The sequence below is a fragment of the Salvelinus alpinus genome, chromosome 10 (genome assembly GCF_045679555.1).
Source record: "Salvelinus alpinus chromosome 10, SLU_Salpinus.1, whole genome shotgun sequence".
Lineage (NCBI taxonomy): Eukaryota > Metazoa > Chordata > Actinopteri > Salmoniformes > Salmonidae > Salvelinus > Salvelinus alpinus.
Genome location: NC_092095.1, coordinates 61,662,668 through 61,791,800, shown reverse-complemented (window position 1 = coordinate 61,791,800; position 129,133 = coordinate 61,662,668). Strand labels below are relative to the sequence as shown.

At 43.5% G+C, this 129,133-nt stretch overlaps 3 protein-coding genes across 7 annotated transcripts; 2 read left to right on the top strand and 1 right to left on the bottom strand.

Annotated features, from left to right (window-relative positions):
• Window positions 1-17,943: 17,943 nt before the first annotated feature.
• On the bottom strand, window positions 17,944-73,487 carry LOC139532510 (uncharacterized protein alr4393). The gene is made up of 8 exons (XM_071330207.1): window positions 73,364-73,487; window positions 24,798-24,918; window positions 20,799-20,929; window positions 20,287-20,385; window positions 19,283-19,479; window positions 18,951-19,014; window positions 18,760-18,822; window positions 17,944-18,622 (listed from the first exon to the last, which is right to left on the bottom strand). Exons 2-8 carry the CDS (start codon window positions 24,871-24,873, stop codon window positions 18,290-18,292), a joined length of 963 nt encoding a protein of 320 aa, XP_071186308.1. The 5' UTR covers window positions 24,874-24,918; window positions 73,364-73,487; the 3' UTR covers window positions 17,944-18,289.
• Window positions 34,576-100,675, top strand: LOC139532509 (filamin A-interacting protein 1-like). 3 transcript variants are annotated; one of them, XM_071330203.1, is made up of 6 exons: window positions 34,576-34,939; window positions 66,406-66,737; window positions 67,336-67,509; window positions 67,949-68,127; window positions 92,397-95,211; window positions 99,740-100,675. In XM_071330203.1, exons 2-6 carry the CDS (start codon window positions 66,417-66,419, stop codon window positions 99,944-99,946), a joined length of 3,696 nt encoding a protein of 1,231 aa, XP_071186304.1. In that variant the 5' UTR covers window positions 34,576-34,939; window positions 66,406-66,416; the 3' UTR covers window positions 99,947-100,675. The 3 variants fall into 3 exon arrangements, with proteins under 3 accessions (XP_071186304.1, XP_071186305.1, XP_071186306.1); XM_071330204.1 differs by lacking the exon at window positions 34,576-34,939 and adding an exon at window positions 53,291-53,416; XM_071330205.1 differs by lacking the exons at window positions 34,576-34,939; window positions 66,406-66,737; window positions 67,336-67,509; window positions 67,949-68,127 and adding an exon at window positions 87,959-88,117.
• A 7,812-nt stretch (window positions 100,676-108,487) lies between these two features.
• Window positions 108,488-115,027, top strand: LOC139532507 (uncharacterized). Of its 3 annotated transcripts, none has more exons than XM_071330200.1 (5): window positions 108,488-108,879; window positions 109,444-109,551; window positions 109,642-109,940; window positions 110,202-110,428; window positions 114,198-115,027. In XM_071330200.1, exons 1-5 carry the CDS (start codon window positions 108,813-108,815, stop codon window positions 114,298-114,300), a joined length of 804 nt encoding a protein of 267 aa, XP_071186301.1. In that variant the 5' UTR covers window positions 108,488-108,812; the 3' UTR covers window positions 114,301-115,027. The 3 variants fall into 3 exon arrangements, with proteins under 3 accessions (XP_071186301.1, XP_071186302.1, XP_071186303.1); XM_071330201.1 differs by having other exon boundaries at window positions 108,523-108,879; window positions 109,444-109,539; XM_071330202.1 differs by lacking the exon at window positions 109,444-109,551 and having other exon boundaries at window positions 108,669-108,879.
• Window positions 115,028-129,133: the final 14,106 nt, after the last annotated feature.

Genomic DNA, 129,133 nt, shown 5'->3' with positions numbered 1-129,133 from the left:
AAGCAAATGTTTGAGATTTGCTTTAAACCAGGGAGCTCAAAGCATACGAAGGTGAAAAGACATTATCCCCTTCTCCTCCTCTTTTTCTTTCCTTCCTTCTTCACATTTGTCCGGTTTCCATGGCAACCGGTTGAAAGACGTGTCGGGGCTGGGTTTGGTTTGAGAGTTTTGTTTTGGGATGCCCACAATATCATCTGGTGTGCTTTGTGAAACTCCTTGAAAATGTCTAACGGTGACCAACAGGTTAGGATATGCTGTTCGAGGTGATAGGTGAATACATGGAGAGGCCTAATTGTATCAATAATATATTTACAATTCTACCACCAGTCCCTACTTTACAGGAATAAACAACACAATGTGAAAACTGTACAAGGGAGTGAATACAGCTTCATACTGTACATCCAAAGTACTACAACAAAAACAGAATATTGGAATATAAATATCCTACAGTTTACTACAGGAAAATGCTGACTGGGCGTTGCCTCATCTCATCCAGCATGTCTAGTCTGACCTTTAACCTACTGGGCCATACAGTACAGTGTAGTTACAACCCAGTGTCTCTCTCTCCCCACTGGGCCATACAGTACAGTGTAGTTACAACCCAGTGTCTCTCTCTCCCCACTGGGCCATACAGTACAGTGTAGTTACAACCCAGTGTCTCTCTCCCCACTGGGCCATACAGTACAGCGTAGTTACAACCCAGTGTCTCTCTCTCCACTGGGCCATACAGTACAGTGTAGTTATAACCCAGTGTCTCTCTCTCCACTGGGCCATACAGTACAGTGTAGTTAAAACCCAGTGTCTCTCTCCCCACTGGGCCATACAGTACAGTGTAGTTACAACCCAGTGTCTCTCTCCCCACTGGGCCATACAGTACAGTGTAGTTACAACCCAGTGTCTCTCTCTCCACTGGGCCATACAGTACAGTGTAGTTATAACCCAGTGTCTCTCTCCCCACTGGGCCATACAGTACAGTGTAGTTACAACCCAGTGTCTCTCTCTCCACTGGGCCATACAGTACAGTGTAGTTACAACCCAGTGTCTCTCTCCCCACTGGGCCATACAGTACAGTGTAGTTACAACCCAGTGTCTCTCTCCCCACTGGGCCATACAGTACAGTGTAGTTACAACCCAGTGTCTCTCTCTCCCTACTGGGCCATACAGTACGGTGTAGTTACAACCCAGTGTCTCTCTCTCCCTACTGGGCCATACAGTACGGTGTAGTTACAACCCAGTGTCTCTCTCTCCCCACTGGGCCATACAGTACGGTGTAGTTAAAACCCAGTGTCTCTCTCTCCCCACTGGGCCATACAGTACGGTGTAGTTAAAACCCAGTGTCTCTCTCTCCCCACTGGGCCATACAGTACGGTGTAGTTAAAACCCAGTGTCTCTCTCTCCCCACTGGGCCATACAGTACGGTGTAGTTAAAACCCAGTGTCTCTCTCTCCCCACTGGGCCATACTGGACGGTATGCAGTGAACGGTCTACTCTTCCAGCGGGAGGTTTTTGGATGAGGATGAAGAGGGCCCAGGGTGAGTTCCTCATGGGGTTGCTGTTTTGAACAAGGCCAGACGGGTGTCTCCTGCACTTCACTGCACCCCCTCCACCCCCCTGCGCACGCACGCACGCACGCACGCACGTACACACACACACACACACACACACACACACACACACACACACACACACACACACACACCGTCCTGAAATGGACACCTTGTGTCTGACGTGCTTGAGGGGGCCGGCTGACCCAGCCACTACCCAGTCTGAGAGTTAAAACATGTCATTACTAATCATTACAATCTGTAGGCTACTCAGCAGTGACATCCAGACACAGTCAGCGACGTCATTATTACAAATACCAGCCGAGCTGGGGACCTCATGAGTCATGAAAATCCTGTTTAACATAAGTTTAAGATTGGTGTTAGTTCATGTAACGCATTCTCAGCAGAATTTCAGGCGTTCCATGGAACCTACCGCAGGAACAGCAAAAACTAAATACCAAGCATGTTTAATAGTTCATCAGGACGTTCACAGCCCTCACACGGTTTCCACTAGATAACCCAGCCACACAGTCAGATTCAACAGCTACAGAATTGGCTACATAATTTATTTTTGGTATTCATTTAAGGTTAGAGTTAGGCATAAGGTTAGCAGTGTGGTTAAGGTTAGGGTTAAGGTTGGTTTTATGTTTAAAATCTGATTTTAGAATGGCTGGGTTCTGACTTTGTGTCTTGTGTTCACTAGTGAAAACCCTCACACATCCACTGAAATGAAGTAAGCTTTCGCTAGAGTATTGATTATAAAATAATGTCTCTAGGGTGGGATTTTAAATAAACAGCATGTTGGAGAAGAATCCTGAAAGCAGCCTCCGTGGTATGGTTGGTTCTGGGACTGTCCCATGGACAGTACAGTACATGAGGTATGGTTGGTTCTGGGACTGTCCCATGGACAGTACAGTACATGAGGTATGGTTGGTTCTGGGACTGTCCCATGGACAGTACAGTACATGAGGTATGGTTGGTTCTGGGACTGTCCCATGGACAGTACAGTACATGAGGTATGGTTGGTTCTGGGACTGTCCCATGGACAGTACAGTACATGCGGTATGGTTGGTTCTGGGACTGTCCCATGGACAGTACAGTACATGAAGTATGGTTGGTTCTGGGACTGCCCCATGGACAGTACAGTACATGAGGTATGGTTGGTTCTGGGACTGTCCCATGGACAGTACAGTACATGAGGTATGGTTGGTTCTGGGACTGTCCCATGGACAGTACAGTACATGAGGTATGGTTGGTTCTGGGACTGTCCCATGGACAATACAGTACATGAGGTATGGTTGGTTCTGGGACTGTCCCATGGACAGTACAGTACATGAGGTATGGTTGGTTCTGGGACTGTCCCATGGACAGTACAGTACATGAGGTATGGTTGGTTCTGGGACTGTCCTCGCATGGACAGTACAGTGTACATGAGGTATGGTTGGTTCTGGGACTGTCCCATGGACAGTACAGTACATGAGGTATGGTTGGTTCTGGGACTGTCCCATGGACAGTACAGTACATGAGGTATGGTTGGTTCTGGGACTGTCCCATGGACAGTACAGTACATGAGGTATGGTTGGTTCTGGGACTGTCCCATGGACAGTACAGTACATGAGGTATGGTTGGTTCTGGGACTGTCCCATGGACAGTACAGTACAGTACATGAGGTATGGTTGGTTCTGGGGCTGTCCCATGGACAGTACAGTACATGAGGTATGGTTGGTTCTGGGACTGTCCCATGGACAGTACAGTACATGAGGTATGGTTGGTTCTGGGACTGTCCCATGGACAGTACAGTACATGAAGTATGGTTGGTTCTGGGACTGTCCCATGGACAGTACAGTACATGAGGTATGGTTGGTTCTGGGTCTGCCTCCATGGACAGTACAGTACAGTACATGAGGTATGGTTGGTTCTGGGGCTGTCCCATGGACAGTACAGTACATGAGGTATGGTTGGTTCTGGGACTGTCCCATGGACAGTACAGTACATGAGGTATGGTTGGTTCTGGGACTGTCCCATGGACAGTACAGTACATGAAGTATGGTTGGTTCTGGGACTGTCCCATGGACAGTACAGTACATGAGGTATGGTTGGTTCTGGGTCTGCCTCCATGGACAGTACAGTACAGTACATGAGGTATGGTTGGTTCTGGGGCTGTCCCATGGACAGTACAGTACATGATGTATGGTTGGTTCTGGGACTGTCCCATGGACAGTACAGTACATGAGGTATGGTTGGTTCTGGGACTGTCCCATGGACAGTACAGTACATGAAGTATGGTTGGTTCTGGGACTGTCCCATGGACAGTACAGTACATGAGGTATGGTTGGTTCTGGGTCTGCCTCCATGGACAGTACAGTACAGTACATGAGGTATGGTTGTTTCTGGGGCTGCTCCCATGGACAGTACAGTACATGAGGTATGGTTGGTTCTGGGGCTGCCTCCATGGACAGTACAGTACAGAGGTATGGTTGTTTCTGGGGCTGCTCCCATGGACAGTACAGTACATGAGGTATGGTTGGTTCTGGGACTACCTCCATGGACAGTACAGTACAAAAGGTATGGTTGGTTCTGGGACTGCCTCCATGGACAGTACAGTACACGAAGTATGGTTGGTTCTGGGGATGCTCCCATGGACAGTACAGTACATGAGGTATGGTTGGTTCTGGGACTGTCCCCATGGACAGTACAGTACATGAGGTATGGTTGGTTCTGGGACTGTCCCATGGACAGTACAGTACATGAGGTATGGTTGGTTCTGGGACTGTCCCATGGACAGTACAGTACATGAGGTATGGTTGGTTCTGGGACTGTCCCATGGACAGTACAGTACATGAGGTATGGTTGGTTCTGGGACTGTCCCATGGACAGTACAGTACATGAGGTATGGTTGGTTCTGGGACTGTCCCATGGACAGTACAGTACATGAAGTATGGTTGGTTCTGGGACTGTCCCATGGACAGTACAGTACATGAGGTATGGTTGGTTCTGGGTCTGCCTCCATGGACAGTACAGTACAGTACATGAGGTATGGTTGTTTCTGGGGCTGTCCCATGGACAGTACAGTACATGATGTATGGTTGGTTCTGGGACTGTCCCATGGACAGTACAGTACATGAGGTATGGTTGGTTCTGGGACTGTCCCATGGACAGTACAGTACATTAAGTATGGTTGGTTCTGGGACTGTCCCATGGACAGTACAGTACATGAGGTATGGTTGGTTCTGGGTCTGCCTCCATGGACAGTACAGTACAGTACATGAGGTATGGTTGGTTCTGGGACTGTCCCATGGACAGTACAGTACATGAGGTATGGTTGGTTCTGGGACTGTCCCATGGACAGTACAGTACATGAGGTATGGTTGGTTCTGGGACTGTCCCATGGACAGTACAGTACATGAAGTATGGTTGGTTCTGGGACTGTCCCATGGACAGTACAGTACATGAGGTATGGTTGGTTCTGGGTCTGCCTCCATGGACAGTACAGTACAGTACATGAGGTATGGTTGTTTCTGGGGCTGTCCCATGGACAGTACAGTACATGATGTATGGTTGGTTCTGGGACTGTCCCATGGACAGTACAGTACATGAGGTATGGTTGGTTCTGGGACTGTCCCATGGACAGTACAGTACATGAAGTATGGTTGGTTCTGGGACTGTCCCATGGACAGTACAGTACATGAGGTATGGTTGGTTCTGGGTCTGCCTCCATGGACAGTACAGTACAGTACATGAGGTATGGTTGTTTCTGGGGCTGCTCCCATGGACAGTACAGTACATGAGGTATGGTTGGTTCTGGGGCTGCCTCCATGGACAGTACAGTACAGAGGTATGGTTGTTTCTGGGGCTGCTCCCATGGACAGTACAGTACATGAGGTATGGTTGGTTCTGGGACTACCTCCATGGACAGTACAGTACATAAGGTATGGTTGGTTCTGGGACTGCCTCCATGGACAGTACAGTACACGAAGTATGGTTGGTTCTGGGGATGCTCCCATGGACAGTACAGTACATGAGGTATGGTTGGTTCTGGGACTGCCCCCATGGACAGTACAGTACATGAGGTATGGTTGGTTCTGGGGATGCTCCCATGGACAGTACAGTACATGAGGTATGGTTGGTTCTGGGGCTATAGATCACAACATAACAACAAAGCTTCAGATTGTACCCTAGGCAGGGCTTGTAAACAATGATATTACAGTGTAACGGAGTGGTTGAGTAATATTGGTAGCATGTAGTTTCAGACGGTTCCATAGTCTCTATCTATCAAGAGAAAGTTTGATTTTCACAGACTTGCATCAATGTGAAGAGAGTATTTTCACTCAACTGTTTTACGGAGATTGATAGGGATCAGACTGGGATAGGACTGCTACCAGACATCTGCCAGGGGAAATATATTGTACTTTCTCCTTCATAAACCAATCAAAGACAGCACATTCAAATGATTAATCACTCTTTTGCACGCTCTCTTAATAGGCAGTTTGGGAAAGGATTTACCATCAGTGTTCATGGGTAATTTGCACTAAAATCACACTGTTCACGTCTCCCTTGACAACATAAACCAAAACTGTTCAGATCTATTTCAATGAAAGGTCAGGAAATATTTTGACATTTAACACAATGTGTTTTCAAGTATATAAAAATGAATGTGAGCAGAAACATTCTTTACCGCAGAGGAAGCAAGATAATAGAATTCCATGGTTGATGTGTCAGATGAAGTAATAAGATCCTGTATTATTTCTATCCTTGGTGAAACATTTGTATTAATCTCTTCACAACAATAGTGGTTTACGGATTCCACTTTCCTATTTAGCCGGAACGCTGTCATTTTCCAACATCGCCAACTGCTTTCCCAGTTCCTGTCTTTGAGAACTTAATGCATTTCGACCCTCATACCATCCCTCCTCGGCACAACCAACCCATACCAACACCACACAAGACAAATACATGCTATTACAGCCTGCGGTTTGTAGACCGCAACCCCAAGCCCTTTAGACAGACGAGATAAAACAAAAATTCATACATTTCGTGCCAGGTGATGTGGAAGCACAAGGCTAGCCTCTGCCAGAAGCAGCACTGAAGCAGACAGAGCAAACAATTCCAAGCATTCCTTGGAGAACCAGAGTAAAGTGACACAGACTTCCTCTACCACACAGCAGAGGTCACAGAGGCCTGGCCAGATGCAGCAGGCTGCAGAGATAGAGACGCCACTCAGAGAAGAGGACGCTTTGGTCCTTGGAAATAACCAGTCAGCCCTTCCAGATAGTGTACTACTGCTTTTCAAGCATCTAAACTCATCACAATTATTTTTTATTTAGCCTTTATTCAACTAGGCAAGTCAGTTAAGAACAAATTCATATTTTACAATGACGACCTACCCCGGCCAAACCCTCCCCTAACCCGGACGACGCTGGGCTAATTGTGCGCCGCCCTATGGGACTCCCGATCGCGACCGGTTGTGATACAGCCCAGGATCGAACCAGGGTCTGTAGTGACACCTCTAGTACTGAGATACAGTGCCTTAGACAGCTGTGCCACTCGGGAGACCCTTTATGTCTAGCTCTCCTTTTCATCTCATCACACATGCAATGTGGCTCATTTGTTTTTGGCCCGACATGAAGGAAACCAATTGTTGTTGGTCAGAGATGAACTCCTTGAGCAGGAGACTAAGACTCAGCATACTACAGTACGCATCAATCCTAATGAAACACTTGAACATCAAACATCTCAGTTAAGAAGGAGCAAGATGAGAACGAGAGAGAGCAAGAGAGAGACATACATGAGAAAAGAGAGAAAGAAAGAGGGAAAGAAAGAAAGGACAGACTTTGGAGCACATTGGTCACTCTGTTGTTCTTCCCAGTGTGTCTCCAGGAGGGCATAGTTTCCCCAGCAGAGAGAAGAGCCCCAGTCCCTGTTAGCTGAGCATTGATGGATTGAGCCCTCTCAAAGCCAATTTTGACTTTGTGTCTGTGTTAACTAGAGACAACCATGGAGTTCAGTCTATTCCACTCACCTTTTATTCAGAAGTGAGACTCACATTACCATTGTGTTGATCCCCTTTCTATGATCTGACGCCATTTACAAAGCCACAAATATGCAGACCAAGTGTATCATCGACATTTTCGTTTGGAGTCGACCGGATGAAAAGTGGGACTTCAACAACTGCCTGGCCTTTATTTCAGATGCGAGGCCAAGTGCAATAAACATGAATATGTATGAATATGCCTTTTGTATATGCAGATGATGAATGACTCTAAATATTAAAGAATGTACATGGTCAATTGGACTTATTTTTGGAAAATAGCACACTGGACAGTGCTATCCTCGATGCCGATGGTGTTATATTTTTATAAACTGGGTGGTTCGAGCCCTGAATGCTGATTGGCTGACAGCCGTGGTATATCAGACTGTAGACCACGGGTATGACAAAACATTTATTTTTACTGCTCTAATTACATTGGGTAACCAGTTTATAATAGCAATAAGGCACCTCAGGGGTTTTTAATTTATGGCCAATATACCACGGCGAAGGGCTGTATCCAGGCACTCGGCGTTGTGTCATGCAGGGGTATATTGGCCATATAGCACACCTCTTCGGGCCTTATTGCTTAAATATATTATGGTGAGGTCAGAGCAGTGAGCTAGCTGGTAAGTGTGCTCCCAGAGGTCAAAAGAGTATGAACTTCCAGTGAATGAACTTCCAACGAACCGAAGAAAGACAGATTTACAAGCTTGTAGGAATGGCCGTCAGGATATGGCCTGGCAGGACAAGGGTCACAGTGACAAAACAAGACAAAACCTTTATGGATTTCATGGCGTTTTCAGATATATTGATTCAGTGTCTGACTTTGACAGGGGCTGTGTTCTGTGTGTGTAGAGGCATATCTCTATAAAGGGAGACATGCTAAGGCCCCATAGGCCAGAGGAGACCTTTCTATATCTGTAAATCAGTCACACAACCTTTAACATGGCAAAAAGGGATGGGAGAATCCATGACCTGCCTTGTCCATAAATAAACCCCAGCGCTTTGTTGAGACGAAGATGCTCAGCAGCAACAGACAGCCTTCTCAAACTGCTGGTGGTCAACATCCATCAATCCATCCATCAGTCCATCCAGGAGAGAGCCAACAGTCCATCCAGGAGAGAGCCAACAGTCCATCCAGGAGAGAGCCATCAGTCCATCCAGGAGAGAGCCATCAGTCCATCCAGGAGAGAGCCATCAGTCCATCCAGGAGAGAGCCATCAGTCCATCCAGGAGAGAGCCATCAGTCCATCCAGGACTTCACTGGAACCCAAGTTCTTAAGACGTTGGCCATGGGATCAAATGATTGTCAGATTGAAAAATCTAGCTGATTGATGCAGTGGCAATCAGTAGCAGTAGCACAAAGAGCATGCTGGGCAGTCAGTCTCCAGTAGGTGTGCCCAGTCAGTCTCCAGTAGGTGTGCCCAGTCAGTCTACACCAGGTGTGCCCAGTCAGTCTACACCAGGTGTGCCCAGTCAGTCTACACCAGGTGTGCCCAGTCAGTCTACACCAGGTGTGCCCAGTCAGTCTCCAGTAGGTGTGCCCAGTCAGTCTACACCAGGTGTGCCCAGTCAGTCTACACCAGGTGTGCCCAGTCAGTCTACACCAGGTGTGCCCAGTCAGTCTCCACCAGGTGTGCCCAGTAGGTCTCCACCAGGTGTGCCCAATCAGTCTACACCAGGTGTGCCCAGTAAGTCTACACCAGGTGTGCCCAATCAGTCTACACCAGGTGTGCCCAATCAGTCTACACCAGGTGTGCCCAATCAGTCTACACCAGGTGTGCCCAACCTTCTTTGATGTCAGATCTACTTTTTCATTTGCCAGCCTGATGAGATCTACCAGTCTCTAAATCTAAACCAACCAACAAAATGTATGGAACGCAACACACCAGTGAGTATTGACCTGTTGCTATGATACCTATTTGTGTGGACCAAATGTGGACCAATAACATGTTTTCCACAAATAAGTGAAACTAATTTCTTTTCCGACCTTAGTGTGACTTTTGGCATTCGTTGGAGGCAAGTAGTTTGTCATAGTCAGGGCTGTAGCAGCTTGTTGCAGGTCTCATGCAGGCCACAAGGTGCTCATCAGTCATAGTAGATCTGTACTTGGACTGTATTATCTTCATGTGAGAAAATACAGACTCACAGAGGCAGGTTGATCCAAAAAGTGCTGATAAGTTGATAGAACATCTTCTTATGTTGGGATACTTCTCCTCCAGCAGCAGCTCCCAGAACTCCTGCTTCATCTCAGTGGCTGCCCTGGATTTCAGCTGAATGTCATTTTGATCGGTGAGAATTTCGGTTTCTGCTATAGTTGTGTCCAACTGAACAAGTGATCCCATTTTGGAGGCAATGACTTCCACATTTATGTCTGTGCCAAACGGAAAGCACATATAAGTGGCAATAGGCTCAAGTGGTACAAAGTCAGTGAAACGACAGCAAAACTCAGATAAGATGTTCTGGACTCTAAAGCTGTGCTGTATCCTTGCCCTGACGTTCAAGTTCTGAATGCATGTGTTGAAAGAAGTGCAGGTCCTTCCGTTGCAGCTTTCTTGTGAGCAGTTGTGGTTTGCAATAATGTGTATACAGAGCAGATCATGTCGATTACATGTTTGCCTTTTCCTTGCAGCTCTACATTCAATTCAATAAGCATGTACGTTAGGTCAGTGAGAAAAGATAAATCCAGGAGTCATATATATTCTGCATGTTTGGAGACCTTGAGAAACTCCTTGATTTCAGGCAACAACTCACTGAATCAACCTAAACATGTCCCTCGGCTCAGCCACCACACATCCGTGTGCAGCAGCAGGTCTGTGTGCCCCGCTGCAGTCTCTTCTAAGTGAGCGTGAAAAAGCCTCCGCTGTAGGCTTCTTGCTCGAATAGAACACACAATCTTCATCGCAACATCTATCACCTCTTTCATGTTTAACATCTTCCTGCACAAAGCTTCCTGATGAGTTACGCAGTGATAACTAAGAAAGACGGTGAAAGAATCATCTTGTTTGCACAATGCAACAAACCCACTAATGCGGCCTACCATAGCGGGTGCCCCATCGGTAGTAATGTAGATAAGCTTACAAAAGGGCAGTTGGAATTTGTTAGCAAACTCCCTAAAAGCTTGAAAAATATCTTCGCCCCTTGGATGTCCTTTCATGTTGTCAAATACCATTCTGATGAAAAGGTATAACTGTGCCACATCTACCATATCTGTGGACTGGTCAAACTGGAGTGAATAACACTCGCAGCTGTAAATATCCTTCTTCAGTTGATGCTCAAGGTTCTCTGCTATTCCCTCACATCTTCTTGTCACCATATTTCTGGACAACTGAATGTCATTGATGGCAGCCATAATTTCAGTATTTTCTTAAAATCCTCAAACAGCAGCCTCAATACATGCTTCCTTGATCATCTTTCCATCTTTTAACAACTTTTTATGCTTAGCAAGAACGCGACTCACACGATAAGATGCTATGTTTGCCGCTTCCCTTTGGTCACAGGTCTTGTGACTGCTGCGCTGCCAGTTGATTTGTTTAGTTCTTGTACTTTTCTTCTTTGTAATTCAGTCTTTGCTGGAAAATCTCTTTCCTGGGTTTTGTGTGTGGTTTTAAAATGTCATTCTGTGTTACCTTTCTTTGGGATAGCGATGCTATTATGGCAGATGAGGCACACACATTTTGAGTTTGACATGACGAAAAAATAATCCTCCTTGTGGAAATGATATGTTTTCAGTTTTTTTGTATCCTTCCCTCCACTCATTATTGCTGCTGTCAACCACACAACTTTAGAACTAATCTGTCTACAAAGTTAGCTAGCTAGCTACCTGCCTGGCATCCCCGTGACCTCGACTTGGAGTTGGCGGACGACATCTGACCGTGCTAACTAGGCATACGTCAATAAGTGGGCAGGGACTGGTCATATTTTATGTAAATCACCTGACTTCTCAGACATTGCTGTGAATGGAGGACTGTTGAACGTTAAAACAGAAAGAGATTATAGGCGTTGATTTGGGCACCCCTGGTCTACACGTTAGCTAACGCGAGGTAGCATAGCATCCAGCAGAAATGCAGTAATCACTATTGCATTTGATAAGCTGTTGGGACCACACAGTCAGTGTGGCCTTGCCCTTGTCTCTCCTTTCCATTGCCTCTAGCTAACGGGTCAGCCAAAAGGACACTTTGATAACCGTAAATCACCTGCCTCCAGAGTAACGCTTCAGCATGAGTTGATAGATGGGAGGAACTCTGGGGTGTGTACACTGGCACTGCACTTGGAGGGAATATTTGTCTAATATGCTTCTGACATATTTGTGGAGTTGAGCGGCGTATGCACTGTCTGAGGTGCTCACGGCTTTGGTATTCTAAAACAAACCTCTACAACGCCAGAGCCCAAATCTGATGCTGTGGGCTGGAGGCCGCAGGGGGGTGAGGGGGTCGCTGTGTGTGTGTGTGTGTGTGTGTGAGAGAGAAAGAGGGGGGGTAACTGTTGAAAGGGGACTCAGGACTATTCATACCTCAAACCCAATGCTTGTCTGAACATACCCTTCACTCTACTTTCATTTCTAATGATGAAAGTAAAATGGCCTTATGTGAGTTTATTTTCACTCTAATAGAATGTACAATGTATACATAACGGGGGGTGGGGGTATTATTGGCAGTGAATGTCATCCCTTAAACCCCCCAGCCTCCATCCATCCCATGTCGGAAACCAAGCTGGCATGCAGACAGTGTGTAAATGTTTAGTCTGGTATGTTTTATTTCCACGCTCCTCTTCAGCATCACAGCCAACACTTAGCGGAGCCGCTGCCATGCTTGTTTTGCTACCCCCCCCCCCCCTCCCTAAACCACCCCTCTCTTCCAGAGGCCATTCCACACAGAGTAGCAAAACAAATGACTTCAGAGCTTTGCTGGGAGCTCTCTGCTGCACACAGATGTAGGACAAGCCACAGTGTTCTCTCCTCAAACACTGATCAAAAGAGGAGAAAGGGCATGTTGAGAACGTACATTAAGAACAGGAACGGTGTCCATCTCCATTGGCTGTAATGGTGCCACAGAAACCAATGACACACTGCTGCTCTTTCATCCAGCTAGTTATACAAACAACTGCTAGCTGGAAGAATAACTGTTCATCCTAATACCGCTGCAATCGCTCAATCAGTGAGTTGAAGCGTTTATCAAACTCTCTCAACATGCGGAGGTCTGTGTTATCCAAAAGAGCTGTGGAGAGGAGGGTGTATTTGGAGGATATTTGGAGCAGGGAGGGGAGTAGATATTCTGGGCATATTTTTTATAACTTGATTGATCATGTGAATGATTCATGTAATCTGATTGAACAGTCCTTTATTCTTAATGATAATGTGAATTAGATTAATGCATATATCACATTCAGCTGTAAATTGAAACAATATTGAGGATTTCCTGCAAATCATTCAACATTCTATAATCAAAACACAAATGACCTTATAATTGAAAAAGATACCAAATTGATGCCATGTAAAAAAGAAAAACTTCAGATGTTTACTTCTTGGTCGGTCCATAGGCCTACTTGCACCAGTACAAAGACAAGTAAAGAGGTCTTAATATCTCGGCCTATTGTGAGTGAACATTTAATATAGCAATATATAGATGTCCAATTTGGCCACCATCCTTGATAAATCAATCTACTATATAAACTATAGTCATTATTACTGTTTAATGCTGTGGAACATCAAAAGGGAGAATTGTCTAGAGCAAAACACTGATGGTTTGGGATTTTATCGGTGTTGGCGGGCACTTGAGTGGCTGGTTTCACACTCTGGTCCCACAGAGCGGTTGGATGTGTTCACAGTGCACCCGCTCCTGTTGCCTAGTTAGACTTGGCACGACTACTGTTACATGTGCCACTGATTCACACACCGTTAGCCGGGCTCATTCTGTCTGTAATATACTATTACAGGGTTTTACTTGGCAGCAAGGGACTGTCCAAACTAAACAGAACAACATTACTGGAGACGACAGATGACTTTGGCAGAGTGCTAAGCGATGGAAATTAGATGACTGTGTCTGTGTGTGTCTTCCATTCCGTCGCATTCTGGTTTGTCCTGACTAACCTCCATGATAGGCCCAAGGTTTACACAGATGTCAGACATGTCCCACACCGCCTCCTTGTGGTAGAACCAGAGATTAAAGTCCACATGAAGTCTAGAGGACAACGGGCAGAGAAAATTGATTTTATAAAAACAGATATCAATATGAATGCGGTTTGTTTCTAGACTTATGTTTATATTTCTCTTTTAGTATCGATATAATTTCACTGAAAATACATCCAAAAAGAGATGTAAAATAAAGTACTGCGCGGTTGGAGACAGAGGTGTTATGTTTTCCTGTGGCAGAAACAACAGGTAAAGTGGTAATTTAAAAGTGTTTAAACCCAGAGAAAGTTTCCACCGACCGCAGAGAGAAAGACATGAGCAATTTGGGGATAATTCTCTGCCCACAGCTTCTTGACCTGGGATCTCCCCTGTCTGCTTGGACTCGGTCTATAAACACGATCTGGTTCTTTAACTTGACGTATTTGAGGTGAAGCACTCATACCCAGAAAGCTTCTGAACAATGGCTGGCCCTGCATTAGCAAATATTGGTTAAAATATTTCAAAGTACTTAAATAAAAAAAATTAAAAAGCCATATGAAACATTTCAGGGAAGTATTAAACTGTTTTGAACAGCAGCATCCATTTCACAGAATCTGCATTTCACTCCAGATTAGCGTCTCCATGTACCAAAGTGTTTGAATATGTGGAATCAGGCACGGACTACCTCAGGTTAATGAAATGTGCCGCAGCGGAAACTAGCTGAACAGCCCAAAACAAGCTAGTGAGTGTCTGGAGATAGAGTTTCTGATCCAAAGAGACTACAGTACATATACCCCTGCATATTCAGACCATGGACTCATGCGCTTGCTGTCCTGCAGTTTCACAATCATCTTTTATAACCTTCACTCTTTACAGAGCAACCATCTGGTCAGAGAGGCCTGGTCCCATGGTCCTTCATCTAGGCATGGACAGAGAACAGGGGAGTGGGTTCATGGAGGTAGATCCACCACTCCCTTCCAAAAGGCCAGAGAGTTGAGTTAGCTCAGCTCAGGGCTCACAGACCGAGGGTAATAGATCACTTACCCTGGCCTCTACAAAGGCTCGTTGAGACAGACGACTCCAGGACAAGCCGACTGGGCAGCGCAGTTGTCTAGTAAAGATGTCATATGAAACACTGGGGGTCTGGAGCCAGAGGAGGAAAGTTAAACTAACAGGCAGAGAGACGCTGATTGAACCCTGCAGAGTCAGATCGCACGTTGCACCGTCACCCCCCCCCTGAACAATGCCACATCAGCAGACGCTGTGCAACAGTATGTCAAATTACTATGCTAATTAGCATTACAGTGTAAGGGGGAGGAATGGCTGGGACAGTAACGGGCAAAAGTTTGCCTGACTGCCTGCATCAGCCTACTATGTTAATACACAGCAGTCCTTATGAGTCTTTCAACAGATAAAATCTGGCCTGATTGACAGATGTAACCTCCGGTTGCAAACAACTATCCATCATTACCATGATGTCATCTGCGACGGATTCAATTTTGAAATAAACAAAAAGGTACTGTAGCAGAAATAAAAATGCCTTGAGGTATGCTAGCAGCAGGGACTCGTTTACGTCACTCGCCAGGACGACGACCAAACAGTAAAGATATAAGCCTGGTTCCTGTCAAAGCTGCATCCTGTCCCTCTCGAATTTGATCTGCTGGCACAGAGCACAAAGACAGAGGGTGGCATGTTGGTTCTTGTCTAGACTAGGGACCGCAGAGGACAGGCCTGCTGGATGATGAATAGGGCATCTGTGTTCACCCCGTCAAGTACTTCTGAAGAGGGAACTACAAGTCAATCCACCCAGAGCAAACTGTACAGCCAGCACTACTTTGAATACAAGGCCACGTACCGACAAGTCAATCCACCCAGAGCAAACTGTACAGCCAGCACTACTTTGAATAGAAGGCCACATACCAGTAATCGGTCTCCTTTCACACTGCTAGCAGTAGAGCCAAACAGAAAGGACTAGGTGATCTACAGTACTAGAAATACACTACATCAGTCCGTGGAGGCGCCTGACCCACTTCAACAGATACTGTATGTACTGAGGGAACCTAGGGCTGCATTCAATCAAATCTGCACTACAGAAAAATTCTGAAAGGGAAAAATTCATGCTTACGCAAAAATATAATTTGAATTCTATTTAATCTCACTGAGTAAATGACTCACTGTGCAGTTTATTGAAAATGCATGTCAATGTGGCACAGCACAGATAGCATTACATCCCAGACCTTGAGATCAAGACAGGAGAGCAGGTGTGAGAAAGACAGTGAACTTTCACGCCGGATAAAGAATAAGAAAATTGTTCTTTCAGATGACTGACTGGAATACTGCAGTGTGGCATGAAACTGTCAGGGCAAGTCTGGGAAACATCAACAGCATTTCAACAATTTCTAAATCTACATGTCTAAAGAAAATGTGCCAATTCTCTCTGCTCCAACTGAAATAAAGTGGACAGAAATTTGGGACGGGTTCCTCCACTCTCTTCTAAAAGACACAGAAGGGTTGATTGTGATATGTTAACAATATGGCAGCCATCTCGTTCCTAGTCTCAGCTCCCTTGTCTGGTAGCCAAGAATAACTGGGAGTTCTGGGTAATTCTGCTGTTCACCACCCATTTCCTACTGTTCCCTCTCCACTGGGCCGAGCTGCTGTACACCAGATGACTGAGAGTGAGTGAGAGCATCTGTGTGTTCTCAAGCTTCTTAAGAGGAGTGACGTCAAAATTAGAAAATGAGTATAAGATGCCCATTAGCTACAGGGTCACTGAGGATAATCTGAACACTGGTCTCGCCAATAGGCCAAGGTTATGACTCAGGGTTGCGATCATATGTAGCAGGACATCAGTTTCCTTCATATTAAAACTCATCCAGGGCTTGACTAGACTGTCGCCAACTTGGCACACAGAAAGACATGCATCAGCAGAAATATCCCTGGGCTGCACTGCAGAAATTCTAGAGTTCACAACTATACACACCAATTACACTAACAGATCCTGCATTGTCAGATTCCAAAGTGTCCACAAGAGGGCTCTATTATTCTATATCTGAAAACACTGTTCTAGAAGATCCTATTCCTAGAAGATCCTATTCCAGTAACAGTATTTGTCTATTCAGCAATATATCTGATCAAAGGTACAAGTAGATCAATCTGTACAGAAACAAACAAATTTAGAATAGATGAAAAGGAGAATACAATTTCACTCAACATCTTGATTTTTTTGTTGCTGGAATCCTTAGTTGCTCCATTCATTTTTGGACTTTTAAATTAATGCTATACTGGAATACCCATTACACCTTGAAGAATATAACTTACTAATGATCTTAGTTCTGTCATACCCCATCAGAACCCCAAATATGAGCTTGTTTTACTCAAAGAATTGGTTAAAAAAAAAGAAAAAACACTACAGCTTCAAAACATGGTTCAAACTATGTTGATATCATGGATGGTCACTGCTTGCATCCATAGCTCAGTCTATGAATTTGAGTGGTGACATTTCTCCAGCCTCTTCCCTCAGTTTTTCACCAAAACGCAGGCGGGGTGGCTACTTTGTTGATGTTGTTTCAATAACTTGTGGTTAAATACAAGCCACAGTGATAAGCTTCATGCAAATTTTCATGCAAAAATATTGTGGTTAGGCCATCATTTGAATGATGCGGGTGACATGAACAGTGATTGGCTGCCTTTATCCATATCTCATCGTACACTGAGTATACCAAACATTAAGAAAAAAATTGTAATATTGAGTTGCACCCCCTTTTGCCCTCAGAACAGCCTCAATTCATCAGGACATGGACTCTACAAGGTGTTGAAAGCATTCCACAGGGATGCTGGCCTATGTTGACACCAATGCTTCCCACAGTTGTGTCAAGTTGGCTGGTGGACCATTCTTGATACACATGGGAAACTGTTGAGCATGAAAAACAAAGCAGCGTTGCAGTTCTTGACACAAACCGGTGCGCCTGGCACCTACTACCATACCCTGTTCATTTGTCTTGTCCATTCCCCTCTTTAATGTCCCATATACACAATTTATGTCTCAAGGCTTAAAAATCCTCCTTTAACCGGTCTCCTCCCCTTCATCTACACTGATTGAAGTGGATTTAACAAGTGACATCAATAAGGGATCATAAGTTTTACCTGGTCAGTCTGTGTCATGGGAAGAGCTTCTTAATGTTTTGTACACTCAGTGTATAACCTACCCTGTCCACTTTATCAGCACAATGTAGTCTATAGAGAATGGGCCAAAAACCAGGTTGGGCAAGTATGCTATTTATTGCAGTTTGTGTGACAAAACCATCCATAGAATTGAAAATGCTATGGAAACATTAAAACTTCTGTTTAATTTTATTCTGTACATGAAAACTTAAGTGCAAAAGTGTTATGTGCATGGTCACGTACAACATTTTATCCGCTACAAAGTCAGTTTGATGAAAGCACGTCTGGTGGGAAAAATGCATATAATGTTTCTGTGCGGACTTTTGAATATCTGCATTAAAATCTGTTGTCAACTGGATGCAAACCTAACCACAGTAGCAAACAAGCAGTGGAAAACAACTCCTTAAAACTCAAAAGTTTCAGGAAAAGTGGAGAAAAAAATTCTCAAAGGGAAATGCTTGCTTTGACAGGGCGAGTTTTTCTTAAAACAGGCTTATTCTCAACGCAGCTCTTCTTGGTAGCTATTCTCGTAGATCGTCTGAGACCAATGACCATATGTGACTCTCCAACTATGGTAGGTGTATTTTCAGCTTTAATTCGGACATGAGAAGGCTGTTGGGTAATTGTTCCTCCACCATTCCTTTTTGTCTTGGGTGCCTTCTTGGGAGCTTTTGCTTGGCTTGGGGCGACTTGCAATGCCTCCTGGGGACCTGTGTCTTCCTCTTTTTCTGTGTCTTTCAAAGTGTCCATCTCGCCTTGAATGGCTAGCAAAGACTCCTGTGAAGTTACAAGGAACTGGCTCATGGAATCTCTTTTGAGGAAGTACAAATATTTTTCAATGCGACTGAAAATTCCCAACACCCCAGACACCACAAGGTCAGACACAGAGCTCATTACATTACATACAGACTTACCTCTGCCACAGCCAGTTGGGATTTGAGCTCTGATAGTTCCTTCATCAGATGCTTGATGTTTGCCTTAAAGATGAAGCAGTGCTCATCAGTTATACATGTCCAGAAAGAACTGGCCCATGACCGTACAGTACTGTTGGTGATTCATCGTTTAACTAAACACTACATGGTGACAAGTGTTGAACAAATAGCACCTTTTTCGTGAGGATGGCTCTGTTCCGATTCTCAATCTCCTGCTGTCTTTGCTCCGCTCGCTCTCTGAAATTAGAAACAATAATATTAATATAAAGCCAGAACTCCTGTTTCTGTAAACATCAACAAACTGCACACTGGCCATGTCTTCCATGGGTCATATTCATTAAGGCACACTGTAGCAAAACGTTTTGCATCAGAACAAAAACGAATGCTTCTTATTGTATGTCCCTGCCTGTTTTCCTACCCCTTTTCCAGTAAATGTTCATCCATTTGGTGCCTAATAAATATGATCCTGGCCACTGCAGTAACATGAAGTGAGATAGCTAGCTACCTGAGCTCCAGGGCTCTGGCCACTCTGTCCTCTAGCGCAGTGATCTCAGCTTGTTCCTCCTCTACAGCTTGCTGGACATCAGCAGTCTTTATCTGGGCCAGGAGGGACTTGGAATCCAGGGCCTCTACCGCTGTTGAGCTCAGCTTCCTCGAGAGGAACACTTGCCCCATTTGAACAGTCTGCTCACAGGACAGGATCTGAAACGTGATGTCCAACAGAACAATTTTCAGAGAATGCATCGACATATCCACAAACATTACGAATATGTGTATGTGAAAATTATGAATATATAAACATTTGTATAGATTAATGATAAGATACAGCAGTGTTAACTCAAGGTCATAACTTCAGAGGTTGGCAACATGACATTCAGCATAGGACAGTATCTAGTAGTGGTGTGAACATTTAAAGGAGAAAATCCCTAACTGAATAACCTTCAGTGTAGTTATCACAAAACTACCACTAACAGATCCCCATCATCATCATCATAAAGGGAAAAATACAAATGTAACATACCTAACGCAACAATGCTGTAATGTTATTAGGAGGAGATATGCATGTTTCAAATGATTAGTCACGGATATAAAAGAGCTCCGCACGTCATCATATTTAACAGTTGGAGAAATGTCAGAGTGAGACAGGGAAGCAACAGTAGCAAAGTCCTGAAAACATGGAGGGACACACCTAAAACAGCATTAACTATCATTGTTGCTGAGTGGGTGAGAGACAGCAGTAAGATGAGCGGCGTCTGTTAGCTAGGCAGGACTAATGTTTTTTTAATTATTATTATTATTAATATATATAAATAAATAAATAAACATTGGTATGACCACTAGGGAGCAATGCAGTTCAGTCTACCTCACACACACACACAGGGTCATACGAAGGACCATATCTGAGTTTTCTTAGCGTATAAACATAACGACAGTTTAAAAGTTAAGAACAATTGTACATTTGTCACATCTCTAGTAGCTACAGTACTGTACAGTAACATGTGGCCTCACCTCATCAAGGTCAGTTTGGATCTTCTCTCTGGAGGCCAAGGACAGATCCCTGGCCAGCATCTGGTTCCTCCGCTGCCTCAGTAACTCATCCAGCTCTCTCTGCATAGGAAACACAATGACAGCCTTGAACATAACATCATTCAACTGTATCAAGTAGGCCTTAATGGGGTGTAGTCAAGGAACCAAATGGAACCAAACCTACTTGAATTTGTCCAATAGAAACACTCGTTTTCATTGCAAAACATTTTTAGTTGCAAACTGAACCAAACTGGAGAAAACGCAAACAGAACGAAACCTACCTGAATTTTTCGTGGCAAAACATTCTGCTGCAAAAAAGTTTTGCTATGTGTGCGAATAAAGAACACCCCAGGTGAGGGAATATTGACAATAGCTTTAAATGTGTGATCAAAGCAGCACAAAATGGCTGCGTCATTTCAATTTGAGGTACCATGAGCATCAGTCATTAAAATAATCAAGTGGGTGTTTTCACCATCAGATATATGGATTTTCACCTGTAAGGCGTTGATCTGCCTCTCCTGCCTGGCTCTCTTCAGGAATACAAGGTCTGCCGGGGTAACCTCATAGCCCTGCATGCCTCTTATCAATGAGTAGGGGTCCTCTTCCAGCACACTGCCTGAACAGACTGAACATGTACATTGATAACATTTGGTGGATTGTGCTAATAATATATTTTTCTTTACAAGCTTCTGCACCATCATAAACCAAAGCATTAAACATTCAGATGTATAGACCTACAGTAGGATCATGTGACATAGAACAATATTAAAATGGATAAGAATTGGAACTTTAATGAAATGTGTTAAGAGGACACAGGGGCACGTGCCCACTCAGATCTGTCCTGTTAATTAATATATATAGTTGAAGTCGGAAGTTTACATACACCTTAGCCAAATATATTTAAACTCAGTTTCACAATTCCTGACATTTAATCCTAGTAAAAATTCCCTGTCTTAGGTCAATTAGGATCACCACTTTATTTTAAGAATGTGAAATGTCAGAATAATAGTAGAGAGAATTATTTATTTCAGCTTTTATTTCTTTCATCACATTCCCATTGGGTCAGAAGTTTACATACACTCAATTAGTATTTGGTAGCATTGCCTTTAAATTGTTTCACTTGGGTCAAACGTTTTGGGTAGCCTTCCACAATAAGTTGGGTGAATTTTGGCACATTCCTCCTGACAGAGCTGGTGTAACTGAGTCAGGTTTGAAGGCCTCCTTGCTCGCACACACTTTTTCAGTTCTGCCGACAAATTTCTATAGGAATGAGGTCAGGGCTTTGCGATGGCCACTCCAATACCTTGACTTTGTTGTCCTTTAGCCATTTTGCACAACTTTGGAAGTATGCTTGGGATCATTGTCCATTTGGAAGACCCAATTGCGACCAAGCTTTAACTTCCTGACTGATGTCTTCAGTTGTTGCTTCAATATATTTCACATAATTTTCATTCCTCATGATATTTTGTGAAGTGCACCAGTCCCTCCTGCAGCAAAGCACCCCCACAACATGATGCTGCCACCCCCGTGCTTCATGGTTGGGATGGTGTTCTTCGGCTTGCAAGCATCTCCCTTTTTCCTCCAAACATAGCAATGGTGGATATGGCCAAAGAGTACTATTTTTGTTTCATCAGACCAGAGGACATTTCTCCAAAAAGTACAATCTTTGTCCCCATATGCAGTTGCAAACCATAGTGTGGCTTTTTTTTAAATGGCGGTTTTGGAGCAGTGGCATCTTCCTTGCTGAGCGGCCTTTCAGGTTGTCGATATAGGACGTGTTTCACTGTGGACATAGATACTTTTGTACCTGTTTCCTCCAGCATCTTCACAAGGTCCTTTGCTGTTGTTCTGGGATTGATTTGCACTTTTCGCACCAAATGACGTTCATCTCTAGGAGACATAACACGTCCCCTTCCTGAGTGGTATGACGGCTGTGTGGTCCCATGGTGTTTATACTTGGGTACTATTGTTTGTACAGATGAACTTGGTACCTTCAGGCATTTGGTAATTGCTCCCAAGGATGAACCAGAGTTTGGGAGGTCTACACTTTTCTCAAGTCTTGGCTGATTTCTTTTGATTTTCCCATGATGTCAAGCAAAGAGGCACTGATTTTGAAGGTAGGCCTTGAAATACACTGCTCAAAAAAATAAAGGGAACACTTAAACAACACAATGTAACTCCAAGTCAATCACACTTCTGTGAAATCAAACTGTCCACTTAGGAAGCAACACTGATTGACAATAAATTTCACATGCTGTTGTGCAAATGGAATAGACAAAAGGTGGAAATTATAGGCAATTAGCAAGGCACCCCCAATAAAGGAGTGATTCTGCAGGTGGTGACCACAGACCACTTCTCAGTTCCTATGCTTCCCGGCTGATGTTTTGGTCACTTTTGAATGCTGGCGGTGCTCTCACTCTAGTGGTAACCCAGCAGCAGGACCGCTACCTCCGCCTTTGAGCAGGAGGAGCACTGCCAGAGCCCTGCAAAATGACCTCCAGCAGGCCACAAATGTGCATGTGTGCAGAAACAGACTCCATGAGGGTGGTATGAGGGCCCGACGTCCACAGGTGGGGGTTGTGCTTACAGCCCAACACCGTGCAGGACGTTTGGCATTTGCCAGAGAACACCAAGATTGGCAAATTCACCACTGGCGCCCTGTGCTCTTCACAGATGAAAGCAGGTTCACACGCACATGTGACAGACGTGACAGAGTCTGGAGATGCCGTGGAGAACGTTCTGCTGCCTGCAACATCCTCCAGCATGACCGGTTTGGCGGTGGGTCAGTCATGGTGTGGGGTGGCATTTTTTTGTGGGGCCGCACAGCCCTCCATGTGCTCGCCAGAGGTAGCCTGACTGCCATTAGGTACCGAGATGAGGTCCTCAGAGCCCTTGTGAGACCATATGCGGACACATGCACATTTGTGGCCTGCTGGAGGTCATTTTGCAGGGCTCTGGCAGTGCTCCTCCTGCTCAAAGGCGGAGGTAGCGGTCCTGCTGCTGGGTTGGTGCCCTCCTACGGCCTCCTCCACGTCTCCTGATGTAGTGTCCTCCGTAGTGTCCTCCATGCTCTGGACACTACGCTGACAGACACAGCAAACCTTCTTGCCACAGCTCGCATTGATGTGCCATCCTGGATGAGCTGCACTACCTGAGCCACTTGTGTTGGTTGTAGACTCCGTCTCATGCTACCACTAGAGTGAGAGCACCGCCAGCATTCAAAAGTGACCAAAACATCAGCCAGGAAGCATAGGAACTGAGAAGTGGTCTGTGGTCACCACCTGCAGAATCACTCCTTTATTGGGGGTGCCTTGCTAATTGCCTATAATTTCCACCTTTTGTCTATTCCATTTGCACAACAGCATGTGAAATTTATTGTCAATCAGTGTTGCTTCCTAAGTGGACAGTTTGATTTCACAGAAGTGTGATTGACTTGGAGTTACATTGTGTTGTTTAAGTGTTCCCTTTATTTTTTTGAGCAGTGTACATCCACAGGTACACCTCCATTTAACTCAAATTATGTCAATTAACCTACCAGATGCTTCTAAAGCCATGACATTTTCTGGAATTTTCCAAGCTCTTTAAAGGCACAGTCAACTTAGTGTATGTAAACTTCTGACCCACTGGAATTGTGATACAGTGAATTATAAGTGAAATAATCTGTCTGTAAACAATTGTTGGAGAAATTATTTGTATCATGCACAAAGTAGATGTCCTAATCGACTTGCCAAAACTATAGTTTGTTAACAAGAAATCTGTGGAGTGGTTGAAAAATGAGTTTTAATAACTCCAACATAGGTGTATGTAAACTTCAGACTTCAACTGTATATATAGTTGTCGTTTCTCTGAAATACTACGAGCCACCTAGCAATTTTATGAAGTTGATTTTGGCTAGCCCAGATAGGTTCTCAATCTCCCAACCTTATAACTAGCTACCAAGAAGCCATTCCAGGCTACTAATCAAGTTAGAGTAGCTAGCTTGTCTAACCATCTTAGCATTTCACGGTAGTCTAAACACGTTGTATTCGGCACATATGACAACTACAGAAATATTTGGCATGCCTGCTGGCAAGGTTGGTAGACCTTAGGAAAGAGAGCAATTACTAAATGAACTGAATAAGACTCACATTCCTTTCAATCTTTTACCCAGATATTAGCAAAAAAATGACCACCAGTCAGGAGGATACAGACAGCTCAAGAGGTATGGTTACATATGCAGAAAAATATACATTTTTGTACATAGAATTAAGCATAATGATTATGGCTCTAAATTGCAGGAAAAGGCCATTTCAGGCTAAATTATGCCACTTGCAGATGGGGCCAAGCCCCCCTCCAGACCACCCTCCAATCCTCACATAATTTCTGGCCCCTCAGATTTTGGGGGTGCACGACACCCCTGTGTGTGTTTATGTTTGTCACCTCAGACCATATCAAATCACATATTGGTGCAAATATACAGCTATAGGACTGTGAACAATATGGAAAACACCCACGTGTGCTTGAAGTGATGCGAGACCGTCGACACGTTTCTGTTTCTGCAGGCTCGATTGTGTAAAGGTCCATAGTCATATTTAGCGCGGGAGACAAGGGTTCTTGCCCAGCGGTGGTTTCAATCTGGATGGAAAGACAAAATTGTAAGGGATAGAAATTAATCAGTTGGCTAGGCCAACCCTCCACAATAATTGGCTCAAGTTGGCCTACAAACTACAGTGCCTTCATAAAGTATTCACACCCCTTGATTTTACAGTTTGTTGTGATCAAATTTGGATAAAAAAAATTATAATTACGTTTTGTCAACCAGACACAAAATACTCATGTCAAAGTGGAAGAAATTCAAACATTTGTAGAAAATGTACAACAAATAAAACAATAATATATATCTTGATTAGATAAGTATTAAAACCCAGAGAAGATACGTTAGAATCACCTTTGGCATCAATTACACCTGTGAGTCTTTCTGGATGAGCTTTCCACTCCTGGATTGTTCTACATTTGCCCATTACTCTTTTCAAAATTCTTTAAGCTCTGTGAAATGGGTTGTTGATCATTGCTAGACAACCATTGTCAGGTCTTGCAATAGTTTTGACTTAAATCTGCTTGAAAATCTAACTCGATCACTGAGGAACATTCACTCTTCTTGGTAAGCAAAATCGTGTAGATTTGGCATTGTGTTTTAGGTTACAGTCCTGCTGAAAGATGAATTCATCTCCCAATGTCTGGTGGAAAGCAGACAACCAGGTTTTCCAATAGGATTTTGCCTGTACTTAAGCGTTCCATTTTTTTTAATCCAGAAAAACTCCTCAGTCCTTAACGATTACACTTAACGGCACTTCCGGCGCCGAAAAGAGATGGCCGCCTCGCTTCGCGTTCCTTGGAAAATATGCAGTTTTTTGTTTTTTTATGTGTTATTTCTTACATCGGTACCCCAGGTAATCTTAGGTTTCATTACATACAGTCGGGAGGAACTACTGAATATACGATTAACGTCAACTCATCATCGTTCCTACCAGGAATATGACTTTCCCGAAACGGATCCAGTGTTTTGCCTTCCACCCAATACAATGGATCTGATCCCAGCCGGCGACCCTGTGCGACGCCGAAAAAGGGGCAAACGAGGCGGTCTCGTGGTCAGGCTTCGGAGACGGGCACATCGCGCTCCACTCCCTAGCATACTACTCGCCAATGTCCAGTCTCTTGACAATAAGGTTGATGAAATCCGAGCACGGGTAGCATTCCAGAGAGACATCCGGGATTGCAACGTGCTCTGCTTCACGGAAACATGGCTAACTCAAGGGACGCTAACGGAGTCGGTGCAGCCAGCTGGTTTCTTCATGCATCGCGCCGACAGCATACCCATAACCTGATGTAGTCACCACTATGCTTGAAAATATGGAGAGTGGTACTCAGTAATGTGTTGTATTGGATTTGCCCCACCCTGAAGAAGGCACAGTGATGCCGAAACGTTTGTGGTTTTTTACCTAAAATTACTGGGAGGTTATACAAACGGAGTGTGCGACTCTTTGTTTTTATAGCTTACAGTTTATTCTCCCTTAGTCAGCACATTTACACTAAATCATTTTTTCTGGGTGTGCGCCAGCTCATATTTTTTATAGGAATTGCCCCAAACATAACACTTTGTATTCAGGACAGAGTTAAATTGCTTTGCCACATTTTTTGGCAGTATTACCGTAGTCACTTGTTGCAAACAGGATGCATGTTTTGGAATATTTGTATTCTGTGCAGGCTTCCTTCTTTTCACTTTGGTTACTATTGTGGAGTAATTACAATGTTGTTGATCCAGCCTCAGTTCTCCTATCACAGCCATTCAACTCAAACTGTTTAAATGTAGCCTTTGATATCATGGTGAAATCCTTGAGCAGTTTCCTTCCTCTCCGGCAAGTGAGTTAGGAAGGACGCCTGTACCCTTGTAGTGACTGGGTGTATTGACGCACCATCCAAAGTGTAATTAATAACTTCACCATGCTCAAAGGGATATTCAATGTCTACTTTTTACATGTTTAACCCATTTACCAATAGGTATCTTTTGTGAGGCATTGGAAAACCTTTCTGGCCTTTGTGGTAGAATCTGTGTTTGAAATTCACTTCTCGGCTGAGGGACATTACAGATACAGTAATTGTATGTGTGGGTTAGAAATTAGGTAGTCATTGAAAAATCATGTTAAACACTTATTGCACAGAGTCCATGCAACTTTATGTGACTTAAGCACATGTTTACTTATCTAGGCTTGCCATAACAAAGCAGTTGAATACTTAGACTCAAGGCATCAGCTTTTAATGAATTTGTGAAAATTCCTAAAAACATCATGATTCCACTTCGACATTATGGGGTATTGTGTGTACGCCAGGGACACAATTGCGACTGTAACAACAAAATGTAGGCAAAGTAAAACCCCAGTACGCCTAGGCAGAAGGCAGAAGTGTGGTGAATGAGATTCGGCCTACCGTTTGTGTTTCAAAGCTCAAAGGCCAAGTTATTTTCAACTCTGACGTTGGCGGTGTCCTATGAAGTTGTCGTCCCAATGGAATATGATTTGAAGTGTCTTGAATGAGTCTACTGATCGCCGGTGAAACATTTGACTTGTGAGTAACTTTTTTCCCTTTGGTTGCATTTCTGTTTCTCCTCTTTGCAACGGAAATCATTGAGAGATCCATTTTTCTTGTTGTGTTGAAACCTAAACTAGCCAAATTGCAACATTATGTTGACTAAACCATTCATAAAAATAAAAAGAGAAGAGGCGTTCTGTGACAATCGAATCAAAATCACCTGTTGGCGCGCACCTGTAACGCTCGCGAGGCGGTGGCTAAGAGCCAATTTATGCTTGATCCGAAAATCTGGTCTAGCGGGGCAGAGGCTAAATTGAGCTCTGTACCGCATCGCTGTGCGCCTCTTAAATGTTGTAACAATGTGGGGGGCTCCGTATAGCTCTGCATTGATATGATTGGTTAACGGTAGGTGAGGGCGGAGGTCTGATCTGACAATACTGAGATATTAAATTATGTTGCAGGATTTAAAAATATATATATATTTATAGCCTACTGTACATAAAAAAAGCATTCCTACAGTAGATGATATCTCAGACAGAGATACAGTAGGTGTGTGATAGTCCGTTTTCACCCTCAAAGCTCAGAGGGAGGCCATAGGGGAGGCCAGAAAGCGGTGAGAGGAGACTAACAGGCCATTGGATGCTTCACTTGACATACATTTCACCATAATTTCACCATCAGAATCAGAAGGTACTTATTCACCAAGTACATTTACTCATACCCAGCAATAGACAAATATACAGACAGAGGAATTTACACAGTCAACATACATCATGTATAATATAAATACAGTAAACATAAAATATAATGGATGGTAAATTGCGTTGCTTGAAATTCTACCTTCCAGCAAGGCTAAATCATCCCTAAACAGCTGACTGTAAATGCCAAGGCTCTTGGCACCTCTAAAAATGGTCGGGAGCAGGGAGACATCCAGGGGGGAAAACAGCAAAGATCAAATGGGCCAGCTGCAGATGAGAACATGTACTAGTAGTGTATGACCAGTAGAGGGAGACAAGAGGTTGCACCTGCATTGAGGAATCATCAGTACTGTCGTTATAGAGGTGCGGGGGCTGCCTTATTCCACGTCCACGTCATCAACTAGTACTCAGGGAGTGAAAGAAATCAAATAAATAATGTTTTATTGTCACATACACCGGATAGGTGCAGACAGTGATATGTGTTGTTTTACAGGGTCAGCCATAGTAGTATGATAGGTGCAGACAGTGATATGTGTTGTTTTACAGGGTCAGCCATAGTAGTATGGCGCCCCTGGAGCAAATTAGAGGTAAGTGCCTTACTCAACAACATCAACATATTTTTCACCTTGTCTGCTCGGGTATCAAAATAGCATAATGCAGTGTCAACAGTTTCTACAGGAGTTGTCCTTTGAAGCCAGATCTGGCCTCTCCTCCTTGTCCACATCAGAGCCCTGTGCCACAACAATGGGACAGTGATGTGTACCTGGCCTTAGCGCTCAGACACCATCAGTAGCAGACAGCCACAATCTGCTTATGACCTGAAGCAGCAATATCAAACACTATGAGGAGACCTTTTTATACAAATCTAAATAAAAGTGCATTTCATACTATGTTTATGAGCTAAAAAATACATGTTTTTGAACTGAGAACACACACACACCGCGTGCTTCCACCGAAACACAAGCCGTAAGGGAACATATAGTGCTTTTGGAAAGTATTCAGACCGCTTTTTCCACATTTTGTTACATTACAGTGTTATTCTAAAATGGATTAAATCGTTTTTTTCCCTCATCCATCTACACACAATATCCCATAATGACAAAGCATGCTCTGACATGTACGGTCAAGGATGATCCATAGAAACAGGATGCATCTGAGATCAATTTCAAGTCTCATAGCAAAGGGTCTTAATACCTATGTAAATAAGTAATACATTTGCTAAAATTTCTAAAAACCTCTTTTCACTTTGTCATTATGGGGTATTTGGTGTAGATTGATGACACATTTATTTTATTTTATCCATTTTAGAATAAGGCTGTAACGTAACAAAATGTGGACAAAGTCAAGGGGTCTGAATACTTTCCGAAAGCTCTGTATAGCCAAGCAGAACTGACAGTTAAGTTTAAACCTGCTCTTCATGCCGTCCGTCCGGCCAGGCTGAGGCTGAGGCACATGCTCAAGAGAGCTCCAGGAATGGAAGATGAGAGTGAATGCTGAGTCATAAATACTTCTGTTTTTAAACTGTCCAACCGGGTCCATCACACTGAGGAAGAGAACGGGGGGTGTAAATCTGAGCTTTACAACACTTGCTTCACAGGAGGTTAGGGCCAAGGGAGGAGAAGAAGAGTCACATGGCTTTACACCCATCTACTCTTCCCCTGGGAGCAAGCCCCTTAGTTATTCCCCTGGGAACAAGCCCCTTAGTTCTTCCCCTGGGAACAAGCCCCTTAGTTCTTCCCCTGGGAACAAGCCCCTTAGTTCTCCCCCTGGGAACAAGCCCCTTAGTTATTCCCCTGGGAACAAGCCCCTTAGTTCTTCCCCTGGGAACAAGCCCCTTAGTTCTTCCCTGGGAACAAGCCCCTCAGTTCTTCCCCTGGGAACAAGCCCCTTAGTTCTTCCCTGGGAACAAGCCCCTTATTTCTCCCCCTGGGAACAAGCCCCTTAGTTCTTCCCTGGGAACAAGCCCCTTATTTCTCCCCCTGGGAACAAGCCCCTTAGTTATTCCCCTGGGAACAAGCCCCTTAGTTATTCCCCTGGGAACAAGCCCCTTAGTTCTCCCCCCGGTAATCAAGCCCCTTAGTACTTCTCCTGGGAACAAGTCCCTTAGTTCTTCCCCTGGGAACAAGCCCCTTAGTTCTCCCCCTGGAACAAGTCCCTTTGTCCCCCCCCCCCCCCCCCCCGGTAAACAAGCCCCTTAGTTCTTCCCCTGGGAAAAGCCCCTTAGTTCTCCCTCTGGGAACAAGCCCCTTAGTTCTCTCCCTGGGAACAAGCCCCTTAGTTCTCCCCCTGGAACAAGTCCCTTTGTCCCCCCCCCCCCCCCGGTAAACAAGCCCCCTAGTCCTTCCCGTGGGAACAAGACCCTTAGTTCTTCCCTGGGGAAAAGCCCCTTAGTTCTTCCCTGGGAACAAGCCCGTTAGTTCTTCCCCTGGAAACAAGCCCCTTAGTTCTCCCCCTGGAACAAGTCCCTTTGTCCCCCCCCGGTAAACAAGTCCCTTAGTTCTTCCCGTGGGAACAAGACCCTTAGTTCTTCCCTGGGAACAAGCCCCTTAGTTCTTCCCCTGGAAACAAGCCCCTTAGTTCTCCCCCTGGAACAAGTCCCCCCCCCCCCCCCCCCCCCGGTAAACAAGCCCTTTAGTTCTTCCTCTAGACACCGAGAAGTTTGTTTTTCAAAAATTATGTGAAGCAGAAATGTTGTTTAATACAGGCAAAGAAACAAAATATACATTTTAGCACTAGTTGGGAAGTTGGAAATTCCATATGGTATTGCACGTTTGCAGGATGAGCAATAGCTTTACAAATAAACTGTCAATGGGTTTTTTATTTTTTCCTCACCAAGCATCTGTAGCTCATTCTGTCAATAGCACACAGGGGCTGATTCCACTATCAGCAATGCTTCTTGCCCAGGCAGAACCAGGCAGTCAAAGTGATGTCCTAAAAAGTGCATTAAACAGTCATCACATTGGGAATAGACAGTAGGGTAAAAAGGTAGTCTCCATAGGGTTATTTTACCCCTGCACCACCTGTTTCCGTCAACTGTATCGCATTAAGCTAACGCTGGCTGGAGAGAGCAGCTGTGAAGGGTCTTTCTGGGAAACATCTTTGCACCAGAGAGACTTTTATTAGCGATAATGGCCCATTTGTTATTGTGTGTGCATGTGTGTGTGTATGTGTGTGTATGTATGTGTGCGTGCGTGTGTGTGTGTACTGTTAGAGTCATTTTGGGATGGGGCACTAGGCAACGTCATGTCTGGCAGGTACAATGAAAAGCACTTCACTCTGGCGGAGGTCAAAGGCATAGCATTGTGCAGCTCAGCAGCCATTAAGTGATGGACAACAACATGGGAGAGATGGAGAGAGGATGAGGTCATAGAGTCCTTAAAGATCTAGCCTATAGGGGATAGGAGCTAGATGTTGTGGCTCATTACCCAGAGTACCCTAGTCTATAGGTCAGTGGTCTAGACCTGTGTGGGGTTGAATGACCCATACATCCTTCAGCTTTCATCATAAGTATGCTCTATCCGGAATGACCCATGGTACGCTTGAGGAGCATGCCTCTCTCTGGTTACCAGTCTTTGGTATTGGAGTCTATTTCTGGAATCCTCTCCCTCTCTCTCTCCCCCTCGCTCCCTCCTCCCTCTCTCTCTCCCCCTCGCTCCCTCCTCCCTCCCTCTCTCTCCCTCGATCCCTCCTCCCTCCCTCTCTCTCCTCGCTCCCTCCTCCCTCCCTCTCTCTCTCTCTCTCTCCCTCCCTCTCCAGGTGGAGGTGTTATATATACATATACTCAGTGGGATGGATCACGGCTCAGATCAGGGATGCGACGGGAATAGCCTTCCCCCTCCTGCAAGGTGTGATGGGAATAGCCTTCCCCCTCCTGCAAGGCTCCCGGCGGTCCGGGTGACGATGAAAGATGATGGGCAGGTGGAAACTTCTAGCCCTGCACATTCAGCTGGACCACGCTGGGAGCTGTCAGTGAGGTTCATTTTGTGATGCTTGTGATTTGTGGGCAGGGTTAAGTTAAGCCTCAACAATCACTCATATTAGCAAACTTATTTCATTTCAAACTACACATTTCTCTAGTACGGCACTATGGGTTCTTTATCATAATGAACGATATCAGCAAAATGTCCACGATAAGTGGGCAGTTTGGTCGGTGTCGATAATTTTCGGTTTATCGTCCCAGGTCTGAGATGCTACAATGCCAATATTCTATCCGGCTCCCTTTTATAGAAGTCGAGATATTTTATAGTCATTTTTCTCCAGTTGACTACTTCTTAGTGATGACTGAAAGTAACTGATGGCTATATGAACTTTCTTACTTCACCTTGTCAATTAGAGAGGATGTTAAATTGCTAGGATACGTATCGTGGTCCCGTGTGGCTCAGTTGGTAGAGCATGGCGCTTGCAACGCCAGGGTTGTGGGTTCATTCCCCACGGGGGGACCAGGATGAATATGTATGAACTTTCCAATTTGTAAGTCGCTCTGGATAAGAGCGTCTGCTGTTCCTAGGCCGTCATTGAAAATAAGAATTTGTTCTTAACTGACTTGCCTAGTTAAATAAAGGTAAAATAAAAATAAAAAAAAATGACGTAAATTAACCTAGCTGGGATATAATGATAGTACATCACTCTCAAAATGGCTGACATAGCTGTCAATGAAATACATCAGTGCAGGCATTCAGCACAGCCTCCCGAAGAGGCAGATCACATCCATCACAGTGACTGGCCGCAAGGCCAACGATGAACTAGTTATATCTGAGGGCACAGGAACTAGCCTGAGTCCCTCATATGTTTGTGCTGTCTTGCCAACCGCAATGTCAACGTCACGCCAAAGTTGCACAAGACAGCACAAACAGAGTTGGGAGTCAGGCTAGACAGGAACGTCCCTCAGAGTTCATAGTGAGTTGATGAATTATGTGTGTAGTTGGCAACTCAATGTGTTTTTGAACTGCACACACTATAAAGAGACTCCTCTCAACTCTCTGGAAAAAGTTAGCCTGGCTATATAATCTATTTTCCTGTATTCCAACAGTTTATTTTACAGTGGGGACTGAGTGTGTATTGTCATGCTGTCCTGCGTTATTGTTCTCCTGAGTAGGACAACAGGTGGCTCTGATAGTACAGGCCCGCCGCGTCGCCATGACAACCCACAGCACATTGTAAATAAGGTCAGAGTTGATGGGAGCCCATTGAGATCTAAATCTATAAGCGGATATTTTCTACCTCCCCTAGCAGGCACTGTGAGGCCCACCTTTTAGTCTGTTTCTGACAAGATGTATGTGTCAAGGAGAGGTTCCGATGACAGCCTCGAATGTGCCTTTACCTCACCACACACGTAGTTTGTGTCAGTCCAGACACACTTACAGACACTGAAACATTGACACCACTGCTACTCAGGAGAAGGCCAGAGGAAAAGCCTTCCCACCCACACACCCACCGCAGCACTGCTCACTGATTGAAAACACAGACCTGCACGGAGCCAAGGACACATTGAAAGGAGTCTGAGATGTAGTCCCGTGGTTGCCGTGGTCGGACAGAAAACAGTCCCACAGGAGAGCATGCCTCAGTGAAGGTCCAAGCGTAGAACAGTATACTTCTGGAATATAATGCTGGGCTTTAAAGGGGAAAAAACATGCTGTGAAATTCAGTGATTCTTTGAAAAATACAGTTTTCAATTATTTTCAGAGTTGACTGGCAAATGATCATAGAATCTTGACATTGTTTTGAATACTGCTATGCTCCTATCAGACCACCATTTTGTTTCCCCACATGCAAATCAAATGCCTTGTCCTAAGGTACCAGAGCAGGTGACATGGTCACCCGGACTCTATTGTCATCCAGAATAGACCACCTGAGTCAAATAAAAACTACAATGCATTTTACTCTGTCACCTTGTCACCTATTGTTTAAGCTGTGAGTGACGTGGGTACCAGTGTCTTCAGTAAAACTAAGTTCCTGACTACATGTAGGGATCAGCTTTTTCAAAGCTATCCTAATCAACGCAGATCCCATAGACTGACATATAGACCTACCCGCTGGGCACTGGTAGATACTATTAGGGTCTAACTGGCCAGTCTCTTTCAACTTGGGAACTGCCTATACTTCATGTTCTCTCGTCAAGGTCTTCACTCTCTCACGGAGCGACAGTCAACCAGACTCCTTAGCGGACTCAGCTATCCCTGGACACTTGGACCAAGTCTGGCCAAGTCAGCCTGTGTGTCGTTAGTGACTGTGTGTCTCCGTGGGGATAGTCACAGACTCCGTAGTGATCAGTGCCCTGATAGTGACTGTGTGTGTGTGTGTGTGTGTGTGTGTGTGTGTGTGTGTGTGTGTGTGTGTGTGTGTGTGTGTGTGTGTGTGTGTGTGTGTGTGTGTGTGTGTGTGTGTGTGTGTGTGTGTGTGTGTGTGTCATTAGGGGTAGGTTAAATTTAGCAGCGAGGCTGATATCTGCATGCCAGGTCCTATCTGTCCCTTTACCCCCTCCCTCCCTCTCTCTCTCCTTCCCTCCTCCCCAGTCTTTTCTCTCCACTGCACCACACTGTCCTTTTATCCAGTCCTCTATCACAGCAGCGTCTCATTCCCCCTCTTTCTGTCTCTCTCTCTCCCAGGCACGCTCCCTCTCTCTGTCAGCATCGGCGGGAGAGTGATTCACCCCCCTCCTCCCCATCGCTCTAACTGGATTGTACAGACAGAGGCAAGCTGAGGACACAGGAGAGGAGAAAAGGGGCTCGATCAGGGAAGGAAGACGTGGAAACACCACACACTGGATAACATTTCCTCTCTGCTGGCAGGAGGCTACAGAGAAACACAGTGACACTGCAGCAGTAGCAGCAAGCAGCAGTCTGGACTACAGCTTTGACTCACCGCTCTCTGAGGTAAGACTGGTTGTCAGCTACACGCTGCAGCTAAACCCAGAGAGGGAGGTCAAACTACAGGGACTTCTCTCTCTGTACCCATGACAACCCTCTTTGTCTACAGTATTTCCTTCAGTTTATCATGTGCATTCTACAGTGTATGGAGACAGGCTGGTGTTGAGTGGGTGTTGCTGTGACGGTGTTGTGGCTAATCAGACAGGGCAGGTAGACTGCATGAAGGGAACATGTAGTGACCACATAGACCCCTCTGCTCACTGTTGTATTCTCAGTGAGGTCAGCTGAGGGAGTTGGTTTACAGATCCACTATCAATCCTATTGACTCCTGTTGATTTGACATCTTTGCATCATTACTGATGTTTTGGGTGCATATCTGCATGAGTATTGATGTTATGTTTGTGTATCTGGATAGAATATTGTACTAAAAAAAGGTGTTGTCTAGAACCGAAAGGGTTCTTTGGCTGTCCCCATAGCATATCCCTTTGAAGAACCCTTTTGGTTCCAGGTGTAACCCTTTTGGGTTCCATCTAGATCCCTTTCCACAGACGGTTCTACCTGGAAACCAAAAGGGTTCTACCTGGAACCAAAAATGATTATCCAATGGGGACAGCCGGAAAACCCTTTTGGAACTCTTTTTTCTAAGAGTGTCGATCAGTTTCCAGTTAAACATAATCCCATGTGATTGACTGCAGCTAATATGAACATATCTATCGATTGTCAACTGAGAAGTGCAGGAAGTAGTTACCACCTAGTCCACTGGGCAATAGTGACGTTAAGTTCTGATTATCTTCTAGTCAATTTCCTTACCACACATCAAAGACAAAGATCAACAAAGATGGCCTATGGATGTTCTACATTGAAGTGGTACAGTGATAGCAGCAGGGTCTTTCCAAAGGGCAGCGGGTCCAGGCTCAGGGCCCTGTGCGTCTCAGATCACCAGGGGGCTGGTGGGGAATATGGAGGGGCCGAGCCAGATCGGGTTATCAGGCCTTCACCCAGCAGCTCCGTTTTGACAGAGTCGTCCCAGAGCAGGGAGAGGGAGGCGGATGCCTGGCCGTCATCAATACATTTTAGCAGCGACCAGATTCTTCTGGTTGTGGATCAGACTGGCGCAAACATGGCGCCCAAAACAAGCCCCTCTGTGTTTGGTCGTCATTTCTCAAGCTAGAGCAGATGATTCCCACGTTTAGAGTAGCTCATTTAGTGGGCACAGTATGGTCAATATGTGACCCAAGAGGAGTCGGTCGTTCAGGGTTCCTAACCTAAAGACCATTAGAACTCCTTCAACATTGTTTACATTTATGTTATCAATTCCCGGGAGGCTCCAGGGTTTGGCATGGCAACCCTACAGTGGTAAAGCACATTGGATGTTTGTGTAACATGAAAAGGACCACATCATCTTCGGTGACTGACCTTTTAAGTTGATCCCTCTTGCCTTAAGTGGGAACATTAACGGTCACCAAGTCATTCAGCGTCAACGCCTACCTTTCTCCTTGTGGACATACTTTCTATAGTTCAGAACTTTATGTCAATCCCTCTAGCGTTAAAGTCTGAACATTTAGTGTCACCAAGGCATTCAGGAAACAAACAGCTATAGCGTTAGTCAGTGACTGCCTCTCCCCTCGTCTAACCTGCTAACTGTAGTTGAGAACTTTATGTCAATCCCTCCAGAGTTGAGTCTGAACATTAGAGGTCATAAAACAGGAATGGTCTGTGTCTGTCTTCCCTCATCTATAACCTGCCGAAGCTCCATGCTCTTCTCTAGACATGCCCTGATAAGCCTAACACTAAACCTAAACCCAACACTAATCTGTGCTGTAAGCAAATATTTGTCCTGACAGAAGGACACCCAGCAATGCTCCATATGAACTTTTAAAAGGCCAGGAGACCCGACAGAGTGGTTTGTGAGTCCAAGCGACGGGCTAACACATACAACCAGGCCTGACCTGAAATACTTTAAGAAATGAGGAGATGGGAAACGTGGATTCATATTAACGACCATTGTGTATGTTGCCCGTATGTTGTCAATGGACCGTGCGGTGCATTCTGGGTACAATCCCACAAGGAGTGCCCTCCTTCAAGGAGTCAATGGGAGTCAATTGGGCGCCAGCTCCAAAATCCAACATTAGCATGAATTACGTGAACAAGAAGCACAACATTACAAATCTTTTCTGAGATGTGAGATAATTAACTTGTTCTCTGTAATATCATATAGCTTTGAAATCGGGACATTTCGTACTTTTGAGGACAATAGGCAGGTTTCTCGACTCATACCTTCATAACATTTTATTATTACGTCTTTTACTTTTCTATTATTTCTCTATTTTCTTTCTCTTTGCGTTGTTGGGAAGGGCCCGTAAACATTTCACTGTTTGTCCACACCTGTTGTTTACGAAGCATGTGCAATTTGATTTTATTACATTTTGATTTGACTTTTAGAAGGGATTGCTTGACGATTAGGTTAGCAACCGCATGACAACATGAACGTGATTGGTTGACAGTCTGCTGGGTGGGGCAGCATAGTACTTTCCTCTATTCATTGGCCAATGAGTATCCCATCTCCTCATTTCTTAAAGTATTTCTGGCATGGCGTGGCCTATCCGTGGTGCCTGCCTCCTCAGGCTTTGTAATCTGACTGTAAGCCTGGGATGTGGTGTGGCAGCTAGGGCCTAGGGAGGGTCTGAGGGTGTGTGGATGTGGTGTGGCAGCTAAGGCCTAGGGAGGGTCTGACAGTGTGTGGATGTGGTGCGACAGCTAAGGCCTAGGGAGTGTCTGACAGTGTGTGGATGTGGTGTGGCAGCTAGGGCCTAGGGAGGGTCTGACAGTGTGTGGATGTGGTGCGACAGCTAAGGCCTAGGGAGGGTCTGACAGTGTGTGGATGTGGTGTGGCAGCTAGGGCCTAGAGAGGGTCTGACAGTGTGTGGATGTGGTGAGACCGCTAAGGCCTAGAGAGGGTCTGACAGTGTGTGGATGTGGTGAGACAGCTAGGGCCTAGAGAGGGTCTGACAGTGTGTGGATGTGGTGAGACCGCTAAGGCCTAGGGAGGGTCTGACAGTGTGTGGATGTGGTGAGACAGCTAGGGTCTAGAGAGGGTCTGACAGTGTGTGGATGTGGTGAGACCGCTAAGGCCTAGGGAGGGTCTGACAGTGTGTGGATGACAGTGGCTGGTAAAACTGTAAATCAAAGGTCGGGCTCATAGTAATGGAACAGTATCAAACTGTCATTACTATGAGCTGCCCTCCCCTCACCAGCCTCCACTGGTGTATGCCCAGGTTACATGTGAAGTCCCAGTAGGAGTGTACAGGATGTGTGGGGTGAACAAGGGAGACAGGGGGGTGAGGAGAGAGGGATCAAGGAACAGCTGAATCAGCAGAGCCCAGGGATTTGGGCTTATAAATTCCATTGGGCCATTTGTGCAGAGTGATGGATTGGATGGGATACTGATGCAGTGTTGAGCCCATGGTTACCGTAGAGATTGTTACCTTGGTTTGGCACCGGCATGCTCTGCCGTCTGGTTCCTTCAGTGTGATTGACAGTTTGGGGGAAGTGGGGCAGTAATCAGTACATCAGACTGACAAGCATTAGTCACACCTGCTGCTGTCTAGAGCTAGAGGGGAGTTGGGTTAGTGATCTGTTTACCTTCAGAGTTGTGTGTTGTGTGTGTGAGAGTTTGTGTGTCCGTGCAGGTATCAAATGAATACTTGAACAGGTACAGCTGATGCCGCTGTAAGGCCAGATATGAGGCCATGTCTGCAGGCAGTGAGATCTTCACAAGTTACTTGCCACCATCATTCTGTCTCATTAACATGTGCTGTGAGGCCGTGGCCCCTAATACCAACCATGGCTGTAGACTCCTCCCTTCTTCCCCTCAGCCAAATCCCTTCACTAAGGGTTTAAGGGGGGCTGGCCGGGGTGTTTGCCAGGCTTCATCAACACTTCATCTGTCTCCTCATGACAGTAGTTGGATTCTGCAGTAACACTTCTTTGGCCCCAATTGCAGATGCACTGAAACCACACAGGGAGTTTCTTCAGAAAGTTGACACAGGTGTTGACTGCATTAAAACCGACATACCCCACAAGCTGCCCCTCCTACTGCTGTGGACATTGATACTGTGCATGCAGGCTTTTGTTCCAGCTCAGCACAACCACAACCACACCTACAGTACCAGTCAAAAGTTTGGATACACCTACTCATTCAAGGGTTTTGCTTTATTTTTACTATTTTCTACATGATTCCATATGTTATTTCATTATTTTGATGTCTTCACTATTATTCTACAATAGAAAATAGTAAAAATAAAGAAAATTCTTTGAATGAGTAGGTGTGTCCAAACTTTTGACTGGTACTGTAATTCAACAAATCCAATAGCACCAAGCCCTGGACTCACTGAACCCAGTGTGTTAGTGCTGGACCAGGTCTTGTGGTTTGTCCATCATGTGGTCTGAGGGAGGCCATGGAGGGGGCTGGTCAGAGAGACAGGGGCCAGAGAGGGGCCGGGTTTGAGATGGGGACTGGTCAGAGAGACAGGGGCTAGAGAGGGGCCGGGTTTGAGATGAGGGCTGGTCAGAAAGACAGGGGCTAGAGAGGGGGTTGAGATGGGGGATGGTCAGAGAGACAGTGGCTAGAGAGGGGGTTGAGATGGGGGATGGTCAGAGAGACAGTGGCTAGAGAGGGGGTTGAGATGGGGGATGGTCAGAGAGACAGTGGCTAGAGAGGGGCCGGGGTTGAGATGGGGGCTGGTCAGAGAGACAGAGGCTGGAGAGGGGGTTGAGATGGGGGATGGTCAGAGAGACAGTGGCTAGAGAGGGGGTTGAGATGGGGGATGGTCAGAGAGACAGTAGCTAGAGAGGGGGTTGAGATGAGGGATGGTCAGAAAGACAGTGGCTAGAGAGGTGGTTGAGATGGGGGGTGGTCAGAGAGATCGTGGCTAGAGATGGGGGATGGTCAGAGAGACAGCGGCTAGAGATGGAGTTGAGATGGGGGATGGTCAGAGAGACAGTGGCTAGAGAGGGGGTTGAGATGGGGGATGGTCAGAGAGACAGCGGCTAGAGAGGGGGTTGAGATGGGGGATGGTTAGAGAGACAGTGGCTAGAGAGGGGGTTGAGATGGGGGATGGTCAGAGAGACAGTGGCTAGAGAGGGGGTTGAGATGGGGGATGGTCAGAGAGACAGTGGCTAGAGAGGGGGTTGAGATGGGGGATGGTCAGAGAGACAGTGGCTAGAGAGGGGGTTGAGATGGGGGCTGTAGCGGGGTTGACCAGTGCCAGTGGGACCCGAGCCAAGCACATGTAGCTCCCCAAAGAGCAGCGAGGTTGCTTCCTTTTTAGACCAGGTATCCTGTTTCCTCACAGAATGCCACTGGTGTAGTCTCTGGGAAAAGAGCTCTCTATATATATATATATCTCAAGAGAAATTCTAATGTTGTTCACCCCCACATCTCCTCCTCCTTCTGCCTGCCAGCCACAATGCTGTGCCTTGCTGCACATTGAAGTTAAATATCAGCATGTTTATTTTTAATCCTCTATTTGTCATTTAGAATCACAGCATAGCTTCAAGCTGCACTGCAGTCATTGTATCTGTGGGTTGAAGGAGAATTCAGAGCTGTAGGGACTTCTATCTCCCCAGTTAGAGAATATGGAGGGAGGCAGAGAAGTGAGTTGTTTACTAGTCCCACTTACATTTACATTTTACATTTAAGTCATTTAGCAGACGCTCTTATCCAGAGCGACTTACAAATTGGTGCATTCACCTTATGATATCCAGTGGAACAACCACTTTACAATAGTGCATCTAACTCTTTTAAGGGGGGGGGGGGGGGGGTTAGAAGGATTACTTTATCCACTTGAGACCTTCTGGCCTAGTTACCAGAGTGACCATGAGCTCTGTCAAAACAAGCCTGCACTGCAGTATTTACACAGTTCAACATACCTTTTTTCCTACAATCAAGTCAAACCACACAATGGTCTTTGGGTACTGCGTTGTACAAACAGCTGATAGACTCCTCTCACAGATAGATAGAAATAGGTACACTCTTAGAAAAAAAGGGTGCTATCTAGAACCTAAAAGGGTACTTCGGCTGTCCCCATAGGGGAACCCTTTGAAGAACAATTTTTGGTTCCAGGTAAAACCCTATGAGGTTCCAGGTAAAACCTTCTGTGGAAAGGGTTCTACATGGAACCGCATAGGGTTTTACCTGGAACCAAAAAGGGTTCTTCTAAGGGGACAGCCAAAGAACCCTTTTGGAACCCTTTTTTCTAAGAGTGACAGATTTCAGGATGAGACAGGTGTATGTAGGGGTAGTGGTAGGGCTTAAGTAAACAAATATACACATTAAATGGTTGGTCTGATTGTATCCTGCTCAGACTCCTAAAGCCACAGAGCAGACGGGGAGCATTGGCCACTCGCTGCGTCTATACACAGTACATTAGGCCTGGAGTGATGGATGAGCGTCCGTGCTGCATTAGACACTCAGCAGCAGATGAAAAGGCCTCATTTTAATGGCTAAAGTGCCGTGCCTGTGTAATCCTATAGCTGGGGTGTTACAGGGTGAATCCGCAGCTTCTAAACTTGTCAGAGGAGGCTGGACCTGCTCAGCCTGAGGTCCAGACTAAGCCTGGTGTGAGACAAATTGCTGGTGAGCTAGTGAATAAAGAAGGGATTGGGTTTTAGGCTGATTGGATGAACCATTTCTGGATTGAACATATACAGTGCATTCGCAAAGTATTCAGACCCCTTCACTTTTTCCACATTTTGTTACATTACAGCCTTATTCTAAAATTGATGAAATAGTTTTTTTCCCCTTCATCAATCTACACACAATACCCCATAATGACAAAGCAAAAATAGATTTTTAGACATTTTTGCTAATTTATAAAAAAAATAAAAACACAGAAATATGTTATTTACATAAGTATTCAGACCCTTTGCTATGAGACTCTAAACTGAGCTCAGGTGCATCCTGTTTCCATTGATCATCCTTGAGATGTTTCTACAACTTGATTGGAGTCCACCTGGGGTAAATTCAATTGATTGGACATGGTTTGGAAAGGCACACACCTGTCTATATAAGGTCCCACAGTTGACAGTGTATGTCAGAGCAAAAGCCAAGCCATGAGGTCGAAGGATTGGATAAGACGGCACAAGTACTGGGTTCCCTGCTAAATGCGAGCTAGTGAAAGAATAAAAGGTAATTGAGTTCCAATTGGTTAAAAACGGCCCCACTGGTTGCAGTGACCCTTGTTGTTGTCCTGTCTATGACATCACGTCGCTAGGGACGGTCATACTAAAAATGACAGAGAGCTTATCTTGTCACAGCCACACCTTGTGCCACTCTGGAATTCATCAAACGTCAGGAGCAATTATCAGGCTATTTTCTCCCCCTAGAACATGTTCTCCTCAACCGTTCCCTTCTTATTTAAGGCTACTGATTGACTGAGGCATGTTACACACACACAGGATTGGATATGAGCTCTGGCCTCCAGGACACAGCATGGTGCAGTGTCAGGCTGGCATGGGGCCCAGAACTGAGCTACCCATAAGGTGTGAGGAGGGTACAGTACACCGTCTGTCTGCCATATAGTCCAGTTAGACCTTATAACAGGCCTGGCTTAAGCTATGGCCCAATCTCTCTTAGACTGCAGCCTTTCTCCACATCGTCTTTCCCTCAGGATACCAGTAAAGGAAGTAGGGCACAGTGGTGTGGAACATTCAGATAGAAATATATTTAGTAGAACAGACATGGCTCTATTACATGTAGAGTAAGGAATCTTGTCAGCTCTTTTAATGACATGTCTATCTGAATGTGACCCAAATGACCTGCTAGGGGGTTTTGGTAGTTAGGGGCTCGCTGTTGATAGCTGTTTTGTTTATTTGGATCCTCATTGGCCTTTGCAGAAGCAGCATCTACTCTTCCTGGGGTCCACAGCTATATCAATACCACAACAGATCACTTAGATCTACAGCCATGCTTCGCTAGCTAATCATTGCCAGGAATAATCAACCTGGGCCCGGTTTTACAAAAGTGTTGGCATTTAGGCTTACGAGCGTTTTAACGATGCATCTTTCCTACAACGGCCGAAGATGTAAAATAGGTTTCCCAAAACACCACGCAGAGAGAACGTTCGCTAAGTGCGTCATTGAGGCATGGGTCGATACTGATAGGATCGAAAGGCAACGCTGCTCTCGGATCAGCTTTCTCTATTCAAATCTTACCTTAACATTCTAATTATTCCACAGTACTGACGACAGATCATCTCCTAGAAAGATATTATCACCTATGGCTGCAAATATTAGGCAGCTTATTATAATGCTTACTCTATAATAATGCACTAAATCAAGATTTGGCACATCATTGCGCACATGTTGTTACACATCATGAAATATATTGAGACAAATTACAGACAGTAGCCTACAAGTATCAAAATAGAACTAAATTGATTGAACGTTAAATGTATTGCAATATGATTTACATAGGCCTATAGCCTACCGTAGGCAACTTTGTATTTGTAGTCAACTTTGTTGTGAAGTTATCAGCTGTCACAGAGAGACAGATAAAACATGGGATTCTATGTTTAGCGCAGATCTTCTGTGTTTAAAGTGACTTGGGAGGGCAAAAAAGCATCTAACGACGCACTGTTCACCCGACGTGCTACCTGTCCCAGACCTGCTGTTTTCAACTCTCTAGAGACAGCAGGAGCGGTAGAGATACTCTGAATGATCGGCTATGAAAAGCCAACTGACATTTACTCCTGAGGTGCTGACTTGCTGCACCCTCGACATCCACTGTGATTATTATTATTTAACCCTGCTGGTCACCTATGAACATTTGAACATCTTGGCCATGTACTGTTATAATCTCCACCCAGCACAGCCAGAAGAAGACTGGCCACCCCTCATAGCCTGGTTCCTCTCTAGGTTTCTTCCTAGCTTCTGGCCTTTCTAGGGAGTTTTTCCTATCCACCGTGCTTCTACACCTGCATTGCTTGCTGTTTGGGGTTTTAGGCCGGGTTTCTGTACAGGACTTTGAGATATCAGCTGATGTAAGAAGGGCTTTATAAATAAAATTTGATTTGATTTGACTTAGCTGTTCTACGAGTGGTCTGAGGCGGTCGTTAGATTAAGAGCGTTTTCAAGTGCAACGTTATTAACGATGTTTTTGGGAAACAGCTCAGAGATTTAACGATGCTCCTACGATACTTCTGGGAAACCGGGCCCTGGTGTTTTCTATCTTAGATTTGTTAGCGTAAAGGTTCAAATATCCAAACAGGAGACACCAGCCAGTGTTAGTCAATACATTACGAGCAATACAAGTGAGTGGTTTTAAATAGCCGATCAATTCCCTCTTTCCCAGCGAGTCAATCAATGAGGAGATGCTTAATGCTTAACTAATCACCATCAAGGGGGAAGAGTGACATCAATTGTGACCTCGACAGCTGGTCAATGGCCTAATTGGTTACCTCAGCCTGCTGCGCTAGAAAATAACAATATGTGTTATTCTTAGTAAAGAGTTCAAAGCTTATTGAACTGATATTGTAGCTGTCCAAATTCTTAGATACATGAGATTTCAGTCTGACAGACAGACAGACAACTACCCTTGAGGGTCTGCAACAGTGAGCTAAACTGGTTATAAATCAACTATGGATGTTTTCACTGTGTGGCTAACCATTTAGTTTGATTAAAAACACCACATGGATTAAACAGAAATGTACATGTATTTACGTATATGTAAATTACAGATATCGAAATATATGTTTAAACCTGATATGTACATATTTAAAAATATTAACAAAAATATATGGACATATTACAAAATTGGCCATTTTCATATACTTCTACATAGAGGTTTATACACTGAGTATACAAAACATTAATAACACCTGCTTTTTCCATGACCAGGTGAATCCAAGTGAAAGCTATGATCGGTTATTGATGTCACTTGTTATTAAATCCACTTCAATCAGTGCAAAACGCAACTTTGGAAACCTAATGCTAAGGTACCAGAGGTCAATGAGACTCGACATTATCATCGGGGTAGAAAATATTGTGAGGTGTGAGTGTGCATTTTACACATACATTTTACAAATAATGTACATATATTTTATTTATTTATATATTTGATAAATACATTTTCCCAATATATTTAACTATATTAGGTATATATATTTAACCTCCCACCCCATCCCCCGTAGTGGGGCGGATCGAGTGACCCTAATTATAGCAGGCAGCGGGCCGTTGGGCAGGCGTGGATTACAGAGAGATCATCCCGCCTCAAGTCTGGGCACATAAACACACCTTTATTTAACTAGGCAAGTCAGTTAAGAACAAATTCTTATTTACAATGACGGCCTACCAAAAGGCAAAAGGCCTCCTGCGGGGATGGGGGCTGGGATTTAAAAAATATATATATATATAGGACAAGAGAGACAAACACAACACTACATAAAGAGAGACCTAAAACAAAAACATAACAAGGCAGCAACACAACATGACAACAACACGGTAGCAACACAACATGGTAGCAGCACAAAATATGGTACAAACATTATTGGCACAGACAACAGCACAACATGGTAGCAGCACAAAATATGGTACAAACATTATTGGCACAGACAACAGCACAAAGGGCAAGAAGGTAGAGACAACAATACATCACGCAAAGCTGCAAGGACAGAGGCTTAATAACGGCAACACGAGCACTGCAACAGCTAGCCCCACTCCAACAGCTAGCACTGCAGCATTTAGCACAGGCTAGGCTAGCTCCACTGCAGCAGCCATCACAGGCTAGGCTTGACCCACTCAAACAGCCATAGAGCATATATGCGTGAAGGCTAGGCTAGCCCCACTCCAACAGCTAGCAGGGCCTAATTAGCAGCATGGCTAATAGCCATAGCCGCGTCTTGCTCAACAGACTATAAACTGTGGGACATGTTAAGGACGAAGCATAGAGATGGTTCACATTTCTTGGAGCCATTTCTCTTTTTTGGGGCTTTCATGACTCCTACTCAGCAGAATGAATCCAGTGATATTTTATAATCCCGTGTGGGTATTTTGTATAGGCCTGGTGTTTACTGAGAAGGAAGTGACCTTTGCAATATAGCCTAGTTGGCCTCTTCACATATGAGCCTTTCAACTGTGAGAATTGCCTGATAACATAACTGGTCTACATTCCTAGCATCAATGTGTTCTGTATTTTTTTTAACCTTTATTTTACCAGGTATGTTGACTGAGAACACATTCTCATTTACAGCAATGACCTGGGGAATAGTTACTAGGGAAAGGAGGCAGGATGAATGAGCCAATTGGAAGTTGGGGATGATTAGATAGTCATGATGGTATGAGGGTCAGATTGGGAATTTAGCCAGGACACCAGGGTTACCACCCCTACTCTTACAATAAGTGCCATGGGATCTTCAGTAACCACAGAGAGACAGGACACCCGTTTAACATCCCATCCGAAAGACAGCACCCTACACAGGGCAATGTCTCCAATCACTGCTCTGGGGGACAAGGATATTTTTTTAGACCAGAGGAAAGTGTGCCTCCTACTGGCCCTCCCATCCAGGGACCGACTAGGACCAACCCTGCTTAGCTTCAGAGGCATGCCAGCAGTGGGATGGATGCAAGGTGTATGGTATGGAGGTCTAGCTGAATATCCACCATTACTTCTCTCCTCTTCCATACTGGAGCTCCACTTCTTGTTTTACATGTTTCCTTCCCCTTTCCCCAGTAGGGGGCATAAAGCTCCAAGCTAAAGTCTGAAAAATGGAACTTGAAGTTTTTGACATCAAGTGGACTAATTGGATCATAGTATGCTTAACTTATTCTAGTATTCTTAGATTCTTAGAAAGGGCCTGGTATTCTTAGTACAGTGGTTGGCACACAGTGCCATTACATTCATTGTCCCATATCGTACGATGCCGGAAGCAGCAAAATACTGAGGATATATATAGATAGGCTATCATTGTAAGATTGAACGTGGGCGTAGAGAGGCATACCATGCTTTTATGGGAGAAATAGACCAGAGAAACGGACATGGGACTCTTTCAAGGGGAGACAACAGACAAGACTGTGAAGGGTTACAAGGTGGTGTCACTCCTCTCCAATAGATGAACGGTCAGAAAGAGTCAACCAGAAACACTGAGAGATTAGAAAACCCTACAAAGAGGGATTTTCAACCTCCGCAAACGGATTGTTGTGTATACTTCAGTTGGCGTGACGATGAGAAGGAATCAACTGACTTGTTGTGAGGTCACTCGGGGTCATAAGGTCGTAGTGGTAGGTATCTTTTAATTTCGTATTTTAGTATTGTTTATTATTTTTTAAACTGCACTGTCGGTTAGGGGCTCATAAGTAAGCATTTCACTGTAAGGTCTACACCTGTTGTATTCGGCGCATGTGACTAATACAATTTGATTTGATTTGATCTCTCAGACAGGTCAGGGTGAGTCAGGCCTAGACATGAACAGTTACAGGACGTGGTGAAAGGAGGAATCACCATTCAGAGGGATCTAGGCTGTATCAGACACACTGACAACCTGATGACCAGCCTAATGGACCCTATTACCCATTTCTGCGTTCTTGTCAGTCCTTTGTCAGAGACACTGATCTAAGGTCAGCTTTGCATTTCTTTCCCTTATGGTGAAGGTAAGAATTTGGGAAAAGTCACTAATCCTAAATCAGTGTTTACAGGTGCCTTCTGCCCAGAACTTCCAGAGAGGATAGGCTCATTGGGAGGAGGGTCATGATATCTGCATAGTGCCTTTAAGAATGATGTTATCTTACTCAGTGCTGCTGTGGCGCTTGTGTGCAGGATACAAAAGTTACAAATTGCTGCCCTCTGCAGGTTATCCTGTAAAAAGCATCACCAGAATGTAGAGCTTTAGGCCAATGCATTTTTTTGAAACGTTTCAATAATTTAGCAGACGCTCTTATCCAGAGCGACTTACTGTAGTGGGGCATTTTTGTACTGGTCTCCCGTGGGAGTCGAACCCACAACCCTAAAGTTGCAAACGCCATCCTCTACCCACTGTTCCACAGAGGACCCTATGGAGTGAGCACTCTTCTTCCTACATGGGAAAACAGTATAGAGGACGCTACAACTCAAGTTTATGCTGTAGGCTGCACTACAGTATGTCAGACATTTGAGAGTAACATTTACCATGGCGATTTATGATACGCGATCATTACCATTGCTGGCTCAACATAGCCTAGTGACATCTCTATAGCTATATGAGATGGCGCCAACAGACATGGCAGCTCTGCTTCTAGCTCCTAAGAAACGTTGCAGTATTGTAAAACAAATGTTGTGTTATCTCTTACATTATTAGCCCAGAAAGTTTTTTTGTGTTAGATTTCTAATTCCATTATTTTACAGTGCATTCGCAAAGTATTCAGACCACTTGACTTTTTTCAACATTTTGTTACTTTACAGCCGTATTCTAAAATTGATTAAATTATTTATTTTTCCCTTATCAATCTACACACAATACCCCATAATCACAAAGCGAAAACAGGTTTTTAGATTTTTTTGCAAATTTATAACAAAAAACATAACTACCTTATTTACATAAGTATTCAGACCCTTTGCTATGAGACTCTAAACTGAGCTCAGGTGCATCCTGTTTCCATTGAGCATCCTTGAGATGTTTCTACAAATTGATTGGAGTCCACCTGTGGTAAAGTCAATTAATTGGACATGATTTGGAAAGGCACACACCTGTCTATATAAAGGTCCCACAGTTGACAGTGCATATCAGAGCAAAAACCAAGCCATGAGGTCGAAGGAATTGTCCGTAGAGCTCCAAGACAGGATTGTGTTGAGGCACAGATCTGGGGAAGGCTACCAAAACATTTCTGCAGCATTGAAGGTCCCCAAGAACACAGTGGCCTTAAATGGAAGAAGTTTGGAACCACCAAGACTCTTCCTAGAGCTGGCAGCCCGACCAAACTGAGAAATCGGGGGAGAAGGGCCTTGATCAGGGTGACCGAGAACCCGATGGTTACTCTGATTCTCTGGTCTGATGAAACCAAGATTGGTATTTTTGTATTTTATTAGGATCCCCATTAGCTGTTTCAAAAGCAGCAGCTACTCTTCCTGGGGTCCACACAAAACATGAAACATGACATAATACAGAACATTAATAGACAACAGCTCAAGGACTGAACTACACACAAACTATCTAGGTCAAGTAGGGGAGAGGATGGTGCCGTGAGGTGTTGCTTTATCTGTTTTTTGTAACCAGGTTTGCTGTTTATTTGAGCAATATGAGATGGAACGGAGTTCCATGCAATAAGGGCTCTATATAATAGTGTACACTTTCTTTCATTTGTTCTGGATTTGGGGACTGTGAAAATACCCCTGGTGCCATGTCTGGTGGGGTAAGTGCGTGTCTCAGAGCTGTGTGTAAGTTGACTTTGCAAACAATTTGGGATTTTCAACACATTCATGTTTCTTATTAAAAGAAGAAGTGATGCAGTGTCTCCACTCAACTCTTAGCCAAGAGTGACTAGCATACATAGTATTTATTTCAGCCCTCTGATTACAATGAAGAGCAAGACGTGATGCTTTGTTCTGGGCCAGCTGCAGCTTAATTTGGTCTTTCCTTGCAGCACTCGACCACACAACTGGACAATAATCAAGATAAGACAAAACTAGAGCCTGCAGAACTTACTTTTTGTAGTGTGGTGTCAAAAAAGCAGATCATCTCCTTATTATAGACCTCTCCCCATTTTTACAACCATTGAATCCATATGTTTTGATCATGACAGTTTACAATCTAAGGTAACGCCAAGTAATTTAGTCTCCTCAATTTGTTCAACAGCCACACCATTCATTACCAGGTTCAGTTGAGGGAATGATTAGTACCAAATACAATGCTTTTAGTTTTAGAGATGCTCAGGACCAGTTTATTACTGGCCACCCATTCCAAAACAGACTGCAACTCTTTGTTAACGGTTTCAGTGACTTCATTAGCTGTGGTTGCTGATGCGTATATGGTTGAATCATCAGCATACATGGATACACATGCTTTGTTTAATGCCAGTGGCAGGTCATTGGTAAAAATAGAAAAGAGTACAGGGTCTAGGGAGCTGCCCTGCAGTACACCACACTTTACATGTTTGACATTAGAGAAGCTTCCATTAAATAAAACACTTTGAGTTCTGTTAGATAGATAGCTCAGAATCCACGATATGGCAGAGGTTGAAAAGCCATGACACATACGTTTTTTCAACAACAGGTTATGGTCAATAATATCAAAGGCTGCACTGAAATCTAACAGTATAGCTCCCACAATCTTCAAATTATCAATTTCCTTCAACTAATCATCATTTGTGTCAGTGCAGTACATGTTGAGTGCCCTTCTCAGTTGTCAATGCCAGGAGGTTTGTCATTATTGACCGTTAACAATAATTTTTCTACTGTTGAGTGCCCTTCTCTATAAGCATGCTGAAAGTCTGTTGTTAATTTGTTTACAGAGAAATAGCATTGTATTTGGTCAAACACAATTTTTTCCAACAGTTTGCTAAGAGCTGGCAGCAAGCGTATAGGTCTGCTGTTAGAATCAGTGTAGGCCGCTTTACCACTCTTGGGTAGCGGAATTACTTTGGCTTCCCTCCAGACCCGAGGAAAGACTTTACTCTAGGCTCAGATTAAAGATATGACAGATAGGAGTGGCTATAGAGTCAGCTACCATCCTCAGTAGCTTTCCATCTAAGTTTTCAATGCCAAGAGGTTTGTCATTATTGATCGATAACAATAATTTTTCCACCTCTCCCACACTAACTTTACAAAATTCTAACTTGCAATGCTTTTCTTTCATTATTCGTTTTTTTATGCATGAGTACAATGGCTCACTGTTCGTTGTTGGCATTTCCTGCCTACGTTTGCCCACTTTGCCAATGAAGTAATCATTCAAATAATTGGCAACATCAAATGGTTTTGTGATGAATAATCCATCTGATTCAATGAAAGATGGAGTTGAATTTGTCTTTCTGCCCATAATGTCATTTAAAGTACTCAAGTTTTTTTCCATCATTCTTTATATCATTGATCTTGGCTTCTTTTTGTTGAGTTTAGTCACATCATTTCTCAATTTGAAACAGTCAGTTTCTTAACAGGTGCATGTTTATCAATAATTGGAAGAAGCAATTTCATAAATTCATCAAATGCAGCGCCTGGATGCTCCTTATTAATCACATCAGACCAACAAATATTTTTAACATCATCCACATAAGAGTCACAGCAAAATATTTTGTATAATCTGTTATACACTATTTTAGGCCCAGCTTTTGGAACTTTGGCATTCCTGGATATAGCCACTATATTGTGATTACTGTATCCAATGGGTACAGTAATCAAAATATTAATAAACATGTGATTGATACATGTGGAAGATCTTGTTCTTGTAGTGTTTGTAAACACTCTGGTAGGTTGATTAATAACCTGAACCAGATTACAGGCACTGGTTACAGTGAGAAGCTTCCTCTTGAGCAGACAGCTTGATGAAAACTAGTCAAAATTCAGGTCCCCAAGAAAGTAGACCTCTCTGTTTACATCCCATACACTATCAAGCATTTCACACATATTATTTAGATACTGACTGTTAGCACTTGGTGGCCTATAGCAACACCCCAAAAGAAAAGGCTTTAGATGTGCCAGGTGAACCTGCAACCACAACATTTCAATAACACTCTACACAAGATCTTCTCTAAGCAATACAGGGATATGACTCTGAAAATATACAGCAACACCTCCCCCATAAGCATTTCTGTCTCTTCTATAGATGTTATATCCTTGTATTGCTACTGCTGTATCATCAAATGAATGATCTAAGTGAGTATTAGAAATGGCTAATATAGGGAATGTTATCTGATGTTAGCAAGTTATTGATTTCATTAAGCTTATTTCTAACGCTACATATATTCATATGGGCTATTTTCAGCTCTTTCCTGGGTAGCTTATCAGAGATAGACATGATATGGAAAAGAGCAAACAAAGCAAGAGAAAAAAAGATACTTTCAGCAGTCCATTAATCAATTGGTGTGTGTGCTGCAGGGTTGAAGCTACAAACCCATAGGCTTGAACTCTTTGGCCTGAATGCCAAGGTTAACCTTCCAACAGGACATCGACCCTAAGCACACAGCCAAGACAACGCAGGAGTGGCTTTGGGACAATGTCCTTGAGTGGCCAGAACCCGGACTTGAACCCGATCGAACATCTCTGGAGAGACCTGAAAATAGCTGTGCAGCGACGCTCCCCATCCAACCTTACAGAGCTTGAGAGAATCTGCAGAGAAGAATGGGAGAAACTCCCCAAATACAGGTGTGCCACGCTTGTAGCGTCATATTCAAGAAGACTCGAGGCTGTAATCTCTGCCAAAGGTGCATCAACAAAGAACTGAGTAAAAGGTCTGAATACTTATGTAATAGTTTTTATTTTTAATAAATTAGCAAAAAAATCTAAAAACTGTTTTTACTTTATCATTATGGGGTATTGTGTGTAGATTGATTAGGGGAAAAAATATATTTAAATCTTTAAAATAAGGCTGTAACGTAACAAAATGTGGTAAAAGCAGAGGAGTCTGAATACTTTCCGAATGCATTATTCTTTTAGATCAGTGTGTATTGTTGTTCATTGTTAGATATTACTGCACTGCTGGAGCTAGGAACACAAGCATTTCGCTACACCTGTAATAACATCTTCTAAAAATGTGTATGTGACCAATAAAATTAGATTTGATGGCATAGAACATGTCCCAGGTGAGGTTTCATGTACAGGGCAGCAACAAGTGCAGTGTAAGTGTGGGGTCTTGACCATACGGAGGAAGGAATGGAGAGTACCAGGCTGGCTGCACCAGTAAAGTTCATCATGATGTGTCTTCTGCCCCGGGATGGGGGGCCCATGTGGTGATAGAACATCCCAGAAATTCACACCCAACCCGGTGAGTCTTGTCTGCGACCGCCAACCGCTGTGTTGATATGCCAGTGCTCCGGGCCGGTGGAAGTGGATATTTCCCTGAGAATGCATCACGCTTTCATAGCCTGCTGGTCCCAGATAATACTGTATGTGCTTCAGCCAAATATTGTAATATAGCCTGGTCCCAGATCTGTCCCAGATATATACAGTGTGCTTCAGCCAAGTCCTCTGCTCTGACTACTGTTGTCATGTTTGGCATCACCATGAACGAACATAACAGAGAGGATCTATACAGATCTGGGACCAGGCTCTTTGTACCGTATTCCGTAAGAAGAGACCCAACATTAATGGCCATGACCTGAAAACATACTGTGTCTGTCTCCCCATCTCTCTACAAAAACACATCCATGGAAAATCCAGGAACATCTGTCTGTGTCAGTACTCCTGAGGGTTTGGCAGCTTCCTCCCTGGGCTCTGGTGACAGCTGCCTGCAGGGTGTGAAACCAGGGGGTGGTGGGTGTCACTCACTGACACCTCTCATCATAATCACCTGCATAAATTAAAAGGTACAGTGTGTTGCTAAAGATGATATCGCGGTTTGCCCCCATTGCCAACTAATGAAACAAGAGAGTCAGTATCAAATATACTGTATGGAAGAGCACACTCACAGAGATATACAGACACAGATTCATGAATATCAAAGCTCAAAAGTACAGTACAAGGCAATAAGTTTATACTTTATAGACTGAAAATTACAGAGCAGAGCAGTACATAAACAGACAAACATACAGACAGACAGACACACACACACCAACCCATACACCAACCCTAGGTCCTTCTGCATTCCTGGTTGGTCATAAAAAGTGGGATTGGAGTTTGGCATCTGGCCCAGACCATGAGATCATGTGATATAATCCCCATGGCAACCACTACACCTCAACATAAGCAGACAGACTGACACACGCACGCATGGACGTCTTCCCAGACAGACCCCTCAAGCCAAACCTGGCAGGACCTCTGTGTAGAGACAGGATCTGTCTTTCCTCTCCTCCCAGGGGGACGTAGCCCTTTGTCCCTCTGTCAACAGCTTGTGTCATGCTACTTGAGCGAGGCCTGAGACTCTAAACAGATTCCTCTATTTGTTTTGGCCGCTGCGTGGGAGTTCGACGAGGAGGAGGAGGTTTGGATGTTTGCATCCAGCATAGGGTTGTGTTGTATTTTCATGTGTCTTGTAATTCATCATCAGGTTTCACCCCTCGTCCTCTCTCTTTCTGGGGACCCTTAGGACTGTGTTGCACTAATGCACGTGTCATGTCATATGTCACTGTGTGTCTACTCTGTACTCTGGGGCTCATGAAGTTGGGATCATTCTTGGTATGAGTTGTAGCCATGCTGGCTTGAAGGTTATGTTTTAATTCAATGAGCTATACTGTAGGTGTGGTGACAGAAATTATAATGTAGTGACGCAATATACTTAAAGTTAAAGTCCACTCATGACAATCTCAAGAGGCACTCCTGCAAATTAAAACATTTAAAAGTCAACACTTGGTTATCTCTAGATAACTAAAGTTGATTCGATTGCATCACTTGGAGCACTGCAAAGCACTGTGGCTTAGTATTTACACTCCCTGCTATAGGCCCACACGACAGCAACGGAAATATAGGTCTACAACAACGTCATATATAGAGGCGTTTTAGAATAGCATACTTTATGGCCGTACTAAAACATCCTGTTCGCCTGACCCGCTCCTGAACATCTCTCTGGTCAGTTTGGAGGAATTACAGCCGTGTGTCCCCAGCAATTGATTTATCTCAGAGTTGTGGAATTCCCAAATGAGTTCTCTGTTGTAGCAGGAAACTCAGGGAATGGTTTTATTGCCCGGCGCCCCATCCACCTCAGAGTCTGAACTGTGATCACTGCCCGTAACCAAGGAGATCACCCTGCTGTTTGTAAACAATTCATTTTCTAGGGGCTGGCGCTGGATGGAAAAGCCTGTAGGCCTTTCCCACTTTCAGTTCACAGTATTTGGAGAGAAAAGTAGCCTTTATTCGCTACTAACACGCTAACAACCACACATGCAAAAACACTTACTGATATTAACACTAACTTTAACATAATAACAAGTGTAGATAGTAGGCATGTTGGAATTCAGGATGGGAATATCCAGATGATTAAGAAACTCCATAGGCACAGCTATAAACAGTTTGGAGGTCGTACTCCGAGCATGACTGTGGTATGCACAGAGTGTCCCGGGCCAAGGAGCTGGTGTGAAATACTTTAGGAGAGTGATAAAGGTGAATCATGGAGAAGAGTATAAAGCATCATGGATGATTGATGATGGTCAAATACAGAAGGACAGTAAGGTGGCATCAAGGCTACGCCTCGGCTGCTAACTTTACTGTATCACTAGGTTACGCCTCGGCTGCTAACTTTACTGTATCACTAGGTTACTCCTCGGCTGCTAACTTTACTGTATCACTAGGTTACACCTCGGCTGCTAGCTTTACTGTATCACTAGGTTACGCCTCGGCTGCTAACTTTACTGTATCACTAGGTTACGCCTCGGCTGCTAACTTTACTGTATCACTAGGTTACGCCTCGGCTGCTAACTTTACTGTATCACTAGGTTACGCCTCGGCTGCTAACTTTACTGTATCACTAGGTTACGCCTCGGCTGCTAACTTTACTGTATCACTAGGCTACGTGTAGGCTGCTAACTGTACTGTATCACTAGGTTACACCTCGGCTGCTAACTTTACTGTATCACTAGGTTACACCTCGGCTGCTAACTTTACTGTATCACTAGGTTATGCCTCGGCTGCTAACTTTACTGTATCACTAGGTTACACCTCGGCTGCTAACTTTACTGTATCACTAGGTTATGCCTCGGCTGCTAACTTTACTGTATCACTAGGTTACGCCTCGGCTGCTAACTTTACTCTATCACTAGGTTACGCCTCGGCTGCTAACTTTACTGTATCACTAGGTTACGCCTCGGCTGCTAACTTTACTGTATCACTAAGTTACACCTCGGCTGCTAACTTTACTGTATCACTAGGTTACGCCTCGGCTGCTAACTGTACTGTATCACTAGGTTACACCTCGGCTGCTAACTTTACTGTATCACTAGGTTACGCCTCGGCTGCTAACTTTACTGTATCACTAGGTTACGCCTCGGCTGCTAACTTTACTGTATCACTAGGTTACGCCTCGGCTGCTAACTTTACTGTATCACTAGGTTACGCCTCGGCTGCTAACTTTACTGTATCACTAGGTTACGCCTCGGCTGCTAACTTTACTGTATCACTAGGTTACGCCTCGGCTGCTAACTTTACTGTATCACTAGGTTACGCCTCGGCTGCTAACTTTACTGTATCACTAGGTTACGTGTAGGCTGCTAACTGTACTGTATCACTAGGTTACGCCTCGGCTGCTAACTTTACTGTATCACTAGGTTACGTGTAGGCTGCTAACTGTACTGTATCACTAGGTTACGCCTCGGCTGCTAACTTTACTGTATCACTAGGTTACGCCTCGGCTGCTAACTTTACTGTATCACTAAGTTACACATCGGCTGCTAACTGTACTGTATCAGACTATGAGAACACAACGTACACACCGGTGTCTGTCTGTGTTTGTCTGTGTCAGTGCATAGGTCAAGTTGCACAAAAAGTAATCTACGATTACATAGTTGAACAACTGACGTGAATGATCATTTATCCACCCCTGCCTGCAATCATGCTTCTTACACAATGTTCTGAGTCTGAAAGAGAGGGAGAGGAGAAGAGTAATCTGATCTGGTTTTACATCGCAGTGACTTTCTAGTGCTCTCTCTTTCCTAGACTTACAGTACATTGTGTTGTAGCATACCATACTGTCTGTCCTATTCGGTGACCTCTCTAGTTCCTGATCATGTCTCCTGAGAGAAATGCTATAGCCTACACTATGGAAATGGAACATTGGAATGTGCAATTAAAGCGTACAAATGCAAGTGCTGAAATGGTGTGATAAAAGTGATGTAACTCTGTGTGTTGGATGTATCATAGTGTCCATCAGCTGACACCCCTAGATCAGGGGTGTCAAACTCATTCCACGGAGGGCCTAGTGTCTGCTGGTTTTTGGTTTTCCCTTTCAATCAAGACCTAGACAACCAGGTGAGGGGAGTTCCTTACTAAATAGTGATCTTAATTCATCAATCAAGTACATGTGAGAAGCGAAAACACGCAGACACATCTGTGGAATGAGTTTGACAACTGTGTTTTAGAGATTTCAGGATCAGTTGACTGTGGTGTGTTATCTAAACATAGGGATTACAGACTAGCCTATATGACCAGTTATCTAAACAGAGGGATTAGAGGGTAACCTATAGCAATGCATATCTAAACAGAGGGATTAGAGACAAGCCTATACGACCATATATCTAAACAGGGGGATTAGAGGGTACCCTATAGCTAGATATCTAAACAGAGGGATTAGAGGGTAACCTATAGTACCAGATATCTAAACAGAGGGACTAGAGGGTAACCTATAGTACCAGATATCTAAACAGAGGGACTAGAGGGTAACCTATAGCACCAGATATCTAAACAGAGGGATTAGAGGGTAACCTATAGCACCATATATCTAAACAGAGGGACTAGAGGGTAACCTATAGCACCAGATATCTAAACAGAGGGACTAGAGGGTAGCCTATAGCACCAGATATCTAAACAGAGGGACTAGAGGGTAACCTATAGCACCAGATATCTAAACAGAGGGACTAGAGGGTAACCTATAGTACCAGATATCTAAACAGAGGGACTAGAGGGTAGCCTATAGCACCAGATATCTAAACAGAGGGACTAGAGGGTAGCCTATAGCACCAGATATCTAAACAGAGGGACTAGAGGGTAACCTATAGCACCAGATATCTAAACAGAGGGACTAGAGGGTAACCTATAGCACCAGATATCTAAACAGAGGGACTAGAGGGTAGCCTATAGCACCAGATATCTAAACAGAGGGACTAGAGGGTAGCCTATAGCACCAGATATCTAAACAGAGGGACTAGAGGGTAACCTATAGCACCAGATATCTAAACAGAGGGACTAGAGGGTAGCCTATAGCACCAGATATCTAAACAGAGGGACTAGAGGGTAGCCTATAGCACCAGATATCTACACAGAGGGACTAGAGGGTAGCCTATAGCACCAGATATCTAAACAGAGGGATTAGAGGGTAGCCTATAGCACCAGATATCTAAACAGAGGGATTAGAGGGTAGCCTATAGCACCAGATATCTAAACAGAGGGATTAGAGGGTAGCCTATAGCACCAGATATCTAAACAGAGAGATTAGAGGGTAACCTATAGCAATGGATATCTAAACATAGAGATTAGAGGGTAGCCTATAGCACCAGATATCTAAACAGAGAGATTAGAGGGTAACCTATAGCACCAGATATCTAAACAGATGGACTAGAGGGTAACCTATAGCACCAGATATCTAAACAGAGGGACTAGAGGGTACCCTATAGTACCAGATATCTTTATTTTTTATTTTTTTACCCCCTTTTCCCCCCAATTTTCGTGGTATCCAATCGCTAGTAATTACTATCTTGTCTCATCGCTACAACTCCCGTACGGGCTCGGGAGAGACGAAGGTCGAAAGCCATGCGTCCTCCGAAGCACAAGCCAACCAAGCCGCACTGCTTCTTAACACAGCGCGCCTCCAACCCGGAAGCCAGCCGCACCAATATGTCGGAGGAAACACTGTGCACCTGGCCCCCTCTGTTAGCGCACACTGCGCCCGGCCCGCCACAGGAGTCGCTGGAGCGCGATGAGACAAGGATATCCCTACCGGCCAAACCCTCCCTAACCCGGACGACGCTAGGCCAATTGTGCGTCGCGCCACGGACCTCCCGGTCGCGGCCGGCTGCGACAGAGCCTGGGCGCGAACCCAGAGACTCTGGTGGCGCAGCTAGCGCTGCGATGCAGTGCCCTAGACCACTGCGCCACCCGGGAGGCCTATAGTACCAGATATCTAAACAGAGGGATTAGAGGGTAACCTATAGCAATGGATACCTAAACAGAGGGACTAGAGGGTAACCTATAGCACCAGATATCTAAACAGAGGGACTAGAGGGTAACCTATAGCACCAGATATCTAAAAAGAGGGATTAGATGGTTGTCACGACTTCCGCCGAAGTCGGCTCCTCTCCTTGTTTGGGCGGCGATCGACGTCACCGGCTTTCTAGCCATCGCCGCTCCATTTTTCATATATCCATTTGTTTTGTCTTGTCCTATACAGACCTGGTTTTCATTCCCTAATCATTCTACATGAATTTAGCCCTCTGTTTCCCATCATGTCTTTGTGTGTAATTGTTTGTTTGGTATTGTGGATTATTGTCGGGCGCTTTACTTTTGCCATGTTCCGTGTTTTTGGCACGTTATTGTTTTTATGTGCTGTGTATTTTGGAACAGAATAAAAGTGCGCCTGTTCACTACACTCGGCTCTCCTGCACCTGACTTCGCCTCCTGTACATACCTTTGACAATGGTAGCCTATAGCTAGATATCTAAACAGAGGGATTAGAGGGTAACCTATAGCACCAGATATCTAAACAGAGGAATTAGAGGGTAACCTATAGCTCGATATCTAAACAGAGGGACTGGTGGGTAATTTATAGCATCAAATATCTAAACAGAGGGATTAGAGGGTAGCCTATAGCTAGATATCTAAACAGAGGGACTAGAGGGTAACCTATAGCAATGGATATCTAAACAGAGGGATTGGCAGGTAACCTATAGCACCGGATATCTAAACAGAGGGATTAGAGTCTAGCCTATAGCTACAATGTAATTTATTTCAATAAAACGCAAAATATCTTGCTGTAGTTTGTTCATAAATCATAAAGGTACTGTATACTAGCTGAAGTGTACATAAAACTATAATATTTATTACGTACAAACACAGCGTTTTGTGAACATGTCTCATTACCGTAACGCTTTTTCAAATTCCTGCAAAATCTCCAATCGGTTTTTCAATAAAGTTTTATTCTCCCACGATGCATCATCTAGAGGAGTAGTCCTTAGTTAAGTAAATGTTTTATTATTCTCAAACAGCCGTTTGTTTATATATTTTTTTGAGTTTGAAAACTGTTGCGGTAATGAGAGTTTTGTGGAAATTGTGATAAAATACATAATGTCTGATCCAAAAAAACTAATAATTATTATGAAATAGATAAATACAGATCAAGAGAACATCTCAGTGATCTAAGAGGAAATTGTTTTGTTGTCTGTGTGTGCACCTGGGTATGTGCATTGCATATGTGTGTGTGTGCATACTATGTGTGTGTGTGTTTGTATGTGTGTGCAAGGGAAAAAGAGGAGTGTGTTAAAAGCACACCTGCATCCTCACCTTTCGACCTCTCTGTTTAACAGCCTCCCCACTCCTTCATTCTATAACCCTATCTGTATACCGGGACAGAAAATACTCCTTTTAAAGACCATGGACTGACTTCTGGTAAGAAATAAGTTAATGGTAAATACATTGCGGTCTATGGAATGTGAAGAGTGGGCTTGAAATACAATATCAGTCTGCGTTACTCAAACAAGTGTTTCAGGTGGTGTGGGTCCATGTGGGACAGGTCCCACGGTCAGGGTCTGGAGAGCAGAGAGCTTTCATGGGAGGAGGGGTTTTGTCTGCCAGGACCGCTATGTGTGTCGCGTATAATCGTCAAGATTTAATCGTCACCAAGTGATATGTACAGTTGAAGTCGGAAGTTTACATACACCTTAGCCAAATATATTTAAACTCAGTTTTTCACAATTCCTGACATTTAATCCTTGTAAAAATTCCCTGTCTTAGGTCAGTTAGGATCACCACTTTATTTTAAGAATGTGAAATGTCAGAATAATAGTAGAGAGAATTATTTATTTCAGCTTTTATTTCTTTCATCACATTCCCAGTGGGTCAGAAGTTTACATACACTCAATTAGTATCTGGTAGCATTGCCTTTAAATTGTTTAACTTGGGTCAAACGTTCCACAAGCTTCCCACAATAAGTTGGGTGTCACGCCCTGACCTTAGTTCCTTGTTTATGTCTCTATTTTGGTTTGGTCAGGGCGTGAGTTGGTGTGGGCATTCAATGTTTTGTTCTATGTTTTGTATTTCTAGGTGTTTGGCCTGGTGTGGTTCTCAATCAGAGGCAGCTGTCTATCGTTGTCTCTGATTGAGAACCATACTTAGGTAGCCTCATTCCCACCTGTGCTTGGTGGGTAGTTTTGTGTATTGCACCTTGCAGAACTGTTCGTTTGTCGTTTTGTTGTTTTTGTTCAAGTGTTCGTATTTATTAAAAGTATTATGAATACTTACCACGCTGCACCTTGGTCCTCTTCTCCTTCTCCTGACGACAATCATTACATTGGGTGAATTTTGGCCCATTCCTCCTGACAGAGCTGACATTTGACAGAGCTGACATTTGCTCGCACACGCTTTTTCAGTTCTACCCACAAATTTTCTTTGTGTTGAGGTCAGGGCCTTGTGAAGGCCACTCCAATACTTTGACTTTGTTGTACTTAAGCCATTTAAGGACTTTGGAAGTATGCTTGGGGTCATTGTCCATTAGGAAGACCTATTTGCGACCAAGCTTTAACTTCCTGACTGGCTTGAGATGTTGCTTCAATATATCCACAGAATTGTCCTTCCTCATGATGCCATCTATTTTGTGAAGTGCACCAGTCCCTCCTGCATTAAAGCACCCCCACAACATGATGCTGCCACCCCCGTGCTTCATGGTTGGAATGGTGTTCTCCGGCTTGCAAGCCTCCCCCTTTTTTCCTGCAAACATAACGATTGTCATTATGGCCAAACAGTTCTATTTTTGTTTCATCAGACCAGAGGACATTTCTCCAAAAAGTACAATCTTTGTCCCCATGTGCAGTTGCAAACCGTGGTCTGGCTTTTTTATGGCGGTTTCGGAGCAGTGGCTTCTTCCTTGCTGAGCGGCCTTTCAGGTTATGTCGATATAGGACTCGTTTTACTGTGGATATAGATACTTTTGTATCTGTTTCATCCAGCATCTTCACAAGGTCCTTTGCTGTTGTTCTGGGATTGATTTGCACGTTTCGCACCAAAGTACGTTCATCTCTAGGAGACAGAACCTGTCTCCTTCCTGAGCGGTATGACAGCTGTGTGGTCCCATGGTGTTTATACTTGCGTACTATTGTTTGTACAGATGAACGTGGTACCTTCAGGCATTTGGAAATTGCTCCCAAGGATGAACCAGACTTGTGGAGGTCTAAACATTTTTTCTGATGTCTTGGCTTATTTCTTTTGATTTTCCCACGATGTCAAGCAAAGAGGCACTGAGTTTGAAGGTAGGCCTTGAAATACATCCACAGGTACACCTCCAATTGACTCAAATGATGTCAATTAGCCTATCAGAAGCTTCTAAAGCCATGACATCATTTTCTGGAATGTTCTAAGCTGTTTAAAGGCACAGTCAACTTAGTGTATGTAAACTTCTGACCCACTGGAATTATGATACAGTGAGTTATAAGTGAAATAATCTGTCTGTAAACAATTGTTGGAAAAATTCCTTGTGTCTTGCACAAAGTAGATGTCCTAACCGACTTGCCAAAACTATAGTTTGTTCCAAATAAATTTGTGGAGTGGTTGAAAAACGAGACTCCAACCTAAGTGTATGTAAACTTCTGACTTCAACTGTATGTAAGAGCAGACTACAGTCTGAATTACAACCAGCAGCTCCTGTCCTGGGAGAGAAAGGGAGAGAGAGAGAAACAACTATTACTTTAGATGATTAAGCACGTCAGACAGAGAGTGAGAGGCAGGCAAGGCATCAACGTAAAGGTCAGGCGCCTTTGACAAACTTTGTTTCCATTCAGTAAGAGAGAGGCTGAGTCTAGTTCTGCCAGGTCTGTGACCTCATCAAGCCGAGGGCACAGTGCAGCCTTATAAACCCAACCTCACATCCCCCCAACTCACAGCACTCTTTCCTAGGTCATTACTCGGGTAATAATCACATCAGGATGGCATGATACTTGTCAAACGATGTTCTACTCTATTTTAGACTAAGTTTGTGTTGAGGAATGATGACTGTGTTATGTTACAGGTATGTTACAGGTCTTTCAGGCAAGCTTTGTGTACTGTCTATAGAGGCAGTATCTACAGCACCTACCTGTACTAGGTAGTATCATGTGTGTGTGTGAGAAATAGAGGTGTGTGTGTGTGTACTGATATTACTTAAAATAGACATGCACAAGCATGAGTCCATGTTGCGTGCATATGGTAATGTCCTCTCTGCCAAGAGCAATAGCTAATCCTCTGCAAACAGTATGAAGTGCTGTTTATCATTACATCACCTTTTGGTTGTGATCCTGCTCCTATTGTGGACCTGTAGAAGACTGAGACAATGAGATGTGAAAGGGCCTGAGCCGGTTTGATACAATGACTGTGTTTGCTTCCCAAATTGTAACCTATTCCCTATGCGTTGCACTACTTTTGACAGGGGCCTATTGGGCTCTGGTCAAAGGTAGTGCACTATGTTGTTAGTACGGAGACATTTGGGACTCACCCTGTGTGATGTTCAGCTGGCCAGATTAGTAGGAGAACAAATCATGATTAAATTTAATCTCTCTGGGCAGATTCACACACGTTACAAACTCTTTCATTCATAGTGTCACAGAGTATGAATGTCAAACTAGTCTGGTCAGTTTACTACGTGGAGGGGGAGGAGACTGTCATGGCATTGTGCTTTCTTCAGTGTTCCCACTGGCCACAGACGTCAGTTCAACATCTAGATTTGATTTACATTGGGATAAGTTGTCAACTAATGTGACTTAAACAAAACATTTCACCATATCATTGGATTCAGGTTGAAAGGTGGGTAAAAAAAAAGACGAAATACCCTGACGTTGATTACTTTTTGCAAATCCAATCCGTTTTCCACGTTGATTCAACGTCATTGCATAGACATTTTTGGGTGAAATGACGTGGAAACAACATTGATTCAACCAGTTTTGCCCGTTGGGTTTACTGTAGTGTATCAGTATTTCATAACAATCACCTTCCTTATACAGTTGTAGGTGAGTTGACTTTAAAGGTACATTCTGGGGATTGGGAATCTGTTCAGTGGTCATTTCAATGTTACAGAATGTATCGTTATGAACTCTCCCCAGTATTATACTTGACGTGAAGATTGTTGTTTGCTGTTCAGACCACTATGGAGGAGGGAATGTTCTGGTAAAATAATACCATTGTGGTGCACATCATCATCATTAGCAGTAGAAGAGGCCATGCAAGGTCTCTTACCTCATATGGTGACTAACTAATTGTGTTCTGGCAGATTCCTCTTTACACCTTGGCCAAGCTGACAGGCAGCAAAACAAAGTATGCTCATCGACAAACTATGTTTGTGGTTTCGTACCTAGCGTACGCAGCAACAGTAAAAACCATGTTCATAGTTCATACATAGACTACATCAGCAACATTAAAAACCATGCTCATAGTTCATACATAGACTACATCGGCAACATTAAAAACCATGCTCATAGTTCATACATAGACTACATCAGCAACAGTAAAAACCATGCTCATAGTTCATACATAGACTACATCTGCAACATTAAAAACCATGCTCATAGTTCATACATAGACTACATCGGCAACATTAAAAACCATGCTCATAGTTCATACATAGACTACATCTGCAACATTAAAAACCATGCTCATAGTTCATACATAGACTACATCAGCAGTTACATAACTGGTGTTTTTGTTTTGTGCTCTTCTGAAAAGTTCAGAGCTCCAAAAACATCAGCACCTCAAACCGTGCTTTCGTTTGTCTTGCTTGAATAACTGGTACTTTCCAGCAAAAGTCTCTCTTTGCACATTCTTGTTAGTTTTTGTTTACTTTATTGTTGGACTATGACATGATCTGGAGGGAGTGAAATGGGTGAGAGCTTCCAAAGGAAAGTAGGCTCAAAAAATTAAATGTTACCAACGTTTCTCTAAAAGTAGTGTACAAAGGCAGTATAGATGTGCCAAAGGGAGTGATCCAGCCTAGGATTGGAACCCTAGATGTTCCCAGTGAGAGGTTCTAAACAGAAGTATAGTTCTCTCACAGTATAGGTTTCCCAGCACTCCTACGTCCAACCATTACAGTCATGGAACAGGACAGCCTGTGTGACTGTCAAACCCAACACTGACCAGTAGCGTTGGCCCTCTGCAATGTTTACTCTCAAAACACACAGCTTTGTCAGGGAAGTGAGCGTACAACAGCCAGAGTTGATATGGAGACATGCCAGATGCTCCACTCCAGCCAGCTCTATTTCAGTCTCACACAAACACACACAGGACAGCAGAGAACACTGGGGGCATATCTGAGCTCTCAGGACAGTCAATCAAAGAGATTGTTAGATATTATTATACACTCACTGAGCACTCTGCAATCGTCAGGTTTGGCACTTTGGCAGTACACACTTAGAAAAAAGGGTTCTTCGGCTGTCCCCATAGGAGAACCCTTTTTGGTTCCAGGTAGAACCCTTTTGGGTTCCATGTAGAACTCTCTGTGGAAATGGTTCTTCATGGAACCCAAAAGGGTTTTACCTGGAACCAAAAAGGGTTCTTCAAAGGGTCTCCTATGGGGACAGCCAAAGACAGTGACCCGGGTTGAACTCTTTAGAGGTGTTGCGTAACCAGCTCCTTGTCGACCTGGATCCCAGCTGTGCCCTTTGTCTGTTTGAACAGCTCAAATGTTGCAAGACTAACTGTGAGTAATAGCTGCAATCCATTAGGGCCAAACAGGGCCTGATTGCTTTAGTGTCTACTGTGACACAGTTTACTCATCAACAGAACCCTGATGAAGGTTTACGGAATTACACGCTATCCTCCTGGGACTAGTGCATTGTGATGGTGTAAGCAAACACTCACTAACGGATATGGCTGCTCTCTGCTCTCGCCTGGAGCCCAGATCTCTGAGTTTAGATCTGTTCAAGCAGACTGCTGCTTGCGGCTTATGACATCATCCCCGAATCATTCCGTGCGTGGCATGTGTACATATGCAGTCAAACAGCTATCCCTCTTACTCATAAACTGTCAGCCAGGCCAGGCCACTAATACAACTGGTGATGTAATGAATGATTCACAGCGTTTTTTCTTTTCATCCTCAGATCAAACACACAGAACAGAGATTGGCCTATGTCTATTCAGGATTTGTATTCACAATCACTTTTTCATCAAGGTGCACGTTTACCTTTCCCGCTACTATATAATGCAGAAAACGATAAATGACACAGTGAATTGAGATTAAGACTGTCGGACCATTCATGGCTTCATCATTGTCATGAGTCAGTGATTTAACCAAACCACAGTCTTATACAATGATACAGAGCCTGGACGACTGAGCTTCGGGGCTGAATAAAACAGATCACTCCCTTCACACAGCTGTCGCCTGCCTCAACCCACCAACCCTTTACCCCACGGCTACACCCAACCCCACCCCAACCCACCTATCAATCTCCTTCCACTATGTTCCTTCCTGTTCCCCCTGCAGGTAAAAAAAACATGCGTTCCCGTAGCAACAGCCTAGAGGACACAGCAAAGGCCAAGCTGGCTCAGCACCAGGCACGATCGCAGCGGCGGGCCACAGAACGTGAGGAGCCCCAGGGCAGGGGTGCAGGACGGGCCAGGCACAGGGAGCCCCCCGATGACACAGGCACAAACACAGGCACTGTCCAGAGGAAGGAAAAGGAGGGCAGCGGCAGCAGTGGGAGTGGCAGTGCCAGCAGTAACAGTCGGAGGGAGAAGGCAGCAGGCGGGAAGACCAGGGACCTCTCCCGAGACGACCTTCTGTTCCTGCTCTCCATGCTAGAAGGAGAACTGCAGGTGAGGAGAGACTGTGGGACTGGCTAGGGTTTGGCTGGTTCTGGGTTATCTGGTGAGAAGAGGCAGATCACTTGGCTTCTTGATAATACTAAACCATGGGTAGTCTAGCTATAGGACATGCTTCTTTGTAATAATAAACCATGGGCAGTCTAGCTATAGGACAGTCTTCTTTGTAATAATAAACCATGGGCAGTCTAGCTATAGGACAGTCTTCTTTGTAATAATAAACCATGGGCAGTCTAGCTATAGGACAGTCTTCTTGGTAGTACTAAACCATGGGTAGTCTAGCTATAGGACAGTCTTCTTGGTAATACTAAACCATGGCTAGTCTAGCTATAGGACAGTCTTCTTGGTAGTACTAAACCATGGGTAGTCTAGCTATAGGACAGGCTTCTTGGTAATACTAAACCATGGGTAGTCTAGATATAGGACAGGCTTCTTGGTACAGTCATACTAAACCATGAGTAGTCTATATTTTGGTAATACTAAACCATGGGTAGTCAAGCTTTTGGTAATACTAAAACATGGATAGTCTAGCTATCATGCTCATAGAACTGTGTCCTCTTCTCTCTCCCTCTCTCTCTCCCCCTTACCACAGGCCAGAGACGAGGTGATCACGGTGTTGAAGGCTGAGAAGATTGACTTGGCCCTCTTGGAGGCCCAGTATGGGTTCGTCACCCCACAGAAGGTCCTTCAGGCCCTGCAGAGAGACACCGTCCAGAGCAAGGCTGAGACCTTCCAGGAGGACATCTACGAGAGGCCCATGGCTGAGGTAGCACAGTCTCAACATTCAATACAGCAGCTCAGTAAAGTCTGGGGACAGTGAAGTATAGCACCCTGATAAGATGACTTGGAAGGGTTGAGACTTCAGCTACAGTATATGGGCGGCAGGTAGCCTAGCGGTTAAGAGCGTTGGGACAATAACAGAAAGGTCGCTGGTTCGAATCCCCAAGCCGACTAGGTGAAAAATCTGTTGATGTGCCCGTGAGCAAGGCACTTAACCCTAATTGCTCCTGTAAGTCGCTGTGGATAAGAGTCTGCTAAAATGTATATGAAGTGGCTACTTTGTAGGTTCAAAGATCAACTTTGGGTTTTGGTCTCATGACTGGACAATCACATTTTAAACTACATTAATACATCCGATATCACCTCTCATAGAGGTGACAGGAAGTGTATTTGGAGTGGTCAGTAAACGCTCTGGTCTCTCCTAGCTGGACAAGCTGGTGGAGAAGCAGAGGGAGACCCACCGTCGCATGCTGGAGCAGCTGCTGCTGACTGAGCAGTCCCACAAGCGCGCCCTGTACAAGCTGGATGACGAGAAGAGGAACCATGGAGACTTCATGAGGAAGAGTGACGAGTTCACCAACCTGCTGGAGCAGGAACGAGAAAGGTCTGTTTGTTGCTCTGTTTCTCAACTTAACAAACATACATGCGCAAAGGCAGGCACACACACATGTATGCACATATACACACACACACACACACACACACACACACGGATGCACGCGCACACACACACACACACACACACACACACACACACACACACACACACACACACACACACACACACACACACACACACACACACACACACACACACACACAAGAGCTGAGCACGCTCCTCAGAAAGGCTCCTCAAGGTGTTGAATGAATGATCTTGAAATGAACGCCTACATGCCAAAACCGTTATGGATGGTTTGTATTTACTGTTTTCACATAGAAAAGAGGGACTTAAAACCAAATGCTTGATAAATAATTCAATACATCAGTATCAGGTTGCCTTTGATTGGTAATCCCCTTATAAATGACGTGGCTGTATTATAACCCAGGTTGTGCTGAGACATGTTATCGTAAGACGACAGAGTGATGCATAATTCCAGAAGAAACTTTACTCATTGGCTTCCAAAGAACAATGACCCAACCCTGAATAGCTGCTACAGACAGACTCATACTGATGTTTGTTGGGCTAGATATTAGAGTAATACGTGTCCTTTACGGTTAGCTGGTATTTACCTGGAATTTAGAACGACATTATGAATAGCAGACTGTAGTTACATACAGAGAAAAACTTTCTTGAAGGTTCCCAGTTTTACACACGTTTAGGTTTCATCCAGGTTTCTGCAACTGTGATAATTGAACTGTAATACACTCTGTGTATAATATTACAGCAAATGAATGGGCATGCCAAGGAGATGTCCAAAACAAACACCACATTACACTCTACACACATTAACAGACCATCTGACAGAGTACAGAGTTCCCCTATTATAGACATTAATTGTGTCGTAACTCAAACATGACCCAGACTCATGTTGGTACTTAGAAACTCGACCATAGTGTTCAGATCGGGTGTGTTGAAGTCAAACTCGATGACTTGGCCCAAAATTAAACTGCCTTTGCCCTTGTTATAAGCAACATCTCACTCTCTCTCTCTCTCTCTCTCTCTGCAAACATGTACTCTGGCAGATTCTCTGTGTCAATAGTAATGTCTTTATATGGCAATGTCAGTCAGTGTGAAGTGAAGTCAGAGAGATCTGGCTTAAGTGTATCCACCCTGACAGAGAACTTTCAAGCCCTAACAGGGAGTTCACCTTCTGACTGAGGCTATGCCTTCCTGTAGAGACATCTATCATTGTAAATCTGTGTAAAACGGACTAGACTGTACCATACAGGTATAGTATGACCTCCTCCCTCCATCTCTCCCTCCATCCATCTCTCCCTCTAGCCGCCCCTGCTTCCTCAGCCAGATTCATTCACACGTCCACCTAATCATTTCAGAGAGAGAGAGAGATTTGGCCATCAGCCCGGTCCAGAGCGAGGTGCCCTAATTATGATGACCGCATTATCAGAACCTCTCTGGGTCGGTCGGTGTGTTTGGCTTGGCGGACCGCGGCCACGGCCTGGGCCTGCAGGACTGGGCTCAGTCACGGTTCGGAGGAGCGTGTCAGGAAGTGTTGAAGTGCCATGATAAATATCCCTCCGCCCAGGGTTCACGTTAATTACTCTGTGAGAACAAGGTGAAAGATTTATACGAGAGAGAAAGAACACAATGGTCTAGGAGGAAAAGAGCATTAATCATACTGCATGTTCAACAAGATGTCAGGTCGCCATGGTAATGACTAAAGTTTGGCCAAAGCTTTGTAGACTAGAGGACATCCAGATTTGGGCTTGAGTGAGTAAACTGTAAAGAAAGTAGAGCTGAAGGTTTTCTTCTACGTCTGCCTTCTTCACCTGTCTTCGCTCAGAGACCGGCTGGAGCAGAACTAGAGCAACAAGTGAAGTGCTTGGGGAACAACGGTAGAGTAAAGGTGGGTGACTCTGAGGTGTTGTCTCACCTCATCTAATCCCTGGTTGTTTGTCTAGACCAGTGGTTCCCAAACTTTTTATAGTCCCGTACCCTTTCAAACATTCAACCTCCGCCTGCGTACCCCCTCTAGCAGAATCCACTCTCACATAGGTACGCAAAGGGCATCAGTGTCTTAACAGCGCAATTTTCCAAGGCAGGATACTCTGAGCGCAGCCAATCCAGAAATCTGTCGGTGCCTTCTGATTAAATTCAATTTTCACAGAACCGCTTGGTGAAATTTCGATGAGGCTCTCTTGTTCAGATATTGGTAAGTGGACTGGAGGCAGAGCATGAAAGGGATAAGGAATCCAGTTGTTTGTGTCATCCGTTTTGGGAAAGTACCTGCGTAATTGCGCACCCAGCTCACTCAGGTGCTTCACTATATCACATTTGACATTGTCCGTTCATTTGCACACAAAAAATCATACAATTATGGAAAGACATGTGTGTTGTCCTTGTTAATGCAGACAGAGAAGAGCTCCAGCTTCTTAATCATAGCCTCAATTTTGTCTCGCACATTGAATATAGTTGCGGAGAGTCCCTGTAATCCTAGATTCAGATCATTCAGGCGAGAAAAAACATCCCCCAGATAGGCCAGTCGTGTGAGAAACTCATCATCATGCAAGCAGTCAGACACGTGAAAATTATGGTCAGTAAAGAAAACTTTAAGCTCTTCTCTCAATTAAAAAAAACGTGTCAATACTTTGCTCCTTGATAACCAGCTCACTTCTGTATTTTGTAAAAGCGTTACATGGTCACTGCCCATATCATTGCATTGTGCATAAAATACACGAGAGTTCCGGGGCTTTGCTTTAACAAAGTGAACCATTTTCACTGTGTCCAAAATGTCTTTCAAGCTGTCAGGTATTCCTTTGGCAGCAAGAGCCTCTCGGTGGATGCTGCAATGTACCCAAGTGGCGTCGGGAGCAACTGCTTGCATGTTCGTTACCACTCCACTATGTCTCCCTGTCATGGCTTTTGCGCCATCAGTACAGATACCAACACATCTTGACCACTGAAGTCCATATGATGTCACAAAGCTGTCCAGTAGTTTAAAAATATCCTCTCCTGGTTTGCAGAAGAGGGTGTCTTCCTTAATTGACCCCCCATAAACGTAACGGATATATACCAGGAGCTGTGCCAGGCCCGCCACGTCTGTTGACTCATCCAGCTGTAACGCATAGAATTCACTGGCTTGTATGCGAAGCAGTAATTGTTTCAAAACATCTCCTGCCATGTCACTGATGCGTCGTGAAACAGTGTTGTTTGATGAAGACATTGTCTATATCGTTTTTTTGGGCCTTTCCCCCAGCATTGTCCCAGTCATATCCGCGGCAGCAGGAAGAATTAAATCCTCCACAATAGTATGGGGCTTGCCTGTCCTAGCCACTCGGTAGCTCACCATATAAGACTTTTCTAGCCCCTTCTTATTAATGGTATCTGTTGCTTTTATACATGTCTTTTTACTTGAAAGTTGTCTTAATTCTGACTCAAAAAACTCCTGCGGCTTATTTTTTCAATTGGCATGTTTTGTTTCTAAATGTTGGCGCAAGAGTGAAAGTTTCATCGAGTTGTGAGATAGTACTTTTACACACATAACACACCGTGGCTGAGGAGAGGCGCTACTCCCAATATAAGTGAACCCCAAATCAATGTAGTTCTCATCATATTTGCACCTCTTCGATGGTCCAACATCCCTGTCTGTTGTTCGGTGCTTTCCCGGGTAAGGGGGCGGTAGCTCTTCGGCTACATCAGATTCACAACTGTCAGTGTCCATGCTAGCTGGGCTAACAACAAATATAGAATTACTGATGCTAGCTTTGGATGTGCTCGTGGAAGCAGAACAACTTGTGTCATCAACAGGTGCAGGTGTAGTACTGCGGGTAGTAGCAGTACTACTAGTAGAGCTAGTATGTGTCTCTATGGACGCGGGCCTTACTTTTTTAACCATTTATCCATTTTCGAGCAAACAGAATGAGCAGCAGCTACATTTGGCTAAATACGGACCGTTAGTGGAATTCCCGCGAGAGACTAACGGTTATATTATTTGACTAGGCTACCTGTATTTGACATTGTGTTGTTATTTCGCTGAACACAAGATGGTTTAATTTTATTTTGGGCAGTGAAACGAGGCTACTCAGGCGAGAGAAAAAAACTCAAATGTATAGCCCCGTTGGAAAATACAAATGGACTGTTTGAAAATGTGAAGAGTTTTCAATTATATATTTTTAAATGTGAATCACATTTTTATTTGGCGTAAACCCGGCGGCATTGCGCGGAACCCCAGTTTGGGAATAGCTGGTCTAGACTATCTTCAAAAGACTGATTATTTTTACATGGCTGAATTGTGGGTAATTATGATATTATCCTATACTGTTACAAACTATCAAATGTCTAGAGAGTCAGCAACACTTAAGATTACTGAAGGGTTCTGTTCTATTAAGACTGTATCATTTAGGCTCTTAATAAGTAGCATGTATGTAGATTACTGAAGGGTTCTGTTCTATTAAGACTGTATCATTTAGGCTCTTAATAAGTAGCATGTATGTAGATTACTGAAGGGTTCTGTTCTATTAAGACTGTATCATTTAGGCTCTTAATAAGTAGCATGTATGTAGATTACTGAAGGGTTCTGTTCTATTAAGACTCTATCATTTAGGCTCTTAATAAGTAGCATGTATGTCGATTACTGAAGGGTTCTGTTCTATTAAGACTGTATCATTTAGGCTCTTAATAAGTAGCATGTATGACGAACAGTGTTTATTCAAGCCAAACAAAATCACAAAATAAAGTTGGGCCTGGACAAAGAAACAGTAGAGTCACTTTCTCAAAGTAACTCTGGGTATTGACATTCAACAGCCCACCAGCACGTACACAGACTGTCACATGTGTTGCTGTCTTGTGTTTACCATTTGGACCAAACATGGACATGAACCAGGGGTAAAAAGGCTTCTTTGAACCATCATAAACCTTTTTGCTCAAAATGGAAACACATTCTCTTCGACTCTCTTGGATGTCTACAGCAAGAATAATTCCCCAAAGCAATTTCAATAAATACTTTAACTGTAGTAGTCGTCCCATTTCAGGACCTGATACGTCGTGTGGCAGCTTCTGTTCTGAAGACAGCCATTCCCAAAAATAATCACAGGGGGCAGAAACACAAAACAGCAAAACCTCAGAACACACAGAATGTAGATGGACAAACCAATTATCACTGGTCTGAAGAGAGCGACAATAGCCTCTGTGATCTAAGCACTAAAGCTTGGCCATAGCTCACCCGTTTGAAGAGCACTGCGCAGCACCAGTTTTTGATTTCATGCCCGTTAATCCATTGTTGTATGATGCATTTTCGCTGGATGCAGTCATTTCCTTTCTGGACCCTGCTGGCAAACAGCGAGTGTGATTACATACTACGAGGGCTATGTGTAGGGATTTAAGAACAGACGAGACACCAGAGCTCCCCTTCTCTCTTCTCTCTCTCTATCTCTCTCTCGCTCTCTCTCCCTCCATTTCCTTCTCTCTTTCTCATTTCTCATTGTCTCTTTCTCCCTCTTTATTTTGGCACTGAGCCTCCAACTGTTGGGTGACCCTTCCTGGTCCTGGAAAGCTCATGTAGCATGTTAATCTGGGAGTTGAGAGGGTTTGGGGGGGTTGATAGAGGTCAAGCAGCCCCCTCTGATTAATTGGCTATCGAGCCATGTCCAGGCCTGAGGACCTCACTACAGTGTACAGTGTGTTTGTGTGTGGCAGTAGTGGGGTGTGAGAGCAGAGTAGCACTGAGCACTCTAACCATCAGCAGATGTTGCCTGAAACATGACTTCAACACGTGTGTAACGTACGGCACCGAGGCACTTCAGCTCACTCTGTCTCTTTTGTGTTTGAAAGGTGAAAGGTTAATTTGGTTGACTAATATGAAAATCTGGATGTTTTTCTTTTCTTGTTAGTGGGTGACTATACCTTTAGATAAAAATGATGTTTCTCATGAAAAAGTAGCGCTCTGGTCATTGGTTTGACAGCATAGTAAGATGGATAGGTGTTCTCTCTCTACATCTCTACAGTCCCATCTCACACACAGGGGCTCAGTGTGCCGGTCCACTGACCCTGTCATGATTACATAATTCAGGTGCATCTGGAACATTCCACTGCCATTCCATCATTCCTTGTGATGCTTATTATTACTCTGCATCCCAAATGGCACCCTGTTCCCTATGTAGGGTACTACTTTTGACCAGGGCCCCATATTGGGCTCTGGTCAAAAGTAGTGCACTATATAGGGAATAGGGTGCCATTTGGGACGCAGATCCTTCTCAGTTCTCGAAGAATGAACATTGGGGCGTTTTGATCTGCTTCCAGGAATTCATTATAATGTATGTGCAGGAACAGCATACCTCTCTCAGTATGACTACACCTTCAGGGTAGGATCGACTACAAATGTCCAGGACTATGTTTTAAGAAGTTATCGTCCAGCTGTTACTGGTGCAGGCACAAGCAGGATCCCCTGTCACATCTTGACTATCTATTTTAGATGCTATAACTCTCTCATTAACTACTAGAGGCAACAGAGTGATGAATCATCTGTTGCTGACCAATTAGATGAAAGAGCATCCAGCCAAGACTCTTAACAGTTGGTCATGACTTTAATTAAGGAATAGCACACCTGTATTGCCACGGCTCCCAGAATGCTTTGATACACTTACGCATGCTGTACATTCCTGTTTGGAATTTCAGTGTAGGGCTGAAGGTATAAAGAAAACATGACAGAATGTCGTGACTTGCCAGCAAAATGTTTATCCCCAGCAAGGAATAAGATAAAAGAAACATGAAACCATCTTTAATTGGAATGTAAAAAATGTTATATGATCGTTTATCTCTGCTTTTTGATGTGGAAAGAGTTGCAAACATAGAGGTCATGGACTTGGAAAGGAGAAGAGCAGAGACACACATACACTTTCAGTAAGCAAACTCTCAACGACTTTGTTTTCCATGTGTGAAGGGGTGACATTGTTTGAAATGTGTGTAGTAGTGTGCTCTAAGGCCCAACCACAGGAACTGTGGTGAGGTCCAGAATCATCACACAGCTATGACATATTCACCAACTCCTTCTAAACATACAGATGACACAGACTCCCCTCGATGTGCTTTGTCCAAACAAAGCGGGCTGGAACTCGGCTCCGGTTGTGTCAGTACATCTTTGACCTTCCACTTCTGGGAAATACGGACTGAGGGAATTTTGGCTTAAGCGATTCAGCCAGCATATACTCCGTGCATTCAGAATTTCTGCAAGTGTGAGAGTTGTGTCAGTGTCCTACGATTTATCCTTTGAAAACTCTCATTCACAAGAATACTGCTTTTTTCGTACGAAAAGACCTACTAACCAGACCTGTTAGACGATTATTGTAGTTAATGTGGTTTGTTTTATGACTTCCTCTCTGAATACTTTCTTGTCTGAACTTGAAACGCCTGTATATATGTTTTATGGCAGTTCACATGATACAGTGTGTATTCAGGTAGAAACGTATCCTCTTGAGGTGGCTGAAGCTACAAACTAAACTAAATATGGAACCTAAGGGGAAATCCACTTCTCTCTCTTCTTTTCTGTCTTTACAGTTCATTTGATCACCCTGTTGCAAACTTTTTCTTTTTGTACTTATAGTTATGTTGTGGTTTTCATATAAGCCCTTTTGGGCTTCATACCTCACCTGCACACTGTTTTTACCAGTTTTTATCTCTACTGTTTTGTCTTTCACTTATTTTCTTTGGTGTGAATAAATCAAACCTAAAACCTAAACCAGGGGACGTTTAAAAAGGATTCTAAAGTTTGTAATTTCCAATTTGAAATTTCAGACTTGATTTTCCCTTACGAAAAATGCATCAACCCCTACAAAAAAATCAATTTAATTATAATCCACATAATAATTCACATGTCCTGTTGCTGCAGGATTACGTTCCTGCTGTGAGAAACTGGTCAAATTAAGATCCCACACCTGTACACACTGTAATTGTGTCACACAGGCGTGGCCTTGGACCGATTGGAAAATGTGAGCTGATTCCTGATTGTGACCTGACGGACTAGTCTGCCAACTGTCCCTCTTCCTCCTCTACTGCCAGATAGTGAGAGGATTGTCTAGCCATGGACGTGACAATGATGAGACCAACACTTTGATCAGTGTGCTCCACTAAGTTCTGCCTCTAATAGAACTGAAGCAGATCCCACCAGGTTACGTATTGTGATGAGAAAGCCTGTTCAAAACCCACTGCACAACTAATGGACACTTTTAGTGCACTGTACTCAATACACAAGATCTATAATGATGGCCATATTTTTACCACAGTACAGGACCTAGTTGAACCTCAACCAGTAATGTGTCTAGGAGGTGAACTATAACTAAAACCTTGGACATAATGATTAAAGGCCCGTTTTACGACGTGTAAGTGCTTTTCTTAGTGTGCAGAGCTGTCAGACGTTTCTCCGTTACCTCTGTAAATGTGTGGGCCTATTAGGTCCGGGAGCCGTCATTGAATGGCGTCGTGTGATTACATATCTCTGACAGAATGCAGTGATTAGCCTGGCAGACCACAGAGTACATACTCTGCTCTCAGCTCCTATTTTCACCCTGTGAGACAGAGAAAGAGAGACAGTGTATTACTTTGGATGATTAAGCACATCAGTGCTTTGCATAATGAACGATTCCTCCCAACCCTTCCTTCCCGCATTTTCATGTACTGTAAAACTCTCCAACTTTCAGGGAATTTAATCCCAGTTATGATTTGCCAAGTTTGTGTCACTGTCCCTTGTATAAATGGATTCCTCCCTTGCGTAAGTGTGTCCAGCTATTAGGGTTTCATTCCACTCCCCCAGAGGTATTCCAAAAAGTAAATGGAACTCTGTGAAAGAAATCTAGCAGTTAACACACCAGTAAGCCTGAAATGTCTTCCCCATGTTCTGCCTCCATAGAATCTGATGAGTGAGTAAAGACGAGTCTTCAATTACAACAGAGGAGCAAAAATGCCAGGAGCTACATGTTGAGGATACTTTTACCAGCAGTCTGATTTCTCACTCTCTGTAGCAGTAGTTTGAGTGGATAGCCTACACAGTACCTCTTAAATTATGGCTGGCACAACATGGGTAAAGGAAGTTCTTTTCATATTGTCAGGCTGGAAGGAAGCGACTGACAACTTGAAGGTTGTGTGCGTCCCAAATGGCACCCCATTCCCTATATAGTGCACTAATTATGACCAGAGCCCTATGGACCCTGGTCCAAAGTATACCACACTATAACGGGAAAAGGGTGCCATTTTGGACGTAGACTTGAACATGACGTCTCTGAGGCTGGCAGCAGCAGCTGTGTCTGTCTGTACAATGTGCTGGAGCTGCTCATGCTCTCCCGCCAACATGGTGTCAAGATAGTGAGTGAATTATGGGGGAAAAGGAGGCCAGAGCTGCCAGTTGAAATCTCTTGTCGAGGTGAATGCATTCTCCATTCTCCAAGCCGGACGGCTCTCTCTCTGTCTGGCTGAATTGTGAAAACGTTTCATTCAAACTGGGATGTGACAAACAAACATTCTTTGTGTTTTGATGGCATCTGCCCGTAATCACAGTGGCATTTCATGCAAATCTTTTCGGAGGAATTATATTTGCAATCTTGTGTCATTCTGTGTTCTGTCATGTCAAATGACATTCAGCAGTCAGTAACAACACATGCCAAAAGAGACATGAACATATTTTGTGCAAGCCAGGGGGCTGGATCGCTCAGAACAACCAGAGTTAAGGGGCTTCTCTCTGACATGACTTTCCCCTGATGTAAGGTCTAATGGTTTATGTCAAGTGCTGTGTATTGCTTAATTTTGATTGGCGCAGCGGCCTAAGGCACTGCTTGAGGCGTCACTACAGACACCCTGGTTCGATTCCAGGCTGTAACACTCCGTGATTGGGAGTCTCATAGGGCCGCGCTCAATTGGCCTAGCGTCGTCCGGGTTTGGCCGGTGTAGGCCATCATTGTAAATGATCATTTGTTCTTTACGGACTTGCCTAGTTAAATACAACAACAAAAAATAATACAACTCTGTATTGTTACAAACACCAATGAATCCTAAGCCATACCCCTACCTACATGTACAAATTACCTGGACTAACCTGTACCCCCGCACATTGACTCGGTACCGGTACCCCCTGTATATCATTATTGTTATTTTATTGTGTTACTTTTATTTCATTTTTTTACTCTAGTTTATATAGTAAATATTTTCTTAACTCTATTTTCTTAAAACTGCATTGTTGGGTTAAGGGCTTGTAAAAAAAGCATTTCACAGTAAGGTCTACACCTGTTGTATTCGGCGCATGTGACAAATAAAATGTTATTTGATTTGTTTTACTTCAGATCATTGGACATACTTCTATTCCACAGATGTAAACGTGAGCATTCACCATATACTAGGAGTAATGTTCCAAGGCCATGTTGTGTTACGTCCTCAATGAGTCAGAGTTGGACTTGTATCTGCTATTATTCATGGGGCTATCCCATCAACATGGAAGGTAATGTGGTGTACACACAGTTTTATTAACTTTGTGTAAAATCTAAAGTCGACCTCGTAACTCGCGCAAAGAGTTAGCAAACGGCTAATTTTGAGGTGATAACTGTTCATTACTAACATTTATGAGGATGGAGGTTCAATTTACTTTTCCTTGACGGGAATTCGGCTGCTGACGCAGACTCGACATGGCCGCCATCAAGTTTGTTTACTTGTTTGGTGTGAATGCAGCCCTTTGTTAGAGGCAAGCTAGGTCAGTCTGCTAATAACTGTTATCTAACATGTCCCCACCCACCCTCACTAACACAGGGAATTTACAAGTGTCGACTTTCAAATGTAGCAAGTCCAAGAAGAATAGACTGGCTGAAACTGAGACAAGGGGTTGAGTTTGTGGTTACAATGGGACAGATGAATAGTTTGTGGTTAAAATGGGAGAGATTAATTCAAGGCCATATCCTGAAGCATTGGGAGAACTTGTCGAGACTGAAGGTGGTCGGATGTCAAGTCATGATATAGAAACCAAACCGTAAAACTAGACTAGGTGTTTGGCAGGAAACAATGCAGAGCTGTCACAGGGACCACCCTGTCCCAATGCATCTTGGGGGCTTTGATGAGATGTTTCAACCAGGGAAATAAGAAACTCTGTAGTGTCTGAAATGTCTCCCTCCTCTTCTCCTGGCCTGGCCCAATGCATCTTGGGGGCTTTGATAAGATGTTTCAACCAGGGAAATAAGAAACTCTGTAGTGTCTGAAATGTCTCCCTCCTCTTCTCCTGGCCCAATGCAGGTGTCTGTGAAGACTGATGAAGACCTTTTCCATTTATTCCGTCTATATTCAAAATGGCAAAACTCAGCTATGTAGCAAAAACTGAAAAATGCAACACTTGCGATGGCAACACAACGACACACAATACAAGACAACCGGACTAATGTAAGTTGTTCACAAAAGCCACGTGGACAAGGTGTAAAAGCACTAAATTAAAACACTTTAACATTTTACAAGCCCACCAAGCTTCTTGGAGAACATTACAGAAATGTAATTCAAATCGTGTGAATACCCATGGCTCAACATAAAACAAAATCCAGGCTTTTTACGACAGGAATCCAGAGACTTGACCAGTTCTCAGTCAATTGTAACAAGTATACAGCAGCCCAATGGCTGGAGCGGCTAATTATAGTAGTTTTAAAGGCCACACAACTCGAAAGACTACTTCCATCAACTGCAGCACTATAGAAAAACAACACCCCCCCCAGAAACATAATCTAATTACAAAATGGTGGTTAGCAAATCCATTCCTTGGCACAACTGCTTTTGAGCAACCATTTCAAGTGAATAATCAAGTACCTGCTCTACCCTCAGCCATTCTATCTTTCTACATGACCGAATAAGAAACACACTGTGTGTGATTATTGTATTATGTTGGTGTTTGATGCAGATCTCATATTATTCTCTTGATGTTATGAGCGTTTCGGAGGGGTACAGTTTACCACAGGTTTAGAGAAACCTGAGAGGGCAATTTGTGTAACATTAAAGGATACAGCAACAGCACATGAGGCCAGGGGGAAGTGAACAAGATCAGATATCTACAGTACCATTAACCCCCCCCCCCCTTACTTTACTTTTCACTCCCTCCACATAAAAACATATTGTCAGACTGTATCAAGCAGCAAGAGCAAAAGGAGCCAATATCTGGAGATAAATGTGTGGGGGTCACCCCCCAGGTAATCCTCTGGTAATAAAAGAGGTGCCTTACGGAGAACTGTTAGAGTTGGAGTGGGGGGGGGTCAAAAGAAGTTCATGCGGGAGTCTAGTGAGTTGAAGAGGCCATAGAGTTGGCTTAGTGAGAGAGTGAACTGGGGAGGATCAATGTCAGAGTCAGGAGGCTGAACACAAGTCAGGTTCTGACACTGTTAGTCTCTATCAGGGATGCTGCTGGTTGAAGTGGTGTTATATCAAAGGCTTTACAGTCTTTTGTTACTTTTTTGTATTTTTGTGTTTCTGGTATTCAATATTTCAGCCTCCCTCAAGTCATAAGAAAATGGTTCCAATCGACACAAAATGTAGGCCCGTAATCTGAAACGTAGAATACTATTGTAACGTTTGTTGTTACCATGTACCATAGACACTACAGTACTTCTGCAACTTGGGATCCAGATGTAGTTTTAACCATGGCAACAAGTTAGCACCACACATACCAAGACATTAACATCCTATTTACAAGTCTCGGGTTAGACTGAGGACATTACACATCATTCCTCCTCCACCTGCTCCTCCCTGTTCTATATCCTCAGGATGACAGCAGGGAATGGTTTTTGCCAATACTCAGAAACGTTCAGTATGTAGCTAGAGAGAAGGTAGGAACGATGTGGACAAGCAAGCACATGATGATAAAACCCTCGGCATAAACACTGTGCCTGGATCTCTAATTTAATATAAGTATAGTATGACCTCATATTTTTAAAGCACACTCATTGTTAGAACAAAGAACATAATGATCTCACGTTTCAAGCTCCTATGTATTACTGGCAGTTTTATGATTACCCAAAATAACAAAGACCAAATCTGATGTAGCTTTTTGGCTCTGTGACTGCCGGTAAAGTTTTGGCTCGGTTCCGTTTGGCACCGCCGCACCGTAGAAGTGTCCAAACTTGAGCATCTTATTATAAATTGTGGGTATAACTGTTTGTAGACAACGTGCATTAACTTGACTACGGTAACTCTGCTCTAGGCTCAATGGCAGACCTTTATATCAAACCTAAAAGTCTTCCTCTATACATCTTCCTTCACACTGGGAGGGGCCAGATGGCCTAGGTTGGGCTAGGCTAGTTTGGCCACTCTACAATTCTCTCTCACATCTCTCCAAGATTTCCCACTGTAGAGACCCCAAGAGCTCAGACAGATCCAAACCATCTGTTGTGTCTTGTCGCTGAGGTGAGAACACTCTCGGCCCAGATGACGACAGCATCAACATGGGCCGTGTGAGTCGTGAGTGCAAGGGAAGCTCTCATTTAATAAATCAACACTAAGTCTATGTCAGCCAGTCCCTGACATGGGTAGTAGTGACGTCCACCATGTCTTGTTTATCAGGCCTACAGGCCTCATGCTGAGGAAAGCTTGATGAATTCAATGAGGGAGAGATAATGGCCGTGGTGATGGGGGTGTTTCAGACACTCAATGAGAGCTGAGCTGCCTGGACAGGAAGCAGCTAGACAATAGAGTGAACTCTCTCCAACTAACCAGGATCCCAAACCACAGCCCTCCTCCCATCCCTCCTATCCTCCCATCCCTCCTATCCCTCCTCCTCCCATCCTCCCATCTCTCCTTCCTCTCATCCCTTATGGAAGCTCCAAGACGGGGGATGATGTCATTCTCAGTCAGACACAATGAGCCACAATCTCAACCTAAACACACACACATACACACACACACACACACACCACAGAAGAAATCTGTCATCTGCCGTCTAGAGTCTCTGCTAAGTAAATTCCAGTGAGTGTCACGCCTAAAGCCCCAATCACCATCATTTACATTCCTGGTCAACACACAGACTCACATCTTTATCTGTTGTCTAGGCTAGTGGGTTCAACCCAGAGCTCCAGCTAGCAGTTGGTTGGCTTGCTGTAACGGAAACCCTGACTAGCCAGCTGAATGATAAGGCAGGGAGGATTAGGGAGTGGACAACTCCTGTAATAAAGCATGTGAAGTGATGCTGTAGCGATCCCTTGGTTGTCATTGATGTGCCTTAATGTGCCATCAGAGGCCTATTCATGTGAACAGCCCACAATCTGACCCCACCTTGTCGGGGTCATAACAGATGTACAGTAGAATAGGGTCGTCTTCTTGAGACCTGGCTCTCTCTTGTTGTCTGGTTAAAGTAAAGTCTTGTTCTAATGCTGGTTACTTCTTCTGTAGAACAAGTCACGTTTAAATCTAATTATAGAACTGTTTCCAGAGAAGAGACAGAAAAGTGTCCCCATGGTCCAGGGTTGTTTTGAAATAGCTACGCGATGAAGTTGTGTCACGGGGGGCATATTTACTTCCTAATAGGGGACATAGCCTGTGGATTCTTCCACCGTTGCATCGCAAAATAATGAAACCATGGATTAGGAAACCATTTCCGCTGTATATAATCACTGAACACTGTTTATAGATGATGCATGCAGAGGGAAATGACGGATATATCTTTATTTAAGAACAACTTTAGTGCCAGGCTACAGCTGCAGCCCCCGGTCGCTTGCGTTTAACAAGTGTTGCTTATGTTAGCTGTAATCTAACGCAGCGCCGGTGTTTTTCGACTTTGAAGTGCAGGTATGTTAATTGCACTAATCCTAGCCCTGTATTGTTTCAAGCTGGGACCTTGCTGGAAGGAACACTAGACACTTAGAACAGTAGGGGTGGAAGGGAGTGGCTGTACAAGTTAAATAGCAGCTTCCCCTCCTTAGCACCTTTTCCCAAACTGTAAATAACAAAGGCAACCAGTGATTTAACGCTTAGCAACAGCATATTTGAGGTTTACTGAATTATCGTTCTACCTACAGTAGCTAGGCCTAGCATATCAGTCCTGGGTTCATGTTCATGGGGATAGGACAGACAGGGAAAGACATTGAGGTTCATGAGCAGGTCATCGCCATATATCAGACATATATAAGTTTACATCTGCGTATAAAAGATGACTGGAATACAAGTCTTTGGAGTGATACATGACTACTATTAAATAATGCAGGTTGATACACAACATATACGTTTATGATCAGAGCCTTTATACCATGTGCATGGTAGCAGGTGCTGGTCCAGAGTCAGATCTACAGTGCCTTCGGAAAGTACACACACTCCTTGACTCATTCCACATTTTGTTGTGTTACAGCCTGTATTTAAAATGGATTACATTTAGGTTTTTTGGTCATTTGCATACACACAATACAATTTTTTTTTAAACAAATGAATTAAACATGAAAAGCTGAAATGTCTTGAGTCAATAAGTACACTCTGTGTACTATAATAGTGTTTAACATGATTTTTGAACGACTACTACGACTACTACATCTCTGTACTCCACACATACAATTATCTGTAAGGTCCCTTAGTGAAGGGATAAAGGCACCTATTGGTAGATGGGTAAAAAAACAAAACAGACATTGAATATCCCTTTGAGCATGGTGAAGTTATTAATTACACTTTGGATGGTGTATCAATGCACTCAGTCACTACAAAGATACATGTGACCTTCCTAACTCAGTTCACAGAGAAGTAGGAAACCGCTCAGGGATTCTACCATGAGGCCAATGTTGACTTTAAAACAGTTACAGTTTAATGGCTGTGATAGGAGAAAACTGAGGATGGATCAACAACATTGCAGTTTCTCCACAATACTAACCTAAATGACAGAGTGAAAAGAAGGAAGCCTGTACAAAATAAGAAGGCAACAAGGCACTAAAGTAAAACTGCAAATATTTTGGCAAAGAAATTAACTTTATGTCCTGAATACAAAGCCTTATGTTTGGGGCAAATCCAGCACAACACATCACTGAGTACCACTCTTCATATTTCAAGCATGGTGGTGGCTGCATCATGTTATGGGTATGCTTGTCATCGGCAAGGACTAAGGTGTTTTTTTAGGATAAAAAGAAACAGAATTGAGCTAAGCAAAGGCAAAATCCTAGAGGAAAACCTTGTTTAGTCTGCTTTCCATCAGACACTGACAGACAAATTCACCTTTAAGCAGGACAATAACCTAAAACAAACGACCAAATATACATTGGAGTTGCTTACGAAGACGACATTGAATGTTCCTGAGTGGCCTAGTTTTGACTTAAATCAACTTGAAAATCTATGGCAAGACTTACAATTGGCTGTCTAGCAATGATCAACAACCAACTTGACAGAGCTTGAAGAATAAAAAAAATTATAATGTGCAAATATTGTGCAATCCAGGTGTGCAAAACTCTTAGAGACTTACCCAGAAAGACTCATGGCTGTAATTGCTGCCAAAGATGATTCTAACATGCATTGAGTACTTACAGTACTATTCAAACGTTTGGACACGCCTACTCATTCAAGGGTTTTTCTTTATTTTTACTATTTTTTTACTATATTTTTTTACTATACTAGTGAAGACATCAAAACTATGAAATAACACATGGAATTATATAGTAACCAAAAAGTGTTAAACAAATAAAAAAATATTTTAGATTCTTCCATCCTTTGCCTTGATGACAGCTTTGCACACTCTTGGCATTCTCTCAACCAGCTTAATGCTTTTCCAACAGTCTTGAAGGACTTCCCGCATATGCTGAGCACTTGTTGGCTGCTTTTCCTTCACTCTGCGGTCCAACTCATCCCAAACCATCTCAATTGGGTTGAGGTCGGGTGATTGTGGAGGCCAGGTCATCTGATGTAGCACTCCATCACTGTACTTCTTGGTCAAATAGCCCTTACACAGCCTGGGGGTGTGTTGGATCATTGTCCTGTTGAAAAACAAATGATAGTCCCACTAAGCGCAAACCAGATGGGATGTCGTATCGCTGCAGAATGCTGTGGTAGCCATGCTGGTTAAGTGTGCCTTGAATTCTAAATAAATCCCAGTGTCACCAGCAAAGCACCCGCACAAAATCACACCTCCTCCTCCATGCTCCATGCCTCTATGTTTTTTCCGCCATTTATTTTTCACATCGTGAATTTGGCAAAAAATGTAAATGAATTGTGTGTTCAGTGTAGGCTTACCTTGGCATGACGTTTTGATAGCCGTGTAATTCTCTCTCAGACAAGGTGTTTTATCAATATATTAGCCTCAATTTACTTAAAACAATTCATAATGCTAATTATTGATCAAAGTTACCTTGTCCGAGGTAGATTTGCGCGGCTATCAAAACGTCACTCCAGTGTAAGTCTACATGAAACACAGACCTTATTTGAAGTAGTTCTAAAATCCCAGATGGAAAAATCAATGGTGAAAAAACGATTGGAACCATTTCTGTATTTTATGACTTATACTGTGGTACTCAATACTATATATTATCTAACGCTGATACACTTCTATCAGGTTGCCTGTTTCTGAGACAGTAGAACTAAAGCAGCCCTCAGGATGGCCAGACTCCACAGACAGCCAGCTTATTGTGTAACAAGGTCAAAGGATCCCAGACTCACTCAGAGAGAGAGCGAGCGAGCGAGAGAGAGAGAGAGAGAACATAGTCGCCATATGGATTTGATTAAGGGACTAGTGATGTCATATGTGTCAGGTACTCAGGCCCCAGGCATGGATTGAGTATTACGCAAACATGTGTCTCAGTCTGCATACTCCCACAGCACTAACAGTCTGCATACTTCCACAGCACTAACAGTCTGCATACTCCCACAGCACTAACAGTCTGCATACTCCTACAGCACTAACAGTCTGCATACTCCCACAGCAGTAACAGTCTGCATACTCCTACTGCACTCACAGGAGGGAGAGAGTCCATTTGTCATCTCGGGGCACGGTTTGATTCCCAAATGGTGGGTCATGGTGGTTCTTCCTATATGGTATAGAACTTGTGGCTTGAAACATTGGTTTTATTCACTTCACATGTAGCTCTAAGATTGTGTGTTCATGGGAAATGTTCTCTGAAACCACACATTTTCACCTCAATCTAGCTGATGCATAATACTCTACATTCCATTTCGGAGTATCAGAGGAAGACTCATGTACCAAGACATTACATAAAACAGGGATTCGTTTTTCCACTATTTCTAATTTGGCAGATGCTTCACATAGAGAACATGTTTGTGTGGCCAACTTTCATGTTCAATGAAGAACATCTGGGATCGGGAGCACTCTGTCTAGGATGTGTTGGAAATGTACAGATTCAGAAATAGACAAACCCTAATTGGGCTTTCTAAATGAAGGAATGTGTTTACGTCAAGAACAAACAAATTGTTACAAAAATTCTAGAAAGATCATGACAGAGTCAAATGTAATCAGTATTTGGTTCTTCGGTCCGTTGTATAATCGGTTATCACCACAAAATGTTCTCAAGAAACTTGATTGCACCGTGTCAAATGACGTATTTGTTTCATTGTGGGTGCTGCCATTTTCAAACCACTAACAAGGAGGGAGGGGGTTGTTTGACTCCTTGCTCTCTGGCCTTCCATGGACATCTCTATTCTACATTGTCTTGGCAGTATTTCCTCATTTTCTACAGCTTGGCAACCAACCATTGTGAAGCTGTGACATCTGATTTAGAGGATTTTGGGACAGGAAATGTCCCAGTATTTCCTTGATTCCTCCTAACGAGGATGATTGATGTCATGTTACGTCCGTGCTGATGCTGTGAACTCCATTGTTTCAGCGAACAGCTGATGTTCTGTCCGACGACAATAGGGACATTGAACCGATACGGGAGGACAATTTACTCAATGATCTCTATTAGCAGGCTATATCCAGTATTTTGGCCCGCTGAACTTAATGCAGTTGGGTACTAGCTTAGTTTGAGTGTAGTTCGCTGCCAGCTATTTAGCGTGAATCTATAATTTTGCTTGTGTGTGGAGAGAGAAGTCTTGGTATCAAGGGAAAGATAGGCACACTGTAGAATAGACTGAGCAATGAGCCGTCTGTGATAATACAGAGGGCTGTAAATGTGAATTGTGAGATGTACTGTAAATGCGAGGATCGTTTCTAGATGAACGGTCATGTTGAAATCCCGGCAATAAAAGTCCAGACAGCAGTCGATTAGCAGTCCCTAATAACAGACTTACAGACAATCCAACATTATGGATTAGTAGTGTCATGTACTGTTGAGGTATGTTTGTGTTGTTGATTGTGTGAAGTGTTGCATGTAAATGTTTGGCGTGTTTCTAATTCGGTTGGGCTCTAATAGTGTATTACAAGAATAAATTCCAAACACACACAGATTTCCTTACTAAACACGGTTGTTGGTCAAGTTAATTTTGTCTTTTTTTCTTCAGTTGAATCAATGACTCTTACTGAGGAAAGCCAGAAGGAAATGTTGTAACCTAAATCGTTTGTCTCTCCTCACCCTCTGTCTCTGGAGTATAGACAGACCAGAGAGAACAGATATTTCACACGTTACAGACGTCACTCAACACTTTTCCTCTCTGTTCTTGTTTTAAGGCCCACACCACACCTAGGTGGACAAACACACACACACACGCTTAAGCCCACATGCAAAGAATCTCTCTCTCTCTCACACACACACTCACCGCTTTGAGAGGCAGGGAGGCTGTACAACACACACACACACACACACACACACACACACACACACTGGAGTACACACCCCTTTGAGAGTCAGGGAGGCTGTACAACACAAAGTTCCATATAAGGGCATGTTGATGATGTAATGCTCCATAGGCAGGGAGCATGCAGTGAGACATATCTTATTGTTTGGTCTCCCTACTGGAATGTCCACATCACAGACCGCTGTGTGAGAGCTGAGAGACAGAGAGAGTACGGCAACATAATGAGCTTCAATCACTGAGGCTGCCACCGGACAGACCTATGGAACAGGTAGGAGGCAAGGCAACTTTAACTCAACTTAGCTGCTCTGTTGGTTCGTTATGGAGCACTGTGACTGAGTGCAAGGGGGATAAGTACAGCTTTGATATTGACATTCAGTTGGGTTAGTGTAAAGAATTGATTTCTGACTCTGGGAAAGTTGTGTCTTTTGGGATACAATTATAGGCAATCTATTAGAAATAAATGTTTCATTCAACAAGTTCATGAAAAAATGCTGAAACAATTTTGACAAATTTCAGTCGGATATTTTGGAAACTGTGATTACAATTAAACAGATGCAGAGTATAGTAACTAAATATTGTAACAATTTGTGCACAATGTTAATTCCCTAATTGTGATTTTCAAATGTACCATTGAGGGAGGACATTGATAGAAGCTGATTCTGTGTGTGAGTTAAAGCTATGGGTGATTCAGTGGTTCACTTCCTATGTGTAGTTGAACGGGCCACTCAACACTCACACCACACTCTAATGTCTGTGAGAATCTGGGGGAAATGTGCATGGTGAAATAAAAAAGATAGTCATTGTTATTTGAACCTGCTCTCCTGTGAAAAATGAATCACTTCTGAGTGATACATTTATGAACCAACAAGTTAAGTTTGAATATAAACTCAGATATTACAATGAATTCAACAACCTGAAAAATATATATATTTTTGATGAGCTATTGATTGTGTAACATACAGCATAGCCAGCTAAACCCCTAAAATGTAACTATTAAAAATAAAATATTTAACTAGCACAGTCATTCAACTGAAGGCATACAAATATTGCCTATAATTTTATGAGCCCATACTGCTTACTGATTGCCCTCTGCTGGACGTATGCTGGCCAGCTTCCTATGCCTCTTTCATAAAGCACTCCGGGAATAATCCTAACAAACTGACTGCTTCTGTCTATTTACACTAAAAACAGGGTTCAGGATCAAACATGAACAGATCATTGTTTTATCATGTCTTTTGTAAATGATGTGTATACTCCCGTGTGAAAGAGGCCTAGAACCTTGGTCTCAATGAGACTCCCTGTTAATATCAATGTCAAATCAAATCTGGTGTTTTAAGGGAAAGGGCAGGAAATGGACCTGTGACAAGGGCATTGTCTTGGACATTGACTTCTAAAACATACACCCAGAATAGTGTCATGTCCTTTATCATCTCAGCAGCAGCACTGTTTACAGAGTCTGAGCCATAGTTTCCAGCTCTGAGGCCACTGGCCACAGCTGCTTATTTAAATGTGAGGAAAAGCCCTCTGTGGCATTCGCCATAATGGTGGGCATGGTGACATCCTGCTGCCGGCTGTGTGTGTGTGTTTTCCCCTCTGCATGCTGATGTTGCTCAGAAGAGGTCAGTAGGTGAATGGTTGGTTTTGGGTTAATAGCCATCTGCACCCACACCCATTTCTTAACTGCTTACCATGCAGAAGGCACCACTCTATTTTCCATGACATAGAAACTCCTTATGGGAATGTACCGTTTTAGACAGACTGACTCGATTTGGGAAATTGGCAGTGATAAAATAAATTGTTCAATCAAGTGTGGCCTTTACCGTAGCTTGTAATCAACATTCCGGTAAAATCCCAAAGTTAATCGCGCAATATAATTAATTAATCTAGAATGGGATTTGGTCGTTTTTCAATGATTAATAAACAAAGTCGCTGTTCTCTGCAGCTGACATCTTGTATAACCAAGTTTGATGGCAAAGCCATATAAGGATGAACTGGGTAAACTAGAACATCATTCATTGGCAACCGTTGAGAATTTCAAGTGGTAACCTTCATGCCCCTCTTATTCCCCTTTCAACCATATAGTCACAGTTGACTCACTGGCAGTTCAACTTCTGCTCTCCCAAGTTGTGTTATTCGATTGTCAAGTCCCACTAGTCGAGCAGAATTCGGAGTCCATGGGAAACAGATGATTGTCCCTTAGGAGGGACACAGTATTCTCATGTCAAGCGACTAGGATCCTAGGGAATACATGTAATTCCTCTCCAGAGACATCATACAGCCTACAACGTCTTGGCTGATCTCAAGCACCTGATTAATAATACATGGAAGTTTCCCTGAATGTATCTTCTGTTTCCATAATGTATTTTCACAATGTAACCCTCTGTGTTTAAAAATGGGGAAACCAGGATGACTTGTACTAACTAGCAGAGTCTAAAGTCCAGGACCGCGGCTCACATTCTATTCTGGTTTGATTACATCACTGGGAAAACGGAGCATAACTGGGTAGCGGAGATAACTGCTAGAGTAAACAAGGATACAAATAAAGCAGTCTAGCTCTAGCTACATTCTAGCTACATTTGCAGGCCTTTATATGGCTGCCACTCCTCTGCTCTGCCCTGACGTCTCAGCAATGTTAATAGAATATGATGATTTAGATGATTTTTCAAAATGATCGTTTCTGCCAGAAAGACATGTCTTCAGATATTGTAGAACTGACTATACCACACATTCCCATTGTGAACTTTCTCAGTGGGACACTAGAGGCCTTTACAAACTCCTCCCCATCTGATGCTGTCCTAATGTACATCAACTTCAAGCTGATCAGCTTTGATCATGATCTCTGGCACAGTGGAACATGTGGAATATCGTGGGATTAACATCATAGGACATAGGACAGCCCCAGCCCTACCATGGACCTGCCTTAGCCCCAGCAATACCATGGACCTGCCTTAGCCCCAGCCCTACCATGCACCTGTCTTAGCCCCAGCCCTACCATGGACCTGCCTTAGCCCCAGCCCTACCATGGACCTGCCTTAGCCCCAGCCCTACCATGGACCTGCCTTAGCCACAGCCCTACCATGGACCTGCCTTAGCCCCAGCCCTACCATCGACCTGCCTTAGCCCCAGCCCTACCATCGACCTGCCTTAGCCCCAGCCCTACCATGGACCTGCCTTAGCCCCAGCCCTACCATCGACCTGCCTTAGCACCAGTTCTACCATGGACCTGCCTTAGCCCCAGTTCTACCAGCTACCATGCTGACATCATGTTCCTCTACAGGAGACTAGGTGTAATTAGTGATCCCTGAGAGAGGCCCTCTGTTTATCCAGCCAGGCTGTAATTGCCTCTGGAAGCGGGGGGGATTCCTTTAAATATATAACCAGAGAGAGAGGGAGGCAGGGGGTAGTAGAGGAACCCCTTAATTAGGGGATTGTTCCATGCCAATGCGACATCTGTGCTAGCACGCTGGCAGCTGCACATTCAGCAGTCATAACATCCCCTCCGACGCTGTGGAGCGGAGGCACACTGGCCCGGTGCGATGCATGCCCTGCCAGCTACCGTGACCCCAGCTTCCCCCGTGATTCTGTTACATATGCTGTATATACAGTAGACTGTACATTTACACTGGGCATACACCTACACACATGCTCACAAGTACACACTATGAATTCAATATCACTCTAGACGTTAAAATAACTGCAATGTAAGCTTAGTTGTTTCTTTAAGCAGGGTAGGTGCTTCTAACAGGTATGAAAGAGGACTGTATTCACTGGGACATTTCAAAAACAGCAGTGTGGTTGAATACGGGTTTAGTCTACAGTTTGATGGGGACTGATGGGAGTATTCTTGTCAGATAGGGGTCAGGGTAAACATTCAGCATTCTAGAAAAGTCTAGCCACCACAGCCAAAGATCAGAGTGCATTTGGACAGAACATCCTCACACAGTACAAACACTGCATTTAGTCCATTCTCTATTATTTTTCTTCTTTCAACTAACAGTAGATAAGCAATACAGGACATCAGTAATCAGTAATGCAAATCCTAATAAGGGTAATCTAGATAGTCAATTTGTATAGGAATGACTATAAGAAGTACTATTGTGGACTTTTACTACGGCGTGTAGAGTTTCCAACCCATATGAGAGTTAACTGCTATCGGGGGACCTTAAAAGGAAAACACTGCAAGTGTATGTCAGGCTACCGACTTGGGAAAGTTAGCACAGTTATATTTATGATCTGTTAAAGTTTCCATGACATAAAATGTCAAACCCCTTCAGAAATCCATTCAGTATGGTCAGACAAATGTGACACCCATGAGTGTTTATGGTGGGTCTGCATTCCTACTAATAATAGGCCCGATGGCACTTTGGGAATAAGAATTAGACACATTTACCACTTCAGAAGCAAACAACGAATGACAATTTTCTACCAAGCTGATATACTGTATATTGTTTATGTTATATTATTGATGTTGTGTTATGTTGCTCCCTGTGTCATCCATCACATTCTCCACCCACTTTTTTTCTCTTCTTCTTGTGTTTTTCTTTCAGACTGAAGTTGCTCATTGACCAGGAAAAGGCCTATCAGGAAAGGAAAGAGGAGGAGAACAACAAGAAGGTCACCAGCCTAAAGGAAGAGCTGACCAAGCTGAAGTCGTTTGCGTTGATGGTCGTGGACGAGCAGCAGCGCCTCACAGAGCAATTGACCCAACAGACTGCTAAGGTCCAAGAACTGACCGCGAGCGCCTCCCACACCCAGGAAGAGCTGAGCTCTGCTAGTGCAAAGGTGCAAGAGGGGGAGGAGAAAGTTTTTCGCTTGGAGACAGAGCTAGGCGACCAAGCCAGTCGCTTTCACCAGGAACAGGAGACCATGACAGCCAAACTGACCAGCGAGGATGCCCAGAACCGGCAGCTCAAGCAGAAACTATCCACACTCAGCCGGCAGCTGGATGAACTGGAGGAGACCAACAAGACCCTCCGGAGGGCCGAGGACGAGCTCCAGGAGCTGAGGGACAAGATCAGCCGCGGGGAATGTGGCAACTCCAGCCTCATGGATGAGGTGGAGGAGTTACGGAAAAGGGTTCTGGAGATGGAGGGGAAGGACGAGGAGTTGGTCCGAATGGAGGACCAGTGCAGGGACCTCAACAAGAAGCTGGAGAAGGAAGCCAGCCAAAGCCGTAGCCTGAAGGCTGATGTGGACAAGCTGAACCACAGGATCATGGAGCTGGAGAAACTAGAGGATGCGTTCGGCAAGAGCAAACAGGAGTGCAACGCGCTAAAGTGCAATCTGGACAAAGAGAGGACAGTGTCAAAGGTTCTGTCCAGAGAGATGGACATCCTGAAAGCGAGGGTCAAAGAACTGGAGGTCGTGGAGGGTCAGCTGGAGAAGACAGAGCTTACACTAAAGGAAGACCTCACCAAGCTGAAGACGCTGACGGTCATGCTGGTGGATGAAAGGAAGACCATGGCTGAGAAACTGAAAGCGATGGAGGACAAGGTCCATAACAGCACTGGCAAACTACAAGCTGAGCAGGACAAAGTCACAACAGTAACAGAGAAGCTTATCGAGGAGAGCAAGAAAGCCCTAAGGTCGAATGCTGAGCTTGAGGAGAAAATGTGTGGCGCCACCAAGGACAGGGATGAACTCAAGGCCAAGCTCCAAGCCGAGGAGGAAAAGAGCAATGACCTGCAGTCCAAAGTTACCATGATGAAGAAGAGGTTGCAGTCACTGGAAGCTGCAGAGAGGGAATTCCTGAGGAACAAAGCCAAAGAGGAAAACATCAAGGCGCCCATCGCCAACCGCTCCCAACAAGAGGACTACAAAGTCAAAGACCTTACACAGGAAGTTGAGCGCCTGAGGCGAAAACTTAAAGATATGAAGGTTGTCGAAGACGACTTGTTGAAGACTGAGGATGAGTTTGAGTCAATGGAGAAGAGATACTCCAGGGAACAAGAGCGAGCAACGGCCTTGATGGAGGAGTTGGAAATATCCAGGAACGAGCTCTTAAAGTACCAACTGGCAGAGAAGCAAGAGTCCAACCAGGAGCACATCCTCTACAAGCGTCTGAAAGAGGAAGAGGCCAAGTCCAGTCATCTGACCCGAGAGGTGGCAGCCCTAAAAGAGAAGATCCATGAATATATGGGCACAGAGGAAAACATCTGTCGCATGAAAAACGACCACTCCACCTTGCAAAGAAAACTGACTCTGCAAGAGGTGAAAAATAAAGAACTGGCCAGAGAGATGGAGACCCTCAATCGGGAGCTGGAGCGATACCGTCGCTTCAGCAAAAGTCTCCGCCCAGGCATGAACGGCAGACGTTTCTCAGACTTACAGGTGTGCACCAAGGAGGTACAGACAGATCCAGCAGACCACCTTCGACCCAACTACAAGAGCATCGCCCCACTGGAGCGGGCCGTGGTGAACGGAAAACTGTACGAAGAGAGTGACTCTGAGGACGATCCAAACTACAACAATGAGCTGCCCCTCGCCCAATGTAACCCCTCCCTCTTCAACAATGTCAACAACCTCAACAACAACATCAGGAGAGTCCCCTTTCTCAAAACCAAAGAAAGCCACAACCCAGTCAATGGGAAAGTGCAGGTTCCCAGACAGAATGGGAACCATGTGCAGCAAGGAGACGTGTTTCTGACACACAGCCCCGGGCAACCACTGCACATCAAGGTAACCCCAGACCACGGGCATAACATGGCCATGCTAGAAATCACCAGCCCCACCGCAGAAAACACCCAGTCATACACAAGCACTGCAGTCATCCCCACAAGCGGAGGTCCACCCAAACAAAGAATCACCATAATTCAGAACGCATCCATCTCCCCGACTACCAGAAACAAAGGTCAAAGGTCCCCCTCGTCAGATGGTTCCCCCTGCACTCCTGATCGAGCCATATCTCCCTTCACCATGGCCACCTACTCTAGAGCGATGACCCCAGACTCCTCTGGGTCGGTCACTCCAGACAGGGCTATGTCACCCATCCAGATCGTGTCGGTCACAACAGGCACTCCTGACCGGTCCCTGTCCACGGAGCCAGTAGAGGTCATGGGAGGTCATGCAGTCTTCAGGGTGACACCAGAGAGGCAGAGCAGCTGGCAGGTTCAGAGGTCCAACAGCTCCGGCCCCAACGTCATCACCACAGAGGACAACAAAATCCACATTCACTTAGGGAGCCCCTTTATTCAGAGCTTAAACACTACACCCCAGCCTGTGAGCCCATGCTACTCACCTGGGCAGGAGCAGAGAACTCCTGTGTTATCCAATGGTACCCCTGTCAAAGGCAACAGCAAAATCACAAGTAGCATCACTATAAAGCCAACATCCACCCCAAACAAAAGGCCTTCACAAATTACAGTAAGTAATGCCTATGATTGACTGATTCCCCATCCCAAGAGACCTCACCCCATTAGTAAACCCTAGTTTGTCCACCACCCATTACCACCACCTATCCCAACCCAACCTCCTCAATCCCTAGTCATCCGATCTTGATCCATCCACCTCCATTTTTCTGTATGAAGAGAGGCCGACCTAACCACTTCTCTGTTTGTGTTTGGGGTTTGTTTGTTTGTTTGGTTCTGTTTGGAAAGATGTTTGCATGCATGAATTGTCATTCAAATACAAAACAAAACAATAACCCTTTGAAGGCACTTGTAGTAAGAAACTTTTACTGAACACCGGGGTAACTTTACTGTATATGCTATTTGGTAAATATACCATGTACTAAGACTATTCACTGATGGACCGTTTCAATTGTGTTTAAACTTCATATTACACAACTTGCATTTTGTTTAAGCTGATTTATTTTCTAAATATTAAAGTGTGCAAAAGTTATGTTTTAGTTTGTCATCCATGCTTGCATATTTCATTTACTCATTCAGAAGTGGTAAACCCTGCATGCGGAATGATGAAAATGAGGAATATATTTCAAGGTTAAAATATATATTTAAATGTTTTTTATTTATGCATGTTTTCTAACTTCTAGTTTTTATATTGTATTTGTTCACTGTGATCTAATTTTCACTGCTCAAGTGCTACCTTAACCATTTGAAATAGTATTCAATCAATACAACCTCTGATAGAAGTCCATTGTCCTTCAACCATCAAGACACACACATACAATGAATAGGACATTTTAGAGCCACTTAATTTATGTTTTTTACTAGCAGGACTCTCAGAAGAACTCTTGTGTGAACATCCAGAATTTATTAGAAAATGGAAAAAAAGGCCAGGGAATTCTGACATGTGTTTTCTTGGCTGAGTTAAATTCATAGGCTGGTGATGTCATAGTTTCTCCTTCTATCCCAAACACAAAAACCCAGTTACCAAGAGCAAAGACTAGCATGAGTGAATTTGAAGTTCCTCTTTAATGATACCATGGAAAGTACATGTGAGTCAGCTTGGACGAACAAGAGATGCTTTAACTATTGAGGGTCTTCTCCAAGTGGATGTTTCTTTGCTGCAACTCTCTGTATCAATTTGAATCAATATTCTTTACGTTCATCATAGTGTTGTATGATTCTTTTGCAAATACATACAGTTGTTTTAATGGCAAATGATCATGCAACCTACACAACAATGCAAATAGATTGCAGTATAGGAATGAAGAAAAACCACACTCATCACTCAAAGCACTGGCTTATCATGAAGAGACTTCTGAGTGACATTGGTAATATAAAGCTCACCTGAATGAAGCATAAATGTGTCAGATCCATTCACGCATGTGGAAATGCACACCCAATCCAAATACCCTCTGAGTCAGTATCACTATAAAGAGGTGTCTATATCAAGCTTTAAATCGATTCAGGCTGGGAGCATTGACGTTTGGAAACAGGATCCCAATCTCTCAATGCCCAAGAATAATTTGCAGGCTAAACAAGATGCTATTCATTCAAGGGATCAGAGCAGCTGTGTCCTTAAATATCCTCCATGTCATTATCTATCTGATCGTACTTATTCACATCTAGTGAGGTCATTGTTTGAGCCAGGCAGATCATATGTTCTGATGTAAAAATAACATCACAGTCCATATCGAATGAGAGCAAAGTGCAAGTAGTATGGATGATGGCTTCATAGTCTGACACACCCTTTCCTTTTTTATATCTCACTTGACGCATGACCTTTGGCATGTCAGCTAAATCTAAGGTCTATGTAAGCTATACAATCACACAGCACCATCATCCACTGTGCTGTTTTTCAATACAGAAAGTACAGTAGCCAATCAGAGGCGAGACTAATCTTCAGTGTACATCACAGGCTAACCTAATGTAGCAGGCGTAAAAAGACGCCTGAGCGGAGTTCCCACATCCGTTATTCAGGGGAAACAGAAGTTAGGTTGAAAATATTGTATCCCTGAAAACCGGATGTAAGCGGTTTCTGGCAGCCCTGCATAGGCTAATCCCAGGCTAGTTTAGGAGTTGATGGGATTCACGTGTAGTTTACAATAACGGTCATCATCACAATGGTATTCAAACACCTTGACCGATAGGCCCAATGAACAAGGAGAGGCAAATAAACGGACAGGGCAGGGCCCATTTCAAACAAAGGCCTCATATTGTGAATGAAAGAGCATCCTGAGACCCAGCAGTGTGCTGTGAAATAGTGTCTCGCACCACAATCCAAGCACCAAACAAATCCTGTGTTTTGTTGCCATGGAGACAACCGTGCATCTTTGCCAGAATTGCAGAACGCAGGCCGGCCTAGTGAACTGCAGGCTGGTCTGTCCGTGGCAGAGGAAGTGCTTACTCTAGTACTCCTGTTGCATGCCTCCAAAGGGAGGAGGCTTATAATTAAAGGTCATTCTGTGTAAAATCAACATGCCCCCCTGACATGACCCACACAGATTTTCTGGTCCATTAACCTCATTTTCAAAACACATTTCAAATTTATGTCCTGCATGGATTTAAGGACATGGTTCATTGCACGTTTCAGAATTAATTTTCTAAACCATAAAACCCTTATACACACTCACTTACAGTTGGTCTTTAACAGCATTTAACCACTCACTCCTTGGACTGGGTAGATTCACTCAATAGCTTTCGGCATGAAACTGGAGTGTCTCACAAGAGCTCTCTCTCAGAGAAAGAAAGAGTGATGAAATAAGCTGCAACGTTTAAACCTACAGTATAATAACCTATATTGCGCAACATGTCTGGGAGAATGCCTTAATGTGCATGATGAACCGCCTCCCCAATGACACCCTATTCCCTATATAGCACAATACTTTTGACCAGGGCCCATAGGAATAGGGTGCCATTTGGGCCGCATTCATCATCATCTATTCCCCTTCTTGTCTTTCTTTGCTCTAAGCGCTCTCATCATCATCTCTCTAGTCTCACATGCAGTTACATTAAAGCCAGAGGAGAAAGAGAGAGAGAGAGGTTTAAACTGAGCAGAGAGAGAGAGAGGTTTAAACTGAGCAGAGAGAGAGGAGGGTTTAAACTGAGCAGACAGAGGGATCAGAGAGGGGTTTAAACTGAGTAGAGAGAGTGGGGTTTAAACTGAGCAGAGAGAAAGAGAACGAGAGAGAGGTAGAGAGGGATTTAAACTGAGTAGAGAGAGAGAGAGAGTGGGGTTTAAACTGAGCAGAGAGAGAGTGGGGTTTAAACTGAGTAGAGAGAGAGAGAGAGGTTTAAACTGAGCAGAGAGAGAGAGAGGTTTAAACTGAGCAGAGAGAGAGAGGGTTTAAACTGAGCAGACAGAGGGATCAGAGAGGGGTTTAAACTGAGTAGAGAGAGTGGGGTTTAAACTGAGCAGAGAGAAAGAGAACGAGAGAGAGGTAGAGAGGGATTTAAACTGAGTAGAGAGAGAGAGTGGGGTTTAAACTGAGCAGAGAGAGAGTGGGGTTTAAACTGAGTAGAGAGAGAGAGAGAGGTTTAAACTGAGCAGAGAGAGAGAGGGGGGTCTAAACTGAGCAGAGATAAAGAGAGAGAGAGGGGGGGAGAGGGATTTAAACTGAGTAGAAAGAGAGAGTAGGGCTTAAACTGAGCCGAGAGAGTGGTATTTAAACTGAGCAGAGAGAGAGTGGGGTTTAAACTGAGCAGAGAGAGAGAGTGGCGTTTAAATTGAGCAGAGAGAGAGGTTTAAACTGAGCAGAGAGAGAGAGAGGTTTAAACTGAGCAGAGAGAGAGAGCGGGGGTTAAACTAAGCAGAGAGAGCGAGGAGTTTAAACTGGGCAATAACTGGGGTTTAAACTGAGCAAAGATAGGGAGGGGGGGTTTAGACTGAGCAGAGAGGGGTTTAGGCTGAGCAGAGAGCAGAGGGGGGTTTAAATTAAACGCAGAGCGATGACAAACATGAAGAGCTCCTACGGTGACATCACCTTCTGGCAGAGCTGAGACGGAGCGCTAGGAGCATTAGATGACAGTTTAAGCTGATTGTGCAGTAAACAATGCAGTGATGCAAACCCCATGGGAGACATTTCCTGTGACTGTTTTGGCAGTTGGTGCTAAAACACGATCCAATACCTGTCTCCAAACATTTTCCCTTCCCACTCTCTCTTATAAGCCTTCTTTGGGAGCAAAACAATTACTTGTGTGTGAATAGCTCTATAAACTCCAAAGACAGTTTCAGAAAGGGAATCGTGGATTTCTTTAGTTCCATTCTTTACAGCGGTCGGATGTGTTGAAAAAATGGTCAAAGCTTTACTTAAAGAGTAATGTTTTATTAGTCTACTTGTTATACTGCCCGCATACATGAGCCTGTACATGTCTTAATAAGCATGTAATGAATTATTTTGTGATGTGGTTTCTCAAAAATTGCTAGGTATTTGCTACTGTATGCCAAAAAACATGATTTGGCACCATCTTGTGGTCAGTTTGATAAACAACCTACAGTTATATATCGTAAGGATATTGATCCCTTTTTTCTCTCCATCTATTCTCAGATCCCCTTGGAAGCATTCCGACGCCCAGGCCCAACCAGGATCCCCAAACCTAAAGCCTACAGTACAAAAGGAACAAACAGTGTGGTCAATCCAGGGCAGAGCAATAAAGGACAGCCCCAGACAGCGCTCTCCTCAGAGAAGGCACTGCAGGGTACTCAGAGTGCAGCCAACAACCTAAATATGGTCAACGGCCCCACTAGAATATAACCTCACACCCTTGGATGTATCATCACATTATGATCTCAATTATAATGTATTCCTGTTGCTACAAAGACTTCTGCTTTTGTGTGCCTCGGTATTGATAATGAAAACACCAAAATAGGAAGATTAGTAGGCCTAAGTTAACTAGCATATGTGTTTCACAAAGAAAAATTCACTGATCTTTCTGTGTAAGCAGCAGGGGCGCAACTTTTACTGGGGATGGGGGGGACATGTCCCCAGTTTTATAATTGGAATGTGATACAAAACGATGCAACGGTGTACTTTAGGACCATGCGGACGCCTCGGAGTGGTTGGGTAGGAAAAATAAAATAAAAATATATATATTATGTCCCCCCACCTCTAAAACCAAAGTTGCACCCCTGGTGAGCAGTAATTGCAGTAATTGATCAATTATGATATATATATATACATATATATGTATATATATATAGGCTACTGTTATTGCTAATACCATTACAATATGAATGTGTATTATCCCCTTGAAACATGAACTGTATTTCTATTTTAATGTGGTAGACCTATCTAATTTACATCCACTACGTAATTAGTCTAATTCTATGAGTGGCAAAAAAAGGAATGTTATTAACAGTTTCAATAATGTACGTGTGTATTATTGGTATTTTATGTTGAATGCGACCTCCTCAGTGATGATCTCTAAAATGTAATGATCAGCCTATTATTTGGTTATCAATAAATATTGTTTTTATACCTACATATACATATACACATTTACATTTTATTTTAAATATAAGAAACCCAGCTTGCTCTGCCTGAAATATGGGACATTAAAAAAAAAATCCCAATCTGGTGGGAATATGAATTGTGCAAGCTAATAATAGTTTTTTTTAAATGGGTAATTCTCACAGTATTCCATCACAGAATTTCACCACTGTGTAAATGCAGGCCTACCTGTATATCAGAGGCTCTCGTCATGGTTCAACTCAAAATGACATCCTCCAATTGCAAAGCACACACCTGTTTCGACGATGACCAATCATGTTGATGGGTCAGTCAGGTGATCAGAAAACCACACCTCCGTGGTTCATTCTTGGCGGGAGATGCAGATTATCTGTGAAGTTTTCTTAGCAGTAGCCTCCAACCTGTTATATGAGGTACTCCAAATTCATGCCCGGGTGAGACAGATGGGTATCCAGATAGGTTTTGATTTGGTCCCAGCCCATGTGGTGGTGGAAGGGAATGAGGAAGTAGATGTGCTGGCTAAACAGGCCCTTAGGAGAGAGGAGGTGGATGTGGAGATGCCGATTAGCAAGGAAGAGGCTTAAGGGAGTAATAAGGACAGTCGTGGTGCAGAGATGGCAGGAGCAGTGGAACAGCAACACTAAGGGCAGGCATCTATTCCAAGTACAGAGGAAAGTTGGGGAGGGGAGGACAGCAGGAAGAGAGAAGGACATCTTTACAAGGCTATGGGTGGGACACTGCAGGTTGAATAAGACATTAAATGTGATAGGAAAGCGTCCAACAGGAAGGGGTTCTCACTATAGGTAGTACAGCTAAGACCAGACTTTTTCGTAGCAGGTTAGGACAATTTACGCAGCAGGTTAGGATAATTAACGTGGCAAGTTAGAAGACTTAGATTAAGGTTAGGAAAAGGGTTAGGTTTAGCTCAAATGCTCTGCTAACATGCTACAAAAAAGTAACTTCCGGTCAGAGCTGTACTCCATCTAGTCACCAACCACAGGAAGGTGTGATTACTGCCAGGAAACAGAGATAGTGGAGCATGCACTGATAGTGTGGGCAGTATGAGAGGGAAATAGAGATCCAGTATGAGGGAGAAGGAGGTAGAGGAATTGATTTTAAAGAGCATACTAAGTAGAGCATCATTAGATACAATATCAAATCAAATTGTATTTGTTACATGCGCCGAATACGACAGGTGTAGACCTTACAGTGAAATGCTTACTTACAAGCCCTTAACCAACAATGCAGTTTTAAGAAAGAAATATAGAAATATAACAAATAATTAAGGAGCAACAATAAAATAACAGTAGCAAGGCTATATACAATCGGTTCCGGTACAGAGTCAACGTGCACCAGTTAGTCAAGGTAATTGAGGTAATATGTACATGTAGATAGAGGTAAAGTGACTATGCATAGATAATAAACAGAGAGTAGCAACAGCGTAAAAATGGGGGGTGGGGGGGACAATGCAAATAGTCCGGGTAGCCATTTGATTAGCTGTTCAAGAGTCTTATGGCTTGGGGGTAGAAGCTGTTAAGAAGCCTTTTAGACCTAGACTTGGCGCTCCGGTACTGCTTGCCGTGCGGTAGCAAAGAGATCATTCTATGACTAGGGTGGCTGGAGTGCTTGGCAATTTTTAAGGCCTTCCTCTGACACCGCCTGGTATAGAGGTCCTGGATGGCAGGAAGCTTGGCCCCAGTGATGTACTGGGCCGTATGCACTACCCTCTGTAGTGCCTTGTGGTCGGAGGCCGAGCAGTTGCCATACCAGGCAGTGATGCAACCAGTCAGGATGCTATCGATGGTGCAGCTGTAGAACTTTTTGAGGATCTGAGGACCCATGCCAAATCTTTTCAGTCTCCCAAGGGGGAATAGGCATTGTCGTGCCCTCTTCACGACTGTCTTAGTGTGTTTGGACTATGATTGTCCGGACATCTGGCAGTCTCTATGGGGGTGACACAGGGTTCAATTCTCGAGCTGACTCTCTTCTCTGTGTACATCAATGATGTCGCTCTTGCTGCTGGTGATTCTCTGATCCACCTCTACGCAGACGACACCATTCTGTATACTTCTGGCCCTTCTTTGGACACTGTGTTAACGAACCTCCAGACGAGCTTCAATGCCATACAACTCTCCTTCCGTGGCCTCCAACTGCTCTTAAATGCAAGTAAAACTAAATGCATGCTCTTCAACCGATCGCTGCCCGCACCTGCCCGCCCGTCCAGCATCACTACTCTGGACGGTTCTGACTTAGAATATGTGGACAGCTACAAATACATAGGTGTCTGGTTAGACTGTAAACTCTCCTTCCAGACTCACATTAAGCATCTCCAATCCAAAATTAAATCTAGAATCGGCTTCCTATTTTGAAACAAAGCATCCTTCACTCATGCTGCCAAACATACCCTCGTAAAACTGACTCTCCTACCGATCCTCGACTTCGGAGATGTCATTTACAATATAGCCTCCAACACTCTACTCAACAAATTGGATGCAGTCTATCCCAGTGCCATCCGTTTTGTCACCAAAGCCCCATATACTATCCACCACTGCGACCTGTACGCTCTCGTTGGCTGGCCCTCGCTTCATACTCGTCGCCAAACCCACTGGCTCCAGGTCATCTACAAGTCTTTGCTAGGTAAAGCCCCACCTTATCTCAGCTCACTGGTCACCATAGCAGCAACCAACCGTAGCAATTCCTCCTTTGGCTGCCGTTCCTTCCAGTTGTCTGCTGCCAATGACTGTAACGAACTGCAAAAATCACTGAAGCTGGAGACTCATATCTCCCTCACTAACTTTAAGCACCAGCTGTCAGAGCAGCTCACAGATCACTACACCTATACATAGCCCATCTGTAAATAGCCCATCCAACTACCTCATCCCCATACTGTATTTATTTATTTATTTTGCTCCTTTGCACCCCAGTATCTCTACTTGCACATTCATCTTCTGCACATCTATCACTCCAGTGTTTAATTGCTATATTGTAATTACTTCGCCACTATGGCCTATTTATTGCCTTACCTCCCTTATCTTACCTCATTTGCACACACTGTATATAGACTTTTTCTACTGTATTACTGACTGTATGTTTGTTTATTCCATGTGTAACTCTGTGTTGTTGTATGTGTCAAACTGCTTTGCTTTATCTTGGCCAGGTCACAGTTGTAAATGAGAACTTGTTCGTTCTCAACTAGCCTACCTGTTTAAATAAAGGTGAAATAAAAAATAATAATAGTTTGTTCGTGATGTGGACACCAAGGAACTTGAAGCTCTCAACCTGCTCCACTACAGCCCCGTTGATGAGAATAGGGGGGTGGGGGGTGCTCGGTCCTTCTTTTTCTGTAGTCCACAATCATCTCCTTTGTCTTGATCACGTTGAGGGAGAGGTTGTTATCCTGGCATCGCACTGCCAGGTCTCTGACCTCCTTCCTGTCTCATCGTTGTCGGTGATCAGGCCTACCACTGTTGTGTCGTCGGCAAACTTAATGAAGGTGTAGGAGTCGTGCTTGGCCATGCAGTCATGGGTGAATGAGGAGTACAGGAGGGGACTGAGCATACACCCATGAGGGGCCCCTGTGTTGAGGATCAGCGTGGCAGATATACAGTCTCAAATATTTTGTTATCTTTTTTAAGAGAAAAGGGGCTGGCAGGTAGGATTTAGTTCCTCCCTCTCTGGCCCACAGGCCCCTTACAAATAAAGATTGCAGTTTTGAAACTGCAGTAAAAGTGCAGTAACTGCAGTCGACTGTGGTATTTTGGACGCAGTAATTGCAGAATAAATGCAGTGTCCCCTGCAAAATTACTGCAGTATAAAAACATTGTTGTTTTGGACCCAGTATTTGCTGCATACTGCCATTATACTGCACTCTAATTAAGCAATAAGGCATGGGGGGGTGTGGTATATGGCCAATATACCACGGCTAAGTGCTGTTCTTCGCACGACGCAACGTGGAGTGCCTAGACACAGCCCTTAGCCATGGTATATTGCAGAGGTGGGACCAAGTCATTATTTTACAAGTCACAAGTATGTCTCAAGTCTTAGCACTCAAGTCCCAAGTCAAGTCCCAAGTCAAGACAGGCAAGTCCGAGTCAAGTCTCAAGTCAAGACCGACAAGTCTCAAGTCAAGTCTCAAGTCCTAAACTTTGAGTTTCGAGTCCTAAACAAGTTATAATGTGCTCTTCACCAAATGTAAAACCATTTCATATTTTTAACAAGAGTAATAGTTAGTATATGACATTTACACAAATCTTGAATGCTTTAAAAAATATACAGTGGGGAGAACAAGTATTTGATACACTGACGATTTTGCAGGTTTTCCTACTTACAAAGCATGTAGAGGTCTGTAATTTTTATCATAGGTACACTTCAACTGTGAGAGACGGAATCTAAAACAAAAATCCAGAAAATCACATTGTATGATTTTTAAGTAATTAATTTGCATTTTATTGCGTGACATAAGTATTTGATACATCAGAAAAGCAGAACTTAATATTTGGTACAGAAACCTTTGTTTGCAATTACAGAGATCATACGTTTCCTGTAGTTCTTGACCAGGTTTGCACACACTGCAGCAGGGATTTTGGCCCACTCCTCCATACAGACCTTCTCCAGATCCTTCAGGTTTCGGGGCTGTCGCTGGGCAATACGGACTTTCAGCTCCCTCCAAAGATGTTCTATTGGGTTCAGGTCTGGAGACTAGCTAGGCCACTCCAGGACCTTGAAATGCTTCTTACGGAGCCACTCCTTAGTTGCCCTGGCTGTGTGTTTCGGGTCGTTGTCATGCTGGAAGACCCAGCCACGACCCATCTTCAATGCTCTTACTGAGGGACGGAGGTTGTTGGCCAAGATCTTGCGATACATGGCCCCATCCATCCTCCCCTCAATACAGTGCAATCGTCCTGTCCCTTTTGCAGAAAAGCATCCCCAAAGAATGATGTTTCCACCTCCATGCTTCACGGTTGGGATGGTGTTCTTGGGGTTGTACTCATCCTTCTTCTTCCTCCAAACACGGCGAGTTGAGTTTAGACCAAAAAGCTCTATTTTTGTCTCATCAGACCACATGACCTTCTCCCATTCCTCCTCTGGATCATCCAGATGGTCATTGGCAAACTTCAGACGGGCCTGGACATGCGCTGGCTTGAGCAGGGGGACCTTGCGTGCGCTGCAGGATTTTAATCCATGACGGTGTAGTGTGTTACTAATGGTTTTCTTTGAGACTGTGGTCCCAGCTCTCATCAGGTCATTGACCAGGTCCTGCAGTGTAGTTCTGGGCTGATCTCTCACCTTCCTCATGATCATTGATGCCCCACGAGGTGAGATCTTGCATGGAGCCCCAGACCGAGGGTGATTGACCGTAACCTTGAACTTCTTCCATTTTCTAATAATTGCGCCAACAGTTGTTGCCTTCTCACCAAGCTGCTTGCCTATTGTCCTGTAGCCCATCCCAGCCTTGTGCAGGTCTACAATTCGATCCCTGATGTCCTTACACAGCTCTCTGGTCTTGGGCCTTGTGGAGAGGTTGGAGTCTGTTTGATTGAGTGTGTGGACAGGTGTCTTTTATACAGGTAACGAGTTCAAACAGGTGCAGTTAATACAGGTAATGAGTGGAGAACAGGAGGGCTTCTTAAAGAAAACCTAACAGGTCTGTGAGAGCTGGAATTCTTACTGGTTGGTAGGTGATCAAATACTTATGTCATGCAATAAAATGCAAATTAATTACTTAAAAATCATACAATGTGATTTTCTGGATTTTTGTTTTAGATTCCGTCTCTCACAGTATGATAAAAATTACAGACCTCTACATGCTTTGTAGGAAAGTAGGAAAACCTGCAAAATCGGCAGTGTATCAAATACTTGTTCTCCCCACTGTATATATTTATTACTTTCCAAATATACTTTATATTTCCATGGAAATGCATGTGTAGTCATGAGAAAGACCCCCCCTCCCCCCATAGTGATCGACTATCGAGGATCGCTATGGGGCGCAGTCAGGTGATGTAGGCTTGTACACAATCGCCCAACCTTAACACACACACACACGCACCCTCTCTGTGTGTGGTTACAGTAGGCTAACGTATGTCAATGGTTTTAGGAACAGCAGTAACATCAGGCAGGCTTTAGGCTACTAACTGCCTGGCCAGTTTAGCTCAATCTTGGGTGCAATGATCACGTTCCCGCACTGACTGACTGTGTGGAGGCTCATTGATTTAACGTTACGTTAGCCTACATTCTACACTAGCAAAGTTATATATAGCTGTGGGCTATATTAGCCACAACTTACCGTTCTTTGTGCAGCTTCAAATGTTGAACAAAGTTGGAAATTGTTGCCTCTGTCTGTAATTTTCTTCCCGTATGTTTTGCAAGTGACAATCCGTTTTTTGATGACTACAGCGTTGTCTTTATATCCGAAAATAATAATTTGGGGTATCATCTTTCCAAGGGCTCCGTCTGAATTCACCCCCGTTCCTCTGCACTGCCACGCTCAACATTTTCTCAGCTGGCACAATTTGATTGGCTGCTGTCTGATTCAAACTGTAATCCGTTAAATGAAGAGTTGATGCGCTGCACACCTTTTTTAATAGCATCATTTTTTAAAAATATTTGGGCTTGGGGAGGGTATCAAGTCAGGTCGAGTCAAAAGGCTCAAGTCCAAGATAAGTCACGAGTCATTGGTGTTAAAGTCAAAGTCGAGTTGCAAGTGATCATATTATTTTTTTTATTTGTTATTTTACCAGGTAAGTTGACTGAGAACACGTTCTCATTTGCAGCAACGACCTGGGGAATAGTTACAGGGGAGAGGAGGGGGATGAATGAGCCAATTATAAACTGGGGATTATTAGGTGACCATGATGGTTTGAGGGCCAGATTGGGAATTTAGCCAGGACACCGGGGTTAACACCCCTACTCTTACGATAAGTGCCATGGGATCTTTAATGACCTCAGAGAGTCAGGACACCCGTTTAACGTCCCATCCGAAAGACGGCACCCTACACAGGGCAGTGTCCCCAATCACTGCCCTGGGGCATTGGGATATTTTTTAGACCAGAGGAAAGAGTGCCTCCTACTGGCCCTCCAACACCACTTCCAGCAGCATCTGGTCTCCCATCCAGGGACTGACCAGGACCGACCCTGCTTAGCTTCAGAAGCAAGCCAACAGTGGTATGCAGGGTGGTATGCTGCTGGCAGGACTCGAGTCCAAGTCATGTGACTCGAGTCCACACCTCTGGTATATTGGCCATATATCACTAACCCCCGAGGTGCCTTATTGCTATTATAAACTGGATACCAACTTAATTAGAGCAGTAGAAATACATGTTTTTTCATAACCGTGTTATACGGTCTGATATACCACTGCTGTCAGCCAATCAGCATTCAGGGCTCGAACCACCCAGTTTATACTGCACTCTTACTACAATCTTTTTTCGTAAGAGGCCAGTACAGTAGGTGGCGGTAATGCTTCATAACGTTGGATGCCAACCTCCGATAAACCCCACAGAAGAAGATTTTTTAAATTCATAGCAATGACTATTACCATAATACATTTGTTGTCATTTGTTTGCTACTTGGCAGCTGCATGTTATTAAAAGAAAGTGAATCAATGGTCGCCCACAACAGAACTGGTCAAATGTTTGCAAGGTCTATGTCTTTTTGCTATAAAGTAGCTAGCTAACTATCCCCCAGCCAAAAATGTCAGGTGTGTCAGACTTCAACCACTTCACAAATGGTTAGGTAAGTTCTATTTCACAACAGTACATCTGTCGGCCTACTGTATTTTAGCAGTTATTTTGGGGGGTATTTTAACACAGCGCAATTCAAGATCCCATTCTCCAATAAAAATTCACGCGCCTGTTTCGACATTTGACCAATCAGGTTGATGGGTAATGAAACCACGCCCGCGCGCTAAGTTCTTGCGGCAGTATATTGTCATACATTCGCGGGAGAAGAGCTTTGCAAAGTTTTGTCAGCAACTATTTAATTTTATGGAATTTATTTTAGGTACTTGGCAGGCGGTAGCTGCGTGTTATTAGTACAACCTTAACAGTTTGTTGGCTGCACACTACTAGACAGCTTCCTAGCTAGCTAGAAAGCTAACAACATAACTGGCAAACTTTTTGCAAGAGGTCTGTCGTTTTGATCCAAAGCCTCTAATATGGCAATCATGTGTCACTCAAGACGTGCCCTGATGGAAATCCCAGCTCCACAGCCGAAAATTGCAGGTACGTCTGACTTCAACAACTTCATAAAGTAGGTAACGTTAGCTGGCTAGCCAGCTAAATTTCCCTCCACTGCAGCATCATAACAGCTGTCCTTGGTAAACTAAGCGCGCGCAAGGAACAAATGTGGCTAAGTAACGGCTACCTTATTTTCTAAATATGTTAAATCATAACAATAAAGTCAACCAGTAAGATCGAATAAAACAGAGTCTGAACAAACAAATGGTGTCAATTTGCTAATAATGGAAATAAGTCAATTTTAACTTGTGTGGGCAACTAGCTAGTTAGCCAGCTTTGAGTTAGCAATTGCATTGACACAACATGGTGCCTATTGTTAGCCTTTGCTAACAACTTTACCTAGTTTTAACTAGCTAACGAGCTGATTTTGGACATTTAGCTAAGTAATAAAGATTGTGGGTGAGCTGTTTGTAGCTATTAATTCAGCAAAACATTGCATCTGCCTTGCTATCTAGTACAACTAGAAGAATATTGTAACTGGGTTAACTATGATCCTGTAACGTTAGTAGTCACAAATGCACTCTAAAGTTATGCCAAATGTTTTTGCAGCTCGAATGAGAAGGTCCTACCTGGAGGTTCTAAGTTCACGCATAGCTCCATTCTCAACCACCTCTAGAGGCAGAAACCTGACCAGCAACTCAAAACGTGGGCATTCATGTTAGTAAGCAAATTAAATGGATCATGTCATTCAGTTTCTAGTCTTATATTAGTTGGCCTGTGACCAATACAGTGGTGTATGTTTTGCAGTGGACCCAGCCATACACAGAACAGGGAGTAGTCGGAGTGAGGCCCAAAGTGAGAGAATGGAAGACAACCAGACACCCCTGTCCAACCAGCAGCTTGTGCAGCTCATAAGATCTTTCATCCTAGTAGAACAGGGACAGAGGCAGGAGCCCAGAGCCCTCACTACAGACCTGAAGCTGTTACAGGAGGACTTGCACCTTAAGAAGACCAATGTCTACAGATCTATACCCTACTCACGCCTGGGGTCCAACAGAGATGCACACTGTTACAGAAAGGCATATCCACACCTAGTGGTGTTTAAAGTGAGTATTAACATTTTTGTTTAATGCTTTTTATGTTGCCCTTATGTGAATATAACTCAGGTAATTGACCTGAAGTTGAATCTCCTTGCAGTAAATAATATACGTCTTTTAAGATTTACACTCTAAATTTATTCAAGCTGATTGTGTGTGGCTTAAGTGCTTCTAAGATGGTTTAATAGATAGACATTCTGGGTTGTCATGGTGATTGGTACTACGCTGCATCACCTGCTATTTGAACGAACCTTGTCTTTTTCTTCCCAGGTTTCCTGCCAGGAGTGGGGTCAACTGCTGCTGCAGAACGAGGAGTGGGAGTCTGCTCTGGAGCACGCCCTAGTGGCGTGGAGGTACACCAGCGAGCTGCCACAGTGGGACACCAGCAGCCACAACTTAGTGAGGGAACAGTGTTACAGCATGCTGGCAGCACACTGCATCACAGCTCTACAGCACTACTGCCCAGACCCCAGCAAAGCCATAGAGCTGCACAGGAGGTAAGAGTCCTCCTTTCTTTGAAACCTTTTCACAAGTCATGCTTGAATTGTTAACACTGTATTGGGTTTAAACTGTGTTTCCGTTGACTGAGAATTGGCAGCGTTTGGATGGTAAAAATGCATAAAACCAGATAAATAAAAACATTTTGAAAAATAAATATGCTCTATAAAATCACTTTGGCTATGCATGGAGGTTGGTTCTGGTTGTTAAAAAAAAAAAACGTATCTCTCTCTAGTCTGTCAACTCTGCCTGTTAGTCTTGACCTCTTGCTATAGCAAACTTGCAACACTGTATTACCTGATACTGGCTCACAAAGTGAGTCTGACAGACGAGGCTCAAGGCTCCACAGTGCGACCATTTTACTAGCATATGCCCCGAAATATTCTGCTGTGCGGCCTGGAATTCTAATTTAGGAGCACCAGTGTGCCTAGAAACATTATGGATTATAGCTTTATTACCTCATGTGTAAATAAGTTGTGTAAAAACACACATACCGGACAAATGGATTATGGTCATTGTAGTTAATTACCATGTTTTCTGCGCTGAACTATGTAGAACATTGGCCTGTTGGAAATTACAACCTCCTACTACATCGCGCAGCCTGTGCTTGATCTGATTTTTCTCTAGAGAAACTGCACATTGGCATCACTGTCTGGCAAATTGAAATATGTTTGGACATTTGACCGGCACAACTTTTTCCTAATGGAAACACCGGGAGTAAAAGACACCTACAGTGGCAAGAAAAAGTATGTGAACCCTTTGGAAATACCTGGATTTCTGCATAAATTAGTCATAACTTGATCTTCATCTCAGTCACAACAATAGACAAACACTCTGCTTAGAATAATCACACACAAACAATTATGTTTTCATGTCTGTATTGAACACACTGTGTAAACATTCATAGTGCAGGGTGGGAAAAGTATGTGAAACCTTGAATTTAATAACTCAACCAAATGTTTTCTGTAGTTGCGGATCAGACCTGCACAATGCTCAGGAGGAATTTTGGACCATTCCTCTTTACAAAACTGTTTCAGTTCAGCAATATTCTTGGGATGTCTGGTGTGAACTGCTCTCTTGAGGTCATGCTCCACATCTCAATCGGGTGGAGGTGAGGACTCTGACTGGGCCACTCCAGAAGGTGTATTTTCTTCTGTTGGAGCCATTCTGTTGTTGATTTACTTCTGTGTTTTGGGTCATTGTCCTGTTGCATCACCCAACTTCTGAGCTTCAATTGGTGGACAGATAACATTCTCTAACATTCTCCTGCAAAATGTCTTGATAAACTTGGGAATTCATTTTCCCGTCGATAATAGCTAGCTGTCCAGTCCCTGAGGCAGCTAGGCAGCCCCAAACCATGGTGTTCCCTCCACCATACTTTACAGTTTGGATGAGGTTTTGATGTTGGTGTGCTGTGCCTTTTTTTTTTTTTTCACACATAGTGTTGTGTGTTCCTTCCAAACAACTCAACTGTAGTTTCATCTGTCCACAGAATATTTTGCCCGTAGCGCTGTGGAACATCCAGGTGCACTTTTGCAAACTTCAGACGTGCAGCAATGTTTTTTTGGACAGCGGTGGCTTCTTCTGTGGTGTCCTCCCGTGAACACCATTCTTGTTTTACGTATTGTAGACTCATCAACAGATGAGATATTAGCATGTTCCAGAGATTTCTGTAAGTCTTTAGCTGATTCTTCTTAATATGGCTGCAATCTCGTCACCGGAATGATATGACTACAGCCAGTGACAGTGCAGGGCGCCAAATTCAAAAAAACAAATCTCATAATTAAAATTCCTCAGACATTCATGTGTCTTATATCATTTTAAAGGTAATCTTGTTGTTAATCCCACCAAAGTGTCCGATTTTCAAATAGGCTTTTCAGCGAAAGCACTACAAACGATTGTCAGGTCACCACAAAACCACAATAAGCACAGCCATTTTTCCAGCGAAAGATAGCTTTCACAAAAACCAGAAATAAAGAGAAAATTAATCACTAACCTTTGATTATCTTCATCAGATGACACTCATAGGACTTCATGTTACACAATACATGCATGTTTTGTTTGATAACGTTCATTTTTATATATAAAAATCTGAGTTTACATTGGCGCGTTAGATTCACTAGTTGCAAATACATCAAGTGATTTTGCATAGCCACATTGTTTCAACAGAAATCCTCATCATAAATGTAGATGATAATACAAGTTATACACATGGAATTATAGATATACCTCTCCTTAATGCAACCGCTGTGTCAGATTTCAAAAAACTTTACGGAAAAATAAACCATGCAATAATCTGAGACGGAGCTCAGAACAATAGCCAAATTAGCCGCCATGTTGAACTGAACAGAAACCAGAAAATACATGATAAATGTTTCCTTACCTTTTGATGAACTTCATCAGAATGCAGTCCTAGGAATCCCAGGTCCACAATAAATGCTTGATTTGTTCAATAATGTCCGTTATTTATGTCCAATTAGCTACTTTCGAATTGTTTACCAAATGCGCTAACCAAAGTCTCAAAGTGCGTCCACTATAACGTGACGAAATGTCCAAAAGTTCCGTTACAGTCAGTAGAAACATGTCAAACGATGTACTGAATCAATCTTTAGAATGTTGTTAACATACATCTTGAATAACGTTCCAACCGGAGAATTACATCAACTTCAATTGAACGATGGAACGGAGCTCACTCTCACGTGAACGCGCCAGTTCAATGCGTGGGCACCTCATGGAAGTGATTACTCATTCCTGTCTCCTTCGGTCCCCCTTCACATTAGAGTCATCAGACTAAGTTCTGTTGACATCTAGGGGAAGCCGTAGGAAGTGAAAAACCATCCATATCTCTGTATTTTCAAATCTGGCACCCCCAGAAAATATCCAAACAGGAAATGGAACTTCTCAGGTTTTTGCCTGCCATATGAGTTCTGTTATACTCAGACATAATTCAAACAGTTTTAGAAACTTCAGAGTGTTTTCTATCCAATACTAATAATAATATGCATATATTAGCAACTATGACATAGGAGCAGGCTGTTTACTCTGGGCACCTTTGTGCACCTTTCATCCAAGCTACTCAATACTGCCCCTTCAGCCATAAGAAGTTAATCTCATTGAGCATTCTGCGCTGTGCTCTTGCAGTCATAATTGCAGGACGGCCACTCCTAGGGAGAGTAGCAACAGTGCTCCACTTTCTTTATTGATAGACAATTTGTGTTCTCGTGGACCGATGAACATCAAGGCTTTTAGAGATACTTTTGTAACCCTTTCCAGCTTTATGCAAGTCAACAATCCTTAATCTTAGGTCTTCTGATATCTTAGGTCTTCTGATATCTCTTTTGTTTGAGGCATGGTTCACATCAGGCAATGCTTCTTGTGAATAGTAAACTCAAATTGTGTGTTTTTATAGGGCAAGGCAGCTCTAACCAACATCTCCAATCGTCTCATTGATCGGACTCTAGGTTAGCCAACTCCTGACAACAATTTGCTTTTGGAGAAGTCATTAGCCTAGGGATTCACATACTTTTTCTAACCTACACTGTGAATGTTTAAATTATGTATTCAATATAGACAATAAATACAATGTGTGTATTAGTTTAAGCACACTGTCTATTGTTGTGACTTAGATGAAGATCAAATTTGATGACCAATTTATGCAGAAATCCAGGTAATTCCAAAGGGTTCATATACTTTGTCTTGCCAACTGTGAAGAGAAATCAGTGGGAATACTGCTCCTTTCAACTCTTCTTTTCTATACCTTTCCTTCAGGTTTAAAATGGCACAGCTGCACAGTCAGTTGATCGCTCCTTGTATTCAGGAGCTGGAGAGAAGCCTCGGCGAAGCACAGGTTTGTTCCATGAACACCCGCTGAAATGGCCAACACTAAGATCAGCTGACAACAATCAGCACGGCTTCCAAGTTTATGGGGTTGCACTATTGAACAGCGTATATCAGTGGTTGCCATTCAACTATGTTTGGTATCCTTGCCGTGTGTTGCGCTATTCCCCCTTGCCGTGTGTTGCGCTATTCCCCCTTGCCGTGTGTTGCGCTATTCCCCCTTGCCGTGTGTTGCGCTATTCCCCCTTGCCGTGTGTTGCGCTATTCCCCCTTGCCGTGTGTTGCGCTATTCCCCCTTGCCGTGTGTTGCTTTGCCTACAGTATTCCCCCTTGCCTTGCCTACAGTATTCCCTCAGAGTAAAACAAGAGAAAGCTTTGAATTTTGGTAAGCTGTTTTTTAAAATATGAATTTAAGCTTTTTGTATTTAAGTTTTGTAAAATGTGTTTATTGCCATTGAACTGTTGAATGTTATCATAAGGAAATTATGAAATGGCCTTTAAAATGTGAAATGCTCTCATAGGGAAATTATGAACTGTCCTTTTCACCAAGATGTTTTATATGTGGGGGGTGTTTTTGTGGATGTGTTGAAAAATGTTAAGATACATGAAACAGCTGCCTTATTTCAACTTGGCCGATTGCTACCTGCTTTGTAAATATTTGTCTAAAGTAACTGTTTTGCACTTATTTTCTTCATCCTGGAAACTTGACATTTTGATAAAATAGAATCTAATTTAATAAAATTCTACTTAGTTTTTCAACATTTTGTTGTGAATTTCTGGTTTTGTCTCCTCTAAAACACATGACACTGATCTACTGTTTTGAGACATTGGTGACCTGCTTTGTCACTGAATGAATTAGCTGGTTCTCCCCTTGCATTTTGTCTCCTGTCCTCTGAAGAAGTTCAGTGCAAGCATGTGAGGAGAATGACATTTTCTTGTTTTGACTGTCTGTGACTGACTTGCCTGTGACGGCTACATCTCATCAACATTAGCGATACTTCCTCGCAATAGAAGTGGGACAGCGACATGAATATAACTGACATGATTCCTTAGTCTGCACGTCACTGGGACATTATGTTCTAATTAACTTCATATATTTCCATCAGAATGTTCAATGTTTTCTGCTGAGCACTGCGGTAGTTGGTTGCCCTTTACTCAGTGACGGTGTCTGATTTCCCTGTTCCACCACTGGGGGGAGCCCATGTTACATGATTTATCCTGAGCACCAACCTCTATAAACCCAGCACAGTACACTGGCATTCAGAAATACTCAATGGTTAATGCTGAACGAATGAGGAGAATGAAATCTAGCCTTGCCCGCTAATTCGTTTACCCTACTACATGAAAAGCTTCATCACCAGATGTGTGGCAGTACATCCAGTTCTAGCAGTAACATTCATTGCTTTTTGGAAGCGCAATCTGAAGGAAGATGACTCTATCCCGCAGCAGATGAAGCCTTGTGTTCACACTCTCAAACACTGTGATTAGCGTGCCTTGCAGGACACAGGAGGGTGTTGCCATCTCTGCAGTGTGTTATCGGTGTCCTTGGCAACTGCTCAATTATCAGAATGCTCTCGTTTCCTCAGCGTCCATAATAGTGTCTGAAAATGTTCCTAGCTGTCCTAAGTCCTTGTTTCCTCCAAGCTCTGGGGAGGAGCAGGAGCGCCGCCTCATTTGCTTTGAGAAGTATATTGAGGTAAGGACGGCGGAAGCAAGGATTTGATGGCTTGTGTTTTCAGACAACCCAAGTACTCTGCAGCATTACTGCTATTTCACTTCTATGTATTCCTTCACGATTTAATTCCATTACATCCATGTCATAGCATATCTCTGTGGTAAAGTCTAGAGAGGAGCGTTTTTTTAACCAAGAAATAAGTAGTTTTTTTTAAAGTCCGAATTCAGGTTTTAAGAAGTAAATAATGACATTGGGATGAGCATGGGGGGATTTTCTTTCCGAATTCCTTAAATCAGTTTGACAAGCAATCATGTGAAGATTGCTATTTATCCATTGTTAGCAGCGTTGATCACAATGCCCTCCTAACAGAACATTTCAGTTTAACTCTAATTGGCGTTCCCAATGAGACAGCCATGCGCTGGTTGTATGGAGCTGGGATGGGGAGATAGAGAGAGCTCTTCAATACACACTGGTGATACAGCAAAATTTACATTTCCTGTCTGGGACTTTGATTCTAACTGGCCATCTACTGGAAAATATAATCTTGCTACATCATTTGTTTACGCCTGTCAGTAAGTAAAATGGAACAATGAGTAGATTTTTTAAAAGTGCAGTTTTCATTTCGGTATTCATTATCGTTCTGCCCTTTTCACATTCAACATTGACCTGTGTTTATGAACCATGTACACTCCCGTACCAACCGTCCTTTTTGAGAACCATGGCTGACTGTTGCATTTGGATGAATTGTGAGGGCTGTTGTTGCTGTCTGAGTATCCAGCCCTCAGGGCCACCTGGGGAGAGAGAACAGGAGACGATCTGACAGCCGTGTTTCTGACTGGAAAGCAAAACGAAAGAATAACCTTGTTAAAAATCTCCAACTTGTAAATAATAACTTCTCGCATCATTAATTCCTTCTATATTCATGAGCACCTGGCTTATTTGACCTGGGGAGCAAACCGAATTAGACTGCATGTTAAACATCAAAACTGTTTTGGAGCTTGACCGTTGGGTTTAGAGCTCAGACCATTGCCTTCATGATATTTTGTTACTTTGTCTTATGTGGGTAAAAAAAAGAAGTTATTTTCATTAAAATGTAATTAAGACATTCGATCATTAACTGCCCGTGCAGTTCTGTTCAGAAACAGAAACGAGTCCCTGTTGAGTAATAACACCCACTCTGAGAGGTAGAGATTATTATGGGGACATTCTCAGTCCTTTCACATTCGTCCCTGTGTGTAGGGTGGGTCGGCCAGCTGAAGTGACACGGCAGGCTGCCCTCTGTGAGGGCCTAGGCAGGGCTGCTGACCTGAGCCTTCCTAGGGCATTGTGTTATTAGACAGTCTCATTTCAGCGCTGGCAGCTTAGCAGCAGGAACACTGATGCTGTTTTCATGGCTGACTGAGGACAGCGCTTTTGGGCGAGTGTCCTCACTTTGCCTCTCCAGGAGAGTGGCCCATCGAACAAAACACAGTACGGCAGCAGTCCCCTTCTCTCACTCACTCACACACACACACTCACACACTCTCTCACACACACACTCACACACTCACAAAAGAGCTGAGTGAAAACGCTCCTTAGAAAGATTTGTGCTGAATGATCTAGAAATCAACACTTGCATGTTAAAGCCGTTTCACGGATTTTTGGACTGTTTTGAAAAAATGTTATTCGCTTTGCAATCAGGTGCTGTAAAATATTTCCCTTGTAAAATAGTGTGATAAGCATGTAATTAGTTCATGCATCAACCCAGAATTTCCCCCCTGGGACTACAATGTCATTACTCTGACTCAAACACTCCCATGCTAGATTCTGATTCAGAGTTCATGGTCTGTATTGAACAATTGAGGCAGATAAGCAGTATCCAATACGGTTACATTTTGTTTGCTTCTTACAGTCCAACTTTTCAATTATCAATTTAGTTTCAATGTAATCGCACCATCAAACGGAACAAGGTAGAAACCCAATCAGTCAAACACACTTTCTATTCTCAATAAATCAGCAAGTGCCATTTTCCATTTTAATTTATATCAGGCACATCACATGAAGGATTCGGTCGAGTGAAAGGTAAATTACCAATAAGATCTCACTTCAGTATTCAACGTTTGTCCGGGGGTTAAGTTTAGACATTCATTCCAACTGATTAAGGTTTGGGATAGAATGGGTAGAAACAGAAAAAGTGAAATTAGTGCACCGCCCTGGGATTGAACCTGCGATCCTCTGAGATCAGTGGTTCCCAACTCCAGCCCTGGATTGAAGCTGCAATCCACTGAGACTATTAGACCAGTGGTTCCCAACTCCAGTCCTGGGATTGAACCTGCGATCCACCGAGACTATTAGACCAGTGGTTCCCAACTCCAGTCCTGGGATTGAACCTGCGATCCACTGAGACTATTAGACCAGTGGTTCCCAACTCCAGCCCTGGGATTGAACCTGCAATCCACTGAGACTATTAGACCAGTGGTTCTCAACTCCAGCCCTGGGATTGAACCTGCAATCCACTGAGACTATTAGACCAGTGGTTCCCAACTCCAGCCCTGGGATTGAACCTGCAATCCACTGAGACTATTAGACCAGTGGTTCCCAACTCCAGTCCTCCAGTATCCAACTGCACACATTTTTGTTGTAGCCCCCAGACAACTCATTGATTCAGATGATTTAATAGTCACATGTACAGGGTTGCAGGTTTGGTTGCAGGGTAGAGTGAAAATCTTAAGTTTCGAGCTCCAACATGCAGGACTAAGTTAAATAAAATCATGAAAATGGTCACAAAACACAATAGAAATAGCACTATATACATAATAATAACTGTGGCAAATAAATGTGCAGTGGTGTGAAGGCAAAGTAAAGACTGTTGAGGAGGTGGAGTGGAATGATCATAGGGGAAGCAGCAGCATGACCATTGATGAAATAAAAACATGTTTTAATAAAAAATATATAGAGATATTAAATGAGGGCCTGTTGATTAGTTGACTAGTTGAATCAGGTGTGCTTGTCCGGAGCTACAATAGAAATGTGTACTGTTGGTGGTACATGAGGACTGGAGTTGGCAACCATTGTACCAGATGGTAATAGGTGCTCACGTTGCCCCTAGTGGATGCATTAAAAAGCCATCTCCCAACGTCCTGGGGACTTGGACAAACGTTGAATACTGAAGTCGATCTGGTGTGACCTTGCTGTGACCAAACCTGCACAGAGAATTGCTGATCAAGCTAAAAGCAGAATGCTAGCTAGCTGTAGCTGTCCAAAGTAACTACTGTAAAATTACACAGTAGGCTTGTTGAGGCGCTGATTAGGGATAATTATCCACTGGTGAATGTTCTCTAAGGTGGGAGAACTCTATTTCAGAGGTGACCAGCATAATACCCTCAAATACAGGGCTGGAGTTGAACTGCAGTGTCTGAGTATGGCTGATGTGGCCCTTTCAATCTATACTATACTTGGTGAGGTAAGGCCAGTAAAACATGTGCAGTAATAACTCCTCACTACGCATTTTATCTAGTTCTGGGATTTTGGAAATGGTTAAATTACTTGCTGAAATTTTGCTGAGCTCTAAATCATAAATAGATATACTGCATATATTTGTATTAACTAACCATCATTCAAGAATGTGGTTAGTGAACCAGAAAATACAGAAAATGTTTTTATTTATTAATGAAATAGAGCAAAACTCACTCTCAAATTCCCCATGAAGCCATATCAATGGAAGTAACTTTGACTGACAGTTCTGGTTGTGTAGCGCCAGTGGCACAAATGCATGCAGTTTCAACTTGCCCTCTACAGTGAGTATGATGCCAGTTTACCAGGAACATCAAGTTTGAGTACCCCCCACCCCCAGTCAGACCCAAACTCCACCATTCCTTCTCATCCAGACAGGAAGTCATTACTGAGGCTCTCACCTTTTCACAGATGGCCATTTAACACATCACTGGCAACAGCAAATTAACCAGGGTCCTGCAGGCACGATCTCCAGCAGCCTTGGATTGCACAAACTATTATCACACACTCACCTGCATGGAAGAAAGAAAGGTGGACTTACTCAGTCTCACCCGACCGCAGTGACACAGAAATAAACCCTCATTCTATATTACTGCCCCCGGGGCCAAGATGGTGGATTGTGATTTAGCCTATACAACATGGCATAGGTGGATTACTTTCTCACTTCTTGAAGCTTTTACGTAGTAACAGACAGCATAGATATAGAACACTGATATAGTGTCTATTAAAGATGGGCTGTAGTAGGCTCCAGTGTCTACAGTCTCAGTAGGCCTTGGTGGTGGTGTCTGTATACATTCTCTTTGCTCTTCGGTCCAAATGTGTTACTGTCATATTTGCACTGTCAAGTTGCTCCAGTGCCTCGTGGTGCGAATGGGGATTTCAATGGCGATTAAAAAGAAAAAAAAGATGAAGCCGAGTCTGACAAGTTAGAAATGAGAAAAGTGACTGTGACCAAAGCCCTGGAGACAGACAGACAGACAGAGTCGCTGTGTTTCAGTCGTAAGGTTTTGTTTACTCTTCGTCTACATGGAACTCCTCTCTCCCTGACGTAGCCTCCTATCAGAACCGGCAAACTAATCAGGGAAGAATCTGAATTTCCCTTGATGATATTACATCATATCACCATCCAGTGCTGGATGAATGATACGGGCAAGTGTGACGATTATAGCTTAGTGATTTGGGTGTGTGGAGGAGAGTAGTATATTGATTAGGATTATCGTTCTCTCCCTGTTGGTCAATCATTTGTGCTTCCTGTATTTTTAAATTGTTCTCATAATTTATTGAGATCTCCTTTTGTGTGTCTGTGTGTTGAGTGGTGAACTTGTGCATGACAAAAGAATGTGAGGAGGGTTTCTGGCAAGGCCATGTTTCTAAATCACAAGCAGCTCTGCACGGGACCTCCCCAGTCGCCATGCCACAGTGACATGTCTGTCCTATCCTGACGGTCACCTCCACAGATGGAAGGCAGTAGCGGCAGTGCCCAGAGGAAGAGGATCAACTGTCAGATAAACGGCGAGAGGTACAGGGTCCTCTGGCAGATCAGTGCCTACTCCTCAGAAGAGAGGAAGAGAGGGAGGGAGAGAGAGGGGGCTGGCAGATGATTCTCTATCTGTGTCGGTGCCATCAGGAGGATAACATGAATACAAGCCAAACAATCAGTGATGTCTGGCAGTCAGTCTTTCTTCCATGGGTTTACTCTTAACACACAAGTATGTTTTGTTACTTGGCTCTGCTCTACCGTGGGGAGTAAGGCAACGCTAGCTGCTCATCTGTGACACTGATCTGACATGAGTGTGTCATTTTTCAACAAATCAAGCTCAGACAGTTTCATGTGATGACGAGGATATTAGATAGCATGCTAATTCATGTCAACTGCGGAAATTAGGAAATATCTACCAAAAAAGAAAGATAAAATAACAATTTAAGTTATGACCTTAGGTATTTAACATGAAGAACTTCTGCACTGCTAGTGCACTATTGTTAGTGCTGTGAAGAACGTGTACTGAATGCACTGATGATTTGCTGTGGATAAGAGGGTACTCTTAGATATATTGAGATGTTTACAAGGAATTGCATGAGATTGTATTTGTTCGCCTTGATTTTAATTTTATTTAGAGACTCTGGTTTCTGTTTTTTGGCTTTCTGAATATAACATGCAGTATAATTATAGACCCTGTTTAATTAGACTTGACATAGCTTGCTGTCTAATGTCAAGAGTATGGCACATTTTATATCATTCATCTATAAAGGCTGGTTGGATTCAGAAGAATACCTTTTAGAAATGCTTTTTCAGTTATTTTTTCTTCTCATCCACAGAGGTAGATTTATGAGAACGTCACATTGAGTGTGCACGTGCACTGCCTCCCGTACTGCAGGCTGTGTTTTGTGTGCAAGCATGCTCGTGCAGGCCTGTGCCGCATGTTGACAACAAACACCAGAGATGTACAGTCAGCCCAGTTCAGGCATCTGATTAGGACAGATCGGACCCATCTGTGGTACCAAACTATCCCTCAAAATAACACGCGTCTCCTCCAGCCATCCCATCTAGTTGAGGAAGAAGGGCATGTTGCCTAAATTAACCTAGAACTAAAGTATTGGGTAATTGGTCAGATGCGCGATTCAATTCTGGGTCCATACGTGTTAAGAGAAGAGAGAGAAAGAAAATCGGAACCCTTTCCTTAATTCAAAAGATGCTAACGCCTGCGAAATCGGGATTTCTCCAAATAACCAGTGACGAAAATCTAAGGATCGGAAACTAATGCTGCTCTTTATTGCGCGAATCCCGTTGTATCATGGCATATCTACGGTACCATTTATGTTTGCGTAGTCTGTCCACAAGAGATTACCATAAGGGATACTTGTTACATATACACGAGGAGGATTTACTGAGTACGGGATACTTACTGATTAATAAACTTCACTTAAATTTCTTCCAAACAGGTAACACATGACATACCTGTGATAAACTAAACATGAGGAGGATTTACTTAGTACGGTAACATGCACACAATAATGCAATTATTGTGGATAGTCAGATTCATATAATAGTTCAATTAAAACGTGTACATGCTTTGCAAGAAAAACTATTTCCCTAATAATCTTGTTTACATGGACATCTGAAATCAGGCTAACGGATGGCACTGATAAATGCAGAAAATCGCCATATCAAAATTAACGTTTTACCACAGCGACCATGCTATTTTTGGGTGCATATTTGATTCTGAGTACGGACATGTATAGCGTGTTTGTGAAAACTACTTACATTCAGTTGTTGCGAACTCACTTCACTCGCCCTATATAGGGCTCGTCTGGTGCTAGCACATGCGCAGATCAAACCGCTGGAACGCCGATTAAGGTGTTTACATGTCCTAATAATTTGAAAAATTTATCAGAAAACCAGGTATTTTAGTCGTCGTATACTTACTTCGATTTTGACCATATGACGATTAAGAAAAGCAGAGTAAGGTGTTTACATGACTATTGTCATACTCGGCCTTCTGCCACAATCAGTTTAATATCCAATTATTACTGTACTATGTGAACGTACTCCCTGGTACCAGCCTTTGTGTGTCCAGTACTGTTATCACAGATGGAGGCAGTCTCTTCGGTATGCTCCACACAACCTGTGCTGAGTTAAGGAAGATTTTCAACTAATAGCAAACCAAACAAGGCCTGAGTCAGCTGGTGAATGGACGTGCTTAGCGACGGAGGTAAAATTCCTCCTTTATTCCACATAATCATGCAGCCCCAATTGACAGCTGTTATTGGCTAATGGTATCACTGTTTGACAGTGGTGTAAAGTACTTAAGTAAAAAATACTTTAAAGTACTACTTAAGTTGTTTTTTGGGGTATCTGTGCTTTACTATTTATATTTTTGACAACTTACTTTTACTCCACTACATTCCTAATGAAAATAATGTACTTTTTACTCCATACATTTTCTCTGACACCCAAAAGTACTCATCACATGTTGAATGCTTAGCAGGACAGTAAAATGGTCCAATTCACGCACTTATCAAGAGAAAATCCCTGGTCATCCCTACTACCTGATCTGGCAGACTCACAAACCCTAATGCTTTTTACATTTTGTAATTATAATTCTCTTTTACTTGTCTTTAAAAAAAAAAAAAAACGTGTTAAAAAATAATTTTTTAGTAGGTTCTTTGTTTATAATTTATGTCTGACTGTTGGAGAGTACCCCTGGCTATCCGTAAATAAGTAAAAATAGAAAATTGTGCCGTCTGGTTTCCTAATATAAGGAATTTGAAATGATTTATACTTTTACTTTTGATACTTAAGTATATTTTAGCAATTACATTTACTTTTGATACTTAAGTACATTCTAAACCAAATACTTTTAGACTTTTACTCAAGTAGTATTTTATTGGGTGACTCACTTTTACTTGAGTCGTTTTCTATGAAGGTATCTTTACTTTTACTCAAGTATGACAATTGGGTACTTTTTCCACCACTGCTGTTTGATAATCATTCATTATTTATCGAAATTACATAATGTATTTGTTATGCTGATATTGCTAAAGGTAAGGAAGACATTTACGGAGGACATTATATCTAGCATCGACCTGTGCATCAGGTTTGATGTATTTTTGTATTGAAGAGCAATACAATTTTTATTGGAGGTTAAAAAAAAAGCCACATACATCATTATCCATAGAAACCCAGTTCCACATCAGAGTCTGTGTGCCTAAATAATAAAATAAAAAACGTGCACTTCTTGCAGTTGCTTTTTTTTTTAACAAAATGCTCTGTGGTTTCCAATCCTAGTGTTATTGTCAAAGCATAAACACATTTTTTATTTTTTTACCAGCTGTACATATTGATAGCAGAAGGAGGAGATGCGCTCTTATTGCCACTGTCAGACTCCTCTCCTTCCCTTGGCAGTATTGTGTGTCAGAAGACAGGATGCCCAATATTCTCACTCCAGAGACATTTCTTTGTGCCCTGTCCAGATAATCCTGGGATTTCTTTTTAAAGACTTCTGCTTCATTCTTTGAGGGGGAGAAAACGCACTTCCCAGAATATTTTTGTTCTTCTTCTAAATGTACAGTATTCTCCCGGCTCCTGCTTGTATGTTTGCCGTGCAGCGATGGAAGGAAGTTGATATATTCAAGTTGAAATTCAAAGATTAAACTTGAAACTGACAATATCTCGGGAAGAGTACAAACGTCATATGGATAGAAGAAGGGAATTAATATGCATATGGTTATTTGTTTGATGCATCTAGAGTTATATCACTGGGCTTACAAATGTGTTGGTGAAAGACATCTAGTAACCTGGTGCCCTACACAAAGAAAAGTGTTCTGAAATGGAGTGGGAGAGGTTGGTTTTGTGACATGGGTTGTGTGTGTGTGCGAGCTTGCTTGTGTTTGTTTTGCTCTGAGCCCCCTGAGCACTAGGGAGCATCTGCAGCCCCTCTTCTTCATATGCCTCATGTATCTCACCCTCTCTCAATCACTAATTCATTGGGATAATGAATTAACAATTCACCATTGCTCATTTTCCTATTATAGGCCTGTTTTCTCATCGCAAGATGACCTGGTTTGAAAACAGTACTTTAGTTTGTCTCTGAAGGACCCAATAAAACTGTCTGAGTTATATCAACAGCAAGAGATACTAGTTCTGGTCCACATTTTGTCACAATTGTCTTCATCAGGCATCACTAAGCTGAGAACGTTGTGTTGAAATTGTTTTGGAGTCTGTGAAAGATTTATGGTATGTCTACAGTCTAGTCTGAGTACCCAAAATACATGTTTTCAGATGAGATGAATAATCTATTTTCACAAAAATATCTCCAGCCTAGTCTGAGTAGAAAATGCATGGTTTCAGACGAGATGAATCATCTATTTTAACAAAAGTATCATTGCATTCACACTAAATTGTCTTCCCTAGGTATTGCTATTGTTATATATTTAGATTTTATATATATATAAAATATATTTATATATATATAAAAAATATCTAAATATATAACAATAGCAATACCTAGGGAAGACAATGTATATATACATTGACTATATACATATATACATTGACTATATCAAACATTAGGAACACCTTCCTAATATTGAGTTGCATCCCCCCATTTTGCCCTCAGAACAGCCTCAATTCGTCAGGGCATGGACTCTACAAGTTGTTGAAAGCGTTCCACAGGGATGCTGGCCCATGTTGACTCCAATGCTTCTCACAGTTGTGTCAAGTAGGCTGGATGTCCTTTGGGTGGTGGACCATTCTTGATACACACGGGAAACTGTTGAGCGTGAAAAACCCTGCAGCGTTGCAGTTCTTGACACAAACCGGTGCGTCTGGCACCCACTAGCATACCCAGTTCCATTCAAAGGCACTTGCGGTTTTTGTCTTGCCCATTCACTCTGTGAATGGCACACATACACAATCCATATCACAATTGTCTCAAGGCTTAAAAATCCTTATTTAACCTGTCTCTTCCCCTTCGTCTACACTGATTGAAGTGGATTTAACAAGTGACATCAATAAGGGATCATAGATTTCACCTGGATTTACCTGTTCAGTCTATGTCATGGAAAGAGCAGGTGTCCTTAATGTTTTGTACACTCAGTGTATTGTAGCATTGTAATGATGTATTGATGTTGATTGTTTTCTGCCTAGGGACTACAGATGAAAATAAGCTATCAAGCTAAATCTGGTGCAATGACATGTTGTACATGGTCCCTGGCAAATAAATGAATAAATAAATAAGCTGAGAACATCCAAGATTGTTTTGGAGTCTGTGGAAGCAGGTATCTCTCTGACTATCACCATCTTGCTGCTTTCTCCTGCTGACAGAGAAATGAACCATTCAACATAGAGGGAGAGCTGTTCATCTTGGAAAGGATGGAGAGGCCTCTCATTTCAAAGGCTTTAAAAGGTAATGGCCGCCTGGGCACCGGGTCGGTGATCGGGGTCGTGTACCTGCCCTGGGTGAGTCTTGATGCATCTCTCATTGGCTTTCCTTCCCTCCCTCATCCCGACTAACCCCTTCTCCTCCAATATCATCTTTAATTCCTCTCTGGATCTTTAATTCACTCTCTGGGAACAGGTTAGCTGATAGACTGATTCAGACAAGGGAGCGCATTAGAGCCTGTAATGCAGTTTTTGGCAGGAGGAGGCCCAGCATTCATTACACTAGTCTTTCTTTATTTAGGAGCAGCTTCATCAGCAGCTCCTGTCATTTAAGGACAAAAGCAGTCCAGTTTAAACAGGAGCCAGGAGGGCATGGACAGACACAGAGGCTGGAGCAAGGGGAGTGAAGCTGGGGCTGGGGAGAGTGCCAGACAGCCAGGGACAGAACAACAACATTCCCATTTCACCTCATCTCTCTCTTTCTATCTCTGTGATAAATAGAGGATCTGTCATCGTACCGGCGCTTGACACGATTGTTGTCGTCACATTCGCCCCGCTGTACTAGCCCGTCCTGCTGTGTTCTGATAGGATTATGCAATTTATCAAACACCGAATTACGGCCCAAAATGAGGGTATACACAGGAATGATGTGCAGTCGCCACATACCGTGTTGATATGCTGAATGTTTGATGTTTCAGGTTTAGCTGGCTGTGCATACAGAGAAGGAAAAGCCTGCATGTTGGAATACGGTACTCATCATTTCTGAATTATTATGGCTTGTATGGGGAGTCAATATTAGATTTTCAGTTAATTCAAGTGTTTTGTTGATTTCAAAGGATGGAGAAGTTGTGTTAAATATATCAGGGGTGTGAAATTTTGGAATCGACAGTGTCAATCTTCATAGGGAGGCATAACTCTGTTGACATTGAAATAAACAAGGCTGTTTCAGGAAAGCGGCAGGGATCTGTAGTAGGTGTAGGAGTGTATTCCAGGTATTCCAGTCACCTTCGTCTTGCATGCTGTATTCTGTATTCACTGAGTGCCTGTGTTTGAAATTGTTCCTAGTGCTCATAGCCAAGGTCTAGTTAGTACTACACTATATGACAGGAAGTGGTAATCCATCATCAGAGCTCATCTTGCCCTCTCTCGTTCTCTCTTAAAGGCAGTGGCTGTAGCCGGAATATTGTATGCATGAAAAATCTACCATGACAGCAGTTTTGCCTCAGGATAGAAAACGCTGGTTGGATTGGCGGCACTTGGGGCCAAGTGGCACACCTTTGAGATGCCATCGCGTCCCCCTAGGGTGACCGGAGAGTCAGCGGAGGGTGCTGGAAGGTAAAGGCCGAGGACTCTGTCCTTAATGAGGTTAGTGCTCAGAGCTAATAAGCTAACAAGGCTGACCTCGGTCAGAAGCACATCGTGGTATATATAGACTGGAGTACTGGTGACAGTCCTAGAGGATTATCACGTTATATATAGACTGGAGTCCTGGTGACAGTCCTAGAGGATTATCATGTTATATATAGACTGGAGTCCTGGTGACAGTCCTGGAGGATCATCACGTTATATATAGACTGGAGTCCTGGTGACAGTCCTAGAGGATCATCACGTTATATATAGACTGGAGTCCTGGTGACAGTCCTAGAGGATCATCACGTTATATATAGACTGGAGTCCTGGTGACAGTCCTAGAGGATCATCACGTTATATATAGACTGGAGTCCTGGTGACAGTCCTAGAGGATCATCACGTTATATATAGACTGGAGTCCTGGTGACAGTCCTAGAGGATCATCACTTTATATATAGACTGGAGTCCTGGTGACAGTCCTAGAGGATCATCACGTTATATATAGACTGGAGTCCTGGTGACAGTCCTAGAGGATCATCACGTTATATATAGACTGGAGTCCTGGTGACAGTCCTAGAGGATCATCACGTTATATATAGACTGGAGTCCTGGTACAGTCTTAGATGATCATCACGTTATATATAGACTGGAGTCCTGGTGACAGTCCTAGAGGATCATCATGTTATATATAGACTGGAGTCCTGGTGACAGTCCTAGAGGATCATCACGTTATATATAGACTGGAGTCCTGGTGACAGTCCTAGAGGATCATCACGTTATATATAGACTGGAGTCCTGGTGACAGTCTTAGATGATCATCACGTTATATATAGACTGGAGTCCTGGTGACAGTCCTAGAGGATCATCACGTTATATATAGACTGGAGTCCTGGTGACAGTCCTAGAGGATCATCACGTTATATATAGACTGGAGTCCTGGTGACAGTCCTAGAGGATCATCACGTTATATATAGACTGGAGTCCTGGTGACAGTCTTAGATGATCATCATGTTATATATAGACTGGAGTCCTGGTGACAGTCCTAGAGGATCATCACGTTATATATAGACTGGAGTCCTGGTGACAGTCCTAGAGGATCATCACGTTATATATAGACTGGACTTCTGGTGACAGTCCTTCTAAAGCAGAGATGGGCAACTGGCAGCCAGCGCCCCCCCCCCATTTTTGATGGCCATCGGCTCAACTCCCCCCCCCCCCCCAAAAAAACAAATTAATAATTATTATATACTTACTGTTGCGAGTTAGAATAGTAGAAAACACAAGGTGCAATTTCGAAATGTGGTTGTGCATCAGCAGTTTCTCTCTTGTTCTGTCCGTCTCTGATAGTCAGTCAATTAGCCCACGTCAGCTAACATTTGAGTTAGTTTAGCGGCCAGCTATCTAAACTTGTTATCATGGTCGAATTACCGTCCGGGGGGCCACCATTGATTTTGTTAGTCAGTCTCACTC

Bases quoted from the DNA above. Each gene is read 5' to 3' on its own strand.
- LOC139532510 (XM_071330207.1), bottom strand. From the start codon at position 24,873: ATGACTATGGACCTTTACACAATCGAGCCTGCAGAAACAGAAACGTGT. The intron at 20,930-24,797 runs GTGGGTGTTTTC...GTACATGTTCAG, and splicing joins TCGCATCACTTCAAGCACAC to TCTGTTCAGGCAGTGTGCTG. The intron at 19,480-20,286 runs GTGAGGCCACAT...ATCACGTTTCAG, and splicing joins TCCAAACTGACCTTGATGAG to ATCCTGTCCTGTGAGCAGAC.
- LOC139532509 (XM_071330203.1), top strand. From the start codon at position 66,417: ATGCGTTCCCGTAGCAACAGCCTAGAGGACACAGCAAAGGCCAAGCTG. The intron at 67,510-67,948 runs GTAGCACAGTCT...GGTCTCTCCTAG, and splicing joins ACGAGAGGCCCATGGCTGAG to CTGGACAAGCTGGTGGAGAA. The intron at 95,212-99,739 runs GTAAGTAATGCC...ATCTATTCTCAG, and splicing joins AAAGGCCTTCACAAATTACA to ATCCCCTTGGAAGCATTCCG.
- LOC139532507 (XM_071330200.1), top strand. From the start codon at position 108,813: ATGGCAATCATGTGTCACTCAAGACGTGCCCTGATGGAAATCCCAGCT. The intron at 109,941-110,201 runs GTGAGTATTAAC...TTTTCTTCCCAG, and splicing joins CACACCTAGTGGTGTTTAAA to GTTTCCTGCCAGGAGTGGGG. The intron at 110,429-114,197 runs GTAAGAGTCCTC...CCTTTCCTTCAG, and splicing joins GCCATAGAGCTGCACAGGAG to GTTTAAAATGGCACAGCTGC.